Source organism: Oryctolagus cuniculus, chromosome 3 (assembly GCF_051225735.1).
Source record: "Oryctolagus cuniculus isolate XC-2025 breed Fujian yellow rabbit chromosome 3, ASM5122573v1, whole genome shotgun sequence".
Taxonomy (NCBI): domain Eukaryota; kingdom Metazoa; phylum Chordata; class Mammalia; order Lagomorpha; family Leporidae; genus Oryctolagus; species Oryctolagus cuniculus.
Genome location: NC_142869.1, coordinates 24,549,175 through 24,693,353, shown reverse-complemented (window position 1 = coordinate 24,693,353; position 144,179 = coordinate 24,549,175). Strand labels below are relative to the sequence as shown.

The following is a 144,179-nucleotide window of genomic DNA, read 5'->3' as shown; positions in this document are numbered from 1 at the left end:
AGACAAAATCTATCAGAGGAAAAAAGCAACAAGTATTTCCACAAATGCCTAAAAATAAATACAGAAATTTAAGAAACAAGAATAAGGAAGACAACACAACACCTCAAAAGGAACACAAAAAAACTTCAATACTAGAATGTGAAGATGAAGAGATTGATGAAATGCCTCAAAAGCAATTCAAAAGATTATTCACAGGGATTACTTAGAATCAATGAGAAGCAAATTCACAAGTTAAAAAAATCCATATATGACACGGAAGAAAAATCTTCCCATGAAATTGACATTTTCAATAGAAATAAAGCTGAAATATTAGAAATGATGAATTTACTATGTCAAATAAAAAATGCAATATAAAGCCTTAACAACAGACTTCATGAGTAAGAAGAAAGGATAACTGATCTGGAAGACAAATACTTGGAAATATCTCAGTCATCAAGCCCCCCCACAAAAAAAAAAGAAATTAGAAAAAAATGTTTAAAAGGTCAAGATTTATGGTATACTATTAAATGACTCAAAATACAGGTCTTAGGAATTCATGAAGGTCTGGAAAGGGAGAATGAATTAGAAGGCTTATTCAGTGAAATAATTACAGAGAACTTACTGAATTAGGAGAAAGAAAGGGATATCCAAGTACAAGAGGCAAATAGGACTCCTAACAGACATGACCAGAAAAGATCTTCACCATGACACATTGTAGTCAAACTTTCAACAGTAAAACATAAAGGAAAGATTTTAAAATGTGCATGACAGAGACAGAGGATCTCCAGTTAGACTCACGGCTAACCCTGAAGAACTGAACACAGCTCTCTGGCCAAACCCACCACAAGCCTCTAGAGATTCAACAAAAGCAGACAGTCCACTTAATCTAGAGTCATAGTATAACAAGAAAAGAAACCACAGTGGAAAAAGAGGAAGAAGGAGGAGGAGGAGGAGGAGGAGGAAGGTGAGGAGGGGGAGGAGGAGTAGGAGGAAGAGGAGAAAGGGGAGGAGGAGGAGGGGGAGGTGGGGAAGGGGGAGGAGAAGGAGGGGGAGGGGGAGGAGAAGGAGGGGGAGGGGAAGGAGGAGAAGAAACCAAAGAATAACTCCACAATAACAAACAACAAATGCAAAAACCGAGGAAACAAGAACAAAGAAGACATCATGATACTCCCAAATGAACATGACACTCCAAGATTAGGAAGATGATGAGACAGAAGAAATGCAAGATACATATTTCAAAAAATTGAAACACCAGAAATCAATCCAAACATCTACAGCCAACTTATATTTGATCAAAGATCCAAAACCAATCCCTGGAGTAAGGACAGTCTATTCAATAAATGGTGCTTAGAAAATTGGATTTCCACGTGCAGAAGCATGAAGCAAGACCCCTACCTTTCACCTTACACAAAAATTCACTCAACATGGATTAAAGACTTAAATCTACGACCTGACACCATCAAATTATTAGAGAGCATTGGAAAAACCCTGCAAGATATAGGTACCGGCAATGACTTCTTGGAAAACACCCCAGAAGCACAGGCAGTCAAAGCCAAAATTAACATTTGGGATTGCATCAAATTGAGAAGTTTCTGTACTGCAAAAGAAACAGTCAGGAAAGTGAAGAGGCAACCAACAGAATGGGAAAATATATTTGCAAACTATGCAACTGATAAAGGGTTGATAACTAGAATCTACAAAGAAATCAAGAAACTCCACAACATCAAAACAAACAACCCACTTAAGAGATGGGCCAAGGACCTCAACAGATATTTTACAAAAGAGGAAATCCACATGGCCAACAGAAACATGAAAAATGTTCAAGATCACTAGCAATCAGGGAAATGCAAATCAAAACCACAATGAGGTTTCACCTCACCCCAGGTAGAATGGCTCACATTCAGAAATCTACCAACAATAGATGCTAGAGAGGATGTGGGGAAAAAGGGACACTAACCCACTGTTGGTGGGAATGCAAACTGGTTAAGCCACTATGGAAGTCAGTCTGGAGATTCCTCAGAAACCTGAATATAACCCTACCATTCAACCCAGACATCCCACTCCTTGGAATTTACCCAAAGGAAATGAAATTGGCAAACAAACAAGCTGTCTGCACATTATTGTTTATTGCAGCTCAATTCACAATAGTTAAGACCTGGAACCAACCCAAATGCCCATCAACAGTAGACTGGATAAGAAATTATGGGACATGTACTCTATAGAATAGTATACAGCAGTTAAAAACAACGAAACCTGGTCATTTGCAACAAGATGGAGGAATTTGGAAAACATCATGGTGAGTGAATTAAGCCAGTCCCAAAGGGACAAATATCATATGTTCTCCCTGATCAGCGATAACTAACCAAGTACCAAAGGGGAAACTTGTTGAAGTGAAATGGACACTATGAGAAACAGTGACTTGATCAGCTCTTGTCCTGATGGTTGATGTACAATGTAATACTTTATCCATTTTAGTATTTTTTTTTGTTCTAGTACCATTGGTTGAACTCTGCAATTAACACACAATTATTCTTAGGTGTTTAAATTTTAACTGAAAAGTGATCCCTGTTAGGAATTTGGAAAACATTATGCTGAGTGTAATAAGCCAATCCCAAAGGGACAAATACCACTTGTTCTCCTTGATAGGTGACAACTAACTGAGCACCTAAAAGGAAACCTGTTAAAGTGAAATGAACACTATGAGAAACGGTGACTTGATCAGCCCTCACCCTGACTGTTGATGAGCAACTTAATATGTTATCCCTCTTAGTATTTTTTTTTGTTTGTTCTACTTAATACTTTTGGTTGAATACTGTAATCAATACACAATTCTTCTTAAGTGCTGAACTTAACTGAAAAGTGATCACTGTTAAATATAAGAGTGGGAATAAGAGAGGGAAGAGATGTGCAATTCAGGACATGCTCAGGCTGACTTACCTCAAATGGTAGAGTTAGAAATATACCAGGGGATTCCAATTCAATCCCATCAAGGTGGCATGTACCAATGCCATCTCACTAGTCCCAGTGATCAATTTCTGTTCACAATTGATCATAATGATAGGACTAAAAACCAAAGGGATCACATAAACAAGAATAGTGTCTGCAAATACTAGCTGATAGAATCAAAAAGGGAGAGAATGATCCAACATGGGAAGTGAGATACACAGCAGACCCATAGAATGGCAGATGTCTTAAACAGCACTCTGGCCTCAGAATCAGCCCTTAAGGCATGCGGATCTGGCTGAAAAGCCCATGAGAGTATTTCAGGCATGGAAAGCCAAGACACTCTGGTGGGGGGGGGGGGGAACAAACCTAAATGAAAGATCTCCGCGAGGGAGATCCCAGTGGAAAGAATGGGTCATCAAAGAAGGAGGTACCTTTCTCTGAAGGGAGGAAAGAACCTCCACTTTGACCATGGCCTTGTCTAAAAATTATCAGAGTCAGTGAAATCAGCGGGCTTCCATAGCCTTGGCAGCTCATGACAAGAGCCTAGGGTGATTACTGATGCCATAAACAAGAGTGTCAATTTGTTAAGTCAACAACAGGAGTCACTGTGCACTTACTCCTCATGTGGGATCTCTGTCCTTAGTGTGCTGTACATTGAGATTTAATGCTATAACTAGTACTCAAACAGTATTTTTCACTTTATGTTTCTGTGTGGGAGCAAACTGTTGAAATCTTTACTTAATGTATGCTAAACTGATCTTCTGTATATAAAGAGAATCAAAAATGAATCTTGATGTGAATGGAAGGGGAGAGGGAGTGGGAAAGGGGAGAGTTTCGGGTGGGAGGGACTTTATAGGGGGGAAGCCATTGTAATCCATAAGCTGTACTTTGGAAATTTATATTCATTAAATAAAAGTTAAAAATAAAAAAAATTTCAAAAAAATTTATGATAAGAACATTTAGAAGTTATCAAAAACAAATGCATGTATTACAGAAATTCATACAGGACAGGACAGAAAATCTCTTGTGAAAATAATCTTAAGGAGGAATCAAAATTACATGAGGAATTTAGTAGAACATGAAATTGAGATATTGAAGAGAAACCAAAATGAAATGAAGAATTCAATAGAACAAATGAAAAACATATTTGAGAGCCTTAAAAACAGAATCAGTGAAATAGAAGAGAGAATATCAGACTTAAAAGACAGAGCACAGGAAAGTATACAGTCAAACCAAAGAAAAGAAGAGGAAATTAGAAATCTAAAAAATATTGTTGGAATCTACAGGATACTATTAAAAAACCCAACATTCAGGTTCTAGGAGTTCCTGAAGGCATGGAGAGGGAGAAAGGATTAGAAGGCCTTTTTAGTGAAATAGTAGCAGAAAACTTCCCAGGTTTGGAGAAGGAACGAGACATCCAAGCACAGGAAGCACATAGAATTGCCAATAAATATGACCAAAAGAGATCCTCACCATGACACATTGTAAGCAAACTCACCATACTGAAACATAAAGAAAAGATTCTAAAATGTGAAGAGAGAAACATCCAATTACTCTCAGAGGTGAAATAAAGACCTTTTATAGCAAACAGAAATTGAAATAATTTGTCACCACTCATCCAGACCTGCAAAATATGCTTAAAGATGTGTTACACACAGAAACACAGACATCAATACAAAGGAAGTTAAAGGAAGAAAATCTCCCAGTAAAAGATCACAGGAAGTTCAAAGCATATATTAGAAATATGGTGGAATGAGAAATCCATGCCAAGATGGCCGCTGGCAACAGACACTGTCTGGCAACAGGCTGTGATTGGATGGATTCGGAAAACACATGACAGCAGAGTCTGCCTGGCAACAGGCTGTGATTGGGTGGCTTCAGAAACTGGCTGGCAATGGGATGTGATTGGTTAGAGCATAGACCACCCCTTGACCAGATTGGCTGCCTTGGCTATATAAGCTGTTGTAGCAACTGAAATAAATGTGTCTGCAGGCTGCTTGCCTCAGGCCTGCTTTCACCTGACTCCCATGGTCTGTGTGGTGACTCCATGCCTCTTGCCCCCACCATGCTCCTCCTCCCAGAAACGAAAAGGCAACTTAAATGGAGACTTAGACTCCAATACAATAGTATTGGGGGACTTCAATACTCCACTTTCAGCAATAGACAGATCAACCAGACAAAAGATCAACAAGGAAACAGCAGATTTAATCAACACTATAGCCCAAATGGATCTAACAGATATCTACAGAACTTTTCATCCTACACTTAAAGGATACACATTCTTCTCAGGAGTACATGGAACCTTCTCTAGGATTGATCACATACTAGGCCATAAAGCAAGTCTCAGCAAACTCAAAAGAATTTAAATCATACCATGCATCTTCTCAGATAACAGTAGAATTAAGCTGGAAATTAGCAACTCAGGAATCCCTAGAGCATATGCAAGCACTTGGAGACTGAACAACATGCTCCTGAATGAACAGTGGGTAATAAAAGAAATCAAAAGAGAAATCAAAAACTTTCTGGAAGTAAATGAGGATAACAGCACAACATATCAAAACTTATGGGATACAGCAAAAACACTGTTAAGAGGAAAGTTTATAGCAATAGGTGCCTACATCAAGAAAGTGGAAAGGCACCAAATAAATGAGCTATCAATGCATCTCAAGGATCTAGAAAATCTGCAGCAAACCAGATCCAAATCTAGTAGGAGAAGAGAAATAATTAAAATTAGAGAAGAAATGAACAGAATTGAATAAAAAAAATTACAAAAGATCGGCAAAACACAGAGCTTTTTTAAAAAAAAAAAATAAACAAAATTGACACCCCATTGGTCCAACTAACTATAAAAAGAAGAGAAAAGACCCACAACAATAAAATCAGAGATGAAAAATGGAATGTAACAACATCACAGAAATAAAAAGAGTCATCAGAAATTACTACAAGGACTTGTATGCCAGCAAACAGAGTAATCTATCAGAAATGGATAGATTCCTGAACACATACAACCTACATAAATTGAACCATGAAGACATAGAAAACCTAAATAGACCCATAACTGAGAGAGAAATTGAATCAGTAATAAAGGCCCTCCCAACAAAGAAAAGCCCAGGACCGGATAGATTCACTGCTGAATTCTACCAGATATTTAATATTGCAGGTGGGAGGGAGGTTTTGGGGGGGGAAAGCTGCTATAATCCAAAAGTTGTACTTTGGAAATTCATATTTATTAAATAAAAGTTAAACAAAATCAACTCAAAATCAATCAATTATCTAAATCTATGACCTGATACCATCAAATTACTGGAGGAGAACATTTGGGATACTCTGTAAGACCTTAGCATAAGCAAAACTTTTTGGAAAAGATCCTGGAAACACAAGCAATCAAAGCCAAAATTGACAAATGGGATTACATCAAGCTGAGAAGCTTTTGCACTGCAAAGGCAACATGTAGTAAAATGAAGAGACAATGGACAGAATGCCATAAAATATTTGCAAAGTACACAACTGATAAAGGATTAATATCCAGAATCTATAAAGAGCTCAGGAAACTCAACAACAAGAAAAAAAATATTCTAGTTAAGAAGTGGGCAAAGGACTTGAACAGGCACTTTTCAAAATAGGAATTTAAAAGGGCCAACAGACACATGAAAAAAATGCTCAGGATCATTTGCCATTAGGGAAATGCATATCAAAACCACAATGAGCTTTTACTTCATCCCAGTTAGAATGGCTCTCATACAGAAATCAACAAACAACAAATGTTGGTGAGGGTGTGGGGAAAAAGGTACCCTGGTCCACTGTTGGTAGGAATGTAAACTAGTACAGCCATTGTGGAAGACAGTATGGAGATACCTCAGAAAGCTGAAAATAGATCTACAATATGACCCAAAAATATGACTCCTGGGAATTTACCCAAGGGAAATGAAATCGGCATATGAAAGAGTTATCTGTACCCCCATGTTTATTGCAGCTCAATTCACAATAGCTAAGACATGGAATCAACCCAGATGTCCAACACCTGATGACTGGATAAAGAAATTATGGTAAATATACATTATGGAATACTACTTAGCTGTAAAAAAAAATGAAATCTTGTCTTTTACAACAAAATGGATGCAGTTGGAAAGTATTATACTTAGTGAAATAAGCCAGTCCCAAAAAGACAAATACCATATGTTTTCCCTTATCTGTGGTAACTAATAGTGTACTAAAAATGTAATGTATGGGAGTGAAAGATTCAATAGTTATTTACAACCCTTGTGTCTACTGTTGAGGAATAATATTTTTTTCTTGTAACCACTTTTTGAGCTCTTAGTGTAGGTTTATTCTTATGAGTATAAAGTAAACTGAAAGTAAATCACTGTAAAAATTAAGAGAGGGAATAGGAGAGGAAGAAGAAGGAAGGGTGGAAGCCAGGGTGGGAAGTACCACTATGTTCCAGAATCTGTATATACAAAATACATGAAATGTGTTTACCTTAAATAATTATTTTAAGAAGCCTGAAGCTGTTCACTTTTTAGCTGCTACCAAAAGTGTCCAAAGCCAGAGTCAGGGCGTCTTGTATTGCACAGGAGACATGCCCTGCATCCTGGAAGTGGGGGAGTTTGGGTCACAAACCCCAGAGCTGCACTCATGCCCTCCATGTGATCCAGGGGTTTCCCCTCAGCTTCTTGGGGCCTGCACCATCAGAAGCTTATATAAAATCCGGATCTGACCTGAGGGAGTTCCCTCCATACCTCCTAGCTATCTGTGCTGGGATCCCCAAGCACAAACCCCAACAACACCCTTGCATGCCTTGTGAGGATTGGAGGCATTTTCATCTGTGCTTTGCAGAGCCAGGGCTGTTAGTGATGGTATTACAATCTTTGGAGTAAGTTGTACTCACTCACTGCATCTGGAGTGCCCTACTTGTATTGCTTTGCTTAGACACTTGGCTACCACTATTCCCGACACCATGATCCCACCCTGGGAGATCTGGGTAATGCCCCATTGTACCTTGAAACACCAGCACTGTAATACTCAGTACTAATTTCCTCAAAACCACTGGAATTAACTGAAAACTTCCCTGAATTCCACCTCTGCAGACCCAAACCTGCCAGTGCAAAAACCTCCAGTATACCTTGTAGTCACCCTGTAGGACTGGATCAGGGATTAGTTCATATACACCAATCCTGAGACTAGATACTCCTTGCTTATGAATTGGAAGAACTAATAACATTAAAATGTCTATACTACCTAGAGAAATCTACAGATTCAATGCAATCCATATCAAAATGCCAATAGCATTCTTGACAGAATTTTTTAAAAAAATCCTAAAATTCATATGGAAATACAAAAGATCCAGAATAGGCAAATCAAAAGAAAAAAATCAAGCTGGAGACATCATACTACAAAGCTATAGTAACTAAAACAGTATGGCAGTGACATTTAAAAAAACCTGACACATGTATCAATGGAATGGGATAGAGAGTTCAGAAATTAATCCACATATATATAACAAACTGATTTTTGACAAAAATGTCCATGCCATGCAGTAGAGAAAAGATAATCTCTTCAATAAATTGTGCTGGCAAAACCTGATGTATATATGTAGAAGAAGGAAATTAGATTCCTACCTTTTACCACATTCAAAAATCAACTCAAGATGCATCAAATACCTAAATTTAAGATCTGACACTGTGAAATTGCTAGGAGAAAATGTAAGGGAAACATTTCAATACACTGGTGTAGGTGATGGCTTCTTGAATTAAGACCTCCCAGTACAGGCTACAAAAATAAAACTGAACAAATGGTATTATAGCAAAGTCAGAAGTTTCTGAACATCAGAGGAAACAATCAATAGGAGAAGAGGCATCTAATAAAATGGGAAAAAATATTTGTGAGCTACCTAGCAAAGGATGAATATCCCGAGTATACCAGCAACTCAAAAAACTCAACAACAAAAGAACAATCGATCCAGTTAAGAAATGGACAAAGGACCTCAATAGACAGTTCTCCAAAATAGAAATATAAATTGTAGGCAAACATATGAAAAAATGTTTAATAGCACTAGCCATCAGGGAAATACAAATCAAAACCACAATGAGGTAGCTCCTTGACCCTGTCAGAATGGCTATTATCCAGAAGACAGTGTGTAATAAATGTTGGTGATGTGGAGAAAGGGGAACTCTTACACACTGTTGGTGGAAATGTAAATTACTGCAGCCACTGTGGAAGACAGTATTGAAATTTCTTTAAAGACTGGGAAAAATTGGCCATATGACCCCACTACTGGGTATATACCCAAAAGACATGAATACAATTTATCAAAGAGATACCTGCCTTACCATTTTTATAGCACCATTGTCACAATAGCCAAATGTGGGAATTATCTAAGGTGTCCATCATCAGATGAATGGATAAAGAAAATGTGGTACAAATATATAGTGGAATATTATTCAGTTATAGAAAAGAATAAAATTCTATCACTTGCATCAAAATGGCTGCAACTGGAGGACATTATGTATAGTGAAATAAGCTGACACTAAAATAAAAATTATGCATGTTCTCCCTTATATGGAGAAGCTAAAATTTAAAAAAAAATTTAAAAAAAAAAAAAGAAAGAAATGCCTATGTATATAAGTTTTTTTGAGAATACAGTGTTTTGTCAAACTATTTTGAATCCTTGTTGGGAAAAGTGTTAGGAGTTATATGCTACTCCAGTTTTGATAATCTGTGACTATCTTGAAGTGTACTGTACCTTGGTGAAGTTGACATCATTTCAGTAGATTGTTGTTTATAGCCCTTGCCTGCAAACCCAATGAACTATGGTCTTTTTACTTTTTGTTTATTGAACTCTTGATTCAGTGAAGCATTAAGCCTTTGACTACCATATAAAATCAAAGCATGTTATCTCAAAAAATAAAAAGAAGTTAGAAAGAAAAAACTATGCATGGATTTCGACTTTTTTTTTTTTGCCAAAAATGCTTAGCTTTTAATTCCATTTTCCCAAAAACTTTTTGAAGTTCTGTCTTTTTATAAAAAAGGTTTTATTTATTTATTTGAGAAATAGAGTTACAGACAGAGAGATGGGGAGATGGAGATAAAGGTCTTCCATCCACTGGTTCACTCCCGAAATAGCTGCAATGGCTGGAACTGAGCAGTTCAGAAGCCAGGAGACAGGAGCTTCTTCTGGGTCTCCCACATGGGAGCAGGGGTCTAAGCACTTGGGCCATCTTCTGCTTTTCCAGACTATAGCACAGAGCTGGATTGGAAGAGGAGCATCCAGGACATGAATCAGTGCCCATATGGGATGCCGGTGCCACAGGTGGAGCCTTAGCCCAGTACACCACAGTGCCGACCCCTTGAAGTTTTCTTAATATGTCCATATGCATGTATGTGTATGTACCTGGGTACATATAGATACACACATAAATTCTGATTCTCACAAATTTTTTTGCCTATGTATATATGTATATTTTATATGTACATATATAAATAAAAATGTTATAAACTATTTGCATGTATGTAAATACATATGTGTATATTTATATCCTAATTTTTCTAAAGTCAAAATCTGCAGAAGTTGTTGAAAATGATTTAGAGATCATTTCAGGTATGTATTGTTCATTGGGAACAACTGAAGATACTTTCTTGGTGTTATTTCATGCTCAAAAGGCATAACTACCCAAGAATAAAATGAAGGACACGGTTTTTTAGGAAGAATAATTTTCTTGTTTTGTTTCTCTTCGTTGTGGAATCAGTTTTCCATTATTTGGACCAGTAAGAAAACTGCAGATCTCAATGCTTTCTGAAAACTCTGTCAAGGCAGAGGTGAAAGTGGCTGTTAGGAGAGATGGACAGAGCCATGGAAACGGGTGCTACAGTCAATATGTCATGGAGTCTGCTCTCCATGTATCCAATTCAAACCACCTTCTTTCCATGCAGCAGTCTCTAAAAGGAAAATGTTTCAGATACTGAAATTTCTTTTATCAAAATCTCATAAAATAAGTAAATATACTAAAATACCCACTATCTTGTATTTTGAAATAAGTTCCTAAGACTCTAGAATCTGATGTCAGATAACTGACATACAATTCATCAGAATTTTAGCCTGTGGTTTGTAAGATTTGGAAAATCTCAACTATTACTGACTAATTCTCTATTTTCTATTTGGAAAGAAGTCTATCTCATATTTTCCAAAACGCTGCCAGTGGGCTTTCAGTAGAAGAGGTTCTGGGCACATATGTCACCCAATACCAAATTTTCAAATATGTGTAACTTCTCACTTGAATGGCTTTTCAGTACTTGTCTGACAAGTATGTTGCAGGCAGTGAAAGGGAAGATGTGTAACACAGATCAGGAAAAACCACTCAACCCCTTGGTGTCCATGATTAAATTAATGGTTTTTTTTTAGAGATTTATTTATTTATTCGAAAGTCAGAGTTACACAGAGAGAGGAGAGGGGGGGAGAGAGAGAGAGAGAGAGAAAGAGAGAGAGGTCTTCCATCCAATGGTTCACTCCCCAATTAGCCGCAACGGCCGGAACTGCGCTTATCCAAAGCCAGGAGCCAGGAGCTTCCTCTGTGTCTCCCACATGGGTGTAGGGGTCCAAGGACTTGGGCCATCTTCCACTGCTTTCCCAGGTCATAGCAGAGAGCTGGATCAGAAGAGGAGCAGCCAGGACTAGAACCGGCACCCATATGGGATGCCGGCGCTTCAGGCCAGGGTATTAACCCGCTGCACCAGTTTTTTTAGGGCCTCTAAATTAATCTTTATAGTAAAGATTTTTTTTGAAAATAGACTCTTCTGTCTATGAGTTTAAGGAAAAAATATAATTCAAAATCAGCTTATCTTTGATAAAACTTGGAATGTAGTCAATGGACTTGTATGATGTTTTTGAAAGCTATAGTAAGAAGCATATTGATTTTATTTCCTGGTCTATCAATATTTCCAATGCTATTTTTTCCCAAGTATAATTGTTGTCATCATCCTTATTGTCATCAAAACAATTCTGAAGGTACATTTTTTTTGGTGGGTGGAATGATTGAATGAGTGGATGATAGGATCATAGAAGTTTGGGGAATTAAAAACCGATGATTTGCTCTGCAGTGCCTATACGATGACTCAGACCTCCCCCTCCAGAAGGTACCTTCAAGGGAACTAGTTCTCTCTTTCACTCACATTTTCTACTTCTACCCCTTCTCTTTATTCCCCTTATTTTAGATGCAGAGAAATCAGGTAAAGGGACTCTCCTCACCATCATCACTAGTTTCTGCACTTTATTTTATTTATTGCATCATTCATTCTTGTCTTTCTGACTCTACTCCCATTCCCTTTTACCCATCTCTAATCATCTACTCTTAACTTGTGTGTGTTTACATAAACATGTATTCTTGAAATATGGCTGGTTTTCTGGGAGGGTATTATAAAATTTTATAAATGATAATTGATTTAAATTTCTTCTTTCTTTTTTGGCCTGGTTTTGCCTTACATTGCTCTTGTATTCTAGCCACCTTACTTCTCTTAACATAATTAATTAATTCTGGTAGTAATAAAGTATTGCAGTCAGTGGTTGTACCACAATTTAAATGCTGGTTCCCCTACAAAAGGTCATCTATCAGAGGCCAAATCTTGCCAATAAACTTGCTGATGAGTTTCCTCAAGCACACGTCCTTACTGGTCAGGATCTGAGTTTCTATAAGGTAGCCATACTGGAATAGATTAGTGGGTCTAAGAATACATTCATACTTACTGTCACTCAGCGCTGCTAGGACAGTCTCCAATGACTACACATGAGGATTCTGTCTCTCATACCTTCCACATTTTCAACACAACTTTCTCATTTTTGACAGTTGAGAAATCACTTGTATTTGTAAATTTAATTTGCATTTCTCTTGAACAAACCTTCTTATACTTATCATTGTTTTCTGCTTCTCTGAGTTACCTATTCATCATCTTTGTCTAATTTTCTATTGACTTTCATACCTTTTTCTTAATTCAGATATTTCCTCTATGTTCTAGATACTTAATCCCTTTAAGTTTTTTAAAATACAAAATTTTCTCCTAATCTATCACCATATATTAATTTGGTTGTGGTAAACAATCTGTGGTAAAAGTCAAACACATGAAGTTTTTAACCTGAAGGTTTATACTTTGAAATATGATTGCTCAAATATCTTTTCACAATCTCAGATCACAAAGATATTTTCAAATGTTTTTTTTAGCCTTGCTATCATATACCATATGCCATGACTATAATATGCCAAATTCCCAGATATATGTGAATCTACTTATCAAGCCTTTATACTGTTATTTTAGTCAAATTTGTTCCTGTACCAATGTCATACTGTTTTTATTTCTTTGAAATATATGCCAAGAGTTGATATGGCAATCCTTCATTTTTAGTCTTAAAAAAGTTTACATTTATTCATGAATTTCATTTTTCCATATAAATTTTAGAAAGTTGACTTCTCAAATTCTATGAAAGAATCTTCCAGAAAATCTAACTGGAATGACGTTAAATTCAAGATTAATTTGGAGGAGACCTTAGGTCTTTCCTATGTTAGGTGATCAAATCTTTGAACAGAGTCTATCTTTTGACTAGTCTTCCTTTCATTTTTCAACTAAAAAGTTGTTTCTGTTTAAGATCCTGCACATTGTTAAGCTTGTTTCTGAATATTTTATAGTTTCTTCTGTTAATAAAAGTGGTATCTTGTTTCCTTATATCTTATGACTATTATTATCACCTATAGAAGAATTATTGAGTTGGGTATGCTGAACTGGCGTCCATTACATTTTTTTTAAACTTTTATTTAATGAATATAAATTTCCAAAGTACAGAATATGGATTACAATGGCTTCCCCCCATAAAGTCCCTCCCACCCGAAACCCTCCCCTTTCCCACTCCCTCTCCCCTTCCATTCACATCAAGATTCATTTTTGATTCTCTTTATATACAGAAGATCAGTTTAGCATACATTAAGTAAAGATTTCAACAGTTTGCTCCCACACAGAAACATAAAGTGAAAAATACTGTTTGAGTACTAGTTATAGCATTAAATCTCAATGTACAGCACACTAAGGACAAAGATCCTACATGAGGAGTAAGTGCACAATGACACCTGTTGTTGACTAAACAAATTGACACTCTTGTTTATGGCATCAGTAATCACCCTAGGCTCTTGTCATGAGCTGCCAAGGCTATGGAAGCCCGCTGATTTCACTGACTCTGATAATTTTTAGACAAGGCCATGGTCAAAGTGGAGGTTCTTTCCTCCCTTCAGAGAAAGGTACCTCCTTCTTTGATGACCCATTCTTTCCACTAGGATCTCCCTCGCGGAGATCTTTCATTTAGGTTGTTTTTCCCCCCAGAGTGTCTTGGCTTTCCACGCCTGAAATACTCCCATGGGCTTTTCAGCCGGATCCACATGCCTTAACAGCTGATTCTGAGGCCAGAGTGCTGTTTAGGACATCCGCCATTCTATGAATCTGCTGTGTATCTCACTTCCCATGTTGGATCATTCTCTCCCTTTTTGATTCTATCACCTAGTATTTGCAGACACTATTCTTGTTTATGTGATCCCTTTGGTTCTTAGTCCTATCATTATGATCAATTGTGAACAGAAATTGATCACTGGGACTAGTGAGATGGCATTGGTACATGCCACCTTGATGGGATTGAATTGGAATCCCCTGGTATGTTTCTAACTCTACCGTTTGAGGTAAGTCAGCTTGAGCATGTCCCAAATTGCACATCTCTTCCCTCTCTTATTCCCACTCTCATATTTAACAGCGATCACTTTTCAGTTAAGTTCAGCACTTAAGAAGAATTGTGTATTGATTACAGTATTCAACCAAAAGTATTAAGTAGAACAAACAAAAAAAAATACTAAGAGGGATAACATATCAAATTGCTCATCAACAGTCAGAGTGAGGGCTGATCAAGTCACCGTTTCTCATAGTGTTCATTTCACTTTAACAGGTTTCCTTTTAGGTGCTCAGTTAGTTGTCACCTATCAAGGAGAACAAGTGGTATTTGTCCCTTTGGGATTGGCTTATTTCACTCAACATAATGTTTTCCAAATTCCTAACAGGGATCACTTTTCAGTTAAAATTTAAACACCTAAGAATAATTGTGTGTTAATTACAGAGTTCAATCAACGGTACTAGAACAAAAAAAATACTAAAATGGATAAAGCATTACAATTTTTTTTAAGATTTATTTATTTGAAAGTCAGAGTTATACAGAGAGAAGAGAGGCAGAGAGAGAGAGAGAGGTCTTCCATCCCATGGTTCACTCCCCAGTTGGCCGTGACGGTCGGAGCTGCGCAGATCCGAAGCCAGGAGCCAGGAGCTTCTTTTAGGTTTCCCACACGGGTGCAGGGGTCCAAGGGCTTGGGCCATGTTCCACTGCTTTCCCAGGCCACAGCAGAGAGCTGGATTGGAAGTGGAATAGCCAAGTGGGATGCCGGCGCTTCAGGCCAGGGTGTTAACCGGCTGCGCCACAGCGTCGGCCCCGCCTCCATTAGAAGTTATTTAGATACTTTCTCCCTTCTATTAACTGCATTCTCTCTTTTATTTTTCTTTCTGGGATTCACACTGAAGGGGCATTGACATTTTACCTTTGTATTTGTTCATTTTTATTTCATTCTTTTCAATTTTTCCCCTTTGCTGATGTTTTCAAAGAGGTCTTGCACTTTGAAATCTTACAAATCACTAATTCTTACTGTAGTGGCATTCATTCTACACTTGAACCACCGAGTTCTTCTTTGAACAGCCCAGACATTAACTGAAGACCACTGAGTGACCCTCATTGATACCACATGGTATAAAAGACTTGCCCAAGTAAGGTCTTCCAGACTCTGTGGCCCACAAAATACTGAGATATTAAAATTTTTCTTAAAGATGCTGCTAAGTTTTGCATAGTTTATTACACAGCAATACATAGCCAGATGATCATAAGATGTTAATGAATGGGAATGAATCCCTATGTTTAGAGATAAAGGAAACAAATGCCAAGTTAGATTTTGAAAATAAAACAAAAATAACCAAAAACTGATTTAATTCAGTCTTTAAAAAGAAAATAAAAGCAGCCTAGATGGCTTTTCCTGCAGACACTCTCCCTGCTCTTACTGCTCCATGGCATCACAGGAGTCATAACATTGGAGAAATGCTGAATCCCAGGGGTCTTTGACATCATTGCACTCATCTGTGTGGACCATTTGGGAGGCACTTCTGTTCATAGTGCTGTGGCCTGTTTATTAACCGAAGTATTTGGCCTCGTTATGAATACATCAAAATGTGCTTGGCTTTGCTCTTTGGATTCTCAGAGTGATTTCTAAAACACCTTTTTGATATGCTAAGAGTCTCTAATGAGGACAGAAACCATCAATTCAAAAAGCATTAGACCGCAAAAGAACAACTATGTCTTTTGCTATTAGTTGACAGTGTACACACTGGGGTTAAGCAATGGATTTTCATTTATCAGCAAGCCTTACTAAAGAAGGCAAACGCCTACTGACTATGAAGAAAACAAACATGTATTCACCTTTAATTTACCCCTATTTTGTAAACTTCAAAAGCCTGGCAGAAGGCACTGAGTGGTGATGTAAGGACAGAAGGAGATTGGGAGATTTTGGAGAATGGCAGCTTTTAGATATGTTAAGCCTAGTGAAGCAAGCGCAAATGATGGAGAAGGACATTTGGAAAGATTTGTTCATTTCCTACCTAAACTTAGTTTTCCCACCCATAAAATGAAGATAGTAAAACCCATTTTTTTTAAAGATTTTATTTATTTATTTGAGAGGTAGAGTTACAGACAGTGAGAGGAAGAGACAGAGAGAAAGGTCTTCCATCCACTGGTTCACTCCCCAAATGGCAGAAATGCCCAGAGTTGTGCCAATCCTAAGCCAGGAGGTAGGTGCCTCTTCCCAGTCTCCCATGTGGGTGCAGGGGCCCAAGGACTTGGGCAATCATCCATTGCTTTCCCAGGCCATAGCAGAGAGCTGGATCTGAAGAGGAGCATCCAGGACTAGAACCGGCGCCCATATGGGATGCTGGCACTACAGGTGGAGAATTAACCCACTGCGCCACAGTGCCGGCCCCATAAAACCCAATTTTTTGACCACTATGCAAATCTATTTTTAAACAGTCTGGCACAATGATGTACACTATAAATGATAGCCATAACCTTTATGATTATCATGATATTTATTATTAGTAATAAGACAGGAATAAATCCTAGTAAGACAGAACTGGGTTAAAACCAAGAAAGATGATAACAAGGCACTTTTTTGAGAGGTCACTCCAAAAGTCAATGAGGCTGTAAATTAACCAGAAAAAAAAAGAAACAAAAGGAAATACCACAACAAAGTCATTTGAGACACACGACCAGAATCCAAGAAGTGAGTGTGTGCAAAGAACTTGATGGAATCATGAGGAAAAAAGATTCATGTAGTTAGCAAATTTTGACCAGCATGGTCCATCACATTCCCGATTCAAAGGACAATTGCCCTTTATTAATACTCACAATAGTAAGCAGGAACAAAGAAATTTTCTGGTGGAAAAAAAGAAAATAAGAATGTGAGGGGTAGATGCTGTCACCAAGAGTTTCTCTTGGGGAGGGTACTCCCTATTTGGAAAGAATACTTTGGGAAGTGTAGCACAATTGGTCAATGTTCAATCAAGATCTTGGCTCCCTCTTCCTGTATCTTGAGGCCACCTTCTCTCCAAATTTAATATTCCTTTGTTCTCAGGTCCCACACCAGTACCTCTTCTTTAAGGGACTACCTCAGGTGATTAGAACACTTTGAATACATATTCAGAGAACTTCAACTTAAGAATACAAGGGCCTATAACCCTGTGTGGGTAATTAGCCAGTGATTGTTGGGACCAGGGCATGGAAGTCCAGCTTTCTTGTCCTAAGTCAAGTCTGTATCAAATATATACTCCACAGGATCAGGTCAAGTCCAGGGTTTCACTTAAAGGTATAGCTTCTTTTGGTTTTTCTTCTTCTGTGTTCTGCTTTCTTCACTCCTTTAGTTTCTCCTGGGAAACTAAAAGAAAATTGCATGCACTCTAGTACTCATCTTAGGGTTTGCATTTGGGGATCCCACCCTAAAACACTGAGCAACTTAGGTGTTGTCTACAACCCAAAGGGATGGATAAATAACAAAAGGTAGTCACTGTCTGCTTTCTAAAATTGGAAAACCTTTTGTTTCAGTGAGTCTGAAAATATGAATTTCATAGCATTGCGGAGACAGAGCTAGTGGTTTGTATGATATAACCGTTACCATTCCAAGTATATACAAGTCACATCCTCCATAAAATATTGAGTAATGCCTATGTAACAATCTAAGATGTTCACCACCCAATGAATTCCTTTAAAGAATCCAACCAAGTGCTGAATTCTTCACTGGGCTGCATAAGGAGAATGAACAGAACTTGCCCCTGTGAACTGACACAGGGACAGAGAATAAGAGTATACTTCATTCTGGTTACACATACAAAAAACAAGACTTTAAACTGTAATCAACAAGCAGGCATAATGGAAAAATAGCAGTAAATAGTATTATCCTAAGCCAAATCTTTTTGTTTTCCTCTTCATATTAAGCTATTAGTTAATAAAATGTTTAAGTCATTTATGCCAAGTTTTATTTGTGTTTTTAAAGTCTAACCTAATTAAAACTTGTGCTTCAATCCCTTGTTAAGCAGTTAAACCCACCCTCCACCATCCCAACTCCTTGGGAGCTCTCTTTCCACCTTTCACATTCTCCCTCCTTTGGATGTCCTCCTACCTTCCCATAATCAAAAGCTGATGTCATCTTCAAAGAACATGTACTCCCTATTTTCAGAGGCTCTGTCATCAACACAGCTGTCTGGCTTCCTGTTATTGCCCATCTCTGTCAGTTAATACAGGAACATAAACCTTCAGTGACATTATGCAAATATGTAACCTTCCCTGCAGACTTTCTGCCTGGATGCCAATGTCTAAGTTGCACGGAAATAGCACATTGTTCTCTTAGACAGCTGTAACCTGCTCTAATATGTGTCAAAAACAAAGAAAAATTACCTTGACCTCATATAAGAGAATATGTAATATCTAGAATGGAATAGCATTTTGGATCAAAGGTCTATAGGAAAAATGCCTTGATAATTCAATAAACAGAAGTATAATTTAAAACTCAATGAGTAGAAATGCCCCTCCTAATGCTCTTAACAGGCAATGTAGACTTTCCATGACCCATACCATACTCAACCTGAAAGGGAAGTAGAGAAGTCTGCTCTTCCTATTTTAACAAAGTCCTTTTCTTCCCTCTCTTTTCTTCCTACCCTGCAAGTTCATCAGACAGTGGAAGTATTCTAGACGCACAAAAATTCCAAGATACCAAGACATAATAACTGAACATTAGTTTGATTATTAGTATGCATCCTATTAGACTTCCCTACAATTGCTCCTCACAGCCATTTTGACCAGCAATATCTCTTGTCCTCCCTTCGTTCTTCCATTCAACAATTTTTTTTTAATTATTGGCTGTGATCAAGCTCTTAATAAGTCCTGGCGTAAAAACAGCATTGAATCACAAAGGATCTGTTCTCAACCAGCTTGCAAACTGTTAGCGGAGCTAAGATATATATAATCAGTGAAAGATCATGCATAGTCTTGAAGATCCAGAAGAGTTTCAGGAAGAAGGTCATATTTATAACAAGACAGAGGTAATATTTATAAGAAAATCAGTTGCAACTGTAACAAATTGAATGCTTAAGACAACACAAATTGCTCTCTTATAGTTCTGTAGGCTAGAAGTCTAAAATCTATGTTAGGAAGCCAGAATGAAAATATCAAGAGGCGAGGTTCCTTTCAGAGGCCGACCTTTGCTTCTTATAGCTCCTAAAGACTGTCATGGCATTCCTTAACTTGCAGCCACATCACTCTAAAATCTCTGTTTCAGTCTGCACATCAACTTCTCCCAATCTGATCTGGAGAACCTCCTGATTATACCAAGCCCAGGCAGGTAATATGGAATGTTCTCCCAGTTCTTAACTAAATCACAGTTGCATAATCCACTTTCACTATACAAGATAACATACTCAGATTTCCCTTACCTCACAGGATTAGGATGCAGACATGCTTGGCGGTTGGGGGAGATGTAATAGTCATTCTACCTAAGAACTGTTCTAGTCCAAGGAAGTTTTCTGATCAGTCATGGAAGCAGGTAAGGATACCACCATTTGAGGAATGCAAGGTGAAGGACTTATGCTATGGACATAGACAATTTCCATGTAAGCCTTAGGACAAAATGGTCCTAAGGCAATGGAAACTATTTAAAGACAACTGAAAGTAATAAAAAATGTAGAGTGGATGATTACTTTTAAAAATTTATATAGTAGTTATATAAAGAATGATCTGCAGAAGAGGTCCCAAGTGTCAATATCACAGAGGCTCAAAAGGCATCTTAAATGAGTAAAATCCTGTTTGCTTATAAAGAATCTAGCCCCAGAATGCCAAAAAGCATAGACAAGAACTGGCTCCATTCTAGAAATGCCAGCTCCATGCAGCCCAAGTCCTGCACTGTCATGTAATGATGTGGACCCAGGAGTGTATAGATCAGATTTTTCCAAAAAAGTCAAATATCAGGATTTTATATACCATCTCTGAATTTTAGTTAACAAGTGTTCAATTTTTCTTAAAAAACAAAAACCCCTAACTTGTAATGTCGAAGCAGCATGTCTGTAAACTTGATGTAGTATGCACTGCTAGCTTGCAACCTCTGGATTAGGGGAAGGCAAAATCAGCCAACAGATTTCATCCAGTGCTCAGGACCAGGCTGCTCTGTATATGGAAGTGTGACTGAGATTAGAAACATGAAGTAAATCCCCAGACTGCCCTTTCACTGATTTCCACCTGTCAGAAATATCCCCGAATCATCTCATTGGAAAAACAGAACATAGATATGAGAGGAAATTGAGTCCAAAAGGTCAGATATGCTAAGTGTCAAGGAGTGTTAAAACAACACTTGCTACAGGAATCAAAAGGACACTTTAACAGCTGGCCTGGCAGAAAGTCTTTGGAGAGTATACTTCCTCCCGGCTTACTTTGGTTATTGGGGCCCAATTCTCCCAGTTACAGTCGAAGCCCCTCATCATGCAGAAGTGAGTGCTGTTGCCAATCTATCCCTGGCTTTTTCTTGTTAACAGAAACTTGATTCTGTTAAAGAATCCCTGTCCATGTATTTCAGGAAAACTGAGCCCCTTGCTAACTCTGGGGATAAATTTTGTGCATATAAGCCAATCATGGCAATTCTGTTCCCTTTCCTAGTGGCCAGCTTTAGAACGGGTCCAACAATGTGGTTCTGACCATTGAATATGAAGCAAATCTTCTGGGATAAATTACAGAGGAGTTTTCTTAATTCTTACAAAGGGACATGCACTTAGATACTGGAAGTCACCACATAATGTCTGGAGTTGCTGTAGCTATCCTGTCTACATGCTAGGCAAGCATGAGAAAGCATGTACATGCTGAAAATGGCATGGCCAAACATGGTATGAAGCCTGCATCAGTGGCAGTGTTAGCTGCTAAGAATACTGTAATAGGTGAAGAATAGTTGATTGGTTTAACCATCCCAAGTTAGGAAGCACACTGAGTATTTTACTACTGGTTGTGAAAATCAGGTCTTTCAGCACCAAAGCCAAACTGGTGGGAAGAGTAGCAAGAAAAGTGAGAAAGAAGAGAACAGATGAGTACAGAGTGTCAAGGGAGCAATTAAGAGAAGAACTGACTGCAGAAGTTTGAGGCAGTAATTATGCCAGCAGGTCAGCAACAGCAGGGGATACCAACTGCAACAGCATCGGAAAGGAGCAAGCTTCACCGGCTTAGGGACCTGAAGGCATTGCTAAGAGCACATTAGTCCAGCCAGCCTAGCAATCTGGAGAATGTTCGGTGAAAAGAAGATTTTTTAAAAAAGAAAAATATTAACCACCTAGAGAAACTCAAACAGTGCCACACTTAAGTCCTTCTACCTAGTAGCAAAATTTGGAGATAACTAGTGAATGAGAAAGTTAATTCGTAAGTCAAACTTTGGTCCATAAGTCAAACTTTGAAATAACTAAGGTGATAGCCACTAAAGAGGGTGTGAACAGTAATACATTGAATGCTGAAACTGGGCAATAAAACAACTGGGTACAAGAGTATGTACAAAGCCAAAAAACAAAGACCAGAAGAAGCAGAAAATGCTACAATTACCTTAAAAGAAAAAGTTGAAGTTCTTGTGGAATTTAAATAGAATATTTTATTTAGAACAAATTTTTAATCAATTGAACCTGATACTTTAAGTATGTCCTACAAAACAAAAACAAACAAAAAATCTAGTGAAACCATGAAAATTATGGCCAAGTAAACTTACTAAGAAAGTTCTGTTAGAAACAAAATTTGAGCACCTTAACCACATTTTTAATACCTAGTTCTCAAAAAAAGTAAAACAAAGAATAATTTTGTTTCTTGATAAATGAATAGGAAGATTTATTTATTAGAAAATGTGTTATTTCTTGAGTCACCTGTACTTAGGAAGATGCTGATACTGGCTGAAGTCCAAAATTGTAGCATTAAAATGTTATATGTATTTAGGAGGGTAAGTAATAGCACACCACTAACAATTTCCAACTTCACAGATAAATGTAACACCACATAGTCTGTTCACTTCACAGGTAAAATGCAGTGTACTGTAGAGACTACCTTACCAAAATGTTAACCCTAGCAGGGATCAGTGAATTACATAATTAGGGAATTTGAGATATAGTATGAAATGGTCATTTGCCTAAATCCCAATGTTTCAAGCATCTCATAAAATGCATATTTATACAAGCATAATGTTTTTTATAATATAAAAATTGTATTTGTATTCCCAGATGTGTATTATAATTGCCTAACATTAGTGGTTCACATTTTTTGTCATTTTAATATATGATTAATTTTCACATGTCCACATTCCCATGATTACACTGATTTGGCAGAAACAAAGAAATAAATAGCTGAGATCTAAAGCATTTTTCAATGTTTATTTTCATCTTCATTGAAAGGCAGAATATGGCAAAGAGACAGAGAGAGAGAGAGAGAGAGAGAGAGAGAGAAATCATCCATCTACTTTTTCATTACCAAAATGCTCACAACAGGCAGGGCTAGGCCAGGCCTGAAGCCAGGAGCCTGGGGCTTGATGCAAGTCACCCACATAGGTGGCAGGGGTCCAAGCACTTGAGTCATCATCTGATGCCTCCCAGCATGTGTGTGTTAGAAGCTGGATTGGGGGCAGAGGGGCTGGGACTGGAACCAGGCACCTGGATATGGGCTGCAGATGTCTCAAGTGGTAGCTTAAATATCTGAGCCACAGTGACCTCCCCTAAAGCGTTTTTAAATAGTCCTGTGGATGTAAAGTCAAAGTAAGATTCACAGTCTTGTTCACATTTCATACTTATTTTCTTCTCCATTATAAAATTTCCATTTGGTAAAATGAAAACAGAAGAAATAATTAAAATTACAACTTAAATGAATTCAAATGATTCAAAATCTCTTAAATATTCTCAGTAGATTAATAAAATAATGGTTGCATTCCAAGGAAAAGCCTATGCGCTATGTACAATTTCCATCTAGCTAACTAATTACAACTTGTAATTCCTCTTGTATCAGAAAATAAATCCTTGGGGTCCACCTTTGTGTTTAATGAAAGACACCTCCTTGACAAAATTTTGGTACTCTTCCTAGTGACACATGATCTGTACCTGGGCTGAGAACCTATTTGATTATACATACATAAGTTTGGCTTCACATGATGTTTCAGAACTGCTAGCATATTAAAAGCAAGCTAATGTGTTTTTTGTAAAAGAAAAAAAGTTCAATTTCATATGTTTGTGCCTTCAGTAAAAGAAGGTGCTCAGCATAGTAACTCTGAGTCATTATAGATCACGCACTTAAGAGCAGGGTTTGCATACATTAATAATTCTTATTATTTTCCATCTCTCGAAGTCTCAGTATCTGCAGTGGTTTTACCATGGACCAGAGTTTAATGGAAACATGAAATGCTGTTATATAAGAAAATTAATTTTTCATGCAGATCTTCTACAGAATTTTTCGATCTCATTATGATCTTAATATGCAATTTCTAATGTCCCTTGTGCCTGGTGATACACAGTGAGGCATGGAAGGTGGGGGACAGGCAAGCATAATGGAGAAGAAGTGCCTGAAAGGATTGATGAGTCTGGGTTGGTGAGAAAGCTCAACATGCATCAACAGCCGCAAGGGGCCATCAAGAAAATCTCACACGTCCTTCGTTAGAAATGTGACATTCAGAATGGATTCTCCCTTCCACCTCTCAGCCTTGGTTCGGGGTTCGGATTCCAATGTGCAGTTCTGGATGCACCTTCATGAGTCGGATATGAACAAGCAGGATTCAGAGACGAATGATCAGGATCCAAAGAGAGCTGAAAATCCTGTTGCAAATGAAACTGCTTGAGGACATCATGTAAAGTGAAACAAACTAACCATCAAAGGCTGAATTCTGTACAATTCCGCTGCATGAACTAGTTAAAGAAGTCTAACTCGGCCGGCGCCCCAGCTCACTAGGCTAATCCTCCGCCTGCAGCGCTGGCACACCGGGTTCTAGTCCCGGTTGGGGCGACGGATTCTGTCCCAGTTGCTCCTCTTCCACTCCAGCTCTCTGCTGTGGCCTGGGGAGGCAGTGGAGGATGGCCCAAGTGCTTGGGCCCTGCACCCGCATGGGAGACCAGGAAGAAGCACCTGGCTCCTGGCTTTGCATCGGCGCAGCGCGCGGGCCGTAGCGGCCACTTGGGGGGTGAACTAATGGAAGGAAGACCTTTCTCTCTCTCTCTCTCTCTCTCTCACTAACTCTGCCTGTCCAAAAACAAAAACAAAAACAAAAAAAGGAAGTCTAACTCATAGAGAAAGAGGGAGAATGGTGGTGGCCAGGGGATAGGGGGAAGCGAGATAGCAGGAGTTGTTTAACAAAGGTGGAGTTTCAGTTTGCTAAGATGGAAAGCGCTCTGGAGATGGGCTGCAGGATAATGTGAGTGTGCTTAATACTATTTCATGGTACTTTAAACATGGTGAGGATGGCAAATTTTATGTTTTATGCACCTTATCACAGTTTTTAAACATTCTTAGAAGAAACTGTTAAAGAAACCAAGAGGGTTTAATCAGAGAAAGAGAAAGAATCATGGGGCAGAAAATAAAACAAAGGGGACAAACAAGTTAATGAAGAGTCAAAGGTCTAAAAAATTTAAGAAAATTTAAGGAAAAAATAATGGAGAATAAACTCAGTAACTCAAATATTTATTCCCAAGGATATCTATAATAGTAAAGAACATAGAACGTTTATATATTCCGGATACACTATTTAATTTTTTTAAGAATGATTTTAAGAGATGAGTGGGAGAGAGAGAGAGAGAGGCAAAGACAGGGAAAATAGAGAAAGAGGGTGAGAACTCCTGTCCACTGGTTCACTCCTCCCCAAGTGCCCAAAAAATATTGGACCAAGCTAAAGCCAGGAATTAGGAATTCACCCAGGTTTTCCATGTGGGTGCAGGAACCCAATTACTTGAGCCATCGTGGCTGCCTTCTAGGGTCTGAATTAGCCGGAGACTGAAATCAGGAGGCATAAGCTGTATTGAACTCATACACTCTGATGTGGGACTGGAGTGGCTTAACGGATATCTTAACTAGTAGGCTAAATGTCTGTACCAGATACACTTTTTAAAAATAAATATCTTTAAAACATCAAACTCAGAGTTGTAAATTTAAAAATCAATGTCAGATTCTGGTAAGCACAATTTTACAAGGGTCTCATGATATTTGATTGTAGTGCAATTGCTGAAGAAAGTTGTTGCTATTTGGAATTACCTTCAATTGGAAGACTGGATAGAAGTTAAGTATAGAGAAAAGAAGGGAATTGGTAAACGAGAAAAACTCGCTATTTGTCTCCAAAGCCTTTCTCCTCTAATTATCCACCCCACACAATATTATAAAACTTGTATCCACGGGAAAACAAAAAGCTATTTTTCACCTCAAGGCTGAGCAGAGATGATCCACTATCCTGTGGAGATTATGTTTTGTTTTTCTGACAAAGGTCTCCCTGCCAAATGATAAGACTTAAGGAATGTGTTTTGAATTCCCAGGTTCTTACAGTTAATGACAGAATAATTATCGGAATCTAATAGTATGGCTTCAGAATCCACACTCTTAATTACCAAACTTAAATCTTTAATGGAAATGGAGAAAACACCAAAATAGCATGACAGTGAGATAAAGAGAGATTAAAATTATTAAACTCAGCAGTGAAAGAAGGGATATTATCGCTGAACTTAAAAAACTACAAGATTTTAAGGGAATACCAGCAGTCATAATAGCCCCCAAAATCATATAACCAAAGTGGAATGGACAAATACCTATAAAACATGAACACAAATATCTGGATAGCCTTTTAACAAGAGATTCAGCCAGTGATAAAATACTTCCCACATAGAAGATTTTCATTCTTATATGATTTCAGTGGTTAATTATATCAAACATTAAAAGAAAATTAACATCACTCCTTCCAAAAAGCGGAAAGGGAAAACTTCCCAACCCATCTTATGAGGTCAGAGTTACTCCGATACCAAAATCAAAGGCACCCCAGAGAAAAGAACTACAGATCAATATCTCCTATAAATATAGCCAAAAAGTCATCAACATAGCTAAGTAGGACTTATTCCAGGAGTGAAGAGTTGCTTCTAAATATTAAAATCTACCAAAGCAATATTCCATATAAATGGGATAAAGATCAAAACCACATAATCATTTCAATTAGCGGAGAAAAAGCATTTGACAAAATCTGAAATTCTATTATAAAGGTAGTCAGCAACCTAGTAATGACATAAATTTCTTCAGCTAAATAAGCAGTTTCTATTTAAACTCACATGGAGCAGGCATCGTGGTAGAGCAGGTTAAGCTGCTACCTACAATGTTAACATCCCAAATCAGAGTGCTGGTTGGAGTACTAGTTGCTGGATTTCTGAGACAACTTCCTGCTAACGTGCCTGGAAAAGCAGCAGATGATGCCACATGTATTTGGCTGCCTGGCACTAATGTGGGAGACCTGGATGCAGTTCCTGGCTCCTGGCTTCAATCTAGCCCAGCTCTGGTTGATGCAGGCACTTGGGGAGTGAATCCATGAATAGAAGATTTCTTTTTTTCTCTCTTTTTGTCTCTCACATTCTTTCTGTCACTCTGCTTTTCAAATAAATAAATCCTTAAAAATACACACACACACAGAGAGAGAGAGAGAGAGAGAGAGAGCTAACATCATACTTTCCCCAAGAAGATAAAGAATAACACAAGAATGTCCAGTCTTGTCCCTTCGATTTAGCATTGTACTGGAAATTCCAGGCAGAGTAGTTAGGCAAGAAAAATAATTTAAAAGCTTCATATGGAGAGGGAGAGAGAGGAATAAATAAATTAATCACAGATGAAATGATCTTGCATAAAAAAGCTATTAAATCTAATAAAGGAATTCAGCAAGATTATAGGTTACAAGATCAGTATACATGGTCATGTATTTCTGTATACTAACAACAAAAACATCACAAAATTAGGCTAATAAAATAATTCCAGATACAGTAGCATCAAAAAGAATAACATATTTAGGAAGAAATTTCAGAAAAGGTGTGTAAAGTTTGCATACTGAAAAAAAAACTGTAAACATAAAACATCATTGAAGTATTATTAAAAAGAACTAACTAAATAGAAACATAATGCATTTACAAATTGGAAGATTTAATAATGTTATAATGGCAATTTTACTTAATAATATTTTATTGAATTTGATCTAAGATTCAAAGAAATACTTACTCAAATTTCAATTGCCTATTTTTGTAGAAATGAAGAGTCTGATCTTAAAAGTCATATGGAAATGCAAGAGATATACTCTAGCTTTAAAAATCTTGAAGAACAAACTTGGAAAATACATTTGGCCTAATTTTATTACTTACTACAATTCTACAGTAATCAGTAATGTGGTTTTGATATAAACTTAGCCATACAGATTAATGAATAGAATAGAAAACCCCAAAACAACCTTAACATTTATGGTCAATTGATTTTTGACAGGATTGCCAAGACCAGTCAATGGGAAAAAGAATAATCTTTTCAATAAATGGTGCTGCCACAACTGGATATCCACATACAAAAGAATGAAACAGTATCCTGATTTCAAACAATAAGCAAAAAATTACTCAAAATGGACAACAGACCTAAATATGAGTATAAAGGCTACAGAACTCTTAGGAGGTAACAGAAGTAACCTTCATGACCCCGGATTGGGCAATGTTGTCTCAAATTTAGCACCAAAAGCACAAGTGGCAAAAGAAAAAAAATTAGATAAATCATAGATTATGACAATTAAAAAGTATGTTTCAAAGAACAAGAACACGATTAAGAACATAGGAAAAAATTCAAAGAATGGGAAAATATTTGAAATCACATAGCTTATAAAGCACCTTATTATAGAACATATAAAGAATCCTCACAAATGATAAAAAGACAAACAACCCTATTAAGAAATAGGCCAAGGAGATGAACAGCTATTTCTCCAAGGAAGATAAACAAGTAACCAATAAGCACGTGAAAAAATGCTTGACATTCTTAGTCAACAGGGAAAGACAAATGAAAACTTCACATCTACTAAGTTATCTGGAATCGAAAGTATGATAATAACTGTTGTCAAGGACGTGGAGAAATTATAATCCTTATTTACTGCTGTTGGCAATGTAAAATTATGAAACCACTTTGGGAAACAGTCTGGCAGTTTCTAAAATGATCAAATACAGAGTTACCATATGATGGTTTGAGTGTACTCCTAGACATATACACAAGAAAAATCAAAATAGATATTCACATAAAATCTTATATAAAAATGTTTATAATACTATTATTTATAACAGCCAAAAGGCAGAAACATCCCAAATATTCCTCTACTGTTGAGCAGAAAAACAAAATGTGGTATATTCATATATTGTAAACTGTTCAGCCATAAAAAACAATGAAGTATGGGGCCGGCAATGTGGCACAGTGGGTTAAAGCCCTGGCCTGAAGCGCCAGCATCCCATATGGACACTGGTTCTAGTCCCAGCTGCTCCTCTTTCGATCCAGCTCTCTGCTATGCCCTGGGAAAGCAGTGGGGGATGGCCCACCCAGAAGAAGCTCCTGGTTCCTGGCTTCAGATTGTCCCAGCTCCAGCCTTTGCAGCCATTTGGGGAGTAAACCAGCAGATGGAAGACCTCTCTCTCTCTGCCTCTGCCTCTGTAACTCTGCCTTTGAAATAAATAAATCTTTAAAAAAAAATGAAGTCATAAATGCTACACTATGAATGACCCTTGAATGCACTGTACTAAGTGAAAGGAGCCAGTCAAAAAGGTCAAATATTGGATGATTTCATTTATATATAATGATCAGAACAGATAAATGATTCCATTTATATAAAATGATTAGAAGCAGAAGATAGACTCGTGTTTGGTGAGGGCAAGGGTGGGACTAGAAGAGGATGTAAAGATCCACTCTGTTCTTTCATGTAATTGAGGACATGAAGCCACCAACAATGTTGTAGGCAACACATCATCTACAAAAAGTTATTTCTCAATGTTGACTGTATTTACATTAAGTTTAAGTCCAGAGGGAGGACTTAGGTAGATCAACTGATTGGACTCACCTCCTTTTAACAGAAAAAAAAAAGCCCAAAATAAAAGAAACTTATTCAAGATAGAAGTTTCTCTTTCATACACTAGAGGCTGAAGGAATGCAGTCAAGGGCTGACATAGGAACTGCAAACCACCATCAAGGAACCGGAGTCAGCTTCCTACTATATATTTAGATATGATCCTTTTCCAACAATTTCCTGCATTTTGAAGAGTAATGTGAGACAACAAGAAGAACTCAACCAGCAGTTCTTGTGACTAACACAATTAACTGCAATGAATACTTGGAAGCATAGCATTATAGTTAGGTTAAAATTCATAAATCTGTACTAAACAAGAAAGGGAAAATTATTAATAGGGGACAGCATGTAGAAATAGGTGCCAAGAAGAGTATATTTAACGATATCTAAGTTTCTGTCAGCCCACAAACATGATCATAAATAAGTTATAAATTGCACTTAGATATTTGTGATGAGCTGTCATGAATTAAAAGTAAACTTTTAAGTTTCTTCTTCTTTTATGAGCTTATGGTAATTACTCTGCAGTCATTTTACACACATATATTTTTCCAAAGCTATATACCTGATCAAAAAGTCAGGTTTGTATGCATGAACTTGATTCTGAATCATCATACAGTGAAAGTGTGATGGTTAGAAAAAACAAGTAATCATCTAAGTAATGGCAGGGCCTGAAAAAATGTATAGGATGCTGTGATAACTTTGCACCAAATATATATGGAAACTCTTTCACCTGTGGTTCATTCAAGATGCCTGTAAAATTTTTAACCCTTACTTCCATTGAGGCCAAACCCTCCTGAGAACTTGCCTGGCCCTGTGGTATGATTCAATCAATAAAATGCACACAAAGGTTGTGAAACTTTTGAGGCTAGGTTTTAAGAAATTTGAAGTTTCTTCCTTTTTTGCTCAAAATAATCTTTTTTTTTTGTGTTACCTGCCATATTCTTGGAGGTGCAAGCCATGTTGAGAGGCCATGTGTAGAAGAAACAATATACAGGGGGTAGTGCAATCAATATCAACTGCCAGTTATGTGAGTGATGTTTACTGGATGACATAATCAAGTCAAAAGTACAGATGTCTGCAGGCTCAGCTGACACCATACAAAACAGAACCATCTAGGGGCTGGCACTGTCGCATAGTGGGTAAAGTCACTTCCTGAGGTGCCTGCATCCCATATGGGCGCCAGTTTGAGTTCTGGCTGCTCCACTTCTGGTCCAGCTCTCTGCTGCGGCCTAAGAAAGCAGTGGAGGATGACCCAAGTCCTTGGGCCCCTCACCCGTGTGGGAGACCCTGGAGAATCTCTTGGCTCCTGGCTTTGGATCGGCTCAGCTCTGGCCATTGCGGCCATCTGGGGAGTAAACCAGCGCATGGAAGACTCCTCTCTTTCTCTCTCTGCCTCTCCTTCTTTCTCTGTGTAATTCTGATTTTCAAATAAATAAATAAATCTCTGAAAAAAACCAGAACCATCTAGTTGAATTCATCAAGGTACAGACTCAAGAAAAATAATATATTCTTAAAGTCACAAAGTTTTGTGATACAACAATATATAATTTACCTTTGCACATCCAACTGACACAACACTCTACCTTAAAGTTAGATGGGTGAAAAAATACAATTTGTTTCCATGTTAGACTTAGAATATTTAAAAGTAATGATCCTTAAATTTATTTAATCATCAAGACACACTGGTTTCTCATCTTGAATCAAGATGTTGTGGAGCAACAGGTAAAGCCATCACTTGGGATGCCTGCATCTTACATCAGAGTGCCTGGAATCAAGTTTCACCTCTGTGTAGGATCCAGATTTCTGCTAACTATCACACTAGGAGGCAGCAGAGGATGGCTCAAGCACTGGCAAGCACTTGGGTACACATTGCCCAAATGGAAAACCCAGATCAAGTTCCTGCCTGTTTCAACCCCAGTGCTCACTCACTCACTCTGATTTTCAAATTAATTTTAAAACCTTAAAAATTCTCAACAATGAAGATTCTTGAAAGATTGTCATCTTTAAAACCATACTGTCTTGTAGTAGGCCTAGTCACTATGTAAGTATTTAAGAACAACAGTTCTGAAGACATATACACTTATAATGTCAAAGGCAAGTAAGATATAAAAATGAAGACTTTTGAAAAACAATGTAAAAAATCTCAAGAAAATGCATTATTTTAGAAATATTTTTTTAGGGGCCAGTGCTGTGGTGCAACAGTTTAAAGTACCAGCATCCAGTATGGGAGCCCTTTCGAGTCCTGGCTGCTCCACATCCTACCCAGCTCACTGATAATGCATCTGAGAAAGCAGTGGAGGATTGCCCAACTGGGAGACCCAGAAGCAGCCCCTGGTTCCTGGTTTCAGATCGGCTCAGCTCCGGCTGTTGTGGCTATTTGGGAAGTGAACCAGTGGATGGAAGACCTCTATCTCTCTCTGTCTCTATCTCTCTATATAATTTTTTCAAATAAATAAAATAAAAATATTTTTAAAAATAAAAAGAAATTATTTTTCAGCATGTAAGAGAATGGCATTTATAAATGGAATGCTTTCCTTCAATTAAAAAAACAGAAAGTGGGGCCGGCGCCGTGGCTCACTTGGTTAATCCTCCGCCTGAGGTGACGGCATCCCATATGGGACCAGGTTCTAGTCCCGGTTGCTCCTCTTCCATTCCAGCTCTCTGCTATGGCCCGGGAAGGCATTGGGGGGGATGGCCCAAGTGCTTGGGCCCCTGCATCCACATGGGAGACCAGGAAGAAGCACCTGGCTCCTGGCTTCCGATCAGTGCAGCGCACGGGCCGTAGCGGCCATTTGGGGGGTAAACCAATGGAAGGAAGACCTTTCTCTCTGTCTTTCTCTCTCACTAACTCCGTCAAATAAAAAAAATAAAAATAAATTAAAAAAAAAAAAAAAACCAGGAAGTAAAAGAAAACTACTGGGACCGGTGCCATGGCTCACTTGGTTAATCCTCCGCCTGTGGCTCTGGCATCCTATATGAGTGCCAGGTTCTAGTCCCAATTGCTCCTCTTCCAGTCCAGCCCTCTGCTGTGGCCCAGGAAGGCAGTGGAAGATGGCCCAAGTACGTGGGTGCCTGCACCCATGTCAGAGACCAGGAAGAAATACCTGGCTCCTGGCTTCAGATCAGTGTAGCTCTGGCCGTGGCGGACATTTGGGGGGGTGAACCAAGGGAAGACCTTTCTCTCTGTCTCTCTCTCTCTCTCTCACTGCCTAACTCTATCTGTCAAATAAATAAGAAAAAAAAGAAAAAATCTATCATTTTGTTAGATATTCTGAACATGATTACTTTTCAAAACATATTTCCTGTGCTGTTATGTAAAATTTATATATTTATAAGTTTATATATTTATAAGTTCAGAGCGAAATTTGAATTTCACATATTTTTACCACATTATGAAGATCAAAACTTCAGACTACAGATATGTTTTTGTTCCCTTTCTTGTGTGCCATTTAAAGTCACCATGTCAAGTCTTTAAGGTGATTCGGAATCTATACATAACTAAGAATCTCAAGTAAAGATTAAACTTGATTGCAATTTATGATTCTCCTATACCACTGAGAGGATATAATTATAAAAAATAGCTCGAGAAAATATCCTTTATAATCTGTGAGGTTAAAAACTTATGAAGCTTAATAACCAGAGTTTCATCTATAAATATCTCCTTATTTAAAAATGTAAATAACCTGTTTCAAGAAATTACTCACTGGCCACAGGAGTCACTGGTAGTGGCCTGTGAACTGCTGCATGCCTGTATAATCCTTGGTGCTCTTTTTACTGTAGCATTTTCATTGAAAACTTCTCTCCAACTATCTCCCAGGAAACACAGATCCTCCTGTCTCTCAGGTATTTTCCCATGATCAAAATCAGCACGTCTTTTCTCTATTCAGCCATGTTGGAATCCTCCAAAACTCCTTTTATGAGGCCAGCATCACCTTAATTCCAAAACCAGAAAAAGATACAAGAAAGAAAGAGAACTATAGGTTGATATCCCTGATGAACAATGATGCACAGATCATCAGTAAGATAAGAGCTAACCAAGTTCAACAACACATCAAAAAGATCATCCAACCGGACCAAGTGAGATTTATCCCAGTGATGTAGGAATGGTTCAACATACACAAATCAATACATGTGATTCATCACATTAACACACTGATGAATAAAAATCACAGATTATCTCAAAGATGAAGAGAAAGCATTTGATAAAGTACAACATTCTGTCATAATAAAAATATTAAGCAAAATGGGTAGAGAGGAACTTACCCCAACACAATCAAGGCAATCTATGACAAACTCACAGCCAGGATCATATTGAATGAGGAAAAGTTGGAAGCATTTCCGCTAAGATGCACCAGCAGACACAGATGCCCAAAGCTCTGGAAGTTTTAGCCAGAGTCATGAAGCAAGAAAAAAAAATCAAAGGCATACAAATTGGAAAGAAGGAAGTCGTATAAGCCCTGTTTGCAGATGACATGAAAGTGTACATATGGGAACCAAAAGACCACACTAAGAAAGTATTGGAACTCATCAGAGAGTTTGGTAAAGTTGCAGGTTGTAAAATCAACACACAAAAATCAATAGCATTTGTATTCACAAACAATGCAGGGGTGAAAAACAACTTGCAAGATCAGTAGCACTGAGCAACAAGTGGAGAAATCACACCCCACCCCAACATCCAGGAACTGGAGGAGACACCAGATTTGGATACTGAGGTGAGAACCGACTGCAGGAAGCCTGTGCTACTGGTGCTATTGCCTGAGGGAGAGCCTTGCAGACCACACTGTCTTGGAGCCAGGCCTGGGGCCATAGTTGGGGGGCAGGATACCCACTTAATCCAGTGAAACAAAAGCAATTTCTTCCTCCCCTGCACCCTCTAGGGGAGTCCTGCAATTGGCAGTGAGAAGGCGCAATTTTGACACAAGTAGAGGCTGCTGGGGCTCTTGTACACGTGTAATCAGAGATGTTAGCAGAGGGGGGAAAACCATGTTCCACAATGACTTGAGGCTGTGTGGGAGAGTTGACAGGGGGGTTGGGCACCCACATAGGACTGGGAGGTATCTCTAGCCTCTCAACATATCACAGGTTCTGGGGCTCAAACTGCCAAGGCAGAGCACCCATAGGCAGAATGATCTGAGAACAACACACTTCTTTCCGCGGATGTGACAGGCTAGGGGGCACAGAGGATCTTCTGCACCCCTTGATTGTAGGAGCCTTGGGTGCTATGACAGTGAGAACTCTGGGACTACATGACAGGGTGCAGGGTGTGGCTGAGTCTTTAGGTGATCACTGTCTGGCACCAGAGGCTCAGAGCTCCCTAAGTGCTTAGGATGAGTCATTATAGAGGGATCTATCTTCACACTGAGGATGACACAGCTCCTTTGGGCAGTTCATGCAGCAGCATGGGTGAGTATTGCACCCACTGTAGGCTAACCCCGGGCATTGATTACCTTAGAAGAGAGGAGGTGAGGTGTGATTACACCAACAGAGGTGATCATAACCTCCCCACTGCTGACAATACACTATCTGCCACATCCAACTTGGATGTCACCCTCAACCTGGATACTCGCCCCACCCTGGAACACTGACCAGAGCTCCCTGGCCACACACAGCACACTTCTCTGGGTATTCAAGAGTCTCTCTCTGGCATGCGGGCCATGAAGCAAGTGTTGGGTCTCTTGGGAACAAGGGGATGCCCTGGTCTCACAACAGAAAAAATGAAAAAATGCTCAGGATCACTAGCTATCAGGGAAATGTACATAAAAAACACAATAAAGATTCCTTTCACCTGTGTTAGAATAGTTATTATCCAAAAATCAAAAAATGATAAATGCTGGTGAGCATACAGAGAAAAAGATACCCTGTAGGTGGGAATGTAAACTAGTACAGTTATTATGGTAGACAGTATGGAGACTCCTCTGAAATTAGAAAATAGATCTACCCTTTGACCCAGCCATACCATTCCTGGGAATTTACCCAAGGGAAATGACATCAGCATATGAAAGAGTTATCTGCACCCCCATGTTTATTATAGCTGAATTCACAATAGCTAAGATATGGAATCAACCCTTATGTCCATCACTTGATGATTGGATAAAGAAATGTTTTATATATACACTATGGAATACTACATAGCCATAAAAGTGAATGCTGTCTTTCACAACAAAATGGATACAATTGAGATCATTATGCTTAGTGAAATAAGCCTGTCCCCAAAAAGACAAATATCATGTTTTCTATGATATGTGGTAGTTAATATAAAATACAAAAAATGTATATGAATGAAATGGATATCTTTTGATTTTTTTAGTCCTTCTCTACACTCATGTGGACAGTGGTTTTTCCACTTTTTATTTACTGAATATTATCGTTAGTGGTGTATTAACCCTGTGATTATAAAGTAAATTGAAATTATGTTTTTACAAAGTTTAAATTAAAAAAAGAAAAGAAAGAAGAAGGGGTATTGAGAGAGGGAGAGAGGGAAGGAGAAAGTGTGGTTGTCTTAGAATTGTACCTATGAAATACATGAATTCTGTTCTCTTTATATTAATAGAAATTTAAAATAAGATACTTTCCAAAAATATTACTCATTACCTGAAATCATATGAAAGAATAGTAACTGATCTAAAGCTACTATCAGAAGTATATAAATGTTTTTTACCTTTATGTACAACTAAGGGATTCCATGACTTTGTTAGAATTTAAGGCATATATTAAATATTTCATTATTTTATTTACCTTTAATTACATGACATCTATAAGACAGCTTAAATTTTTACATGTTATATTTTGACAATATTACAATTGTTGAAAATATACATCAGAAAGAGCTAGGGTGCATCTAAAAATGACACCCAAGGTACCACAACACATACCTAATTGATGTCAGAAACTTCTCATTTCTTTTGGCAACAAATAACTTTGCCTTGGTCAATACTTGCACACCTATCAGATTTTTTTCCCCTTAAAAGGCAAAGTAAATTCTGATTTTATAATGGATAATATGATGCCCAAATCTCCTAAATCAGAATTCTGTATATCTATGGAAGAGCTCACAGTTTATACATACATCATCTTCCTTTGTGTCCAAGGTAACATCATCAGATGGCCAAGGATTATTATTTTTGTGATATGTCAAGGAAATCAAATTCTGAAAGGCCTGTCCAAGTTCATAGTAAATGCCCCAGTTGGTACTCAACCCAGAACTTCCAACTCTTGGTCTAATACATTTGCTGCTGTATCACTGTGCTTCAGAACACACAATATACTTTAACTTGAAGGATTGATAGCAGAACCTACAACTGCTGTCTTTAAAAAGAAAGTGTAAATTTATTTTATGTTGTATTGGAAATTACTGAATATTGTAAAGGACAGGGATATAAAGTGTGGTTATTGTCAGAAAGAGCCCTTGCAAAAACAGCATCTCAGAAGGGCATATATTTCCTTCCCATGTGTCTTTTGATTCATGTCTACTTAGTTTACTCAGAAAAATAAATATTTTACTACTACCTCCCCTGCACAACTGATATTGCCTCAGAAGAGCAAAATGCCTGCTATTCAGCCTCATGAATCAAAAATATTGCCAACTAAATTCTGATTTCAGATTCACCATTGTTGGCAATGACACACAAAGCAAAAGAAATCTTTCTTTCTTAAAAAGAAAAACATTAATGCTTTCAATGCTCTATTTTTAATATAGAAAATAAACACAGATATTTGGCATCCTGCTTCAGAAATACTTGAATGCATTCAGGTAGACAAAGTTTCAACATCTCAAGGTATGGAAGTGCGAGTGTGCTCTGATGTGAGTAGCAGTCAGATCTCCTTATCAGGAGACAGATTTAATTTAATAAATCCTTGACTTTTATGTGGCAGAAATATGTAGCAAAGCTCTAAGAAATTGAGAAGCATTGTACTGGGCCAATCATGCCTAGCAGTCATTTGAAATTAGGTAAAGCAGAATTCTCAAGCCATAGAAAGTACATCTACATAAATATCAAGGGCCTCTGGATGATTGCATCAGCTCTTATCTTTATAATGGCAAAAACTCAGCAGCTGAAGCCAGCAAACTCAGTCAATGCCACAGGGAAACTGGCTCCACACTTAACTGCAGGACACAAATATGCCTATCTTCCTCCAAGGGCAATGACAACTCTTAACCCTGCAAGATTAAAGGCTCAGTGTTGGACTTTGGGTAAAATTCAAAGGAAGTCAAGCATTTAAATATTTCTCCGATTTTTTGAATGTTTCTTTCTCACCAGATAGAACTGTTTGCATGTTTCCAACATTCCTTTGTTACTAGTACTTTTAAGTTAATTAAAAAAGAATCTTTTCTGACATAGCCTATCTTGTGAAATGTTAAGTATAAATCCTATCAGATGACAGATTAAAAAAACATACAAGCCACTGACTTTTCTTAAACTTGGGCATATTAAAATCACTTCCCCTTGATGTTACAAAGCAGATAGGAGTACAGAATCATACTTATCTTTTCATTACTGTCATTTCCAACATTTAGGATATTTACTATTAACAATGAACCTGGACGACACTATTCCCCAAGGGTTATATTTTCTGTTTAATCTGTCTTTTGTCCTCTAGCAAGTTCTTTTACTTAATCCACTCATTAGAGGGAGCTGTTTGACACAACAGTTAAGATGCCTCTTGTGATACCTGTATCCCATTTGGAGTAACAGGGTTTTAGTCCTGGCTCTACTTCTGATTTCAGCTTCCTGGTGATGAGCACCCTGGGAAGCAGCAGATGATAGCAACAATGGTTGGGTCACTGTCATCCACGTGGGAGACCCAGAAGAAGCTCCTGGCTCCTGCATTCAGATTGGCCCAGCTCTGGCTGTTGCAGCCATTTGGGGAATGAACCAGTGGATGGAATACCTTTCTGTGTCTCTCCTCTCTGCCTGTAACTCTACCTCTCAAATAAAAAAATTAAAAAAAATTTCATGTTTATCATCTTAGCTATTAAATAAGGTCAATCAGGGGTGGATGTTTGGTGTAGCAGTTAAACCACCTCTTGTGACTCCTGCATCCTATATCAGAATGCCTGGGTTTGAGTCCTGGCTCTGCTCCCCATTCCTGCTTCCTGTTAACATGCACACTTGGGGACAGTAGATGATGGTTCAAGTAGTTGGGTACCTACCCCTCCATATGGAAGAGCCAGATTGAATTCCTGACTCTTGGCTTTGATCAGGTCCAGCCCAGGCTATTGTGATTTCTTGTGTGAAACTCCATATCATTAAAATTGCCTCCTTTTGGTAGAGTTGCCATTTCCTTCTTTTATCTGTATTTGGCCTTAGATGAATTCAACTACATAAAAAAAAAAAAAAAAACTGACAGAGATGTTATCTAAAAGTAATCTGATCATGTATTCAAGAGTAAATTAACATTTGATTATATACTTGATTTGAACAGTGAAGCGTGGACATTGAAAGTCTTTATTTTCCATTACAGATCAATAAGGCTAATGAAAATCAGCCATCTGCAGGGCAAATGCCAAGCAATTCACTGGATCATTTCAGGGTTAAGGAGACTTTTGATGTGAATGTGTCACCCAGAAAAGTATCCAGTGTGCAGTGGACTGATGGCAAATAGGCCCATGAAGATTGCTCTCACATCCAAAGTCAACTATGTATAGTCTATCCTCATAGACTTGTTCCTGTCTTTTAGAGCAAAGACAGTGCTGTCAGCATTTTCTACTGCAAGTGTTCCATGATTTTGGTTTGCTTTTCCCTTGGGAGTGGGAAAATAGTTTGAAAAAAATTTGTACCTTATTGCTTGGACTGTACTCATTTGTGACCATACTGGTCAAGGACAGATAAAGGGGACAGGTAATTAATCCCTGTGGAATTTCAGCCCCATACCAAAGTTTGCTATCACCAAACCCAATTAAGGCAACCTCTTAGACTTGAATGTGACTTTTCTTTACACATTTGCATGCCATCCTTTAGAAAGGGTCAAGCTCATTTTTTCCTATCTTAGCCATATTTTAATGTATACAACATAAGCATCTTCTCATCGTCTCTCCAACATTTCCCCTCCAGCCTTGTTAGCTGCTGCAGCTAGGTTAGGACCTTTGCTTCTACCCCAGTTTTGTGTTCATTCTTTCTGCTGCTTCCTCAGATATATAATACTCACATATTCTAGCCATGTACACACACTCCTTTGTTGCTAGTAATTCTGTTTTGTGGAGTTACCACATGACATTCTGGTCCATTACACATAAGAAATTGTTCTGGGAAGCGACTGAAAGAACTAGAGGTTTCTTTTGTGCTGGCCTTCTTGCAGTCTAAAATGCAGGATTTTAGTGTTCATCTTATAACAATGATGCAAGTTGGAGAATGGAAATCACTGTTTTAGACCTTAGACCACTAACCTCCAGATTGCATGATCCACCTGAGAAAAGTAGTTTACTACCTGGTTTAGACCATGGCCTCTCAGATCCATGTTATGGATCTACTCCTATATATTGCCATCTTTATGCCAAGGCAATAAGCTCCCATTTAACCTTCATGGCTCTTCAAGGTATCATTTTCCTTATCTTATGCCAGAGGAAAATGAGTGCCATATGGAAATTCCTCTCATCAATTACTCAACTTTAATGCCTCCAATGTGAAGTTAGCCCATTATTAACCATAATGGTATGTTTCCTGCTTCACATTGTCTTTCAGAGATCTTTCTCTCTAGCTGTTGTGTCAGTGAGTTCAGGGGTTGAATCTGTGTACCAAAGGCTCTTTAGGGCCACATCTAGGTTCAGTAGTGTTGTGAAAGGCTAAGGTAGCAGTTAATAGTTTGAGCTCTTCAGCCAGAGAATCTAGGCTCAACTCTTTCAGTGAGACTGGGACTACCTGCATGGCATTTCTGCAGTTACTTAAACCCTCAGTGTATTATGATTGCCACATAGTCCTAGTGATGTGAGAAGGCAGATGGGGGAGGACCTGAGGCATGATAGCCCCAGAGGAACAACTGATGCACAGCTCCAGGCAACCTGCACAGTAGTCTGGGTCCCTAACAGCCCTCGCTCATTGTTGGACAGCTCCTTCCAACCCACAAGGCAGCTCCAGGAAATCTGCATCTTGACAGCTGAGGCCAACCTGCTGCAGGACAGCTGCTGCTGGCCTGTAAATAACACCCCCACTCTGCTCTTGTGACAATTGCCTTTCTGTGCAACATCCAGACTCCCTTCCCTACCTATGTGCTACCCAAGCCTCCGTCTATGAGCACCATCCAGGCCTGCGTTCCATTCATCATCAGGGCACTCCTCCAAATCCTTGCATATGGTAGAAACTTCAAGTTCCACAATGTTGTGAACTTAGAACCAATGCCAGCTGAATATATCCAATATAGATGAAACATGTATCCCCTTATGACTTTCAGGTCATTATAATATAGGCTAATCCTCTGCCTAACGGCGCCGGCACACCAGGTTCTAGTCCCGGTAGGGGCGCCGGATTCTGTCCCGGTTGCCCCTCTTCCAGGCCAGCTCTCTGCTGTGGCCCGGGAGTGCAGTGGAAGATGGCCCAAGTGCTTGGGCCTGCACCCCACGGGAGACCAGGAGAAGCACCTGGCTCCTGCCTTCGGATCAGCGCGGTGCGCCGGCTGAAGCGCGCCGCCCGTGGCGGCCATTGGAGGGTGAACCAACGGCAAAGGAAGACCTTTCTCTCTGTCTCTCTCTCTCACTATCCACTCTGCCTGTCAATAATAATAATAATAATAATAATAAAAAAATTACCATAGTGGGGGCACACCTGCTTCCATCATAGACCTGATGCCATGGCACTTCTAATACTTCCATAAGGGGGAAATCAAACCCAAATGCAAACTCCTCCCCCATTCCCATGTTCAATTAAACTCCACCCCAGACATCATTCCCAATACCTCTGGATGGTATAAAGGGATTGCCTAACCTTATCCAGAGTTTTTTTATTTGTGAGGTTTTTATTTTTTTCCCTTGGTTTGGGGTCTTTTTGTGTTTTGGCCTTTTGTTTTCTCTGGTTCCCTCGAATTTGCCTACACTTTTCCTTTGTTTTGAATAACTGCTGTTTCCTAAACATCTTTTAGTCTCCACTTTGAATTCCTTCATGCATGGAGGAAAGAATGTGAAATAAACCCAGCTGGGTCCTCACTGCCCACAAACTTTAGGAGCCTATATAATTTAGTTCACAGTTGCTTTTCTAATGAGTCAAAGGGTCATTGACTCTCAGCAGTAACTGGAAATAAAAATTAGGATAAGATTTTGATAGTTACACTGAGTGAATATTGAAGTAAATGGTAAAACTTGGTAGGTAAAAAGAAAGAAAACTACTAATTTATGGAGAAAATGAAAAGAAAAATCAGTGTCCTATTCACTGAAGTGGGTGAACAGCTGATGTTTGTAAAAGCAGCCAATTCCAGGAATCTTGTGGAACGTTTTTCCCCCGGGGATGACAAAATTAGAAAATACATGGAGAACATATAAACTCACGGTTTTTGAGACTGAAAGCCATTGAACAATTAATACACGTGAAAACAGACAAGCAAGACAATGGTGGTATCACTGAGAAGGGAAGTTTAGCAAAAGCAAAAAATAATAACAGTAAGGGAAAGGCAATACAATTAGTTTTCTGTTCAACGTGTGAGACAGGAATGGAGGCAACAATGTTTCCATTAAAGCACAACCTATTAAAAATATCTAGTGACAGGGGCCAGCACTGTGGCATAGCGGGTAAAGCCTCTGTCTGCAGTGGCGGTAACCCACATGGACACCAGTTTAAGTTCCAGCTGCTCCACTTCTGATCCAGTTTGCTGCTATGGTCTGGGAAAGCAGGCTATGGGCTGGGAAAGCAATAGAAGTCCTGCATCCATGTGGGCGACAAGGAAGAACCTCCTGGCTTTGGTTAGGTGCAGCTCTGGCCATCAAGGCCATTTGGGGAGTGAACCAATGGATGGAAGACCTCTCCCCCTCTCTCTCTGCCTCTCCTTCTCTTTGCGTAATCCTTTCAAATAAATAAATAAATAATTTTTTAAAAAAAAATCTAGTGACAGGAATACCAAGAAAAAAAAAACACCCAGTTACAAGAAGAAAAAAGGAAATCTGATAATCAAGGGATAAGTAACATTGAGCTCTAATTCTGTAGCCTTTTAGATCACCTCTGACAAACACATCTCAGACAAGAACATAGAAGCATTATGCAATTTTTAATGAGTCTGACAATCATCTACAAATAGAGATGATTCACAAAGGAACACAATTTTGGAAAAGGCTCAAAACAAGAGAAAGTGGCAGCTGAGGATAAAGATTTTAACTATTTCCTGAAACTAAGTACAGGCTGATGATTTTAGTGGTGATGATCCCATTGAAGATGTGTTTAAGTACTTTTTGTGTTATAAAGATTATCTATAATCTTATATTCTACTATGTACAGATAATCTATTATCTATAGATTATATTCTATATTATTAAATATAGTCTTATATATCTATATTCTGTATTCTCCTTTTTGTGTTATAAGGATAATCTATATTCAAAAATTATAGAATATCTAAGGTATTTCCAAGGCAACCAACTGACAGGCAGAGTTAGTGAGAGAGAGAGAGAGAGAGACAGAGAGAAAGGTCTTCCTTCAGTTGGTTCACCCCCAAATGGCCACTACGGCTGGTGCACTGCACCGATCTGAAGCCAGGAGCCAGGAGCTTCCTCCTGGTCTCCCATGTGGGTGCAGGGCCCAAGCCATCCTCCACTGCACTCCCAGGCCACAGCAGAGAGCTGGACTGGAAGAGGAGCAACTAGGACAGAATCCGACGCCCTTTCTATGGATTATTTACTACCAAAAGCAGGGCAAATGGTTTATTGCCCCTAATTTCCATCATATATATGTATGTATATTATGAAAATTGAATAACCATATTTCCTAAGTCAAAAAACCAGAAATCCACAAGTGTATCTTTCAGTGAAGAAACCTTATCTGAAAATTCTTGAAAAATTAGTGTAACATAAAAAGAGATTAAGTGATTATTACCCACATACACACCCACACACTTCAATTGCTTTGTTCTGTCGCTCCCCCTCTTCATGGAGGAACGACACTAAACCCTGCCTAGGCTTCATATCCGAGTCACGGCACCATTATGTCGCTCCCCCTCTTCGTGGAGGAACGACACAGGACCCTGCGCTGTTCTTTTGTCTGCTCGGCCCTCCCCGGGTTTGCTGCTGGTTCTTCCCGGGTTGGCTACCGTCCCTTCCACCTCCGTGGAAGGGCGGTTCCCCCTGCCACTTTCCCCACTTCCGCGGGGGAGCGGCACACCGCCGGCCGGCTCTCTCAGGGGCTGCACAGGTGTTCCTTCAGATAGATGTTCCTGGTGCATGTTGTCTCTCTCCTCCTTTATAGTCCTCTTCCACCAATCCCAACTCTGCTACCCACACGCCGAGTACGCTGCTCTCCTCCAATCAGGAGCAGGTCCTGCTGTTTATTGGTTGAACTGGAGGCAGCTGTGTAGAAGCTGTTTCCTCCTCTCCCAGCGCCATATTGTGGGAGAGCAGATGCATAAAATAAGTCTTAATTCGAGTAACAGTCTAGTCCCAGTTGCTCCCCACATGTTCTTTCTTCTTGTTTCCTCAACCACAGTTAAAGAGATTTGTGGTTTTCTACTTGATATTCCACCCCTTAAAATGCCCATGGGGTCATCATCACTGATAGTTTTATCCTTTTCTGTAATCCTTAACTGATAACTTCCTCTTTTTAAATTTTAAAAATCCCCAACACTTTCCCTACAACTAGATAACTTCCATTTGCATTTTAGCAGATCTCTTGTGAATACTGCCTTTACTTTTGGGTTATCATTACAAGATTTATAAATCTCTATATTAATACTTAAAGGGAAGAGCCTGACCATGAAACATTAGGTAAAAGTCTTGCTTCTAAAAAAGATTCACTCTGAATGTACTCATATTCCTTTACATAGAATTCTGAAGATAGAATCAGTGGCCTCTTCTGGGCAGGGCATGACTTAGACATCTACAATCATCATTCAAGGATCTAATCTCATTGAGAAGAGCAAATGTTTACTGTTTTGGTATCAAGTTGCCCCAAGCCCCACATGACTACCATTGCCTTATTTTGCCAAAAATACTCCAAAGAGCCAGGTTACACCATTTTCAGCAAGGCTATGCCAATTGTCTCCAAATGGCACAATTCGAAGCACTACTTTATTAAAGTCATTTAAATGTAGGAACATTTTTAGAATGAGTATGGATATAAAAGGCTTTGTTCCCTGTACCCATGTGGGAGACCAGGAAGAGGCACCTGGCTCCTGGCTTCGGATCAGCATAGCTCCGGCAGTAGTGGCCATTTGGGAGGTGAGCCAGTGGAAGGAAGACCTTTCTCTCTGTCTCTCTCTCTAACTGTCAAATGAATAAATAAAAAAATCCTTAAAAAAAAGGCTTTGTTCCATTAACTGTCCTATTCTATGCCAGAAAACCATATTCAAAATTATGGTGAATAATCCAATGTAGACCTCAACATAGCACATGGTAGATGAAAAAGGAAATGAACACCTTTACAGGTATGAGGACAGAATGAAAATCTTGTCCTTACTATTTTTTTTTCTTATTATCGAAGGACATCATTAAAATATTAAGGAACTTGAATAAGATCACGAAAATGGAATTAAAAGTTTATTTGGATGCAAATAATGAAATCCATACTTATGAGGGATTTTCAAAAAGTTCATGGAAAGTGTGTATGATGATGGGGTCAGTGCTGTGGTATAGTGGGTAAAGCCACCACTTGCAGTGCTGGCATCTCAAGTGGGTGCTGGTTTGAGTCCTGGCTGCTTCACTTCCAATCCAGCTCTCTGCTATGGCTTGGGAAAGCAGTAGAAGATGGCCCAAGTCATTGGGCCCCTACATGCACGTGAAAGACACAAAAGCTCCTGGTTCTTGGCTTTGGATTGTCCCAACTCTGGCCATTACGGCTATTTGAGGGCTGAACCAACAGATGGAAGACCTCCTTCTGTCTCTGCCTCTCAAATAAATAATCTTTTTATGTACAAATCTTTATGTATGATGAAAAAACTGCATGGATTCAAAAAATTTTTATGCCAAATAAATTGAGCACACTTATAGAGATGCAAAGCAGAGAACAAGAAATCCCACACAGAAGAGAAGGAACTGGGCAAGGGGAAGTCCCAGGATGAAAACTAGCCTGCAGAACTCACTGGCAACAAGTACAGATGGGAGAGGGAAGGCAGAGGGCTTCTGGATAGATATTTCTAGGGAAAATGGAAACCAGTCTATTGTCTGAACAGCTTTGTGTCTTGAAGAGGAATTTATATTGTGTGACCTTTTATAAGCATGTCATAAAGTTATAGACGATTAAGACAGAGGTTCAGCAATTCAGACCCAGATTTTTTTTAAGCTAATAAAATTCAAGAGAAACAAAGAGCCCACCCCCCAAAAACAAAGAAACAAAAAGCTATACAATGCAATCACTGCAAGTGACTTGGAAGAGCAATGGCTATTTCCATAGTCATCATGGTGAAAACCCTGGAAATTTAAACAACTTATTGGGAATGGGGTGAGGGAAGGAGAAGGAACGCAGAGTACCCAAAACATTCAGAGTACCAAATCTGTCACAACAGGAAATCAACAGATGACTAAAACGGATGAATCAAGGTAATGGAGAACAAATACTACACAGATGGTAAATACCAAAACAAACTACTAAAGTGATGGTTTCTGGGGTGATTCTGAAAGAGGTACAGGAGGGTGCTGTGGCTTAGCAGGTAAAGCCGCTGCCTGCAGTGCCAGCATCCCATATGGGCACCAGTTCAAGTCCCAGCTGCTTCACCTCCAATCCAGCCCTCTGCTATGGGCTGGGAAAGCAGTAGAAGATGGTGCAAGTGGTTGGGCCCTTGAACTCCAGTGGGAGACTCAGAAGAAGCTCCTGGATTCGGATCAGCCCAGCTCTGGCTGTTGCAGCCATTTGGGGAGTGAACCAGTGAATGGAAGACTTCTCTCTCTGCCTCTACCTGTAACTCTGCCTTTAAAATAAATAAATGAATCTTAACAAAAGCGGGGAGGGGCGGTGCTGTAGCGCAGTGGGTTAAAGCCCTGACCTAAAGCGCTGGCATCCCACATGGGTGCCGGTTCTAGTCCCAGCTGCTCCTCTTCCGATCCAGCTCTCTGCTATGGCCTGGCATAGCAGTGAAAGATGGTTCAAATCCTTGAGCCCCTGCACCCACATGGGAGACCTGGAAGAGGCTCCTGGCTCCTGGCTTCGGATGGGTGCAGCTCCGGCCATTGCGGCCATCTGGGGAATGAACCAGCGGATGGAAGACCTCTCTCTCTGTCTCTACCTCTCTCTGTAACTCTGACTTTCAAATAAATAAAATAAATCTTAAAAAAAAAAAAAAAAAGGAGGTACAGGAGACATGCTTCTTCATCTAACGCTATTAGCACTATTTTAAAGAGTCCCTTAAAAATAGTGCTTTTTTTAAGTGCCAACAATCCATTTTAAAATCTGATATAAAAGAAAAAAAAACTCCCCTTTTAATGACTACATTGGAATCCATAGAAAAACAATATGAATACCAAAAAGGTGCATTTAAAAAAAGGAAGATGAAATAAAGTTGAATAGATTTAACTACTGTTTAAATCATCTTCAGATTAAATTCACTAACTTAGCAAATTATACACGGACCGCAAAAAAACTCATTTCCCATTCATGATTTCAGTGAGCTGCATTTCTTATTTCTGACTTGAATTCTTAATTAAAGAAAAACTACCCTCATAAAATATTGAGAAAATGTCATTCTCTTCTGCAAGAGACTGCAGATATCACTCAAGGGGAATAAAAAAAAGTTTGGTATATATCATGGTGAATGTTGATTCATCTGATCCTAAGGTATGTCATAGATATTATTCAGAAAAATACTTGTTTAGAGCAAACAGCAACTTTATCAGATGAGTGACAAGCAGCAAGGCAGATTTTTTGAAATATACCCTGACATAGCAATACTAGCGTATGCAGGTCTCCAACAAGGCATGTCTCCCAGAAAGGATGACAGTGGTCTGCGTTAACAAAAACAGTACTATGTAATCACCTATTTATTCATCTGGTCCTTTACTATAGTGTAGCAAGGCCACTGAGGGCTGTAGCCATGTCTTAGTCACCTTGGTTTGTTCCAAGTGAGCCACAAAGGCTGATATCCAGTAGGTTCTCAATACATATTCAATGAATAGATGTACAAATTACTGAGTGAAACAGTAACAGACTCATTTGATCTCACTTTAGAATGTAAAGCCAGATCTGTATTTTTTAAAAGAAAAAGGATAAAATGCATTCTATAAAAGCAAGTGAACATTTGCATAGCATTTTATATAAGAGGATATTTACTGAAAAATTGCTTGCTCTTCATGCTTTCTGTCACATATCTGCAAAAGGTCACCTGGAAACAAAACTCCACAGACTTCATTTTCCAGAATGTACTTTTAAAAATTATTTATTTTGGAAGAGTTATAGAAAGAGACAGAGCAAGCGGTCTTCTATCTGTTGGTTCATTCTCCAGATGGCTGCAACAGCCAGCACTGGACCATACCAGTCAGGAGATTCATCTGGGTCTCTCACATGGATGGCAGGGGCCGAAACACTTGGGTATCTCCTGCTGCTTTCCCCAGGCCATTAGCAGGGAGATGGATCAGAAGTGGTACAGCCGGGACACAAAGAGGTGCCCATTTAGGATGCCAGCATCACAGGGGGCAGCTTTACTCACTATGCCACAATGCCAGCCCCTATATTTTCTTTCAATTAAATTAATCATCATATTGTTAATCATCAATTCCACAGTCCAGGAAAAAGAATGTGAATTTGCCTCCAGGCATGAAAACTTCAGCATTCATGGAAAAAAAAAATTGTTATAGTGAGAACAGTGATGACTTTAAAGTACATCACCAAATGTCACATGTTTAGCCAATTCTTGGGGAATTGGATATATTACATTTAGTGAAATACACAGATACACAAGTACACATTTTGCATTGAATTAAATCAGAAATATAGTTTCTAAATGGAGAGTCTACATCACAAGTAAATTTCCAACATTAAATGGTGCTAAAGCAGTGACCTGCAACTGGAGGAGATGGTGTCATGAAAATCTCCTAGCAGGGAGGGCCATCTGATGGAGCAGTTAAGACCCAGGTGGGGATAACTGCATTCCACCTGTGATTACCTGGGTTCAAGTGCTGGCTCGGCTTCCAGCCTCCTGTTAATGCACACCTTGGGAGGCAGCAGGTGATGGATCAAGCACTAGGTCCCTGTCACCCATGTGGGAGACCTGGACTGAATTTCTGTCTCCTGGCTTTGGCCTGGTTCAGTCCCAGCTGTTGCTGGCATTGAGCAAGTGAAGTAACAGATGGAAGATTTATCTCTCTGCCTTTCAAATAAAAATTTAAAAAATTCAAATCACCTAGACAACTTTTTCAAATGATAGTCCTTCTTCGCACTCTCTCAGCCTTTGAGAGTTCTTTTTACTTTTGTTTACCCCCCTTCCTCAATTAGGAGAGCATGGCTTCCCAGCTGGGAATCACTTCTGTGCTAAACCCCACACTTATCAACTAGCCTATGTCCTACACTTCTGGTGTACTGTGGAGGAGAGAGACAAATAAATCTGAAAGTTATTTGACTATATTCTAGCTTATAAATAAACTTGACCAATCAGTTGTGGCTATCTGAGACAGGGGTTGAGAAAGATTCTTAGATCCCTTCTGGCCTCAAAAGCAGAGTCAGCACAGGTATCTGGCCTCGTGAAGCAACTGGGTGCAACTCCTGGCTCTGGCTCGTGACTCCAGCTTCCTACCAATGCAGAGCCTGAGAGGTAGGAAGGGTTCAAGTAATTGGGATCCTAACAATGTCGCAGACCAGGACTGAGTTCCCAACTCTGGCTTTAGCCCTTCCCCCTTGGCCACTAATGCATCTGGGCAATAAACCCAATGTTTATTGGATGTGTTTCCTCTCTCTGCCTCTCCAGTAAGTTTAAAAAATCAAAACCAAAAACTAGAGGGCGGTAATTGGCAATGTCTGCTAAGGCTGAGGTTGAGGTTGCAGTAATGTGGACCAGATCCCACCTTCTCTTCTCCTTGTCCTAGACAAGTTCAGTAAGTTCTTCCAAGTAGGCATCAGAGCACAGGCTCCCTGACAGGTAACATTTTAATAGACGTAAAGACCAGGAGGTGGTGGTGACACTGCTGCTTGATTAGGCCCTGTCAGTGAGTGGCATGATCTTGGGCAAGCCACTGAATTCCACAGCCCAGTTTGCTCATCTTAACACAAGAGACTTCACAAGCAAAATCACATTTAAGATCTCTACCAAAAGGTCCAATGTTTTTCTGCTTAGTTTCTAAACCATAAGGGTTGAGTGTTTTAAATCTTACAGATAAAGTCTCATCAACTCATGAAAATCATAGCAATCAATGAAGACACATTTCTAATTTTAGTAAATGTAGGTCTGTTTAAATGTGTAGGGTGTGTACCGCATTCTGTAGAGATGAGAATGACAGATGTTGACCTAGCTTGACATTTTAAGAAATTCTGTCCCCTCATTCGACCTAAATGTATATAAAGATGATTTTAATAGATTTATCTATAATGGAAACAACTCAAATATTAAATAGAGAAGTGATTCAGTTACATAAAGTATCATATCTTGCTGATAGGACACTATATAACTATTTGATACTATGTATAACTTTAATTAAATGGGAAATAAGAAACATACACAAGGTTTAATCACTCAGTTATGAAAACTATACAGTTAGTCTCAATAACCTGGGTTATGTATTCATAGATTGAATTGTAGAACAAAACTATTTGGAAAAAAAACACTGTTTTTGTACTGAAAAACTACAGGTTTTTTTTCTTGTCATTATTCCATAAATAACTTACATAGGTATTACAAGTAATGTGGAGATGTTATATAGTACATGGGAAGCTATATGTAGGCTCTATGTGAGATTACACCATTTCCTATAAGGAACATGAGTATCCTCAGATTTTGGTCCAAAGTGGGTCCTGGAACCAATACTCTGTGTGTGGTTACTAAGGGACGATGGTCTATGTGTGTGCTTAAACAGAAAAAAGGACTAACACGTTAATAGTTGTTGTTCCTCAGTTGTGATTAACTTAACATTTCTATGGCCCAACTGAAAATTTAAGTGAAAGAGCTGTGGGGACTTTTTTGTAAACAGAACCACATGTACCCTTGCATCAGCTTTCAGTTTTCAATACTACAAAGGATACACAAAACAATTAATTGGCTTATGGTCCCCAGACCATAAACTAGTGTCTTATAGTCTACAAAGTTTCTACCATAACTATGTAATGTTTCCGCCAGAAGACTTGTTTAAAAACTCAAACTCAGGAAAATTCTTCCCTATTTCTTTCATTGCAGAATTTTTAGGCAACATTTTATTAGTCAGAAGGCAAATGGGGGATTGTTTTGTTGCAAACTTGTAGTATTAATAAAGAAAACTAAGTAGTCTCGCAAAAGATGTTTTTTTCTAAAAAGATGTGTAAAGTTACCCCAGGAGCACTTTCAGGAGCTCAAGCTAAGGTGACTATGTAAGGTCTAAAATGCAACACTGGCCGGCGCCGCGGCTCACTTGGCTAATCCTCCGCCTGCAGTGCTGGCACCCCGGGTTCTGGAGCTGGTTGGGGCGTCGGATTCTGTCCCGGTTGCTCCTCTTCCAGTCCAGCTCTCTGCTGTGGCCCAGGAAGGCAGTGGAGGATGGCCCAAGTCCTTGGGCCCTGCACCCTCATGGGAGACCAGGAAGAAGCACCTGGCTCCTGGCTTCGGATTGGCGCAGCGCGCCAGCTGTAGCGACCATTTAGGGGGTGAACCAACATAAGGAAGACCTTTCTCTCTGTATCTCTCTCTCACTCTCTAACTCTGCCTGTCAAAAAAAAAAAAAAAAAATAAAATGTAATACTGACAGAAATCTGACCAGCACTTTCCAAGGTGTACAACTTAAGTGTGGAGGCCTAAGCTGTGATGGTATCCACAGTAAATACATCCAGAGGATGAAAGTTGAACAAAAGTTTAGTTGAGTCATCAGGAGAAGCTATACAGATGGGAAAACTCCAGCAGTGCAGACAGGAGAGAGAGAAATCTGAGATGAGAAATGAGGCAGGCCAGCCAGATTCTAGGTGTTCTTAGGGCTAATGTCAGAACAGCCAAGACAGGAAGATGGCTGCTGTCGAACTGAGGGGTTGTGGGTGAGAGGTGGTGTGGGGAGGGGAGAGACAACGGTGAGGACTACTCAGGACTGAGATGAGCTGTGCTACCAAAGCCGCCTTTCCAGGCTCTTCTTTCAGAGTCATCTCTGAAGCATGCGGCTCACGGTGGTCCCAGAAGGTGGTCCTGTGAGAGGCCGTGGTGTACTCAGTTCTTCTGTACAGGCTTTCATCCACGGGGAAGGGACAGTATTCCTCCCCACGCCCTTTATTAATGAAGACACAGGTTAGAGAAGCTAGTACGGGGATGTTAAACTAGCCCAGGTGTGACTTCAAGTCAGTGGACACGCATCCCCCTCCTGCGAGCTAGTCATTAACCCTTTAAGACAGGTCACAGTCAGAGCAGGCCAGAACATTTTCTACTGCTGCCACATCACAATTCTAATAGAAACTTACAGATATCAAAAGGATGCTTTGTATCTTACAAAGCTACACAAATAAACAACAATCCCTAATTCCAAAGAATATGTAGTGATACTAATTGACTAAAAAAAAAAATAGAACTCTCAACAGGATAACTGCTAAGTCTTCATTTATTAAGTAGTTGATGTATACAGTGTCGAAAAAATATAACTTACCAAGGCATATATCAAGATCACAAATTGTAGTTCAAGCCACCTCCAAAGAAAATAGCAACTTTTAATTATTGAGTAAAATCAGCATACTTTTCTGCTATTTCGTATGTTCGCATTTGGACTACAAAGAGGTCCACGAGCCTTTAGGACACTTTAACCCCTTCTCTACACTAACGACAGAGGCAGCAACTGTCCACATGGCTTCCTCTTCCCTGAATCTTCTCATTCCCAGAGGAAACGTCAGACCTCCCAGGACATTCTTCTTCTATGAAGACATCACCTAACTACCAATTCACAGAGCGGGCTCAACAGAAATTGAGACAGGTGACATAAACAGCAAATTCTATTTAGTGAAATTCAAGAATCTCTTAGGTGAATCACTAAAACTCTCTTGCACTGCACATTTGTCCTTATTTTATTCATAATTCTAACATATTTCCTCTCTTGTTTCTATTTTTCAGCAATTAAGAAAAAACAAATTAGATGTGATAAAGTATTAGAGATAAATAGCTACAAAGCTACAGCTATCAAGAGGAAAAAAAAAAAGCGAAAATGGTGCCAAGTGCAGACACCTTAAAAACAGTCATGTGAAATACAAGGGTCCTTTATGTGGAATTAAAATATGCTTATTTGGTGCAAAGATTGAAATCTCAGGCTGGCATTGAGGTGCACAGGGTTCAGCTGTTGCATGTTACACTGGCATCCCATAATGGAGCCCTGGATCAACAGATGGCTGCTCCACTTCAGATTCAGTTGTCTACTAATGCACTTGGGAAGGCACTGGAAGATGACACAGTGGGTGGGCCCCTGCCACTCACACGAGATCCTTATTGAATTCTGGGCTCCTGGCTTTGGCTTGGGCTCAGCCCCAGCCATTGCAGCCAATTGGAGAGTGAACTATTAGTAGACTAAGCTTCCGCCTGTAGCACTAGCATCTCATATGGGTGCCCATTAGTGTCCCAGCTGCTCCTCTTCCAATTAGGCTCTCTGCTGATGGTCCGGGAAAGCAATGGAAGATGGCCCAAGTACATGGGCCCCTAAACCCATGTGGGAGACTTGGTTGAAGCTCCTGGATCTTGGCTTCAGATCAGCTCAGCTATGCCCATCAAGGTCATTTGAGGAGTGAATCAGCAGAGGGAAGACTTTTCTCTGTTTCTCCCTCCCTCCATCTGTGACTCTACCTCTTAGATAAATAAATAAATAAATTTTTAAAAAGAGAAAAAATTTAAGAAAGAGAAAAGCTGATAGATCTCTGACCTTAATAGAACCAGGATGGAATCACTGTGTGATTCTTTGAATATGATTCCAACTATCAAAGTCACATTATATGCAGAACAATTTAAGCTTATAAAGTATCTACCTTATTTTAGAAATATTTTTGTTCAAAATTAATGTAAAAAGTATTAATGTTAAAAAGATAGGGCTTTTGTTAGTGAAAAGATTTCTTCACAAGTCGAGTTTCATTCTTTAAGAACAGAGTAAATCACTTTTACAAAAGAAACATACATATGGAAACAGCAACAAATTTAATTATTTATGTCAAATAAAAAGGAAGTATGAATCTATGATTGAAATGAAATTAATTACAAGTGTATCTATACAGGAAATACAATCTATAGTTTCAAGAGCTTAACACAAATCAGCTACTGTCACAAAACAGTATTTAAAGAAACCAAAAATAATTCTGCTTAACATTGGGGTGGGGAAGGAAGAAAAGCATAAGGAGGTAGTGCTAAACCAAGAAAACGAATAAGGCAGGTAAACAGGAAACCCCAAATATATTTTTACAAACAGGGATTCAGACCTGTCTAGGAATGGGACCTATGAGGTAAAATAAAGTGATTGAAATCAGTATCAATAAAAGTGACTACTAAAGTTCCAGAGCCTTGAACTGTTTAACCTGGACATTATCTAGTTCCTCAGATTTGCTTGTTACTACAGTGTTCATCCTTCTCCATTAGAATGAAATTTGGGACAAATACATGCCCAGTCCTAGAGAGTGCTTCAGAGCTCAACCAGCTTGGAAGGTCAAGGTCAGAAGCATATTATTTTGCTCACATAATATATTTGTTGAAATGGAAAAATAATATGTCAAAGAAGGAATTCAAGTAAACTGTATTTTTAAAGGATCAGTAGAATCTCAAACTTCAAATAAGTAGACTTTAAATTTTTGATTACCTTCAGAAGACTCTCAGTATGGTAAACTCAGGGATATTCTATTACTGTAGTGAGCAAAGTGTCCTCTGTGGCTGGCCAATCTCATAGCGTGTGCTTCCCCACACCTTTAATATCACACCAACATACAATTTCTAAGAAAGACTTATTAAAAAAATTCTGCCTCTTAAAAAAATGTATCAGAATTACCTGATCTGTTCTTACTGATTCACAGATGGGAACAGTTAGACCAGAGACACCACCCCATTCTCAGCTGATGTCCTGCCCACAGCTTAAGGCCCTCGCTATTTTGGTGCTGGCAATTACGTCCTTCCCACTCTTGTCCCTATACTTCACATTAAGGCCTTTTGTGTGACCTGGAAAAAAAATCTGTGCTTAGTCAAGCAATCTCCAACTCTGTCCGCAGACCAATCTAAAACTATTAAACAAATTCTTGCAAAGGAAGAAATTTAGAAGTTCAAAAAACATTATTATAGCAATACTTAGTAAGATCCATCAGAAAAAAGACACTTCTAAATATATTGACATTTGATTGACAATTTGCTAAACTGATGAGACCTTCTAAGAAATACTGATATTAAAATGTTAGAGAAAATGCTCTTAAGTACATATATGCATATAGTAAAGTTACAAACTGAGAGATAATAAGAATATGTGCACAATAAAAATGAGTGCCATGAGCCCAATGTTGATTTTCATCAGCAATAAACAGCATTAAGATTGAAGTCATGATTTCCTCATGAACACAAAAGATAAAAATAATGGATCAAAATGAAGGGACAGAAACTCAAGAGAATTGTAAGAAACTAAATAAAACACAACGTAAGAAGAACAGTTCTGGCTGGTGCACATTCAGATCCGATCCTCTTCTCAATACAATAAATTAAGAGTAAACTATTTAACAATATTCCTGGTTTACTAAAGGATGGAAAGTATTTTTGCTGGTGGCAAGTGTAAATTTTTTTCACTAGAGAGTATTACGAGGATGAAACAGTAACACTACCACTTGTATATTTAACCAGACCTCTGATACCTTCTCACTATTCCTGGCTGATAATATGAATAACAGATGTGATGAATCAAAAATCATGTGCCAGTTTTAAAAAGAAAAATCCATTTAAGCAACATTAGCATCTACAAGGTAAATAGAGTGAATCCCTAATCTGTTTAATTCAAGGAAGAAAAAATTTGAATGACATTACCTATTTGTAAAAATGTGACTGATCAATGGTTGGGTTCTCACAACTATGCAAGTTCACTTTCCAATGCTCACAAGGTGTAATATTCAGCTGTCAAGAGGAAGCAACTCAAAGGCCATCACACAGCCTATAAACCAGCTTGATGGGGCCATCCAGACCTTGCCCTGCCGAATCCTTTCTGGGTGATAATGAGGGGAGAAATCCTCATAGATGATATACTGTGTGCAAAAGCGCTGATCAGAATCAGGTTGGGCATGGTATGCAACTGTGTTGATAGTTTGAGTCACATCACTGTCTGGCTTGGGTCTCCTACTGAGAACCTGCCCCCCTGCTGCAGTGACAAGCTTAATAAGATTGTCCTTTGGAAGGTGTTTGAAGGTTCCTCCAAAATAGAAGTAGCATCCATCAAACAGTTTTGGCAACTGAAATCAGAAAAAAAAAATTTAAAGTGGATTAAAATATCCCAAAACACTGCCAATGAATAAAGGAAACAAAAACAATAGTTATGAGCAGTTAAGAAGCTACTTAATGACTAATGAGCAAAGCTGTATTTTGGACAAAGAAAAATACTCAAAGGGTCTCTAGTCACAATTTTTTTCCTTATTTCTAATTTTTTGAAATCATCTTCGTTCCATTTTAGTCTCCTAAAATTGTAGGTATCCTTTGCATTAAAAGGATTAAAACTGTTAATCAAACTTCAATTATCAGGAATTTCTAGAATCTCTGAAATACAATTGAAGAATACCAGGTTAAACTTCATTAAATCACAAAAGTAACATCTTTTCCACAAGCCTTTGGTTGCTTCTGGCCATCCACATTCACCCAACCTAAGGTCTTTGTGGCAGCCACTGGGGGTGGGGGGAAGGTGTACTAATGGTTCCAGAGATATATGCATTGGGGCACAACAGATTAGGAAGCTATGGGTAAGGATACAACTGGCTATGAAACACACTTCAGTGTACTACTTAATGAGAAAATAAAATTTCCTAACTTCCTTCTGTGAATTTTTTGTTATTTCTGATACAGACACATCAACACAATAATTGAATATTATCCATTAAAACTGCAATGTGGCAATAAAGACATATGCTAACTAAATCTGAGCAATGTTGTAAAACTTCTTTCAAGCTACTTCCTGTATCTGGGATATACCTCAGTTCCTGAAAGGTTTATGAGAATGCTCAAGATGCCAAAAATCCATTAGCAGTATGAAATGATTGCCTTTTGGATTTTACTGCTCACTGCAACCTCTCAGGACCAAGTGCTTGAAATAAGCACAATTAAAATTTTAATCAGTCCCACATACTTGTAGAAAGGGCAGAAGATTTTCCTGATGATGATAACAACATTAAGTCATAATAACTACAATGAAAACTATGTCAAAAGAAAAATACCAGTTGTTCTCGGTTGAGTCTGCTTCTTTGTGGTCCATCAGGAACTTCATATTTTTCTTCCTGTTCACAAGTTTTACTTTGTAGACATGCTTTTACCCCTGGCCAAAAAAAAAGACACACACACACAAAAAGGGATACAAGCAAAGTTTAGTATCAAATGATCATTATTTCTCTTTCATTGAAATTAGGCAATTTACCTAAGAGGTTTTTCTCTTTCATGGCTGCTGTAAGTTTTATTCTGAAACAGAAACAGGAACCTTACTTATGGCAAAACAAACTATAATAAAATTGGTCTTCCATTCAAAGAACATATAAGAAATCTTTCTGGGAATTAAGTAAATGGAGTTAGTCCTGAACATTAACTAATTTTAATCTTCTGAAAAATCTAAATCAATACACTTTGAAATGCAAGAATAAAAGTCTACATTTTTACTTATAGCAATTACACCAATAAAGGTGAATATACAGTCTATCATTCAGTCCACTCTACAATAACCTGAACTGCATATTTATCACCTGCACTGTTCATTTTGACAAGTCAGGTCTGAACTCCTAGAAATGATCTGACATTAAGGAAAGTGCTTTAGTGCACAGCCAGCCACATAACAGGGGCTCAACAGTATTCATTATTAAGTAGAGCCTGCAACACATTTGGTACTTAACAGGTACACACTTAAAGTTGCTAGTCTACAGATGATTTAGTTTGGCTTCAAAGGAAAAAGGAACATTCTTCTGCTAGTTTGGATAAGTGTGTTAACAGTTTTGGTTTAAAAAGCAAGAGTAGGGGTGGGCGCTGTGGTGTAACAGGTAAAGCCACACCTGCAGCACCGGCATCCTATATGGGACCAGTTTGAGTCCCGGCAGTTCAACTTCCGATCCAGCTCTCTGCTATTGCCTGGGAAAGCAGTGGCTCCGGGCTTCGGATCGGGATAGCTCCAGCTGTTGCAGCCAATTGGGGAGTGAACCAGTGGTTGGAAGATCTCTCTCTCTCTCTCTCTCTGCCTCTCCTCTCAATGTGTAACTCTGACTTTCAAATAAATAAATAAATAAATATTTAAAAATGATAATAAAAAAAAAGCAAAAGTGACAGAGATAGCTCAGCCTGATACCATTTTAAAGTCATTCCATTAACTGGTTCCTGATCAGGGAAGCTCTATGAACAGCCATTAGCTAGCAGCCAGCACCAACTGCCTGGTTAAGCTCTAGAAATCATATGAGCCCTCAGGAATGCCCAGGACCAATCAAGGGTAGGGTGACAGTCAATTTAACCAAGAGGCCTCATCCTGAGATACTGACTGTCATCATCACTGATAAGACTTGGTGGCTCCCAAGTACTTGCTTTGAACTAATTAAAGTTTTAAGCTTCAATTTCCTTGCTTACTGAAAGAAAAAAGGAAAATAACAATACCACCTGAGTCACAAGGACTTCTGCAGATAAAATGCCAAGAAATGTTCTAGAAAATGGATATTATGATCAATTATTTCCAATCTAATAACACTGAGATTATGTTGCTCAAAAATGTCAGTTTAATCACTGAGAAAACTCCATGAGAGTAGGAACCATACATTATTCATTTACATATTCTTCAGCATCTAGCATACTTTCCCAAGGAACAGAAGCTTAATAGCAAAGGTTATTGGCAAAGTTGTAATAATAACTAGTGTCTTCATTGTCTATACAAAGGAAAAAGTTTTTATAAAATTCACTGAACTCCTAAGTATTTAAGAATTCCATGCAGGGAATGCATGGTAAGCCTAGTGGTCAAGGTGCTCACACTGCATATTGGGGTACCTGGTTTCAATTCCTGGTTCTGGCTCCTGCTTCCAGCTTCAAGTAATTGGGTTCCTACCACCCAGATGACACCTGGAATGAGCTTCCTGCTCCTGACTTCAACCCCAGCACAAACATAGCTTTGGTGGGCATTTGAGGAGTAAAGCAATGAACAGGATGTCTCCCTCTTATCTTTGTCTCTTGCCTCTCAAATAAGTAAAGATTAACCAAAGAACAGAATTCTGTCCATACAAATAAACAACTACACAGCAGCTGTAAGACTTCAGAGTTAAAAATCCAAAGCAATGAACAGGATGTCTCCCTCTTATCTTTGTCTCTTGCCTCTCAAATAAGTAAAGATTAACCAAAGAACAGAATTCTGTCCATACAAATAAACAACTACACAGCAGCTGTAAGACTTCAGAGTTAAAAATCCAAATTCACAACTATCTTAATGTAGTTTTGAATATCCAAATGTTACATCCTGCACCACTTGATATCCAATGCCTTAAAACTGAAGCAGAACAAATTTATGGCTGTATAAACATCTGCTTTCAACTGAGAATTAGACTATATGCTGGAAATATACTAACTTAATAGTATTTTGGAGAACTCTTGAAAAATACCAGTGATAAAATTTTGCCCAGCCTTTCCCTACTTAATTCAGCACTGGAATCACACAAACACAGAAAAATCACTAGTCTGTAAACTACGCATATGCCTGTACAAGGGCTCCTATATAAACTGAACCAACAGGCAATCTCCTTCAAGTACCAGAATAAGAACTGATCTGACAGAAACTGATTCACTGTCTATGAGTAAGAAAGGGCCTCCTGACCAGTAATTATGATAGAGAGGAAAAGCTGATTCTAGGTAAGACAAAAAAAGTCTTTGTCTTCCTCAGGGTACCAGTCCACTTTAGAAGCAGAACTTGAGATAACCATTCTGAAAGTTTCTTCTCTATTATACCAAAGTGACAACATAATAAAGCTTCATCTCATGCTACATGATATATGAGTCCATCTGCAGAATCTGGAAACGCTGCTGTCTTTTGAAGAAAAAATCGTGTTTAAGCTCTATTTATTAAATGCATTTTATTTATTCCAACAATCCCACAATACTTAATTTGAAAATGTACAGAATGATATAATTTAGTAGAAAAGACTAAATATCTAGTTGAAATCTTTTGTTTAATAGATCCAGAAAGTCAAGTGCAAAAACATGAAGTGAGCTTCTAAGATCACAGATAATAATGGCAAAGTTGATGCTCTCCACTCCCTAAGACAACAGTGTCCCACCTCAGTGTTCTCGCTGTATCCTAGTTATTGAGACATGCTAGGTACAACAGGAATTTTAGTCTCTATTAATCAAAAGGGAGGGCCCACTAATTTTTTGTATTCCTAAACCTTCAGTAAAATTATCTGAATGCTTATTTTGTTTTTTAAAAACAAGGCTACGATTAATTTTAAATGAAATTTTATTCTTTATTTCCTACCAATTAAAACCCATTATCAAATTTTATTTTTCTAGCATATTCGCACTTATGTTTAAAGATATTAAGGACATCATTGAGACAGTTTCAAGTCTCAACATATGATGGCAAAAGAAACTTCCTACTTTTGTACAGAGAGTGAAAGAACCTGATAGATTTGAATTTCTGTTACAGAGTCAATTAGGGAACAAAAGTCAAGGGTTACAGTTAAACATGAGTAAGTTCATAGTTTTCAGATTCAGCTTTTCTGGTTCTTCCAATTTAAAAATGGCTAACTTCTTGAAGAATAACAGCTATGGGAGCAGACTGGGTTTGTTGAAGATAATAAAAAATATTTTATACTTAACATTTCTTTCAAATATGTTAAAAGCAAAATCCATTTTTTTGAATAAAAGTGTTTGAATGCAAAGTTGTTTCTGGAAACTATGTAATTTTTAAAAATATTGTATCATAAATTTAAAAGAGCTAGCAATTAAATATTCTGGAGGCATTAGTGATTTAAATGTATTACAGTAGTGAGACTCAAAAATACTAGTAAGACATGAAATAGAGTTTTAGTTCTTTATATTTCTGATATTGAGCAAATATAAAAAGAAACTATTAAGTATTAAAAGAAAAGAGTAGGGCCGGCACCGTGGCTCAACAGGCTAATCTGCCTGCGGCGCCAGCACACCGGGTTCTAGTCCTGGTTGGGGCGCCAGATTCTGTCCTGGTTGCCCCTCTTCCAGGCCAGCTCTCTGCTGTGGCCCGGGAGTGCAGTGGAGGATGGCCCAAGTCCTTGGACCCTGCACCCGCATGGGAGACCAGGAGAAGCACCTGGCTCCTGGCTTCGGATCAGCACAGTGCACCAGCTGCAGCAGCCATTGGAGAGTGAACCAACGGTAAAGGAAGACCTTTTTCTCTGTCTCTCTCTCTCTCACTGTCCACCCTGCCTGCCTGCCAAAAAAAAAAAAAAAAAGAGTAGAATATCATTAGGAAAATATGGAGCATCAAGATGTTGTTTTATTGTTACTTCACTGGGCACAAATGAGTAGAATGTAACATTTTACTTAGCTGTGTATAAATTCATTCTTCAAATAGTTTTAAGTTCTTTTTAAAAAAAAAGATTTTTATTTTATTTATTTGAAAGGCAGTTACAGGGAGGAAGAGACAAAGGGAGAGACCTTCTATCTGATAGTTCACTCCCCAGATGGCCTGGGCTAGGCCAGGCTGAAGCCAGGAGCCTGGAACACCATCCAGGTCCCCCATATAGGTGACAGGGGCCCAAGCACTTGGCCATATTCTGTTTTCCCTTTAAGTCCTTTAAGCAAAACTCGGGGTCAACACTGTGGCACGACAGGTAAGGCAGCCACCTGCCACACTGGCATCCACTTCCAATCCAGTTCCCTGCTAATACACCTGGGCAAACAGCAGAAGGTGGCCCAGGTACTTGGGTTCCTATACTTACGTCAGAGACCTGTAAGAAGTTTCTGGTTTTGGTCTGGCCCAGCCTACCCCCAGCCTTTGCTGCCATCTGCAAAGTAAACCAGAGGATGGAAGATCTCTGTCTCTCCCTCTTTCTCTATAACTATACATCTCAAAATCTTCAAAAGACAAAACTCACTTCTCATATTTTCGGTAGTGAAGAACAGAGTAGTTGTAAATATTGTGAAACGTTTATACCCTGAGCAGAATGTATCATAATGTGATTATGTATACTCTGTGTAGTGCTCTGAAAACTTTAATTTCCTTAAGTTTAAAATAAAATACTCATTGGAATGGATGTTTGACCTATCAGCCAAGATACTTGTAGCCCAAATCAGAGTGCCTGGGTTCAATTCTTGACTCCAACTCCTAATTTCACCTTCCCATCAATGGAGATCCTGGGAGGCAGCAGGTGATAAATAATTGAGTCCATACCACCCACATGGGAAACCTCATCTGAGTTCCAATGTCCTGGCTTTGTTTCTGACCCAGGTCCAGTTGTTGTGGGCATCTGGGGAGTGCACCAATAGATGGGGGTCTCTTTATCTTTTTCTCTTTCAAAAACAAAAATAAATAAAGTATTCATTACCGTAAAGCTAACTGAAGGAACTTAAAAGAATACATATTTAAAAGGCTAGAAAACCAATGGTAAAATCATACACAAGTACTTTTTGGTTAAAGAGAGAAGAAAAAGTCTAAAGTCTAATTTATTCCATTTTCTTTTTACCCTTTTATCTCTAAATAACCAAGCATATAATCATTGGTTCTAAGGAAAGACCTTCTTAAAAATGACCATGGTAACAGCTGCTATCTGTAATCTAAGTACCTGTATCTTTCCCCAAATCCAGCAAGACTGGCGCAAAGTTTGTTACTGGCAAGTCATGTTCTATAAAGACATGAACACTAAGTTCATGAATACTGATCTACTGCTCTGAAAGGGAACACAGGGTTAGGCTCCTGTGAGCATTTTGTTAACTAATTCATATTAACCTCTCTTTTGTTTGTTTCTTTATGTTTATTTAACCTAAATAAAGTGTACTTTATTTTGTATATATTGTTGATTCATTAGAATTAAATTTGGGGCCAACAACACAACTTAGGCCTTAACAAAGCTCAAGGAACAGAAGGATTTTTTCCAAAAGCCACATCAGTTTTCTTGAGCTCAGGGACTCTAGACATTTAGAGGTCATTTTAAACAGTAAAATCACCAAGAAAAATGCAAAAACGTGGCTCTGACAGGTCCTGAACACTCACTCACAGGATGAGAGCTGAAAAAGGGAAGCAGGGTATCACCCGGTTTCACCTCAGCTGTGAACACAAATTCTTTGTGCAACACAAATTATTTGCTACTTTGCACATGCCTACAAAAGTTTCAATACAGACTCTGGGGATTACAACAAACTTTTAGCAAGTAAGCAAAATCACAAATACAGAACTCACAAAAAATGAGGATTTACTGTGTTTTATTTCCATTTCAAGGAAGGGAACGGGAATGCAAAGAAGTTAACTTGCTTAAAATCACTGAGCTATTAAATAGCAGAAAGGGAATTTGACTCCTTCAGTGTACTTTTCTAAAGCCTATGCATTGTACACTAAAATATAACATTCTGGTATATAAGATAAATTTTGGGTCTGTGATGCATGAATATGTCAAATATTTTCAGGAGATGATGCTTAATATATAACAGTCAAAAGTTTTAACAACTAAGTATTCATCACTACAAAATGGGAGCTTTGTCTAGATGCTGACTTCTCTTAATTTGGGGCTATTAATGTATACTCAGATCCAACACTCATGCCCAAGATAGCTGTAATCCCCTATTCCTGCGATTCTTAATTCTTAGTTTTGCCTGTGCTTCCATTCAATTACAAAGGTACTCCAAAAAGTTCATGGAAAAAGGAATTAAAAGGAAAGTTTATTGTGGTGCAATTTGACATCCACGCATAGCTTTACATAATATGCTTTTACCATAACCCTCCCTTTATTTTTAAGAGTTATTTATTTGAAAGTCAGAGTTACACAGAGACAGTGAGAGACAAGAGAGATCTTCCACTTGCTGCTTCATTCCGCAGATGGCCATAACAACCTGGGCTGGGCGAGGCCAAAGCCAGGATCCAGGAACTTCATCCAGGACTCCCATATGGGTGGCAGGGGCCCAGAGACTTGGGCCACCTTTGGCTGCTTTCCCAGGTGCACCAGCAGGGAGCTGGATTGGAAGTGGAATAGCTGGGACTCGAACTAGTACCCATATGGGATGTTGGCACTATAAGCAGCAGTTAAAACCACTACTCTATTGTGCTGGCCCCAGCATAAACTTTTTAAAAAAGACTTATTTGAAGGTGAAGTGACAGAGAATGAGGAAGAAACAGAGGTATATCTTCCATCCACTAGTTTATTCCCTAAATGCTTGCAATAGCCAGGGTTGGGCCAGGTAGATGTTGGGACCCAGGAAAACACATGTGGGTCCTCATATGGGTGACAGGGATCCAAGTATTTGGAGCACATCATTTGCTGCCTTAGCAGGCCCATCAGCAGGAAGCTAGATTGGAAGTGTAGGAAATGAGACTGAAAACTGGCACTGTGGCACGGGATGCAAGCATCCCAAGTGGTGGCTTAACCTGCAGTACCATAATTCTGGCCCTTCCATGAACTTTTTGAAGATGCTTCACATCCCCTGCCACACACATCTTTTATTACAATAATCATATTCACACAAGTTTGCTAAGCAGAACTTCTAAATCCTACTATTCTCACTTAGAAACATTCTACACAGATTCTTGGTTTTACATAGAATTAAGTATGTTTTAAAATAACAATTTTAAAAAAATGCTCACTACATGAAAAACCTATTTTTCTAATGAACCTACTATTAAAATATTTCACTGTATACTGAAACTCAAATACTGTATACTGAGACTCGAAATTTCTGACTACATCAAAATATCAAAGTAGAAACATTGCCATTATGCTGGTATATCATATACAGTGTTTCCACACTAAACACCAATCCAAAAGATAGCAGCAATCTGGTGAATTCATAGCTTTATACAAGCTCATTATTTACATGTACATGCAGTTCCCAACTTAAATCTCTTGGAGCACACATAACATTATCTTTAGAAGAATGGCTATGCCAGCAGGAACACTGAACACTCCAATGATTAACTACTGTGTCAGCTGAGGGGCTAATGGCTAATTATAGGCAAAAGTAAATGGCTTATTTACTTGTGGCTACTTGTCCATTTCAGGGGTTTATGTGCTGATAACTTAAGCTCACACACAGGTAACACACTAAAATGTTAACTATTGATACGGATGAATGTGCAGGTTTTTGTACACCAACAGAATTTGCCTTAATAGACCAGACACTAGAGTTTAAAGGTATGGCAATAAAAGAAATAAAATGGTAGATACCACCCTTGACACTTCATTGGAAGGAACCAATGCTTCTGTAATGTGAGCATGCCTCAATTTATACAATGTTTGGCTCTATTGCAGCTGTTCAAGGTTTCTATAAAGGAAGGCAGAGGGGCCAGCATGGTGGTGTAGTGGTTAAAGTCACTGCCTACGACGCCAACATCCCAAATGGGTGCTGGTTCAAGTCCTGGGTGCTCCACTTCTAATCTACCTCCCTGCTGATGTGCTTGGGAAAGCAACAGAAGATAGCCCAAGTGCCTGGGCCCCTACAACCATGTAGAAAACCAGGAAGAAACTTCTGACTCCTGGCTTTGGCCTGGCCCAGCCCCAGCTGTTGTGGCCATTTGCGTGTCAAACAAGCAGATGGAAGATCTGTTTCTCCCTCCCGCCCCCCAACCCCATGTGCAACTCAGACTTTCAAATAAATAAAATAAATCTTTCTATTAAAATAAAAAGGAAGGCAGAAAACTCCATTGCTCTAATTACAATTACTAAGCTGCACAATTACATTCCTCTGATATTCTCTTATTCCTACTAATAATTTGTCAGCTTCCTATGCCACCTAATCTCAAGTAAAGACTGAAAGCTTTTCTTCATGTCCCCAGAAAACTAAGGAACAGTTTCTAGGGCTACAGAAACATGTTGGAATATTGACACTGCATTTTATTAAAGTTGTCACAGCATAGGAAATCCTAAGAATTTCTTGAAAGTTGAGAGTGACAGCTACTCCTAAGGTTGCAACTTGAATGCCTACATGGACCAAAGAGAATCCAGAAGCCCTAAAAGATTTTAAGTGGCTTTTCCAATGATACAACTGGACAAAAAATAAACCAGCTTCTGATTCCTAGGTCAGTCTTTTAAAAACCCTTTACCTAGCTATAAAAACAAAGCGTCTAAGGAAACACCAGCCATTCTCTACTCACATTTAATATATTTTAATTATGTTACCAGTTAATAGACAAATAGAATAGTTATGAGAAATTAGCCAGAGGGGATTAAGATGGTAGAGTAGGGAGAGAGTTTACTGCTCTAGTCTAGAAGGCAGTTTAAAAAAAAAGTGGAAAGTGTGCAGTCTCAGGGAAGAGTTGGGGAGAAAACAAACAGCAGAGGAAACTCTAAGCAAATTGGAGGGACACAGTGGAAATATATGGAGGGCAAGGACATGCACAACACAGGACCCCAGCAGCCGAGAGCCTCTGCACCAGCATTGGAGAGTGAGGTGAGACCAAACTGCAGCAGCCCAGGCCACTGGAGAAAAAGCTGCCGAAAGAGCCTAGAGAGAATTTGGCTTGGAGCCCCATGGGGGATAGTGTACCTGCAAGGATAGTGTACCTGCAAAACTGGAGGAGAAAGAACAAAGTGGAGGCACATTTTCTCTTTCCCCAATCACCCTGCAATTGCGTCCTGTAACAAGCTGACAGAGACCAGGCGCCGTTTTGGACATACATAACAGCTGCGCTAGCTTGTGTCCAAACCCAGCAAACAGCCAAGTGGAGTCTCCTGAGTCTGGTGAGGAGAATAGATAGGGGGCTGGGTGCTCATGACTGTGGGAAGCTTGTGTGTGGGGGCTGTGAAAACAGAGAGGCTGCGTGGGAGGACTCAGGGTATGGCTAGAACTTTGGGCAGTCACTGTGCGAGATTCCACAGGATTGGGGCTCTCTGGTTACCTGGTGAGGGACATTGCTGGGGATCTGAGCGTACACTGAGGACTGCACAAAGCCTTTGTGTGGTCCTTGTGGCAGAGCAGATGAATAATATACCCACTGGAGATACTGCCCAAGCACTGGTCTCCTTTGAGGAGAGGAGCTCAGCTGAGTCTATGCTAACAGACAAGAACAAATCTCCCCTATGATAAAAAACAAACAAAAATAAGAGATTCACCAGGCCAAACCTGGGTGTGTCACCTCGGACATGCCCTTCACTCTGGAGCACTGATCAGTTCTTTGGCCACACTTGCCACACACCTCTAGGTATTCCCTGAAAGCAGACACTCCACTAGTCCACATATAGTCCAAAGATAAAATACACCACAGCAAAAAATCAAAGAAGAAACCAGCAAATGCTGAATTATAAACCCATGATTTCAAGAAACAAGAATAAGGAAAGCAACATGATGCCCCTAAAAGAACACAACACTTCAATACTAGATTGTGAAGATGATGATATTGAAGAAATGCCAGAAATGGATTTAAAAAATTGATCATAGGATTAGTTAGAAGTAAGCAAATGCAAATTCCTGAACTAATGAAATCTATACATAACAAGAAAGAAAATTTCTCCCATGAAATTGAGATGAAGAATTGGACTTAACAGATGTCTACAGAACTTTTCATTCTACAGTTGCAGAATACACATTCTTCTCAGCAGTGGATGGAACCTTCTCTAGGATTGACCACAAACTAGGTCATAAAGCAAGTCTCAGCGAATTCAAAGAAATCGAAATCATACCATGCATCTCCTCTCACCACAATGCAATGAAGCTGGAAATAAGCAACTCAGGAGTCTGTAGAACATATGCAAACGCATGGAGACTGAACAACATGCTCCTGATAGAACAGTGAGTCACAGAAGAAATCAAAAGAAAACAAAAAATTTCTGGATAAATGAAGAGACAATGCAACATATCAAAACTTATGGGATACAGCAAAAGCACTGTTAAGAGGAAAGTTTATAGCAATAGGTGCCTACATCAAGAAATTGGAAAGGCACCAAATAAATGAGCTATCAATGCATCTCAAGGATCTAGAAAAACACAGCAAACCAAACCCAAAACTAGTGGGAGAAAAGAAATAATTAAAATTAGAGAAGAAATCAACAAAATTGAAACAAAAAAAATACAAAAGATCAGCAAAAGAGCTGTTTTTTTAAAAAAATAAACAAAATTGACACACCATTGGCTCAACTAACCAAGAAAAGGGGAGAGAAGACCCAAATCAATGAAATTAGAGATGAAAAGGAAATGCAACAACAGATACCACAGAAATTCAAAAAAATTATCAGAAATTACTACAAAGAGCTATATGCCAAAAAACTGGGAAACCTAGAAGAAATGAATAGATTCTTGGACACATACAATCTACCTAAATTGAGCCTTGAAGACACAGAAAAACCTAAACAGACCCATTATCAAGATGAAAAATGAATCAGTAATAAAGTCCCTCCCAACAAAGGAAAGCACAAGACCAGATGGCTTCACTGCTGAATTCTACCAGACATTTAAAGAAGAACTAACTTAACTTCTTCTCAAGTTATTCAAAACCACTAAAACAGAGGGAATACTCCCAAAATCCAGAAAAGACACAACAAAGAAAGAGAACTACAGATCAATTTCCCTGATAAACATAGACAAAAAACCCCAGAGGAACAGGCAATCAAAGGCAAAATTAAAAAATAGGATTATATCAATTTAAAAAGCTTCTGTACTGCAAAAGAAACACTCAAGAAAGTGAAGAGGCAAGTGACAGAATGGGAGAAATTATTTGCAAGCTATGCAACTGATAAAGGATTAACATATTATATATATATTTAAGTAGATTAAAACAGAATATATAAAGATAACAAGAAACTATTAACTACTCATTGAAAGCTACCTCTTAAAATTAAACCAAACAATATTTGCTTTTCACATTCAATTTTTTTTTTTATTTTGAAAGATACATTTATTTAGAGACAGAGTTATACAGGGAGAGACAGAAATATCTTGTATTTGCTGGTTCACTGAGCCAAAATGACCAAAACAGCCAGGGCTAGGCCAGGCCAAAGCCAGGAGTTTCTTCCAGATCTCCCAAGTGAGTGGATAAGGCCCATGTACTTGTGTCATCCTCTGCTGCTTTCCCAGGAGTATTAGCAGGGAGCTGGATTAGAAGAGGAGCAACCAAGACTTGAAGTGGTGCCCATATGGGATGGAATTCCAGGTTCCTGGATTTAGCACAGGCCTCTGACCACTGTGGCTATTTGGGGAGTAAACCAGTAGATATGAGATCTTTCTATGTCTTCCCCTCTTTCTCTGTAACTCTACCTTCCAAATAAATAAATCTTTCAAAAAATATATATACATCAATGGATATATGTTGTCATTTTAGTTTTATAAACCTTGATGATGCTCATGGTTTTATATTAAACTTCTTCACTATATCATTCTCTAGACAGGGAAAAATGGTCATAGAATTGACTGAAGGTAAGAAAAAGTATTTTTGAATAAATAGTTATACACAAATAATTAGAGAATATGATTAAGACAGAATTAAGCTTCCAGGTGAAGATCTGTTAATGTCCAAAGAAGGGTTACCTACATAAAAGGCAATTGAATTTCCTCACTTTTCAAAAGCTAGCATACAGTACAAATCTATATTTTGAAGAACTGCTATTCTAGAGCTACAGGCTATTTGTAAGTGAAACAGCACTAAAAATCAGAATGATTACACTCTCATTCAAATAAATGTTGTTTAAAAAATTAAAATGTAGAATCAAACATCACTCTATGTCAAAACTGGAAGCCCTAATAAATATGTTGTTAGATCCAAACTAGGAATTTATGCCACTCAAATTTAGCAGTAGCTAACTAAAATAAACACTGCAGAATTTCTTTTCTGTGTCTATTAAAAAATCACTCAATATAAAAGTATTTTTGCAGAAGTTTTATATTAGGTTTTTTTAATAACATAGACTATGATAATATTGAATTTTAAATAAAAGGAAAAGCACCATAGGAAACCTTCTACCACACTGACAAAAATGGAAAAACAACTTATAAAACCATTGTAGTTTTTAAAAATTGAGTTGTGAGGGAGCCCACAGTTCGGGACACCAGCAGCAGACTCAACACAGCAGCGCTGGAACGCGAGGTGAGCCGAACCTCAATAGCCCGAGACACCGGCAGGCAAGCGGAGAGAGGAGACTAGAGGGAACAACCCCCGGTGGGGGGAAGTTCACAAGGCTTACTGGAAGAGAGAGAGAGGGGAAAAAAAAAAGGGTGACTAGTACAGACACGGGTTTCTCTCTCTCCGCTCACCACTCAAGGGCGAGCAAGACAAAGAGCAGGCGCCATCTTGGACATACGTCATAAGCAGAGCGACCTCAGGTCTGCACCGGCCCTGAGCCTAGCAGAAAAACCTGACTCTGGGCGAGGGGAATTAACAGGAGATTAGGACCTAGTAAATTTGTGGTGCTACTGAACTGAGACTGTGAAAAAAGAGACAGTGGGGGAGAGAACTCACGGAATTCATGTGAGCACTCTCCAGAGACGCTACAATTCTGTAACTTTGGCAACCCAGTGGGAGGCTGAAGGAGAATTTGAGCCCACTCTGAGGGCTGAACAGATTCCCTGTGGGGTTCTTGGGAAAGAGCTTCCGATCTCTGGCTCCTGTGGGTATATCATTTGCCTGCTAACTACCTCCAACTTCGTTCAGCTGTGCGGAATTACTTCCCTTTTGAATCAAAAAAAAAAGAAAGAGAGAGAGAGAGATTTACCACGCCTAACCTGGGAGTGTCACCTTTGGCACACCAAACAGAGCTCTCAGGCCACACCCATCTCAAGCCCTAAGGCTCCATCAAAAACAGATAGTCCACTTAATCTAGAGTCATAGTATAACAAGAAAAAGCACCACAGTGAAGAAACCAAATATCTCCAATATGCCAAATAACAAACGCAAAAACCGAGGTAATAAAAACAAGGAAGTCACCATGACACCCTCAAATGAAAAAGACACCCCAATTCAAGATTATGAAGATGATGACATAGAAGAAATGCAAGAAGCAGATCTCAAAAAATTGATAAGAACATTAAGAAGTTCCCAAAAACAAATTCTTGAACTACACAAATCCTTAATGGACAAGATAGAAAATCTCTCTCGTGAAAATGAAATATTAAGGAGGAATCAAAATGAAACGAAACAACTAGTACAACAGGAAACTGTGATAGTGACTGAAGTGAAGAATTCAATAGATCAAATGAAAAACACAATAGAGAGCCTTACAAACAGAATGGGTGAAGCAGAAGAGAGACTATCGGACTTAGAAGACAGAGAACAGGAAAGGATACAGTCAGACCAAAGAAAAGACGAGGAAATTAGAAATCTAAAACATATTGTCAGGAATCTTCAGGATACTATTAAAAAACCCAACATTCGGGTTCTAGGAGTTCCTGAAGGCATGGAGAGGGAGAAAGGATTAGAAGGCCTTTTTAGTGAGATATTAGCAGAAAATTTCCCAGGTTTGGAGAAGGACAGAGAAGTCCTAGTACAGGAAGCTCACAGAACCCCTAATAAACACGACCAAAAGAGATCCTCACCACGACACGTTGTAATTAAACTCTCCACAGTAAAACAGAAAGAAAAGATCCTAAAATGTGCAAGAGAGAAATGTCAGATTACTCTCAGAGGATCTCCAATCAGACTCACAGCTGACTTCTCATCAGAAACTCTAAAAGCTAGGAGGGAATGGCGAGATATAGCCCAGGTACTAAGAGAGAAAAACTGCCAGCCCAGAATATTATATCCTGCAAAGCTATCATTTGTGAATGAAGGTGAAATAAAGACTTTTCATTGCAAACAGAAATTGAAAGAATTTGTTGCCACTCGTCCAGCCCTGCAACAGATGCTTAAAGATGTGTTACACACAGAAACACAGAAACACGGTCATCAATATGAAAGAAGGTAAAGGAAGGAAACCTCACAGCAAAAGATCACAGGGAATTCAAAGCATATATTAGAACTTATCTTTGGCAAATGGCAGGGCAAAGTTACCACTTTTCATTAGTCACATTGAACGTGAATGGCCTGAACTGTCCAGTTAAAAGACACCAATTGGCTATACCGCAGTAAGAAACAACGAAATCCAGTCATTTGCAACAAAATGGAGGAATCTGGAACACATCATGCTGAGTGAAATAAGCCAGTCCCAAAGGGACAAATACCATATGTTCTCCCTGATCGGTGACGACTGACTGAACACCAAGAGGGAAACCTGTCGGAGTGAGGTGGACACTGTGGGAAACGGTGGCTTGATCAGCATAGCCCTGACTGTTAATGAACAACTTAATACATTATCCCTCTTGGTAGTTTTTTTGTCTGTTCTGCTTAATATGACTGGTTTAGTTTTGTAATTGATGCAGAGTTATTCTTAAGTGTTGAAAATTAACTGAAATGTGATCCCTGTTGAACATGGGAGTGGGAATGGGAGAGGGAAGAGATGTATAATTTGGGACATGCTCAGGCTGACTTGCCCCGAGTGGTGGAGTTGGAAGCATACCAGGGGATTCCAATTCAATCCCATCAAGGTGGCATGTACCAATGCCATCTCACTGTTCCAGGTGATCAATTTCAGTTCACAGTTGGTCATGGTGGAGGGACTGGGAGTCAAAGGGAGCACATAGACAAGTCTAGTACCTGCTAACACTAACCGATAGAATAAATAAAGGGGAGGGTGATCCAACATGGGAAGTGAGATACTCAGCAGACTCATAGAATGGCAGATGTCCTAAATAGCACTCTGGCCTCAGAATCAGCCCTAAAGGCATTCAGATCTGGCTGAAAAGCCCATGAGAGGATTTCAGGCATGGAAAGCCAAGGCACTCTGGCAAAAGATCTCTGTGAGTGAGATCCCAGTGGAAAGAACAGGTCATCAAAGAAGGAGGTACCTTTCTCTGAAGGGAGGAGAGAACCTCCACTGTGACTATGACCTTGTCTAAACAAGAGAAGAGTCGGAGAACTCAGAGGGCTTCCATAGCCTTGGAAACTCATGACTGGAGCATAGGGAGATTACTGATGCCATAGACAGGAGTGTCAATTGGTAAAGTCAACAACAGGTGTCACTGTGCACTTACTCCTCATGTAGGATCTCTATCCTTAATGTGCTGTGTATTGAGATTTAATGCTATAACGAGTACTCAAACAATATATTTCACTTTGTGTTTCTATGGGGGTGCAAACTGTTGAAATCTTTACTTAATGTATACTAAACTGATCCTCTGTAAAAAAAAAAAAAAGAAAAGAAATTATCAACTCCCAACTTGACTCTCACTGGGATTAAACATGACAATAGGTCTGATCTGATTTCATCATCATTAAAAAAAATCATCTATTATTTTTCACTTTATGTTTCTGTGTGGGAGCAAACTGTTGAAATCCATACTTAATGTATGCTAAGCTGATCTTCTGTATATTAAGATAATCAAAAATGAATCTTGATGTGAATGGAAGAGGAGAGGGAGTGGGAAAGGGGAGGGTTGTGGGTGGGAGGGGCGTTATGGGGGGGAAGCCATTGTAATCCATAAGTCGTACTTTGGAAATTTATATTCATTAAATAAAAGTTAAAAAAAAAAAAAAAATTGAGTTGTGAATAAAACCCTAAAGCAACAAGCCCAGTTTACAAAATTTCACAGCAAAGAGTAAAAAGACATTGAAATGAAGGCTGAAAATATAAATGTAACATAACAGAATATTCTACTCATACCATCGTATACATCTACATTTGGGGTATCACAGAAAATACTGACACAGAGCATTAAATTTTGTGAATTCATATTAAAACACGTATTATTATTTTGGCTAGCTTTTAAACCAACACTTGTTGAGAACATATGTCTTCATATGATGATACATTGAATTGATTTATTTTACTTAATGCATATTGAGAAACAAGTCAAATTCTTTGAGAAAAGTTTATGATAAAATTATCTTAGATAAAACTTAGGTATAAAAATCTTTTTTATAAGATTTTTGAACAAAGGTCCTTTAAACGTTTATGGAAATATATAATTAAAAGATAAGCTTATTTTGCTACAGAAATTGTTTTAAAATCTGAGCACTGTTTTCTACAATACACATTTTTCATAAACTTTTTCAAGAACTTTTGTATTCTGGATTTCCTTTTTTTAAATTTATTTATTTGACAGGTAGAGTTATAGACATTGAGAGAGAGACAGAGAGAAAGGTCTTCCTTTGGTTGCTTCACTCCCCAAATGGCTGCTACGGCTGGCACTGAGCGGATTTGAAGTCAGGAGCCTGGTGCTTCTTCCTGGTCTCCAACACAGGTGTGGGGCCTTTGCAAACACTTCAGCCATCCTCCACTGCCCTCCTGGGCCACAGCAGAAAGCTAGACTGGAAGAGGAGTAACCGGGACTAGAACCTGGCACCCATATGGGATGCTGGTGCTGCAGGCAGAGGATTAACCAAGTGAGCCACGGCGCCGGCCCCTCTGGATTTCCAAATATTTTTCATCAAAAACAAAGTCTCGACCTCAAATTTGATCATGAAGGTATCTATAGCTCTCTTCTTCCTGTAAAATGTAATATAAATATAATTCTGCGAAATAAATTTGACAAGACACAATGGCTGGTTCAACTGTATTCACTGAAGCCCTGTTAGAATATTCATGCTAAGCCCATAAATTGGCATTGCAAGATACTTTACATACATAACTGAAAATACCTAAGAAAGTCCTGGTTGCTTCCCATCAGATCCAGCTCCCTGATAATATGCCTGGCAAAGCAGACGAGGATGGCCTAAGCTCTTGGGCCCCTGCACCCACATGGAAGACCTGGAAGAAGCTGGCTCTTGTCCCCTGGCCAATGCAGCCATCTGGGGAGTAAACCAGCAGATGGAAGATCTCTCTCTCTCTGTCTCTGTCTCTTCCTCTCTCTGTATAACTCTGACTTTCAAATAAACAAATACATCTTTAAAAAGAAAAATCAAATTGAGATGCCTGACACTGAGAGTAATGCAGAAAATGTGAAAGTAATATTCATACATATTAAGAAACAGTATTTCTGGGTTCTTCTTTTCACAAATACAGCAACCATATAAAATCCTATCTCAAACTTTGAACTTATTTCTCTGTGGATGATATATTACAAGATATGAGGATATGAACTTCAAGAAGAGGATCCATCCATCCTTTATCCTAAAATAATCATATATATTAGAGGGTGTTATTCACTACTGTGAGAATCATCAAATAGCACACTATTAAATCAGCTTGAGTCCATCAGTGATTCTATAAAAATGAAATGCCCAAGCCATTAAAGTGACAAACCTTACATCTCTTGAAGAAGGTAGATTTTTACAGAAATGAATCATGTGGACTGTATATGTAATGAAATGCCAGTTCACATATTCATAAGGATAAGACTCGAAGTGAAGTGGTAAATGTCTTAACATTCAAAATTTCACGTGCTTCTTTATTGCTGAGACCTTATTACTATGAAAATCTATTTCTTTCTGACCATTCATAAAGTCTCTGGCACAGGTTCAATACAAAGGCATCCATAATCATGGAAGCATTTTAAATGAGTTTTGTGAACATTGAGGTTCCATAGATTTGAAAGAGAAAAGAAAGTTCAAAAATAAGAGAGACAAGAAGAGAAACTTTTCTCCCAAGTATAAATGATCAATCAGTTCAATTATTCACCAAACTTCTCAAACTTTTTGCAGGAGGGACTAATGAGAGAGATTGATGTGAACAGGTGGAGTGGCACTGTCAGTCATGGTCACTTAGCTGGAGCACAGGGTATCAGTGGAAACCAGCATCACAAGAACAGAAGGGAAAGGGACACGAACACCAAATAGAATAGAAACAGTAATATAACTGAGTCATCGAACCACAGATTAGTTACATAATTAAGATATTGATCGATCAAGTATTCTACTGTTAAACCTTCAAAGCACAAAGCCATAAAAGCCAGGTTTTTGTAAAAATGAATTTTAATCTACCATTGCTTCTCAATAAAAAAAGTTTCAATAAAAACACTGACTATTCATTTATAACTTTTTAATTACATATTATTATAGTTACTAGAGATTACAAAGAATGCAGAGAAGTCCCAGAAAACCTTCCACCAGTATCTAATTTTAACACTTCCTATAACTATAGCATCATATCAACAAACTAACCTTTACACAATAACACTTTCTTTCTATTGTAAATCTTAAACAAATTCTAGGTTAAGAAAAGCAAACAAGTAATAGTAGGGAAGGTAAAAGAAGGTTTGTAAGGTGGTAGTATTTGACTTCCTACAAGAAGAAAAGAGGGACACATTTCCAAGCAAAATTGAGATAATAGTGTACTCACTACAAATCAGGCAGTCTAAATTTCCCAACAGTTTCTTAAAACTACTGATTCAGCTATGACAGTAACAGTATGTTTCACAGGTAGCATTTTTCCAGTCTTACAGGGAAAACAATGAGCTACTTTCATTTCATAGATCTGTTGTGGGAATTTACTCAGAACATCCATATGATACCACTGATATGAGATGCTTCTTCAAAATGCAGTAACTAACAAAGGTAAGGAAAATAAGCCTAAGTTCCTCATTTAAAGGGAGTAACACACTATGAAAATGAAACAAATCTGGTTAATTCACAATACAACTATTCGAATCCAATACTTACATTCAAATTTTAGGATCCAGCATCCATTGAGAATTCCCAGCATACACTTCAGGGTACTTTGAAGTGTGCCACCAGGAACAATGACATGAGTTACTAGAATATAGGAAAAGGAGAATAATTCTTTAATTAGTCTGGCTTTTTATAACCAGTTAGTGCATAGTTTATAAACTTAAACCTGAATTTTCTTCAAAGGCAGTAAGTATAAGATTTATTTAGTATCATTTTCTAATGTGCCATCTATAAGAAAAATCAGATCATAAACCATGTATCTCAAGGTCACATTAGTAAACTCAAATTTTTCTTTTATTTTCAAATTACAACTAAGGAATTATGACATTACACAGTACCACAATTTATTTGTCACTAACAAACTCATAAATTTGCTCTTAAAATATGTGCAAGGCTTTAAATTTTACATTTCTTAACTACATTAAGACTATTAAGTGGTTTATTACTGTAAAAATGTTTCAGATTTATTACAAGATGCAAGGTATATAGCCATATATCAATGGTTAAAACATGTATAAATTATCAAAGGGAATTATTACCTATTTAAAATTTTTTCCACTAAAAAAAATTCAAAATCTTTACCTGTACTGTCAAACTCCGTACATTTTTTGGCTTTAAGAATTGCTGCAAGCTCATCGAGCATTTTCTGCTGTTCTGAAGAAAGTCCACTGCCTATAAGTATAAGAGGTCTATCCCTGCGATGCCCAGTGTTCAACTGTCAATGAAAATGGAGATGCCACAGTGTTAACAACATCTTTTTCCCTTCTGCCCCACTTAGTAACAACTGCCAAAACACAATCAGGGGTTTTCTCTCAGCACCAGCTATCAAATCCTTGGTCCCACTGCCTAAATAATCATATATATTAATATATATGGACTTTTTTTTTTTTTTTTTGACAGAGTGGATAGTGAGAGAGAGAGACAGAGAGAAAGGTCTTCCTTTTGCCGTTGGTTCACCCTCCAATGGCCGCCAAGGCTGGCGCGCTGCGGCCGGCGCACCGCACTGATCCGAAGGCAGGAGCCAGGTGCTTCTCCTGGTCTCCCATGGGGTGCAGGGCCCAAGCACTTGGGCCATCCTCCACTGCCTTCCCAGGTCACAGCAGAGAGCTGGCCTGGAAGAGGGGCAACCGGGACAGAATCTAGCGCCCCGACCGGGACTAGAACCTGGTGTGCCGGCGCCGCAAGGCAGAGGATTAGCCTATTGAGCCGCGGCACCGGCCAATATATATGGACTTTTGAAAGTGCTTTAAAATAAAAATACTTTAAAGACTAGAGAAAGATACTAAACATATTTTTACTTGATAAAAACTTGAATTTCATTTCTTGTCTTCTGCTAATTCTCAATAGTTCCCACCGAATCTGCATTCAGTACCTGATGCTCAATGATTTTGAATAATTATTATTTTTTTTTGTCCCTCAAAAAAATTTTACTTGGAATAGCTCTCCATACCCAGGGCATGTTGTTTCCTTCATGGGAATTGAGTCTCTCTAGGGTCTTATAATTTCATTCTGTCATCAATGAGCTCTTTCTTTCCCTCAAATACCTCAAGATATTGATTTAAAATGATCAATCTCTATCTCTCTTCCACTAACTTATTCCAATAGTTGAATTCGCACTTGTTCTGTTTGATTTAACTGAGATTATCTGGAAAAGTAGGGAGCATCAAGGCTTCCAGAACAATGTTGATCCTAAACTAAGAGAACAAACTTTTTAATCATCTAAAAAGCAACCTCTCAAAACAAAGACCAGATGAAAACAGACAGAAGAATTCAAAATCAGAGGTCAGATTCAAAAACACTAAGAAGTCCAAGTAGCTCATGAGAAGGAAAGAAGTACTCTAACAAAGATGAACATTTTTATTTTAATATTCAGACTTGGAACTTACAAGAGACAAAAAAGGATAGAAATAAAGGGAAGGCATGGATGGACGATGGATGGCATGAAAGATTCAAAGAAGCAATGAGATAGTGACTACAACAGCAGTCAACAGAAATTTAATAAATGGAATTACAGTGAAAGTTAGTCAAAAGTTATCTAATAAAAGACAAGCAACACTCCAGCAAAGAAGAAAAAAAAGTAAATCAGCATTACTTTATCAAAGGATAAAAGTATAAACAACACTTTCGTTTTTAAACACACAACATAGTGCTTTCACATGTATGTATGTACATAGATACACCAGATATCTATCTGGGTTTTCAAAACCTCCAAAGAACACGAGGAAAAGAATGGAAGGATGCACACGAGCATCGATTAACAATGAGGCAGGACAGAGGTGGTATTTAAACATTCATAGCAGATATATCATATGGACATATCAGAACAGTGATAATTTAATTTATTCAGTCTGACAACTACATTTATTATATCGAGATCACTGACTACAACCATAAACAAAATGAACATTGTGATTTGTTCACTCAAAATATATTAGAGTCTGCTATGTACTAAGCAAATGATACAAGACACTTTTTAAAAGACTTCCATAGTATTCAGTACTTCAAAGTTCTGCTATCAGAATCACTTCTTCCTCTACGGCCCATGTAGCAAATGTTTCTCTGGACATGCTATGTACACTACATACCCATGCCCATGTCACACACGTATTTCTGTATATGGATCTTTCCTAGATACTAAGTCATCAAACCTAAACACTTTCATAACATGAAAATAAACTGAGTCTACCTTATGGATTATTCAATTACTATATTATTTAAAAAACACTATTTTAAAAATTATTGCCTGTTACATAAATAAGTGCCATAAAAATAGCTCTAAACAGAACACTTTCTTCTCAATTTATTACACCTCAACTACCTTAGTTTTCTGCACAAAACCCAAGAGTGAAAAGATATCATTTCTAAAGATAGCATATGATACTATTTCTACAAGGAAAGCACCAAAATGGGTCAAGCATTTTCCTATCATGGTTTCTTAATTTGCATTAAAGGAACTGGCACTAATTTCTTGAAGTTAAGAAGTGCCATAATAAAATAGAAAGGAAGCAGCTGTCAAAGCCACATGTTTGAGGGGGTAGGGCAGACTGGGGTCTGGGGATTGGATTTGAATGTGCAGAGGTCTCAGAATCATAAAGAAACTCTTAAGAAATAATTTAACACAGTATTTTTTCTTAGGTAAAAATTTTAGATTCTTCATTAATGAGTTTATCAAAAACAAAGTTTAAAAAATATGAAAGAATAAATGGACAAACATACTGCTCATAAGGGATAAGCACAGAAGTTGCAAAATGAGTATGGCAAGCAGCTTGTAAAGTCTTTTAGAGGTTGCTTCTCAAATTCAAAGCAATACTTTCTGACAGCCTATAAACTTTAATCAAAACAAACAAAAAATTCAAAATCGAAGTAGAAGGAATTAAGCCTCATCCACCCTCCCCTCTGTATGAAGTTCTTTGAAGCAGCCCTTCCAAAGAGCTTAGAAATCACTGCATTGAGGATTCCAGACTCAGCTTCCAGCTACCAAACACTTGTGCTTGTTTCCAGGATGAGCACGTGGCACGCAGGGCACTCCAGTGCTCACTCATGCACTCAACACACATTTTTGGTGCACTTGTGGTTGCCAGACACTGTTCTCAATGCTGAGACTACTGCAGTAAACAAGAAATCAGTCCCTGACCTCACAGAGTTTATATTCTATTTGAGAGCAAAATCACAAATAAAATGTAGATGATGCCAGATGCCAAGTGGGAGGGCAGAGGAAGGGGTGAAGCAGCACTGACAGATCTGAAGGGCATGAGGAAGCGGCCAGGACAACATCCGGGTCCCCTATTTGTCCTGGGAGCAAAGACAGCTAAGGCTAAGGAGTTGAAATGAGAGCATGTTTGGTGCATTCCAGACACAGCAGGGCAGCACAGGTGACAGAAAGAGTGAGTGGAGTCTGCTTGTGGCTGGGATCTCAGAGTTTACATGTTCAGAGCTGCATATGAAGAGCTCATCTTTCAACGTAGAAGGATTTGATATCGTTCATTATCTTTTCATTAGCCGAGTATCAACCATTAAAACAGTAAATAATAATCAACAGCAATTCATATAATGAGCAGAAAGTATTGAGTTCCTTAGTGAAACCCTTTTCTGAAGGGAACTATCCTCCTCAAACTCTAAGAATATCATAAAGATATCTCAGGGCCAGCACTGTGGCATAGCAGTTAAAGCCGCCGCCTGCGGAGCCAGGATCCCATATGTGCACAGGATTTGAGTCCCAGATGCTCAACTTCAGATCCAGCTCTCTGCTATAGCCTGGGAAAGCAGTGGAAGATGGCCCAAGTGCCTGGGACCCTGTGCCCACATGGGAGACCCAGGGGAAGCTCCTGGCTTTGGATTGGCTCAGCTCTGCCATTGCAGCCATTTGGGGAGTGAACCAGCAGATGGAAGATCTCTCTCTCTCTCTCTGCCTCTGACTCTATGTAACGCTGCCTTTCAAATAAATGGATGGTTCTTTAAAAAAATTAAGATATCTCTACTTTTGACACATTTAAAATAATCTTTCTCCAGCTTTTACATAAAAGGAACATGGTCAAATAACAATGTAATCATGTTATGTTCTGCCAGGAGAGTTCAAGAACAAATGAATAAAATAAGCATCAATTTATATTATAAAAATGGTGGAACTAAATGAAGACTGACCTGAGATCTAAGAAATCTGAGTTCTAAGTAATACACTTTTAAAAAATTATGCCTAGTTAGTAATTCTGGGCAATCACAGCCATTCTAGGTCTTACTTTTCGCATTTGTAAAATGAGGAAATTCAATTGCTGACTTCAAGGTTCTCTTCTAACACATTATTAATTTTTCTCTTTTTTCTTTTCTTTTTTTTTTTTTTTTTTAGTTTGGGACACATTTATAAGGCTGAAGTCTAAAGCAAGAGATAAAGGGTTTTCAAAGTCTAAGGGTAACTTACCTATAAAAGCACCCAGGACTGCATGAAATTCTAACCTCCTTTCGCTGGTGCATGAAATTCTAATTACCTTTGGCTAACTCCTTATTGTAACTAATGCCATCAATCAGTACTTCACTGCCCTTGCTAGACATGAAGCCTCTGAATAAGACTGGACCTCAGCTCATTCCTTTCTTTTACTTCCTCCTGCCTAAACAGTTACTAAGATACAGTCAGTCTTCTCCCTGTTGCCTCTGCACACGCCTCCAACTCCTGTTCTTTTCTCCATCCTCCCCTTGCTAAGACCAGCTGCAATTCCAGTGCTCACTATTTCTCACCTGGGCTCTTATAGCAGCCTCCCAGTCAGCCTTCAGGCTCACCCCACTCCCCGCTGTCCCTTACAACAGTCCCACTGCAGTTACAAACACATTGAAGGGCCCCATGAAGTAGAAACTCCTCATCAGGAAATTTAAGGCCTTTCACAGTCACAGTCTGATTCAAACCAAGCTCTTTACCCTGGATTCCTCTTTAACACACTCCTCTCACACTAAACTCCAGTTTCTCAAATGTCTAAGGTTCTTTATGCCACCTCATCGCTGAGCAGCTGTTCCTGAGATTTAAACTGGTAGGCCCTCTTGGTATACCTGACAACAGTGGACAATGCTGGTTATCCATATGAAGTCCACTCCTCACTTGCTCCACACTCACAGAAGGCTGATTCTGTTCAGGTAGTCACTCTATCTCCACCCTGGTGTGATCAAAACCAATCTGCGACCAGTCTGATCAATAAGACAGGAAAAGTCCACACCAAGCCTTCTATGGAAGGCTTTCCTGCCTCTTTTTTGGCTGGCCATTTTCACATCTGGACTTGTGGCAAATATCCAATAACCACAAAGGGGAGATGAATGAAGACAAAACCACCACATGAAGGATGGCCAAGTATAAACAGAGAAAGATTTGGGTTCTGGTGCACTCACTCACTAACTGCTGAATTAACCAATGGCAGAGCTGATCAACACTGACATTGTATTAGACACCTTGCTAAAATTTTTTCCCTTAGAGTCAGACATCTCTGACACCTTCTCCATGAAGTTCTCCTTGATCCCTACCTGAAGTTGGCTTCGTTTTGTAAACATAACACAATGTGTAGACAATTTTTTACAACTGGATTTTCTACTAAACCGTGGGTCTCTAAGGCACAGTCATTCTTTCCATTCTATCTCTAGCTTGTACCTCTCCTCTCAGATTGCTTTACACACACAACTACCTGCTCAAACATCACTACTTTTTGTATTACAGACATAGAAATGGCATGCAGAACCATTGATTTCTTCCACTTAGCAGCAAATGGTACCACCATCTACTACACTGCTGTCATTATAATAATCTACTAGAAGGTCCTGATGGTATAACTCAAAATATATACTAACCCTCATTACTTGTCATCATCTCCTCTGCTACTGCCTTAAACCAGGTGATCATGGTATTCCTCTACTGTCACCGTAAAAACAGCCCTATGTGATGCCCTCATCCCCACAGCCACTCTTCTACAAACAGCCAGACTGAATGTTCTACAGCAAAAATGAAGCATATCATTCCCTTGCTTGAAACCCTTCCAATGGTTTCCCATTACTCTTAGATACTCACTTTAGGAACTTTCTAAACTTCAAATACGCTCATCCACTGACTGGTCTACATTCCAGAGTCCTCCAGGTCAGCCGGCTGCTCCCCTGCAGCATCCTGGTTCTAATTCTATCAGTCCTTCAGAGGCCTCCCACAGTGAACTGAGCTACACCAGTACCTTTCAGGAGCATGCCACCTCCATCCAGCTATGCTCTAAAAAATCTTTAAAGCAATCACTTCTAAAGTTCATGAAGTTACTGAATATTAGTTTACATATTTACAGTCTATCTCTTTCCTACCTCCCACCAGAGGGTAAGCTACTGGAGAATAAGAGTCCTAGCAGTCACAGGCATTGTGTGTACATGCTGCCTAACGGAGAGAGGCAGCTCAATAAATACTGCTTGATAGTCTTTCTCTGATTATGTCTGGGAATCCACTGTAGTTAATACTTAGGAAGTACTCAATAATTGTTTGGTGAATGAAAAGCAATTTGCTAACTGGAAATTTTTCCATTATGTTCCTTTCATAAAGCATTTCAATAAAAGATATAAATATCCCAAAGCTAAATCCATACTTACTACCAAGCCATGTCTAGTTGAAGATGATTCATTCTTCTCTGGTAGCAGCAATAGTGATTTCATATTTTCATTGTCTGTATAATCCACAGGCCGTAGACCAAATATGTTACTGTAAAATAAGTGCAGATGGGCTTAAGTAAATAAAATGTGTGACTTGATTCTTAACTAAATTAATGCACTCGTGGAACAATCTTGTCAATGTCTGTATTAATATACAATTTTAACTTACAAAAAGGACTCAGAATTCACATTAGGAAGAAGCAACTAACATCAAAAGTTACTGAATTCAACGGGAAAAAGATGTGAAATTTTAATTTGACACTAGATCATTATAGGATGTATTTTTAATTACATTTTTACTTACATATAAACTATTTAACAATGGATTTTTCTGTATTCATACTCATATTTTAAAGTAAGCTACATAATTCTTAATTACTATGAATGAGATGCATTCAAATGCAAATAAAAATCATAAACTACAGCTATTATAGACCCTATGATCTATATAAATACAAAATTAGATAAATTCACAAAACAGCCATTTAGATTCACTAGAAGGAAAACTATGCCACATGACAAACAATTTAATAAAGCAGTGAAAGACTGCTTCAAAAATTAATTTTAATATATATGTATACCATAATCAATAAAAATCACAATTGTAGAGCAAATAATATGATTCAGAGAAAAATCTGATGCAGCCTTCTGACCACATAATTCACAAGTCACAGAATCTTACACTGGAAGAGACTTCAGAGATTAAAGTATGGCCCTGTTATTTGATTGACAAGAACAGAGACCTATAGGTCCCAAGGACTTTACTAAGGTCACATTCTCCTCATTTATTTCAGTAATATTCAGTGTTGCCCATCCTTAGTCTTTTAATGATAAGTAACCTGTAAAATATAGGACTTGTGTCTACTGTTATGCTTCCTTATGACTTAATGTTTTATACAAACACTAGCTTTCAAAATGAACATTTCTTTTACAATCTTTACAAGTTTTAATATTCTGATATGGTATACAATATCCACTAATGTTCATGTAGAAATGTTAAATAAGATTTAAGAGGACAAACATGGCTGAGCCACTATTGTGGTGTAGTAGGTTAAGCATCTGTGATGCCAGCATCCCATATTGAGAGCTGGTTCCAGTTCCAGCTGCTTTGCTTCTGATCCAGCTCCTGATTAATACATCTGCAAAAGTGGCAGAGGATGGCCCAAGTCCATGGGTGCCTGCCACCCACCTGGGAGTTTCAGAAAGAGTTCCACAGTCCTGACTTCAGCCTGGACCCGAATGGCCATTGCGGCTATTTTGGGAGTGAATCAGTGGGTGGAAGATTTCTCTATCTTTCTCTTCCTATCAATCTGCCTTTCAAATCAATAAATAAATAAACTTAAAAAATAAAAATACAAACATGGTACAATGCCAACTTTTCAAATTTATTAAATGTATAGAAAAAGTACTAGAAGGACAAAGTGAAACATTCAGGGGAAGAGGGAGGAGGAAGGTGTCAACTCTGCTTGCTGCAGCACAGAGGTCATGCTGATGAGAGTCATAAGCATTTACTGAGTTTAGATGCAGGGTCACTAATGATCTTGGCAAAAGCTGTTTTGATGGCATAGAGGGTTAAGGTAAGAAACAAAGCACAGCAAATGTTTTCCTAATGCCTGCTATTACTGACTGTCAGATGCAGTCCCTGTTTCTTTTTTAGACAGTGCTGGATAAACATAGACAAGGTTGTATTATCAGATTTCCTTTATGTCCAAAACCAACACTGTTAACAGCCTTCTTCCAGCCAAGGTATAATGAATCAATTACATTTCAGGTTTCTGAGTTACAACAGAGTGACACAAGCTGCTGTTTACACTTAAGTGGACAATCTCAATATTTCCAAAGATCTCATACACTATACTTGAGACTTCTGAATTTCATTTTCTAAATTATGCTTACATACCAACTTCACCCTTTCCTCACAACACAGGCTGTATGACACTAAACAACAGAAATCTTCATTGAAGAACTAATATTCTAGGTCTTAAATTTAAGCCACTAAGTATAAAAATGAAAAACAACAAAAAAACAAAAAAAATTATACTTTATGCTATCAAAAAAAAAATCACTGCACACATAAGGACTTTCTAAAGACAAAAACAGATTTTACAATTCAAAGAAATAAAATTTAAAAGCTCTGTCAAGTATACTTTAACATACAGAAAGTGGATGGCATTAGCAAAGTTATTTTATATAAGTAGGAGTACAGGCCCACTGTGACAACATGAAGAAAGGCTAAGTGAAAGTTCTTCTCAAAGTACCTTCTTCAGGCAGGTGGACTTTAAACCAAAAAATAATCAATAAAACAACAGTCAGAACCAGTAAGATGTTTTTGAAAGAACTGCTTCATAAAAAAAATGCAACACTTACTCTCATATGCTCTTAACATATATAGTCTCTCCTCTTAGATCATGGCTGCTTCTGTTTACACACATTTCACTAAACTCTCAGTCCTGCTGTATTGCTAACGTGTTGACAAATGGCATGTTGCAAATGTCACAGAAAGATCAATGGTTAAATACTGGTCTTGCATCATGGGAGATGGGACCTACTAAATCCTTCATGTTGTTCCTGTTTTATCATGAACCACTGACATCTGTAACTAGACAAAGGTTTATATACATTACCTTCAAAAAAACCACAGCAGAGGGCCAGCATTGTACTATAAAGGGTAAAGCCACCAACTGAGATGCCAGCAGTCCACATAGGTATCAGTTTGTGTCCCAGCTGCTACACTTTTGATCTAGCTCCTTGTTAATGGCCTGGGAAAAGCAGTCGAAGATGGCCCAAGGGTTTGGGCCCCTGCCATCCACATGGAAGACTTGGATGAAGTTCCTGGCTTCAGCCTGGCCTACAGCTGACCATTGCAATTATTTGGGGAGTGAGCCAATGGTTCAAAGGTTTCTCTGTCTCTCCCTCTCTATAACTCTGCTCTTCAAAATAAATAAATAACTCTTAAAAGAAAAACATAGTAAGAGAAAATGGGGCATGTGCAAGATTTCTTTTTTATTATCTGGGTACACATACACACACAGACCTGTGATTTTTCCTCATAATGATGGATCTGGGTGGGCTAAAGTTTGGTTACAGACTTGGCATGAAAAATCAATTTTAAATGCACATAATTAGATTTAATCACTTTGCAAAAACACAGGTACAACATAGAAGAAAACCCGTATGTTGTCACACGCATCAGGGACTATTAAGGTGACTGACTACTAATTGCAGCAGTGAGAAATCAGTTATTCTCCATCACTATACAGGGAAGAAACATTTAAAAAAAAATGTTATACTTTTTAGATTTATTCAACAGCACAACTTAAGTTAGTTAGCAATAATTTGATTTGCTACATTATTAGATATATTATCTATATCGTTTCCCAAGGGAGCTTACAAAATGACTTTCTAAATGCACTTAAATATAGTATATTCTCTATTTTCTAGCATGCAAATCAAAGCCTTAGCACTCAAAGCAGGTATTCTGGAAGGATATAAAAGACTGAGAAAACACTGTCCTTGCCTATAAACCTACTGATGACAAATATTCATTCAACAAGTCAGAATCAAATTGGTAAAGTGTGAATCACAGCATAAGCACTGAGGTGAAATGCAAGATGGATTTCAAAGGAGGTAAAGAATATGCAGTATAGATAAAAATGGCCTTGAGACCAGGACTAGCCATTGCAATGTGATGGCTGAATTTGAAGGGCACGCGGAAGAAACAGCAACATGGTTGTTAAAATGTAAGGAGTTGGGGCCAGTGTTGTGGTCTGGCAGGTTAAGTCGCCATATGGAGCACTGGCATCCCATATGAGCACCAGTTCAAGTCCTGGCTGCTCCATTTCTGATCCAGCTCCCTGATAATGCTCCCAGGAAGGAGCGGGAGATGGCCCAAGTGCTTGGGCCCCTGGACCCAAGTGGGAGACCTGGATGAAGCTCCTGGCTTTGGCCTGGCCTAGCCTGGCAAATATGACCATTTGGGTGAAGAGTCTAATCACTGCATTCTAATGTATAGGGGCAAATATAATATGGAAACTTGAGGAAATAATCATTCTAAAGCAATGGACTCTAAAGACAAAGACAAAATGTAGCTATGAAAATGGAAAGGCATATATATTTACTAGTCAAATTAAATGGGTCGGGGCCAGCGCCGTGGCTCACTTGGTTCATCCTCTGTGGCGCTGGCATCCCATATGGGCGCCAGGTTCTAGTCCCGGTTGCTCCTCTTCCAGTCCAGCTCTCTGCCGTGGCCTGGGAGGGCAGTGAAGGATGGCCCAAGTGCTTGGGCCCCTGCACCTACGTGGAGACCAGGAAGAAGCATCTGGCTCCTGGCTTCGGATCGGTGCAGCACCGGCCGTAGCGGCCATTTGGGGAGTGAAACAACCGAAGGAAGACCTTTCTGTCACTCTCTTACTGTCTATAACTCTACCTGTCAAATAAATAAATTAAAAAAACATTTAATTAAATGGGTCAATGCAACACCAATATAATTAAAGCTACCATCAGAAGAGGAAAGCATAAGCATCTTAACTGCTAAATTTATATGTAGTGCCTGGCAATGTATTAATAACTCTCATATGCACCACTTTTGACAGTTCAGCTCTTTTAATATCCAATGAAAGAAAGTCTATCTTATAATTCAATGAGTCCAAGATGATTATATATAGGTAATAAGTTTTATCTATATCAAATCCCTAAGATTGTACCTTTTCTGCTTACCGAAACACTTTACATCATCTCTGATCAAGAGGAAATCTTTTGATTCTAATTTTTTAAAATATTTACTTATTTGAAAGGCAGAGTTACATAGGGAGAGGGAGAGACAAAGAGAGAGGGAGAGCCCTTCCATCTGCTGGTTCATTCCTTAAATGGTTGCAATGGCTGGGCTGGGCCAGGCCAAAGCCAGGAGCTTGAAACATCACACATGGGTGGTAGGGGACCAAGCACTTGGGGTATCTTTCCCTGCTTTCCCAGATGCTTAGCAGGAAGCTGGATTGGAAGTGGAGCAAGTGGGACTTGAACAAGTGCTCATATGGGATATCAACGTTGTAAGCAGTGACTTATCCCACTGTGCCATGTGCTGGTCTCTGGATTCTAATTTCTTTTTCTGTTCTTTCACAACATAGTACCTTAGCAGATTTTATCAGGATTTCTTTTGCCTTTAGTGTATTCCTACCCTATCCCTTTCTCTGTGGTTTTCCATAATAATTTGCAAAATGTTTCATGTAAAACCTTTAAAAATATGAAGATTTTAAACTTTAAAATCTTAACAGAAGATCTAAATATTATCTTTTTTGCCACCCAAAAGCTAGTAAGAAATGAAGAAATAATAGAAATATTGGTAAGAAATATTGTAGAGATAACATATCACAGGGGAATGAGTTGTTCTAGAAACGTAAACTGTGGTCATCCTAAGTAAGAGCAAAGGAATGGTCTTAAAGAGTGGAACTTCCTCTTAGAGACAACAGGAAACCATGGACAGTTCCCTAAGTCATTATAAGCAGAAAGATGGTGTCACTACTGCATGGTAGATAAAAACAGGCATTTTTAGTCTGCCTAAATTTAAGTTATAATTCTATTCAAAAGTTGTACGATTTTACATGAGTTAGGCATCTCATTTCCATGTTTTCTCATCTGTAAAATTAGGCTAACATAACATACTTTATATGGCTGTTGCAACAACCAAATAAAATAGTATAATGAAAGCACTTAAAATAGTAATTGTAAGATAGAAAACTTCAATAATTGCTAATAATAGTGTAAGATAGATACAGAATAAGGTTAAGGAGAAATAATAAATCTTGCCTGGAGTGTTAATCTTTCATCTTCATTTTCCCCAAATTTATATTTTATGTATAATTTGTCATGATAATTTGGATCATTACTTTGGAAAACTACAGGTGTATGGTTTCTTTGACAATAAAATATGAATGATTTTTTACTTTTATTTCAAAACTTTATCTAAAGAGTAGGATCTATATAACTCTGAATATCACTGCCTTAACTAGGGTTCTTTCAGAAAAGCTACTTTGATAAAAATAAACCAAAGGCAGAGTTCATAATATGGCACAGCTTCTAAGAAATGAAACAGTATCTACTTGCCCACAGGTGTGTCCTTAAAGAGCTGATCAATAGTAAAAGGAAAGAAGGAAAGATGGGCAAATGTAAACTTGTACATATGGATCATACAATTTGCAAAAAGATCCAAAATGCATTTTTACTAATGCCAAACCTATTTACTAAAGCCAAACCTATCATGTGAGTCAGGAAGGCAAGACAGTTTAGGAATGAAATTCTTTATCAACAGCTACAAAACTGCAAACACATAGATTTAATTTTTCAAGTCACTGTCCTTGCTGTGAAGCAGGAAAACCTCAATAATTCAAAAGAGCAACATGTTTCTTCAAAGCTGTAAAACATAAATTATCCTTGTTATAGGCAATTAATTTTTTAAAAATTCATTAAGGGAGTGAGACAATTAACAGGTCCAATGGTTCATATAATATTTTCTATTCAGGAATTCAAAGTTCTCCAAGGAAAATTATTAATGGCAAACCAAGCACCAAATCCTTTATCCTACATACCTGTAAAAAGGGAAAAAACACATGCTATTGCCCACACATTAAAACTGGTTCTGATGTGACTGAAAGAGATTTAGTCCTAGGTTCACAATGGGATGTACAAAAGTTAGTAGGGAAGACAACGTATTCAATGAGGTTTAGAACAGTTATCAAAGTAAATATTCTCAGACAACAAAGATGAAATTGTTTTCTCATTATTGTACAAATTTAGAACAAAATATTCCTCTTGGAAACAGACTCAGCTCACAAGATTTAAATTCTTATGCAAATAATAAGTAGAATTAAATTAATATTGTATTTAAATCAAGAAACTTATTAGGTATAAGTAGTCAAGGAAAATGAAATGAGTGTTGAAAAGATATCTATACTCCCATTTTTATTAAGCATTATTCACAATAGCCAAGAAATTGGAACATCTTAAGGGTTCACTAATTGATGAATAGATGATGTGGTATAAATTCACTATGGAATATTATTCAGCCATAAAAAGGAGGAAATCTTGTCACATGAAACAACAATATAGCCAGAATTGGAGGTCTTTACCTTAAGCAAAATAAGCCAAACACAGAAAGACAAATATCACACGATCTCATCTGTAGAATCTAAAAGAGTCAGTTGAGTATGTAATGGTGATGATCAGAAGCTAGGTAGAGTATGATGGAGGTAGGAATGGGAAAAGGTTATTTACAGGTACTAAGTTCAGAGTTCACGCCTTGGCTGTTCTGCTTCCTGGATCCAGCTGCCTAACATTGTGTCTGGGAAGACACTGGATGATGGCCCAAGTACTTGGGTCCCTGGCATACAAAAAGGAACCTTGTATGGAGTTCCAGGTGACTGGATTTAACTTGGTCTGAACCTGGCCATTGTGGTCACTAGAGGAGTGAACCAGAAGATGGACAATCTTTTTCTCTGTCTCTCTCTTTGTCACTCTGCTTTTCAAATAAAGGGAATTCATCTTAGGGGAGAGGGAGTGGATAAGGGGAGGGTTGTGGGTTGGAGGGACGTTATGGGGGGGAAGCCATTGTAATCCATATTCTGTACTTTGGAAATTTATATTCATTAAATAAAAGTTAAAAAAATGGAATTAAAAGAAAAGAGTATTTTTGTGTAAAAAAATTGAAATCCATAGTTTTTTATAATACACATTTTCCATGAACTTTTTGAAGACCCCAATGTATCCAGAGGAATCTAAGGCTGCATTTTCTATCTCAGTTTCTCGTCTCTCTCCCAGAGCTTTGTTACAAAAACCTTCAGTCTTCTCTATAGTTTGTTTTATTCTCAATTTATGTAATTCAAACTAAAATTCTAACAGAAGCAGGAGCTACCAAGTTAATAAAAACTTACCGAGTGTAGAATATGATAAACCTACATTTGGTATAAGTACATAGGTCTTCTTTCAACAGGAACTCTATTAACCATCACTTCCTTATATCTACAGTATTTCTAAAATTTATATAATATGTAAGTTATCAAACTAAGTTTAAAAAAAAAACACATGGATAATGCTGTGCCGAGTGAGGGGGTGGGACTTATTTCTGTAAGACATTTCATTCATATTCCAGAGATTAGAAAAGATCTAAAATATTCTGATTACATTTTAGAAGCTTTGAGTATAATTCTGATATCAAAATCTTAGGGTAAAATATAAAAGATAAAATCACAAATCCATTTTTTGTTAAAGAATTATTGTATTTATTTGAAAGTCAGAGTTACAAATCCTTTTAATTTTTAGTTACAAATGTAAAATCCTTTCCATGCCTCTTCTGTAGTCATCCACCCACTTTCGTAATGGACGTTCCCAGGATGAATGAACAAGCAATCTGGCCTTAAGAATACCTCAACACCTGGGATCTTACCTTTCTATCAGGCATCTCCCTATTCTTTCTCTTCTTCAAAATTTAGTTGGAATGCTTCTTCATCCAGAAAGCCTTTCCTGATTTCCTCTAGTATTATTTGCAGCCAAGTGTGACACATGCCTTCTCAGCTCGGTGCCCAAGAGTCTGCATATCTAGGTAGAGGCTGCAAAGGTGGCCAGGGATTATAAAAAGGCATGTGTGGTAAAGAGGTCCAATATTAAATAGAAATTCCTCCTCCACACTGGACAGGAAGTGTATCCAGTGATCCAGGGGAGAGTGATGAGTGTGAATTAAAGTTGTGATTAAATTAAATTAGCAGTGTGGGGCAGTGTAGGAAATTAGTTGAAAAATTATTATGTTAGAATTTTGATTAAAAGTTACAATAAGCTTGTAGATTACAGTGGATTAACAAATTTAGTTTATTGCTCAGGACCCTAATTTCTCTATTTAAGCCTATATGTAGCACATAATGATTTATTGACATTATTCCAAGTATTTCTTTTGTTGCTCTAGTGAACTAGTTGCTTTTTAAAAAGTAAAGAGAACTTTTTATTCCTGATATATAGGAAGACCATAGATTTTACTACTTTTCTCTTCTGTCTAGCTAACACGACCTAATTATCATTTAATAATTTTTTTTTTTTTTTGACAGGCAGAGTGGACAGTGAGAGAGAGAGACAGAGAGAAAGGTCTTCCTTTGCCATTGGTTCACCCTCCAATGACCGCCGCGGCCAGCGCACTGCGGCCGGCGCACCGCGCTGATCCGTTCGCAGGAGCCAGGTGCTTTTCCTGGTCTCCCATGGGGTGCAGGGCCCAAGCACCTGGGCCATCCTCCACTGCACTCCCTGGCCACAGCAGAGAGCTGGCCTGGAAGAGGGGCAACCGGGACAGAATCCGGCACCCCAACCGGGACTAGAACCTGGTGTGCCAGCGCCGCTAGGCAGAGGATTAGCCTAGTGAGCCGCGGCGCCGGCCCATTTAATAATTTTAATTTCTTCATTTGCCACTGCTTTCAGAACAATTGTGATAACAGTGATAGTTGGCTTGCTTGTTTTGGTCTTTTTTTTTTTTTAAATACTGACTATAAGTTTATAGTCAATAATAACATGTTTTATTAAGATTGATACTCTTTCCTCTGCTGATTCAATCCCCAAATGCCTGCAACAACTGAGGCTAAAATAGGCTGAAGCCAGGAACCTGAAATTCCATCTTGGTCACACTCAAACCAATACTCACATTCAAACCTGCACTCCAATATGGCATTCCTGCTGTGCCACAATGCTTGCCCATTTTGCAGGTTTTTTTTAGGAAGAATAGTTTTTGGTATTAAATAATTTTCAGCATATACTGAAATGATCTTATACTTTTTACCTGTTGATAACCTTGATAAGTTTTTAATGTTTATTTTTAATATTAAGCCATTGTTACATTATCAAGATAAACTAGACTTGGTGGAGTGTGTTAAATGCTAAAGAAATATATCAATTTGTGAGTGATTTACTCAAGATTTTATATTTGTAACTAAAAATTAAAAGGATTTGACTTTCAAATAAATAAAATAAAATAATTCTTTAACAAAAAATGGATTTGTGATTTTATCTTTCATATGATTTGATTTTCTGTTCACTTCTATTAGAATATAAGTAGCCCGACATAACTGGGGGGGGGGGATGATCAAGTGAGGAGTGATAGAGGGATTATCAGCAAACCTAATGGAAAAGGAAGGTATCTAAGATTTCAATCTTTAAATAAAAAGGAAGGAAGCCAAAATGTTTGTTCTAGAGCTAACAGAGGCCATTCAGAAATTTAGAACAAGCAAAAGAAACCCACTTCATCAATCAATCCAAGCCCTAACAAGGGACAGATACAATGATGGCCTTTTGCCCTTTATGGATCTTACCCTTCTTCCAGGCATGTGAAGATCCAGTCCTACTTATTGAGAAAAGAGGTCCGTTAATGGTAACAGAGATGCAGTAAAAAGATAAGAAAAAGAAATCATGCTTGTCAACACAGATAAAAGTCCGAGACTTGAGGGAGTCTTCAAAAAGTTCACAGAAAATGCATATTATGAAAACACTATACATGGACTTCAAATATTTTTGCATCAAAATACAGTAACCTTTTAATTCCATTTTCCCACAAATATTTTGAAGTATCCTCATACACTGCATAGGCACAATCTTAAAGGGTAACACAGTATACATACCACCTGGCCAAGAGACAGAACTATTTTGTCCAGGGAGCACATGACATTTATTCTACTCACTACCAACAACCAGTGCCACCATTCCTAGAAAAAGACTTACAGAAACTTGGTTTTAGACATTCTCATCACACAGTGAAATTGGTGGCAGAAGGAGATTTTATTCTTATCTCATCTGACCTTATATTAAGCCAGAGGAAAAAAAAATACAGCATATCTTCATTCATTCAAATACTAATTCATTCTAAAAAGAAATGCAGGTACACACTATGCGAGATGTTCGGCAAGGCCTGGGAAAGTGGACATAATCCCTAGTCACAAGTGAAAAGGTAAGAAGTAACTATGACCCCATTAAAATTCTATACTGAGAGTATGTCTGTATACAGACATAAGGAGTCAAGAAAGGTAGCTGAAGGGGAATGAAAACTAAGATGAAACTCAAAAGAATGAGAAGTTGGCTGTCACAAATAAATATTCTAGGGGCAGGATTTGGTATTACACTTAAGACGTTGCTTGTGATGCCTGTACTCCATACCAGAGTGCCGAGGTTAGAGATCCAACTCCACTTCTAGTCCAGCATCCTGCTAATGGCACTGTGGGATGCAGCAGATGATGGCTCATACTTAGATCCCTGCCAACTACATGGGAAAGTTGGACTGAGTTTCCAGACAGTGGATGAAAGATCTCTACCTGTCTATCTGTCATTCTGTCTTTCAAAATAAGTAAAAAAAAAAAAAAAAAAAAAAAATTTAAATTAATATTCCAGACAAAGTGAAAGCATGTATAAAGGCTTAGGAGGCAAAATAGTCCAAACACATTTTCAGGAAATAAAAATTCAGAAAGGCTAGTGCATAAACTGCTTAAGGGAAGTCAGGACAAAAAGACTCATGGAAAGATGCATGAGGCTACAGAGTTAAGTAGAGACACATCAATTAAAAAATGTAATTTGGAGTTCAATCTTTACTTTAAAGCAAAACCATTGATGGGCTTAAGCAAATAGTGATTTGGTCAGATTTGTAATTTTTGAAATCATTCAGACTGCAATATGGAGAATTGATTTAAAGAAAAGTAATTTGAAAAGCAGATCAGTTAGGAAAATGGTAAAATAAAATCACAGGAAACACTTAAGTATGATAATCAACAGTTTAAGAAAAACAATGTTCAGAAACAGTTAACACACTGTTTTATCCCAGAATTAAATTTACACCAAGCATCTGCCTACTATCCTTTATGCAACATCAACCTCAATCTATTTTGTCAAATAAGTCCTCCTTTGCAACTATTCTAACTGTATAAAACACCTGTCCAACACAGTAGTCATCTGGCGCACTGTTATTTAAATGGAAATAAAATAATTTTAAAATTTATTCCCTTAGTAGTAATAGCCAATTTTCAAGTGTTTAATAGCTACAGGTGGCAAGTGGCTCCTGAATGCCCAGCAGAGATATAAACATTTCCATTACCACAGAAAAGCGTATTGGACACTGCTGGGCTACACAGACCCCTAAATCTGCCACTTCACTAGGTAAGCCTATTTAGAACAACACTGATCTATGTGTGAAGGCAGACTCACTCACTGTCTCATGTCTGCTCCTTGTATATTAATAAGTCCTCGCAATGCAGTGAAGAATCATGGTGTACAAACCAGAAGACAGGCTCTGTTTTGGCTCATTAATCCTCACTGTGCTCTGAAGAAATAGGAAAGCAGCAGGCAGCACCCATGTTTTATAGGTGAGGACACCAAAGCACAGAAATTAACCCGCCTGAGGCCAAAAAGTCAATAATGCACTCACAAATAACAGCTGGATTCCCTAACGCCCTGACCAGTGCTCCATTCATTAAAGTAGTCATGGCTGATTTAAGAACTCTCGGATGGAAATGATTCCATTTCACCTGACCTAGGCAACTGTTTGCTTCATCAAATGGCTTGCTATACCCAAAGGAGGGCCACATCTGTTAGGTCCTTATATAGATACAGATATCTCTGTTAGTTCCATGTGTGTGTGAATGTCTGTGCATTTAATTATCTATCTATCTATCTATCTAGATGCAGAGAGAGAGAAAGTTTGTCCTAACTATCTGATAATCTGCAATGAGAAATAAAAGAGATTGAAAACATTTACTGAAACAGCACCAAAGTATGGTACATCCTTGCATTATTAATTTGTTTTTCAATTATGTGAAATGGTTACCTATAAAAAATTACAACCTAGAAGCTCTGCATTTTGTGATTCTCATTTGCCTTGTATCCAGGCTAAGTCTGACTTTTTGTGTGCTCTTTTCAAACCTATAGACGCAATGGGGACAGAGGCAATTGTTGCATTTTCATTTCAACTACCTAATTAACTGAAAACAGCCAAATAATATATAGGAAGACATGAAGAGAGTTACAAATTTAAGATAGGAAATCTACATGTGGCATTTGCTTGTGACACTCTTGACAACAGCAATCTGAAAATGTAGCCACCAGCATTCATTAATGAGTCTCTGTGCCCTGACGTTACTAAACAATTTACCCAGGGCGTCATTTGAATGATGTAAGAAATCTAAGAACTAATTCTGCTGCACTTGATCAATATGTGAGTTCTTATGGATTTTAACTGCTGCTATGCCAACTACGCAGAAAAAGCATAAATGAATAGAATGTTTAAAGCAGTTCTAAAGGATCAGGTAACATACAAAATACTTCTATGATAATTATTTTCCTTTAATTAAGTACAAATCAATCTACACAAAATAAACAAGCAATGAAATCTGTTCATAAAATGAAAGCCTCCAAAATGTATCTGACAATTGTTTCTGAATTAAAAGCAAATCTTCCCCATACATGTAAGTGCCATCAAACAAAAGAGTACAAATGCTGATTTTAACACAGAACCCAATGATCACACATAACTTTAGTCGTAAAAGAGAAGAGACCAAAGCATCAGCTTGGGTATCAAAGTCTTTGCTTCAACACATACTTTGATTCAGAAGTACAAGCCAATTTAAAAAGTAATCTTAAAGTTGAATACTCACACGGCATTCCTCGAGGCTCCGTAGGACAGCAAGAGCTTTACTATATCCAGGTGCCCGTTCTTGGCTGCATCGTGAAGAGGGGAATCATTCTGGTACCCTGTGCTGTTCACCAGGGCCTTGTGCTGGAGCAACAATTCCACCACCCTCAGGTGCCCATGATTGCATGCTTCATGCTAATTAAACAGAATGAGTGAGAAGGGTGATGAAGAAGAGCACTTTGGAAAAATCAAAGTGAATCTTGACCAATGAATTTATTAACTCAATACTCATACAGTTACATCACTGACAGAGTGTTTGTCATAAATCATATAATCTTTGTGATCAAGATTTATGCAATTCATAAAAAAGAAGGTATTCACTTGGACCTTGAGTCAAGTGCTTTCTTTCTAAGAAGAAAATGTAGCTTTAAAACAACTATAATTCCTAAGTTGTTTATAATACAGTAAAAACATTAAAAAAACAAAAAGATTTACAAAGTATTTAACAACCAAATCATGCGTAAAATCTAAAATTCTCTAGGTCTGAAGAGAATTCACTAGATGAAGGGCTTAGCCATAAGTTAAGGGATACACCAGCACATGCACAGAACCATCCAACAAAGTGAATATCCTCGGAGTATTTATGAGACAAGTTTCCCATCTGCTGAAGTAACAGATTACTGTATGGTTGGCATCAGTGATAATAGAAGTAACATGAAGCAAGTATTCAAAGACAGTTTATTAGAGTAACAGAAATGGTAACAATACAATGTTTAAAGACACTGTACATGCAATTTTTTCCTTATGTCTAATGAACTGTTCTAGTGTTATTATGTTATATTCTAAAAAATCTCAGGTGCATTATGCTAAGTATATGGACTGCAATTCATAATAGGTGATATTAAACTCAACATCTGTAGGTTTATATCTAGGAGAAGCAAATTCAAATTAGTCATTAGGAATCTTAATAAAGAATGGGATGGGAGAGGGAGTAGGAGGTGGGATGGTTTGGGGGTGGGAGGGCAGGTATGGGGGGAAGAACTGCTATAATCCAAAAGTTGTACTTATGAAATTTATATTTATTAAACAAAAGCTTTCTATATAAAAAATAAATTAGTCATTAAATCTTCTAAATCACTCACCAGGCTTTATTACAATTTGTCTTAGTGATTAAAAAAGCAAAAATCTTTCTTTGAAAAGGTTAGGTAGCTTGTGGAGTCCAGACTACAAACTGGCTCTAATCTAGACTAAACCCATCTTAAGACTGTGGCAAGAAAAGTCACTATAATATAAACCTTTTGTGCATCTGGCCTAATGAGTCTCCTAATTTCTTTGCTGCATTTTTAGTTCAGATGATAAAGGCATCCACCTCATTTGTTGTCACTTCTACGGCTGCATTCAAATCTCATGCAGATTGCCCTAAAGTAATTAGCACATACAGCAACTGTTTCCAAGTATTTGTGCCATTCTTTTCCTAGAGTATGCTTCATGCTACAGTTTTTGTATTATTAGAAGACTTAAAAAGGCTTAATGTAAGCAAAGTCTTCTGTCAAATTTATATATTTGCAATTAGTTGGAGCATAAGTGAGGTTGAGACAGATCCTCAGGAACAATCTCTCCCCTGTGATCACAATTCCTATACTGAGTTCCTCTGGCCTGTATTTCTCCCAAGAGATCTTGTTCCAATGGTATATAGTTGCTGCAGTAAGTAACATAGTGTCAACTGTAGCAATTTCTTCCATATATTAGCTAACTTCAGCAACATAATATAACTGAATGTCTAAATCTAAAGGTAGTTAGTCAAAAGGTAGCCAATTTCTTACCTCTTAATTGACAAGCTAGACACAAGATATTCATTTTACCACACTGGTGAATACATAAATTTTTCAGACTGAAAACAGTGTAGGTGACACAGGATGATACACAGACAACTATATACCTATAAACTATAAGAACCACACAAAGGTGGAGGGTCTCTGGCACAGTGATGGAGCTGACATTTAGGATGCCCACATCCCATACAGGAGTGGTTATGCTCTCTGCTGCAGCTTCCTTCTAATTAATCCACACCTTGGCAGGCAGATAGGTCCAAATACATGGGTAGCTGGTTAAGTTACTGACACCTGGCTATTGTCTGGTACATCTCTGACTCTTGTTGGGCATTTGGAGAGTGGACCAGTGGTTGGAAGATCTCTCTCTCTCTGCCTTTCAAATAAATTAATTTTTTAAAGAACTATAAAAAATGACAATAGAAAATTTAAAAAGTAGAAAATTACCAATGGTGTCCATCCAGCATTGTCTTTAACATTTGGGTCGCTTCCATTTTGTAAGAGGTATTCAACAGAAGGCACATCACCCTAGTAGAACCATGGAAAAATAAAAAGACAATAAAAAGCATCAAGTAATGAAAGGAAGACATTAAGGTTTCTTTGGAAAATGCTGTCTTCTTCAAGATAAAATAAAAGTTTTCTCTTAGGCCTAATGTTCATGACCTAATAAATGTGAATTTAAGTACATAAACATTTTTTCTGAGTTACTGGTCTACCCTTGAATATAAGACCTCTATTAGCAACCCAATTTCAGAATTCACTTCAAGATGCCAAATAAAGGACATTGGCCAAAGAATATTTGATCATTATGAAGTCATCATTACATTTGTAAAAAAAAAAAAAGAAATCCTTTTTGAGCATGCATGAAAATGGTTTACGAGTATTATTTAAAACAAATGGAATGATATAAAGCCAAGAAAGATGCTTGTTGAAACCGGTGTTAAAACTGCAGAAATGTATCATCTAAGTGGCAATTGCTCTATTTATCCTAATTCATTAATTTAGTTTATTTTTATCTTATTTGATCACAAGTATTTACTAGGCAAAAACATTTTTTCTATTTAAAATGGCAGCAAACAGAGTCTAGCATTGTGATGCAGTGGGTTGTTACCCTCTGTGATGCTGGCATCCCATATGGGTGCCAGTCCAAGTCCCAGCTTCTCTATTTCTGATCTAGGTCCCTGCTAAAGCACCTGGGAAAGCAGCAGAACCTGGTGCTTGGATCCCTCCATCCACAGGGGCGATCTGCCACTCACCTGGGATGAGGCTTCCTGGTTTCGGCCTGTCCCAGCCCTAGCCATTGCAGCCATTAGAGGAGTGAACCACTTTTTGGAAGCTCGCTCGCTCTCTTTCTCTGTGTCTCTCCCTCCCTCTGTCATTCTACCTTTCAAATAAATAAAGAAATTTTAAAAAATCAATAAAATGGCAGAAAACAGGTAGTAGAAACCTATTCAAAATGACCCATGGAATATGCATTAAATTTTTATTCCCTGGTTCAAGACTAAAATCATCACCCATTATCAATTAACTGAATTTCAGGAAATGGAGCTTTTGTGAAACCCATCCTTACAAATATTTTTCTACCAAACAGGTTTCAATTTTTCTCTCTCTCTCCTATTCCAATACTCTGGGGAACATATGCAATAATTATACATAATAGTGGCTCATAGATATAGTAAAAGGACAAAGAAGGTGAGGAAAAACAGGAAATATTCTAACTTCAGTTGAGAATTCACAATCTCTTTATGAAGGAGATAAGAAAATATTGGGAATAAATGAATTAAAGGAAAACAAATTAAACACAAACAATATTAATTCTATTTTCCTATTATTAAAAATCAAACTGTCAAACTAAACTCTCCTAATTTCTAACTTTGTTGTGCATCATGATCTAACTAAATCCTATTATAGATAAGTGGTCCTTAAGAGATGTCTTTTGCAAGAAGAAATGACATATTTTTGAAAGTATGCTTCTGTAGCAGAAAGTGAAGCTTTGGGTACTGGTCTCAGGCAGTATCTCCTCTGAACCTCCTTTCTGTTCCTTATGGCAGAGGTGAGAAACACAATCTTCAACATTTAGTCTCTTCATTTCATACCTTAATCTAACGTGGAAAGATCTGACATCCATCTTGCATGTTTAATCACATATGGTGTTCAAGCACTGGTCAACTCTTAGGCCCTTAAAAAAAAATCTTTGGCTATAAAATAAATCTCTCCCTTTCAGAACAATATTAAAGGGCTGGCCTTGGTAGGTAAGCCCTTCCCAATGGCCTTGGCATCCCATATGAACACCCATTCCCATCCTGGCTGCTCCATTCCAATCCAGCTCTCTCTAATGTACCTAGGAAAGCAGCAGAAGACAGCACAAGTATGTAGGCCCCTGCCACCCATGTGGAGACCTGGCTGAAGTCCCAAGCTCCTGGCTAATGCCTGTCCCAGACACAGCCTTTGCAGCCAGCTGAAGAGTGAACCAGCAGATGGAAGATACCTCTCTCCCTCTCATTATGCCTCTCCCCATTTTGTAACTTTGCCTTTCAAATCAATAAGAAAAATCTTTAAAAAATAGCATCAGGCATTAGGAAGAACGATTGCATTTATGTAGTGGGACAAAGATACAATTCACATGAATTACACTACTATTACCAGTCACAGGAAAGATAACTACATCAGTTCTTTTAGGATGACAGGAAGAGGGACACAGTGCCTAAGTCCAAGAATATAAACAAAGCAAAAGTTAACTGAGAGGGCTTATTACTCCAAAAAAGACAGTAAATATAAGTTACAAATGACAAAAGTTGCATACACAATGTTCTATTCAATGATTTTTGTGAAGTACTTATTTAGGGTTAAAGAAATCTCTCCTGTATCACTCTCAGTCTCAATAACTCATGTTTGAAATGAGTCTTTTCTTCTATTGCTCTCATAATGTAGAATTCACTAAGACCCCTAAATATAATAACATTTGCTTTTATTTGCCTTTTTTTTAAAATTTTGCCTTTTATTTTTATTTCTCGTTCATTTTTACCTACTTCTCACATACAGTAAATATTTAGATGGCAGCTTAAAAGTTTCTAAAAAAAATCCACGTTTCTATGTTTCTAAATTAGCAAAATGACGTTTAATGTTTACTGTGTCTAAAAACAAGCATCTTACACAAGAGGAGACTGTTGTGATCATTTGAGAAGTGAACAAGTAGATGGTGTCTCTGCACCTTTCAAATAAATAAATACATCTTTTTGTTTGTTTGTTTATATTTGTTTGAAAGACAGAATTAGAGAGAGGGAGAGGCAGAGAGAAAAAGAAACCTGCTGGCTCACTCCCCAAATAGCTGCAACGAACTGGGCTGGGCCAGGCTGAAGCCAGGAGTTCTGGGTCTCCCAATTGCATGCAGGGGCCCAAGTTCTTCCATCATCTTCTACTGCTTTCTCAGGCAGATTAGCAAGGAGCCGGATTGGAAGTGGAGTAGCTGCAATTTGAGCGGGCACCCATAAGGGATGCTGAAACTGCAAGCCATGGTTTAACTTGTTGCACCACAGCCCTGGGCTTGATACATCTTTTTTTTAAAAAATGTTTATTGGGTGTAAAAACAAGCATTATACTATGGGGCTTCAAGAAGTCTGTAGAAGATGGAATCAAAGGCTAATTAGTGTGAAACATCCATGAACTTTCTTAACACATTCACGTATGTATTTGCCCAGTTCATCCAGAGCATGTAAGTGTGCAAATTCTAGCCTTCTAGTGTAAGATAACATGTATTTACTAACTTTTATGTTATACCCAAGTCAGTTCTAAATGAATGCAGGAGCAAATACAAAAAACGTCCTCATTCAAATCCTATGTGGCAATGACAAAAATTTATTAACCTAAAGAGCCCAGAAGATAACATAAACACAGTGTGAAATGGGAAAGTCATGTACAGTTAAAGAGGAATAAAGCGACAATCTGCAGAATAAAAGCAGAATCTCTTCTGAAGGCTGTGAGACAGTCTATTTTCCTTTCATGTCACCTCTCCATATTATCAAAGGTGTCTTCCATTAACATTCCACACCCTGCGACATACAGCTGATTGGAAAACGACTTGCTTTTTATACTCAGTATACATTCTCCTCCATAGTACTTAAAAGTTTGTCATATTTTCATCTTTCTACTTTATGTGAATTGAATGTCATGCACATAAATAAAATTATGATAATTAGATAGACTCCACAGTAACTGGATAAGCTTGAATAGGTATGAAGTTTCTAGGAAATAAATTAACTCCTGCTTCTGATTTCTTTATGCTGCTTTCTTCTCTAATACTCTCAGAATATTTTCTGAGTAATAAGCACTCACTTTTAGGTTCTTCATAACTTGAAAGAATAACTGAGATTTTCTAAAATCACTTCAATAAATAAATAATTTTTGTCAAAAAATCATCTAAGGAAAGTAGTGAGGTTAGAAGAAATTTTAAATGGATTTGGTATTTTCAAGTAATACTTCAAAGGCTGAAAATAAGGAAGTGTGTGTGACTGTGGGTCCCACTGAATCCTATTGCTAACTTTTCAGTGAAAGCAAAGATTTCACACACATTCATGTTATTGCAGATACATGCATTTCCAGTAATAAATTAACTTTCCCAAAACACACATAAGATTCTTTCCCTTCTTAGAAAGGTTAGCTCTTTTAAAGTACCATTAATAATAAATGTCTTTATAAAAACATAGGACATTACAAATTAATATAGTAAAAATGGTTTTGACACATAATGAACTACGTACCTAAAACCTTTCTATTTAGAAATTTGTTAGGAAAAGAAATTTCCATCTGCAATGGATTCCTAAAATATGCTAACACTTCTTTGGCTTCCTAGATTTTACTGAATTAAATTACATAAAACATCACTCTAATAACCTAGTCGACATTGTTATATGTTACTGATACACCACAAAGGCAGATTTAGAGGTAACAAGTAAGTAACAGAGAGAAAAAATGGATACTGATTCCAAGAGCCATTCCAGAAATTAAAATCCTGAGGTCAGTGTGGCCCAGCAGGTCAAACTACCATTTAGATTGTCAGCATTCCGTGTTGGAACACTGGTTTGAGTCTTGCCTTCTCTGCTTTAGATCCAGCTTTCTGCTAAATGCGCCTGGGAATGCAGTGGATGATGGCACGAGGAGTCCCCACTACCCATGTATGAGACACAGGTGGAGTTCCAGGCTCCTGGCTGCCACCTGGTCCAGCCCCAGCCACAATGGCCATTTGGGGAGTGAACCAGCAGATGGAAGATCTCTCTCTCTTTCTCTCCCTCTGTACCTCTGTCTTTCAAATAAATCTTTAAAAAATTCAGAATACCTAGTTTTTTAAAAAAAGAAATTTTAGCAAACCCAGGCCTAGACTCTAGATCTTCAGATCCTTGTTAATAAAGACAAATTATTCTCATGATTACAAGAAAATTTTTCTACTAACATAAGTAGATATTTGCCTGATGATCTGAAAATTCCCAGAAATTCTAAAATGTAGAAATCAAAGTAGCCTGAATACTTATGTATCAGTCAAAAAAAAAAAAAAAAAAAGAATGCAGAATAATACTTATTATATTAGTTTTTATGTCTATGGAGCACTGTTAACATAATAACTATGCAATAGCCTTAATATCCTTATCTAAAATACTTTGGACCAGAAGTGCTTGGGATTTTTTTTTTTAAGATTTTGGAATGTCTGCATACACGTAAGGAGATATCTTGGGGAGAGGACCCAAATGAAATTCATTTGTTTCAGGTATATCTTGTACACACAGCCTGAATTTTGTGTGCAAAAACAAAGCTTTATAGTATGCATGTAAAACAAATTTTCATAGTGGTATCATGTCAGCACTCAAAAATTCAGATTGTGGAGCATTTTGGACTTCAGATTTTGGGATTATAGATGTTCAATGAAGTACACATACAAGAAAAAGATGACAAAAAATTCTGATTTTATATCATGCTTTGCAGAAAATCAAAATATAATCAAACTCCAAAATTTCAAGTTGACCAAAGGATATGTGACCGCTAGTATGAAGTCATATTGAAAGCCCCCCTGCCTTCACTGGCATCAGAAATGGAGTATCCCAAGCCAGGGCTGTGGTGTAGAGGGCTGGGGCTCTGCCTAAAGTGCCATCATCCCATATGGGTGCTAGTTTGGGTCCCGGCTGCTCCAATTCCAATCCAGCTCCCTGCTAGTGCCCAGTAAAAGCAGCAGGAGATAGCCCAAGTCTTTAGGCCCCTGTACCCACATGAAAGACCTGGAAGAAACTCCTGGTTCCTGGCTTTGGCCTGGCCCAGCCCTGGCCATCGTGGTCATTTTGGGAGTGAATCAGCAGATGGAAGATCTCTCTGCATCTGCCTTGCACACTCTGTAACTCTGAGTTTCAAATAAATAAATAAATCTTAAAAAAAAAAAAAAAGGAAAAGAAATAGAGTATTCCACCTTAATTTGAAATAAAAGCAGTGGGGAAAAATACTTGCATGAGACAATGCAGCAAAGTCTGTAAAGCTATGGTGCTTCCTGCTCCCTTTTATATGTTGAACTTGTGCCAATTTAGAATAAACACAACAAGCAGGCTTCATGCTAAGGAAATGGCCAAAGTTCCAAAACCTATCACTGCCACCTCCCAGGCGACAGAGCAACAATTAAAGAGAATTCACTTCAATGAACAGGCTCATGGTGGGGCACAGAGCAGCTCCTTTGGTGGTGAACTGCAGGACTCACATCTCATCATCCAATGTCCAGTCCGCTGGAGAAATGTACAGACCACATCCTCAACCTTTCCAGTTCTTGCAATGCCCACTAGAATGACCATGCAGGAAAAGAAGCTGGCTCCCTCCCACAGTGCTAGCGAGCTCTTTTGCTAGGTAAATATGTGTTGCGAGCAATCACTTAGCAATTGTCTGCATTCATAAAACATGGGAAGAATGAGTAAACACAATGATAACAATAGCAGCAAAGGTACTCGGCCAAGAAGAAGCTGTGATGTTGAAACCAGTTTTCACCTATAAGATCACACTTTCCAGACCCAAGCTCAACTGAGGTAAAGCTGCAGTACCTATGAATTTTGCTTCTCTGCTTCAGAGGAAGCAGCATGGCTATAGCTGGTCAATTATCCTAGCAGTCTTAGGCCATTTTTCATAAACTCCGCGGTCTCGCACCAGATTGTATTTTGGATTAAGCATCTTACCTTAATTGCAGCAACATGGAGCAGAGTCTCTCCTCTATGGTTCCTTTTCCCAGCCATAAGGCTACCAGGAGATGACTTCAGTACCAAGGGGCTGGACATCATTCGTCTGTAAGTTGAGCTATTCAAGGAAGAAGGTGGAGTACCTGGTGAAAGGTTCAGGGATTCCTCTGGTACATTACTGCTTTTTCTGCTCAATGTGGTACCAACTTTATGTTTGTTTGATGGTGGTGAGGAACAATTAGGTAATGGCACATTTTCTGAAATCTCTGTTTGCTTAGGAAAATCTCTACTAGTGCTTGGAGTGCTGCTTCTTCGTTTCTTAGAAACAGGACTGGGAAGTCTACGTTTTCCTTTTCCATCTAATGGCAAAGATCTTTTAGATGTAGGATAGTTTTCACAGACCTCCTCAAGAGTCACTTCACTCTTGGTCTCAATGTCTGGAGACTCGATTTGCTCAGCCAGAGGCAAAGTGGCTTCAGTTAAGTTTCCTAAAGGCTCACATTCTATGACAGAGCCACTTGCTAGTAAGTCTATCTCATCGTTTACGGGTGGACTAGCAATAACAGATGGTTGGCTACAAAAGGATACCAGCTTTTCCTTACATTCATCTTTCAAGTCAGTTTCACTATTTTCTTTTCCTGCCTCTAAATTCCATTCTTGGTTGATTTCAGCTAAAGTTTTCTTTTTCTGCTTTTTCCCAGATGTTGTAGAATTCTTTTTAGCCTTCTTAGGAACATCTGTAGGAGGAGTTGCAGAGACAAATTCATACATTGAGGTTTGCTGAGTATTTTCATCTTTCATCTTTTGAGGCTGGGTTTGCACTGAGACTTTACTCACAATGTATCTAACCTTCTTACTTCGAGGACTAAACCACATTTTTATTGAATTCTTCTTGCTTTCTGCATCATTAAATAAACGTGTTCTAGATGTATCTTCTTTCAAATCTGTTAGAAAAAAGGAAGCAAAATCTGTGATAAAAACTCAATACCTCTCATCTTGAACTCTATGGAATTTTATTTTATAGTGCCTATATGGGATGCTGGCACTGCAGGCGGAAGCTTAACCTATACCACAGCACTGGCCCAATAAATAATTTCATACTGCCAGACAATAATCGTTCAAATGAACACAGATCTCTTCTGGCCAATTAGATCATTTGAAGTATGTTTTATTCTATTTTTTTAAAAATGGAGAGAAAATTTATTTTATTTATTCTATCAAAAAAGAAGACCGAGAATGTCTTGTCTTATTAAAAAAAAAACGGAGCGAGGGGAAAAAGAAATAACCCGAATTACATTTTCCTCCTGAGAAGTCACTTGTCCTTTAAGATGAAGAGAACTCTGCATAAAACGGCTTATGGGGGCAGGTATCTGGGAAAATGGTTAACTGCTTGGGACTACCACATGCCATAGAGAAGTGCTTGGGTTTGAGTTCTGGCAACTCAGCTCTTGCTAATGTGTATGCACTGGGGAGGCAAGAGGTGATGGCCCAAGTACCTGGATTCTTATCACCCTTGTCAGAGATCTGGAATGAGTTCCAGGATACTGGCTTCAACCTGGACCAGCCTTGACTGTTGTGAGCATTTAGAGAGTGAACAAGCAGATGGAAGAATGGTCTTTGTCTCTGTCTCTCTGCTCCTTTGTCCCTCAAATAAAAAAAAAAAATTTTAAAGCAACAATAGTTGCCTGAAACAAATTTATCCTACAGAATCATAGAGAAATTTTAATAAAATGGATTCCAAACATAAGGTTCTTCAAGAAAAAAACCAATGGTTATTAGTGAGTCTTATTCCTACAGGCTGGTATCACCACCTTGGAGGAACTGACATGTCTGTTGTTTCTAGGATAATAAAATTTTCAAACATGCTTATTCTTAAAAATATGTAAAATTTAAATACGAATACAACATAATTTTATTTTCATTTTTCTCATTGTTTCGGGAAATAAATTTCTGTCCAATATTCTTTTTTCTTAAAATGTTCATAAGAGAGGGGCCAGTGTTGTGGCACAACGGTTAATCTGCTGCCTGGGGGCTGGCGCAGTGGTGCTGCTACTTAAAGCCCTGGCCTGAAGCGCCAGCATCCCATATGGGCGCCGGCTGCTCCACTTCCCATCCAGCTCTCTGCTGTGGCCTGGGAAAGCAGTAGAAGATGGCCCAAGTCCCTGGGCCCCTACCACCTCCGTGGGAGACCAGGAGGAAGCTCCTGGCTCCTGGCTTTGGATCGGCGCAGCTCCAGCCGTTGTGGCTAACTGGGGAATGAACCATTGGATGGAAGACCTCACTCTCTGCCTCTCCTCTCTGTGTAACTCTGACTTGCAAATAAATAAATATTAAAAAAAAAAAATCTGCTGCCTGTGATTCTGGCATCCCATATGGTACAAGTTCAAGGCCCAGCTACTCCATTTCCAATCTGGATCCCTGCTAATGTGCCTGGGAAAGCAGTGAAGATGGCCCCATGTGTGTGGATCCCTGCAACTCTCCTGGGAGTTCTATGCTCCTGGTTTTGTCCTGGCTCAGCTTCAGCTATTGCAGCCATTTGGGGTGTGAACCAGCAGAAGGAAAATTGCTCTCTGTCTCCCTACTTCTCTCTGTAACTTTCAAATAATAAATAATTTTTTAAAAGTTTGAGAAAGTATATTATTGAATTAAAAAAATTCTTTTCATTTTTGTTACATAGAAAGTTTATAATTTCACCAGCTTAAAATTTATATACCAGAAGACTGTTAACTAAAATTTCATTTATACAGAACATTTTATCTTACAATTTCAGCAGCTTAAAAGTATTAATATACCAGAAGATTGTTAATTAAAATCTTAATTGTCTAAAGTTCAAAATCACTTCTGTCTGTTCTTTTCCCATAAACTAAGGACAAAAGCTCTTTTTTTCTCCTTTAAGTTATTTTTCTTTATTTGAAAGGCAGAATGACAGAGAAAGAGAGACAGAGAGAAAAAAAAAAAAACTGAAACCAAAGAAAGCTCCCATGTGCTGGTTCACCCCCCAAATGGCTACAGAAGCTAGAGATAGACCAGGCTGAAGCCAGGAGCCTGGAACTCCATTCAAGTCTCCCATGTGGGTGGTAGAGGCACATTAGCAGGGAGCTGGACTGGAAGCATAGAGTAGCCAGGATTCAAATCCAGACACTCCACTGGTTGTGGGCATCCCAAGCAAGAGGTAACACTCTGCGCAAAAGCCAGACACTCCACTGGTTGTGGGCATCCCAAGCAAGAGGTAACACTCTGCGCAAAAGCCCTGTCTTTATAAAAGCCCTGTCTTTATAAACGGATAAGAACTTGGGATGAACTGAGATGAACTTGGGAAGATGAAGATATCAAGTTCCCATTGCTTTGGCCCTTGCCCCCTTATCTCTGTGCTCCCACATATCCATGCCTCCATGGTAACCGGTGTCACAGTAACAGACAGGTGGACCTGGTTGGCTAGCTGCTCACAAGTCTGCTATGTAAGAGTTTGGCTCTGGGCCCTTTTGTATGTAAACCCATATAAGCAACTGGGGGCCATGGCTAAACATGGCTGCTTGTGAACGTGTGAATGCATGGGTGTATGTGGCTACTGGGGATGTGGCTCTATGTGGATATATGAATGTGTGTATATGTAGATGTCTCTGTGTGTGTGTCCGACTACTGCCACAGACACAAAGATGGATATCTACTGTGGCCCCACCACCACCGGGGGCAAGAGAATGTTCCTTGTGCATTTCTCACTGCCACTGTGAGTAAAAGAAATATAAATTCACAGATGTCTCCAAGTTGTTCTCTGAATTGTCAGAATCTGAATCTGCTGGTCCTGGGCCTTAAGCCCTGGGCATAAAATGAAATAATCATTAAACTGGTAAGAAAACATAGAAAATGCCAAGTTTTGAGAAATATTTAGTTTTCAACTTTAGAAATTTCAGAAATGATTCCTGCCTAGAAAAAAATTAAATCAAACTACATCCCACTACAAAAAGGCCATCAAATGAAAACATCACATGAGAGCAAAGAAATAAAACCAGCAGGAAACAACAGGGCAGACCTTCCTATCCTTTTTACGTTGCAACTGAACATCACTTGATCCACGAAGTGTTACTAAGCCAGGATCTTGGAAATCAAAACAATCAGAACAAGGTACCCATTCACACAGAGACTTATATCTAAATTCAACAAGGTCTTTTCTTTGCAATGATAAGTAGACTTCAAAACTAAGCCATTTTTTATATAATCTCAAGTCTAGAGGAAAGGTCAAAATGAAATGTTACTAGGATTACCTTTTTAAAAAGACTCAAGATTACAAAGACTTAAAGGTTAATCCTCTGGTAGTCTCTAAAAATTTGTATTTGATTTCTTAAAAATTTCTTTTCAAACCAGGTGATGACATTTTCAGTTAAAAACAAATCAAATCCAAAGTCCACAACATTTATAAAACTGTCAAAATGAAGAATTGGGCATTTACAGGAAAATTAAGGCTTGTAAGAAGTAGCAATACACTCAATTGACTTAAAAAAATCTAAATCTAAAGATACAACAATTTCAAACTCAGGTGTACATATTTCCCAGGCTATAAGGGAATAAATGAAGATAGTACATATGCATGTAATATGTATAAAGACAATAATTTTACTAATCATCACTAATGATAACTTTGCCCAGGAAGGGTATAATTATGCACCTTGGTATAACCAAGCAAGAACCACCACAGCAAACATGACTGTAACTCGGAATTTTAGGCATCATATCTAAGATAAAATTGTAAAAAGCAAAAACAACACTACTGCTAGAACATAAATCATATTATTGACAGCTACAATGGTTTTTATTTCTATGATGAATTATCATATCCATTATATGAAGAAAAATATTGGTTCTTTCTCTGCATAGTAAATTTCTTAATGATGACAATTAAGAGAATTCTATTCCCTGAATTTAAATATTTCAGAGTATACCACAAACTATCAAGGAACAGAAATGCACATGTTATCAAAGAGCTGCTAAGCCAAGTTTTTTTTCTTAAAATTTAATAATAAACTATAGAGAAGAGAGGCAATTAGAAAATGTGATTTAGCTATCATTAATCTACATCAAAGGATTATAATGATGCACATTGTGTGCCTTTCAAATTATTCTCAATTATTGGTTTCACAACAGAAGTTGAGAAATCTCTTTGACTAACTAGTCCCTTATTAAAAATCAAAGGCGAGTACTTTGCTTACCATCTGTGCAACATTAACGCCTTCACTGAAGAATGATTATTTTGTAAGTTAAGAAGTATTTAGTTCTATTTAGAAAAAAAAAAAAAACAGCAAAACAGCTATTCAAATACTCATCTTCCATCTATTATAAAAATATCACAGCATATATGAAACACTAAGTAATCACTACAAAAACACCAATATCTCTCCCTAAATCAGAAAACAGGAAGAGAATTGTGAGCTGATGAAAGCATAATTAAAGTCACCAATACCAACAAGTTTCACAGAACTTGACCAGCACCTGTGAGGTCTGATTTAATATGCCGGGATTTGAAAGAAAATGAAAACTATAAAGTTTTTAACTCCATTAGTAGAAAGAATAAGGTAAAATATAGATAAAGAATACGACGAAATTATCCATAAATGGTTGTCAGAAAAATCTGACAGTCTCTGCTCTTTAAAGTATACTGAACCAAAGAAAAAACCTGCTCTAGTATTTAGAAGCTCATTTGAGAAAGTATTGCTATAAATCAGGCTTCTTTATCTCTAGTATACTATATACTATGTCCAGGATTTGACAAGTTCTTCCTAATTACCCACCTTAATTACAGTAATTATGCATTTTATAGTAAAAGCAAGTAACGAGGTTCATTTGGAAGATAAATTGTGAAGCACAGGGTTTTGAAAAAGAGAGAAAATGTGGGAGATGTTCCACCATTCCACTCAATTCATCATCTTCAACACATGACCATTTAATAGCACCATACAATTTTGGAGCTAGACCTTAGGGATCACTTAATCTAAACACCTAACCTTACAATGATATTCTCCAGTCTCATAAAGAAGACAAACCGACATTTGACTTTAATTTCAGAAGTGCTTATCAATTAATTAACACAAAGGTACTGAATTAAATATCTGAACAGATAAATTATAAAGAAAAACAGGGGTAATACTCCAGAAAAAAAAATCTCAAATGTTCTTCATGGCTAGTTTGGGGAGAACTTTGGGAGAAGTTAGTGATAATGCAACTTATATAGAGTAGAAAAAGCCACATACCATAGAAACTACAGGTATGTATACCTTATTTTTCAGTATGTTTACACTCTAGATTTGTTGTCATTTTCTATCAAGGAAGCAAAGAAGGATGTTACCATTATAAAATATATTTAAACTAAATTCAAAGAATTTCTTTTAGAATTATTTGTATTCACAATGTCACATCATTTTAACTAAGCTCAATTCAACAATCAGAATGAACACTTAAACTTGCAATGAAAAACCTGAACTACATGGAAAAATGATGTGTGAGAAACACACATCATGGCTGTCCTCTGTAAGCTGGGGTCTAACTTCTTCACATACAAAATAAGGGAAAAGGATGATCTACCTACAAAAATTCTGATAATGTTATCTAAACATCAAATTTTCAACTCATCTTAAGTAAAGTCTGGTGTGCACAGAAGTAATTAGTACTCTTTGTAACAAAGAAAAAAAATGGCCTTTGGAAAATGAATAGCCATGATTCTCACTCCAGCTCCCAATTCTACTTTGATGAAGACACCATTCTAAAAGGACCTAGGTCCTATGCAGAAATTTGTCCAAAACTCACTTTTCCTAATTACCATTTTTTTAAAGATTTTATTTTTATTTATTTGAGAGGTAGATTTACAGTAAGAGGGAGAGACAGAGAGAAAGGTCTTCCATCCACTGGTTTACTCCCCAAATGGTTGCAATGGCCAGAGCTGAGCCGATCTGAAGCCAGGAACCAGGAGTATCTTCTGGGTCTCTCACGTGGGTGCAGGGGCTCAAGCACTTGGGCCATCTTCTACTGCTTTCCCAGGCCATAGTGGAGAGCTGGATCGGAAGTGGAGCAGCCGGGACTCAAACTGGCGCCCATATGGGATGCTGGCACTGTAGGCGGAGGATTAACCTACTGCACCACAGTGCCAGCTCCCTAAGTATCATTTTAACAGTGAACTGTTAGGATACTGGGGCTCCGTTTCCAATCCAGGGCCCTGCTAATAAGCCTGGGAAAGCAGCAGCAGATGATTCAAGAAGTACTTGGGTCCCTGACATTCATGTAAGAGACCTAGATGCAGTTCCTGGCCAGGCTCAGACCCAGCTGTTGTGACTTTTTGGAGAATGAAACAGCGGATGCAAGATCGATCTTTGTCTGTCTGTCTGTCTGTCTCTCTCTCTGCCTTTCAAATAAATACTGTGGATCTACATGGAGAGTGTGGACATTCACAACTCTGGACCCCAGCAGCCCAGAGCCTCAGCACCAGCTTTGGAGTGAGGTGAGACCAGATTGCAGCAGCCCAAGCCACTGGCTATAAAGCTGCAGAAAGAGCCTGAGTGAGTTCTGCTTGGAGCCCTATAGGGGACAGTATACCTGCCAACCTAGAGGAAAAAAAGGGTGCCTGTTTCTCTCCCCCTGACCACCAGGCACCTGTGTCCAGTAACTAGCCAAGAGTGGCTGGAGCCATTTTGGACACACGTAACAGCTACACTAGCTCATGTCCACGTGCTCAGCAACCAGCCGAGAGGTAACACCTGAGTCTGGCTGGGAGCATTAACAGAGAGGGGGCTTGGGGCTGGGTGTTCGTGACTGTGGGAGCCTTGTGTGCTGAGACTGTGAAAACACTGTGGCCATGTGTGAGGGTGCAGGGTGTGGCTGGGACTTTAGGCAGTAACTGTGGGAGGCTCCACACGATCAGGGCTTCCTGATTCCCTGGTGAGGGTCATTGCTCCAGGATCTGTGCTCACATTGAGGACTGCATGGATCCTTTGTGTGGTTCTTATGGCAGTGCAGATGAATACTGTATCCACTGGGGCTAGCACCCAGGCATTGGTCTTCTTGAAGGAAAAGAGGTAAGCATGAGACTACACCAACAAAGCTGAACAAACCTCCCCTCTGATATAAAGAAACAATAAAAGGCTTACCACACCCAGTTTGGTAGCCACCTTGGACACTCCCCTCATTCTGGAACACTGAACAGAGAGAGCTCCCCAGCCTTACCTAGCACACACCTCTGGGTACTCACTGAAACAGCAGAAACTCCACTAATCCACAGAGGTATAGTCCAAAGATAAAAGCCATCACAGGGAAAAATACAACAACAATTATCTCCAAAAATGCCTAAAGATAAACTCAGCAATTCAAGAAACAAGAATAAAGAGACAACATGACTCCCAAAAGGAACATAACAGCATGTCTATACTAGAATGTGAAACTGAAGATTGAAGAAATGTCAGACATGAAATTCAAAAACTGATTATAGGGTCAGTTAGACATAATCAAAAGCAAATCCATGAACTACAAAAATACATACATGACATGAAAGAAAATTTTTCTAATTAAATTGAGATTTTAAAGAGAAATCAAAACGAAATATTGGAAATGAATTCAACATTCATTTCAAAGAATGTGGTGGAAAGCCTTAACAACAGACTCAGTGGGGCAAAAGAAAGAATATTTGGGTTAGAAGACAAATCTCTGAAAAATTCATAGTTGTCGCTCCCCCTCTTCGTGGAGGAACGACACAGGACCCTGCGCTGTTCTTTTGTCTGCTCGGCCCTTCCCGGGTTTGCTGCTGACCCTTCCACCTCCGTGGAAGGGTGGCTCCCCCTGCCACTTTCCCCACTTCCGCGGGGGAGCGGCACACCGCCAGCCGGCTCTCTCGGGGGCTGCTCAGATGTTATCAGGATGTTCTCCTTAGATGTTCCTGGTGCATGTTGTCTCTCTCCTCCTTTATAGTCCTCTTCCACCAATCCCAACTCTGCTACCCATACGCCGAGCACGCTGCTCTCCTCCAATCAGGAGCAGGATCAGCTCCTGCAAGTTATTGGTCGAACTGGAGGCAGCTGTGTACAAGTTGTTTACTCCTCTCCCAGCGCCATATTGTGGGAGAGCAGATGCATAGAATAAGTCTTAATTCCAGTAACTTAGTCTAGTCCGAGTTGCTCCCCACACATAGTCAGACCCAAAAAAATAGAAGAAATTAGAATAAAAAACTGTTGGAGATCTATGGGTTACTATCAAATGATCCAACATATGGGTCTTAAGGAGTTTCTGAAAGTGTGCAAAGAGATTAGAAGGCCCTTTTAGTGAGATAATTACAGAAAACTTCCCTAATTTGGAGAAAGAATGGGAAGCCCAAGTACTGTAAGCACAGAGAACTCCTAATAGACATGACCAGGAAAGACCTTCACCATGACACATTGTAGTCAAACTCTCCACAGTAAAACATAAGGATTCTAAAATGTGCATAAGAAACGCCAGATTACTTTCAGAGGATCTCCAATTAGACTCACAGCAGACTTCTCATCAGAAACCCAATAGGCTAGGAGAGAATGATGGGATATATTCCAAGTCTTAAGAAAAAACTGTCAACCCAGATTACTGTACCCTGCAAAGCTCACATTTATGAATGAAGGTGAAATAAAGATCTTCCATAACAAATGGAAATTTAAAGAATTTGTCAAAACTCATCCAGCCTTACAAAAGATGCTTAAAGATGTGCTACACACAAAAACACAGAAACACGGTCATCATTATGAAAGAAGATGAAGGCAGAAAATATCCCAGTAAAAGTATAAAGGAAATCCAAAGTAAAAAATAAGAATATTTATGGAAAAAATGGCAGGGCTAAGTCATTACTTATCAATAGTCACCCTGAGTATAAATGGCTTCAACTCTCTAGATAGACTGACTAAGTGGAGGGCGGGGAGAACATCTATTTGCTGCCTATAAGAAACCGTATCTCACCAAAAAGGATACACATAGACTTAAAGTAAAAGGATAGAAAAAGATATTCTATGATAACAGAAACCAAAAAGGCACTGGTGTAGCTATCAGACAAAATGGACTTTAACATAAAAACTGTTAGAAGAGACAAAGAAGGGCATTATGAAATGATTAAGGAATCATTCAACAGGAAAATGTGACTATAATAAATTACAGGGCACCTGGCTATTTAAAAGAAATATTAATGAATCTAAAGGGAGACATAGGCTCCCTTATAATAATAACAGGGGACTTCAATATCCCACTTTCAGCAATGGACAGATCAACCAGACAGAAAATCAGCAAGGAAACAACAGTTAATTGACACTATAGACCAAATGGACCTAACAGATATCTACAGAATTTTTTATCCTACAGTTGCAAAATACATACACATTATTCTTACCAGTACATGGAACTTTCTTTAGAACAGACCACAGGCCAGGTAATAAAGCAAGTCTCAGCAAATTCAAAAAAATTGAAATCATACTACGCATCTTCTCTGACCACAACTCAAGATTCTCTAGAACATATACAAACACATGGAGGCTAAACGACATGCTCCTGAATGAACATGGGTCATAGAAGAAATCAAAATAGAAATCAAAAAACTATTGAGGAACCGTTTTATTTTTCATACTATTTGTGCTTGCTTAGTATTTGTACATTACTTAGTACAGATTTAATCTTCTGTGTATAAAATTAATTGAAAATAGATCTTAGTAAACAATAAGAATGGGAATAGGAGAGGGAGGAGGAAGAAGGGTGGGAGTGGCAGTGTGTGGGTACAATGGAAAGAATCACAATCAGTATGTTTCTAAAGTTATATTTATGAAATGCATTAAGTTTGTATACCTTAATTAAAAGGTTTCTGAGGAAAAAAAAAGAGTCGAGTCAAATCAGAGTATCTTGACAGTCACAAATATCAAATAGTGTGCTAAATTTCAGTGCATGGCTAATAATACTAACAAATGACACATCCTTAAGAATCTATTAGAAGCTGGGGCCCACATTGTGACGCAGCAGGTAAAGCCAACATCTGCAACACTGGCATCCCATGTGGGGCCAGTTCAAGTCCTGACTGCTCCACTTCCAATCAAACTCCCTGCTAATGTGCCTGGGAAAGCAGTGGAAGATGGCCCAAGTGCTTGGGATCCTGCACTCTAGTGGGAGACCCAGATAAAGCTCCTGGCTCCTGGCTTTCGCTTTGCCCAGCCTGGGCTTTTATGGTCATTTGGGGACTGAACCAATGAATGGAAAAATAGCTGTCTCTCTCTTGAAACCTGTTTTTAAAATAAATAAATCTTAACAACAGCAAAAAAAATTAAAAAAAATTAAAAAAAATAAATCTAGTGAAAGACCCACACATGATTATTTTTGGTACTGTACACTTAAGCCAAGTGTTCACTGATTTTTCCCCACACCCAAATCCAAACACTGCCAAAGATGCATGCACCCTTGATTAGGAACCCCTCCTACCAGCCATGGCTATTTACAGGAGACAGGTGGTGGGAGATGGAGAGGGTGCAAGATCATACACTAATGCTTTCAACTTAAAAAAAAAAAACACTATCAGTATTTCCTCTAAAAAAGAAAGAGTTCAGATGAACTAATGACAAAAATTTTCCTCATGTGTTCTTCAAGAGTTTTACGATCATATTAATTTTTTTTAAGATTTATTTATTTATTTGAAAAAGCAGAGTTACAAAGAGACAGAGGCAGAGAGAGAGAGAAAGAAAGTCTTCCATCCACTGGTTCACTATCCAGATGGCCACAATGGCCAGAGCTGCACTGATTTGAAGCTAGGAATCTGGAGCTCCTTCCATGTCTCCCACACTGCTACAGGGGCCCAAGGACTTGGGCCATCTTCTACTGCTTTCCCAGGCCATAGCAGAGAGCTGGATCAGAGGTGGAGCAGCCTGGACTTGAACTGACGTCCATATGGGATGCCGGCACTGCAGGTGGCGGCTTTCCTCACTATGCCACAGTGCTGGCCCCAAATATTATCTTCTTTTTTAATATTTATTTATTTATTTGAAGGGCAGAGTTACAGAGAGGCAGAGGCAGAGAGAGAGAAAGAGAGAGATTTCATCCGCTGGTTCACTCACCAGATGTCCGCAATGCCCAGAGCTGCACTGATCCGAAGCTAGGAGCCAAGAGACCCACTACATCATAGCACTGGCCCCATGCTATTATTTTTTAAAACCAATATTCACTTTAAAAAAAATGTGTATATACTTACATCTGGAAACAAGTAAAATTTTGGCACAGTAGCACGATTTAACATAAAACAATGGCATCTAAGACAATGATGTAAAGAACTAGATGAAGAAAACTTTTGATAAGTAGACTATGATTTAAATTCTCCTTAAAAAGATGGATTCTAGTCAGCAGAACTGAAGAATCTGTCTTGTTTCTTTAGTTTTCTTAATCAACTACATCTTCGGTATCTGACAGTAACATCATTATCAGAATTCACAGAATGAAAGATATAAAAACAGAAACCTACTAATTTGGGGGCTGGCACTCTGGCACAGTGGGTTAAGCCAAGATCTGCAGTGTCAGCATCCCATATGGGCACCAGTTCAAATCTCAGTTGCTCCACTTCCAATCCAGTTCCCTGCTAAAGTAACTGAGAAAGCAGTAGAAGATGGCCTAAGTGTTTGGGCCCCTGCACCTAAGTAGGAGACCTGGAAGAAGCTTCTGGCTCCTGGTTTCACCCTTGCCTAACCCTGGCTGTTGGGGTTATTTGGCAAGTGAACCAGGGGATGGAAGATCTCTTTCTCTCATTTTATTTGTCTCCCTCTTTCTCTGTAATTCTGATTTTCAAATAAATAAATGAATAATCTTAAAAAAAAGAAAAAAAAAGAAGCCAAATACCTTTGTATTTTCAGTCATAATGCCAGCCTACTACTAGTTAAGAAAAGCTTCTCCTATAAATGCACACTAAAATGATGCCATTTGATCAATAAAAAGACAATTCCAATACCCAATTATGAAGATTCAAAACATTTTACTTTCTTTCCACAGTCAATTAGTTCTCAGCAGAAAGCACAATGGGACGATATATAGTTAATACACAGAGCCTAAGAACAATCTGAAAAACATTAACCCCCATTTTAATAGAAATGAAAATGAATATTAGATTTTTGTTCTTTCAAAATGCAATCATCTAATTAATTCAGTCTAGCAAAGTGAAACATGGAAAAATGTTGTATTTTATCTTGCAAAAGTATATTTCAGTAAATTATGCACGATGAAAGACAAAATCACTATTCCATATATATTTTACAGAAATCATCGTAACTGTAGAAAGCCAGATTTCAAAAGTAGTGGAGGGGCCAGCGTTGTGGCGCAGCCATTGTGGCCATCTGGGGAGTCTGGGGAGTGAACTCGTGCATGGAAGACCTCTCCCTCCCTCCCTCCCTCTCTTTCTCTCTCTCTCTCTCTCTCTCTCTGCCTTTCCTCTCTCTCTCTCTGTGTAACTCTGAATTTCAAATAAATAAATCTTTAAAAAAAAAGTAGTGGAAACTGCGTCTTACACCAGTACGACCACAGGCAATGTAACTTCTTTGCACCTTGTTTCCTCATCTATAAAGGGACTTAGAGGCATGCATTGTGGCACAATGGGTTAAGCCACTGGTTCGGATGCCTGCATCCTACATTACAGTGCCAGTTCAAGTCCTGCCTACTCTGTTTCCCATCTTGCATTCTTGCTAATGCATCCCAGGAGATAGCAGATGATGGCTCAAGTGCTTGGGCCCCTGCCACCCATATGAGAAACTAGGAGAGAGTTTGGGGCCCCTGGCTTTGGCATGGCTCTGCTCTTTCGTTCCAAGTATTTGAGAAGTGAAACAGTAGATGAGATTTCCCTTTCTCTCTCTCTCGTTCACTCTCCCTCTGTAATCTTTCAAATGGAAGAAAATAAATTTTTCGAACTTTAAAACAAAAGAAAAATAAATAAGGGATTTAGATTTACTTATCTCTACATTTCCTCTTCTTAAGATGACACCAAAACAAAAAACAAAATCCACTATAGTTCTTAAAATCTGAAACATCACTCTGAATTTCTGGTAAATCTTTTATATACTTTATATGATCAATATGAATTCCACCATGATATAGCTATGAAAAAAATCAGGATTTCTCACCTGGAAGCTTATTGTCATGGAGCAAATTTCGAAGTTTACTACAAAGTTGGATCATGCTGCCCAACTGTCTATTTATTTTGACGTCTTGAATCCAGGCTGGGGTATGGCACACTGGACATCTGGTTCCAATGCAGTCACTTACACAGTTACTTTAATAGAATTCAAAAGAAAAAAATCAGCACATTCAACAGAATCTAAATACCAAAAATAAAGTTTGAGCAGTAAAAAAATGAAGCTGAGGATATTATTACAATAGTCACTATAAAATACTTTTTAAAATAGTGTGCTTTATAGAATACATGTGTAATCTCAATTTAAACTTACTGATATAATTTATTATGAAGAGACTATATTTAGCTTCACATCAGTCTGCATAATTCTTACCTGTACATAAATCTAAAGGATGACATCCTCTGAAAAGTGTGAGATTAGAGAGAGATAAATGACAAATCTAGTACCTTATACACAATGGACTTGCATCTTAGCCTTTCCCATCTTAACCCTTAACTCCTGATTTCATGGAAATACCTGGAAGTACTTCAAAGAGCCTGGAAAAAAATTATATTTTGTTTTGTTTTTGGATTATTGACTAAAGGCTTTAAAGTAGTTTTTAAGAAAAGATCTTCGCGGTGCGGTGGCTCACTTGGTTCATCCTCTGCCTGCGGCACCGGCATCCCATATAGGCGCCGGGTTCTAGTCCCAGTTGCTCCTCTTGCAGTCCAGCTCTCTGCTATGGCCCGGGAGGGCAGTGGAGGATGGCGCAAGTGCTTGGGCCCCTGCACCCGCATGGGAGACCAGGAAGAAGCACCTGGCTCCTGGCTTTGGATGGGTGCAGTGCCGGCCGTAGCGGCCATTTGGGGAGTGAACCAACAGAAGGAAGACCTTCCTCTCTGTCTCTCTCTCTCTCATTGTCTATACCTCCACCTGTCAAATAAATTAAAAAAAAAAAAAAAAAAAAAAAAGGGTCTTAGGGGGCCAGCACAGTGGCACAGCAGTTTAATGCCCTGGCCTGAAGCACCGGTTCCAGACCCGGCCGCTCCACTTCCAATCCAGCTCTCTGCTATGGCCTGGGAAAGCAGTAGAAGATGGTCTAAGTCCTTGGGTCCCTGCACGCACATGGGAGACCTAGAAGCTCTTGGCTTCAGATCAGCACAGCTCTGGCCATTGTGGCCAATTGGAGAGTGACCACCCCCCCAGCCCCGTGTAACTCTGACTTTCAAATAAATAAATCTTTAAAAAAAAAAAAAGATCTTTGTTTCTTTCTGACAGTTTATAACCCACATATTCTCAATGACTGTGAGTTAAATAAATATTAGTCTCACAGCTGGAATAGAAAGGTCTTACTAACTTTTGAGATTATCAACCCTTTGTAAATCTGATTAAATCATAAGCACAATGCTGAAAAAAAGAGAGGAGGGTTGTCATGGTTAGACATGGCTTCATGAGTAGGGGTTCGGCTCCCATTCTGAGGTATTAGGGAAGGTCAAGAGACTATGAGGTAGGTTTTGGTGGCTTTATAAGAGGGAAATAGACCAGAAGAGACAAAGGTGCTCCGCTCTCTTTTGCTCTATGATATCCTGTGCCAATACAGATGCAGCCTTGTTCCTCCTGAACCATAGGCAAAATGAACTCCCCTTCTTTACTACTGATCCAGTTTGTGTTACTGGCAACAGAAAATAGACTACTACAGGGCTCACAATTGCCCAAAACCCACCTGTGACTTCCAAAATAAGAACCCTATAGATACACTCCTTCTGTAGCCCTCCACTTGGGCTCCAGCAAGATTAGGTGATACAATGGGTTGTAAAGCCACATCTCCTCCCACTCTTTCAACTCATTTGCAGACACAAAGGATTCTTACAATAGGAATCATCTTTTATACAAAACTATGCCATTTCTAGTTGTTGTATCCTTAGCTCCTAGCATGATTCCTGATATAAAGTATTTTTTAAAAAATGTTGAAAGTGAATCTGTAATGTATAATGGTGTTGGGAAAGACCTTTGTAATCATCTAGCTCAAAAATGTCATGGAGCTCAATAAATGTCAAATTTCCTAGGCAAAGGAACTTTTGTGAGTTTGTTTGTTCATAATTAGGAACTCTAACTGTAATCCTTTTTTTACGGAGAGAGGTAGAGACAGAGAGAGAGGTCTTCCATCCTCTGGTTCACTCCCCAGATGGCCACAATGGCAGGGGCTGTGCCAGTCCGAAGCCAGGAGCCAGGACCCTCTTCCAGGTCTCCCACATGGGTGCAAGGGCCCAAGGACTTGGGCCATCTTCCACTGCTATCCCAGGCCATAGCAGAGAGCTGGATCATAAGTGGAGCAGCCAGGACTAGAACTGACATCCATATGGGATGCCAGCACTTCAGGGCAGGGCTTTAACCCGCTGTACCACAGCGCAGGCCCCAGTTTGTAATCCTAACACAAGTGACTATTCAGGTTATTTAAATCATCTATTATTGTGCACCACTTAATTATTTGAGGGTTACCATTAATATCTATAAAAAACAATCTGAGATTCACTTATCAAAAACCACTTCATTTTCACATGGGAAAAATAAGATTCAGTTGGTTAAGTCACTTACACAGCATTGCACCTATTACTAAGAATAATCTATCTGACATTCAGGTTGAATATCCATTATCCAAAAATGTTGAGACCAAAAGTATTTCAAACTTTGGAGTTCCCTATTTTGGGAATATGTGCATGGTCTTTACTGGTTAAGCATCCCTAATCTGAAAAATCCAAAAATCCAGAATCTGAACCTTTTAAAGCATCATGCCAGCACACATAGATTCAGATTTCAGAGCATTTTGGTTTATGGATTTTCAAAATACAGATGCCAGCCTGTTTCCTACAATGTGTAAACTACTTTCAAATTACTTTATATACATTAATCAAAAACACTAGAGAAATATGGCATTTCTCGATAAATCGTTACTCAGTGATCCAATATTTCCCCAAGTGACCAATGTATGATGCTATAAAATCATGCTGGGTGAAAAACTAATTCAAAATACAGGATAAACCACTTCAATTTAATATAACAGGACACAAAATTTACTGATATATTTTCAAATTCCACACTGTGATAAGCCTTTTTAAAGAAACTAATACTTGTCAAATTTTGGTTTAGTATCAAAAAAGAATATCCATAATGATCTAAAAAAGCTGTTGAAATTCTCCTTTTCACAACTACTGACATGCCAGACTATCGTCACAGACTTCAATCTGAAAACAACATATCACAACAGAATAGACTCATAGCAGAAAAGGCCCTAGCTGCCTACCACTAGGCACTACGCTCTAGTTGCTTTGTCATTAACCCAGTGATCACTATTGCACTGAAACAAAATAAATGGCTTGCAGTGGGCATTGGGGTGGGGGGTGTGGTGGAAAGAGATGGTAATCACTCATAAAGAGGTAATGGGAAGCATTTTGGAGATAGTAACATTTGAGCTGAAATGTATCTGGTAAAAAACTACCCTCAAAAAAATTCAGCAGAAGTATATCCCATGCAGAAAAAAATAGCAACTGCAAAAGTTCAGAGACAGAAACAAGTCAAGTGTGTTTAATGAAATAAAAGAAGGTAGCTAGGGGCCGGTGCCGTGGCTCACTTGGTTAATCCTCCACCTGTGGCGCCAGCATCCCATATGGGTGCCAGGTTCTAGTTCCAGTTGCTCCTCTTGCGGTCTAGCTCTCTGCTGTGGCCCAGGAGGGCAGTGTAGGATGGCCCAAGTGTTTGGGCCCCTACACCCGCATGGGAGACCGTGAGGAGGCACCTGGCTCCTGTGGGGAGCAATCCGGACTAGACTAAGTTACTCGAATTAAGACTTATTCTATGCATCTGCTCTCCTGTGGGGAGCAACCCGGACTAGACTGAGTTACTGGAATTAAGACTTATTCTATGCATCTGCTCTCCCACAATATGGCGCTGGGAGAGAAGTAAACAGCTTCCGCACAGCTGCCTCCAGTTCAACCAATAAACTGTAGGACTTGCTCCTGATTGGAGAGCAGCGTACTCGGCGTGTGGGCAGCCGAGTTAGGATTGGCGGAGGAGGACTATAAAGGAGGAGAGAGACGGCATGCACGAGGAACATCTATGGGGAACATCTAAGGGAACCCGTGCAGCCCCCGAGAGAACCGGCCGGCGGTGTGCCGCTCCCCTGCGGAAGTGGGGAATGCGGCCAGGGGGAACTGCCCTTCCACGGAGGTGGAAGGGATAGTAGCCAACCCGGGAAGAACCAGCAGCAAACCCGGGGAGGGCCGAGCAGATGAAAGAACAGCGCAGGGTCCTGTGTCGTTCCTCCACGAAGAGGGGGAGCGACAGCTCCTGCCTTCGGATTGGCGCAGTGCCAGCCATAGTAGCCATTTGGGGAGTGAACCAACGGAAGGAAGACCTTTCTCTCTGTCTCTCTCTCTCTCACTGTCTATAACTCTACCTGTCAAATAAATAAATAAAATAATAATAAAGAAAAGAAGGTGGCTAAAAGAGTTTGACCCATAGCAAAGTGAGGCCTAAGAGACACGCAGGGTACTGTGTTCCTGAATACAAAATTCGGATTTTATTCTAATGGAAATAGAAAGAGATGGAAGGATTTGAAGTAGGGTAATTATGATTTATATTTTTAAAACATTATGATAAGAGGGGTCCAGCATTGTGGTGCAGTGTGTTACACTGCTGCTTGAGACACCACCATCCACTCTGGAGTGCTAGTTCAAGTCCGGCTGTTCTGTTTCCATCCAGCTCCCTGCTACTGCACCTGGGAAAGCAGCAGAAAATGGCTCAAGTGCTTCAGTCCATGAAACCCACATTGGAGACCCAGATGGAGCTCCAGGCTCCTAGCTTCAGCCATTGCAATCATTTGTGCAGTGAAGTAGCAAGTGGAAGATCTTTCTCTCTCTCCCTCTCAGTTTCCCTCTCCCCCTCTCTAACTCTGTCTTTCAAAAAGATGAAATAACTCTATAGAACAAAATCACTGATAAGAATGCAGGAAATAGGGAAGCAGTAATGATGACAAAAAGGAGAGGCCAGTTATGAACTACTACAACAATCTGAAGAGAAGTAATATGATGGAGGCTTATGTGAAAGTTCACGATTTCAGGGAACATTTTGAGGTACAACTCAGAACTTAGTGACAAGGGAAAAAGACAAAAGAACAATAAGGTTTTATTACTTGAGCAGCTTCATACTCACTGGTATCATTTATTGTGATGACAATGTCCCAGGTCAGAACAGATTGAAGAAGACCAAGATATTTGCTCTGAACACATGAAGTGCAAAATGCCTTCCCGTCATCCAGATGGAGACAACAGGTAGGCAAAAGATACTATTTCCGACCACACCTTCATGCTGGATCTGCCCCATGTAACAGATGTTTCTAGAAACAAATCTTGGACCTCAAGCATCCTATCTCCCATAGATTCTCAGCCCAATAAAGTCACACACCAAATTATTCTCAAATATGCTTACACTTCAGAATGTAGTTTGTTTATGCCAGACAGCCATGTATTCATAAGTTAACATAAGTTAAACTCTATGGGGTAGGCAATTCAGGCCACAGTTAAGATGCCACTTGCGATGTCCACATTCCATATCAGAGTGCCTGAGTTCAACTCTCAGTTTCACTTCCGATTACCACAAGGAGATACTGAGGTCTTATCTTTTGTACCTGTGAATATAAGCTAATTTAAAAATAGGGCCTCCACCTGTGAGACCAGCATCCCATATGGGCACTGGTTCATGCCCCAGCTGCTCCTCTTCTGATCCAGCTCCCTGCTAATGTGCTTTGGAAAGCAGTAGAAGGTGGCACAAGTGCTCTGTCCCCTGCACCCACGTAGGAGACATGGATAAAGCTCCTGGCTTCAGCCTGGCACAGGCCTGACCATTGTGGTCATTTGGGAAATCTCTCTTTGTGTCTGTTTCTCCCTCTCTCAGTAACTCTTTCAAATAAATAAGATAAATCTTAAAAAAAAAAAAATAGTCCTTGTGGATGATCAAGTTAAGATGAAACCATCAGGGGCTGGCATTGTACTCCAGTGGGCAGCTTGCAACACAGGCATTCCATATCAGAATACCAAGTAATGGCTGTTCCACTTTGAATCTAGCTTCTTGCTAATGTGTCTGGGAAGGGAGTGGAGGATGGACCCCTGCCACCCACATGGGAGGAGAGGATGGAGTTTCTGCTCCTAGCTTAGACCTGGCTTTTGTAGCCATTTGGGGAGTAAACCAACAGGTACAAGATTTCTGTCTCTCCCTGGTTACTCTGCCTTTCAAACAAATTAAAAACAAAAAAACAAAAAACAGCCCCAAGATGTGCTCATCAGGATGAACCCTCATCCACTACAACTGGTATTCTCATAAAAAGGGGAAATTGGACCCAGAGACAAACACACCCAAACTCAAGGAAGAACACCATGTGCATGTGAAGGAAAAGATCGGAGTGATACAGCTACAAGCCCGAGAGTGACACAATTTCCAGCAACCCACGAGAAGCCAGGGAGCGGCACGGAACAGATCCACCCTCACAGCCCTCAGAAGGAACCAATACTGTAAACATCTTGATGCTGGACTTCCAGCCCCCAGAACTGTGACTCAATAAATTTGTTGTTAAACTATCCAATTTTTGGTATTTTCTAATGGTAGCCTTGGTAAACTAATACAATAAACACTAAGAACTTACATAATTTTCAAAGATTAGATTCAAGACTTAGCTGGTGAGGCAAAACAGCCACCACTCAAGACACCTGCATTTCATACTGGAGAGGGGGATGGAGCCCTTCCTCCACTTCCAACCCAACTTCCGCTAATGAATACAGGAATGAGGAAGCAGCAGATGATGGCCCAAGTACTTGGGTCCCTGCCACCCACGCAGAAGACCCATATGAAGTTCCTGGCACCTGGCTTTGGCCTAGATCAGCTCCAGCTATTGCGGGCATTTGGAGAGTGAACCAGCAGATGGGAGATATTTCTGTCTTTCTATTGCTCTTTCACATAAAGAAACTTAGGGAAAAAAAAAAAAAACTCAACCTGAAGATTAAAGAAAATATGTGTTTGAATTATATAAAAGACATTAATTTTTTCCCCAAGCTTAGCAAAACTACTATGTTGGACAAGTAATTCTGTTTGAGCTTTGATTTTCTTATTTGTAAATTAAGATAGTTACAAGGATCAAAAAAAGACAATACACAGTACATTACTTTATAGGCTCTGAAAGTTACATAAATATTAAGTACTATTATTCTCAATATAATTACATAATTGCTATCTAGCAAAAAATAGAGTTATACTACATGTATCAAACCATAATTACTCACCTACAGAAGATGTGTTCACATCCTCCTAAGCAAACAGGCTCCCTCAGAATATTACCACTATTTGAAAAAAGAAAAACAATCAAGACTTAGGTCATTTTTAGATAAACATTTCATGTTTAACATTTCATAAATCCAACACCCAATACTACCTTACATATTTCTCTTTTTCAAAGCGAAATTTTTAAGGATGCATTTATTAGAAAGGCTATTATGTCTCAGATAAATATTCTGTCATAACACACCTGCTGAATTCAAATAGCAACCATATTTAACACTTTTTATGATGTATTTGCTGGTAAGCTGAAGAAAAGAACAACTGCGTTCAAGGACCTCAAAACCTTTTAGCAGTAAAACCAACTAAAGGCTTCTTCTTTCAACTACTAAAGTACATCATTATTTAATGATTAAAGTATAGACCACATATCTCAAAATATGACCCACAAGTAGAATGATCACATATACACTATCCAAATGAGAACATTTCTGACAATGAAGCGGCTGACAACTGGATCATATGCTAGAACAGCAGGTGCAAACAAGGAGTGGCACAAGTAAACCATTTGCCATGGTCTGAGTATGATTTGGCCCACAAATTCATAAAATTTGATCCTAAAGTCTCATGATATTGGTACTGAGAGGATGAAAGCTTAATTACATTTTTAATAGGTAGGACCTTTCAAAGTAATTAGACTGGATTAGGTCATCAGGGTGAATGCCCGTGATCAAATCTTAGTGATTTTATAAGAGATAGATGGCTACATGCTCTGTCTCTTGCCACCTCAGAACTCTGGCAGCAAGAATGCCATCATCAGAGAATAAACCAATGGGGCCTGCACAATCTTAAGACTGGGAACCTCCAAATCACTGAGACAAAATACACATCTTTTCTTTATAAAGTAGCCTGGCAGTCACTAAATAATGAAAAACTGAAAAATATACAAAGTTGGCAGTCTGCAGGCTGAATGAGATTCACTATAATTAAGGGAAGAGAAGGAAAAACAAAATACCCCCAATGTTGTCTATCAAAACCCCTACTACGCTTGAGCGTCTTAAGGCACAGGTACTTACTAATAAACATCCATCAAATCATTATACTCAGTGAACATAACATATCAAGAACAAACTAGAGAAATAAAGTGCTTTAATACACTACCACTAGAACATTTGTGTATTTACACCAGTTATATTTGTACACATATTACATATAAATAAATAAAAAGACTGCATTTTTCAAATGATTCAAAGTATCAAATAGCACATTCTAATAGATATGAACATTAAAGTGAAACTGAACTTTTAGAAAGAACTTTGAAAACAGAATACACACCTACATTACTCTCAAAATACTAAAAATAGTGCTAACTGGCATAAAACCCATTACTTTTTAAAAACTCATAGTATCTGAATTTTCTTTCACACTACAAAGAATGCACTGATAAAAATATGCCTTCTGTGACTACAGTAATCAAAATGATTGCTTTTACAACATTCATGCTACTCCTATTTTTGTACATTATTTGACCTTGCAAACCTAACTTCTTTTCCAATCAAATAAGTTCAGTTCTACTTCACTCCAGCTCTGCCTCTAGAATCTCAAAAGTGGTATTATCTCACTTCCTCCTAGCATTAACAGCCTTCCTCTATTTCATTGCAGTATCCTGCCCAAACCTGCACCTTCATGCTACTGATCAAGAGAGCTCTCCATTCAGTCCTGTAGCTCCTTGGATTCCCCACCTATCTAACCCAGGTCATAAATTTAACTGCTTCAGGGCCATTTTTGCCAACACCCTTATTCTGCTAATCTCTTAGACACTCATGAATATCAATATACAATGCTGGAAAAGCATATGAATAACAATATAAAATGTAGAAAGATACATAAACTGGTCTCTTTATTCCTCTTTGTATCTCTACCAAAGTGAGGTATTGGGTGTTCCCTGGGTAAACAAATGAATTGATGTTTATTCAAAACAATCAGTTTCCATGCTCCTTTATTTCATTAAGCTTAGTAGAGCTAAATGTATGAAAACTTTTCACTATCCAAAACATTCCTATCTCTTCACCACTGATCTTACCTCCCCTCCAGTCTCAGAGACTAAGATCTCCTTCAGTCATGATCTTCCCTTCTAACATACTCCATTCTTATCATTATAGTAGCCTTTCTTCTTCTTTTTTTATTAATGTCACTTATATTTTATTTCAATATCTCTCTTAGGATTATTTTATTTGAAAGACAGAGGAGTTACGGAGAGAAGTAGAGCCAGAGAGAGAGAGAGAGAGAGAGAGGTCTTCCATTCCACTGGTTCACTCCCCAAATGACCGCAACAACCAAAGCTGAGCTGATCCAAAGCTAGAAGCCAGGAGCTTCTTCCAGGTCTCCCACACAGGTGCAGGGGCCCAAGGGCTTGGGCCAGCTTCTACTGCTTCCCCAGGCCCAGCAGAGAGCTGTATTAGAAAAGGAGTAGCTGGGACACGAACCAACGCCCATATGAGATGCCGGCGCCGCAGGCTGGGGCTTTAACCTGCTGTGTCACAGCAGTGGCCTGCCTTTCTTCTTCAAGTCACCTCTAAACATGTATAGGAAACCTAAAAAATATACTTGGCCCAGTCTCAATTTGCCCCAGTGCTTTCTTTTCTTGAATGAAAAAAAGTTCCTAAACGTGTGTTCACTCCTACATCCTTACCTTCCTAACTTTACCTCCTACCACTCTGTAGGAACTACCCTCCAAAGCATTGTTGGGTCGTCAGTCTCCTGTTAAATAATTCTGAGTTGCTTTTTTCTCTGAAACCTTGCCCTACACTGAGTTTTAATTTTCTTGTTGCACACTCTATCTACCTACTTCAGCATTACCTTAACTGCTGCTTTTCCCATTTCATAAGGTAGGCATACCTCCCAGGATGCAGTCCACAATCTTTTGGCTTTCTCTGGTAATAACTGACTGAGTGCCTTGATTCTAGATCTCTTTCTCTCTCTGCCTCTCCATAAGTAAATAAAATAAATCTTTAAAGGGGGGGGGGGGGAATGGGAGTAATTATGGTACAGTGGGTTAAGCCACTATCTGAAATGCTGGCATCCCATGTGGGTACCAGTTTGACTCCCAGCTGGTTCCACTTCTGATCCAGCTCCCTGCTAATGCACCTGAGAAAGCAGTGGAAGATGGCCCAATTACCTGGGCTTCTGCCACCTACTCGGGAAATGCAGAAGGAGTTTTAGGCTCCAGGTTTTGGTCAGTCCATTGAGGAGTTAACCAGTGGACAGAAGATCTCTTCTGTTTCTCCCTTTCTCTATCTGTCATTCTTAATAAGTAACATAAATCGCCTTTGCGTTCTCTCTCCCTCTCCCAACATGGCGGCCTCAGCAAAAAAGAAGAATAAGAAGGGGAAGACTATCTCCCTGACGGACTTTCTGGCTGAGGATGGGGGCACTGGTGGAGGAAGCACCTACGTCCCCAAGCCAGTCAGCTGGGCTGATGAAACGGACGACCTGGAAGGAGATGTTTCCACCACTTGGCACAGCAACGATGACGACGTCTACAGGGCGCCCCCAATTGACCGTTCCATCCTTCCCACTGCTCCACGGGCTGCTCGGGAACCCAATATCGACCGGAGCCGTCTTCCCAAATCGCCACCCTACACTGCTTTTCTAGGGAACCTGCCCTATGATGTAACAGAAGACTCCATTAAGGAATTCTTTAGGGGATTAAATATTAGTGCCGTGCGTTTACCACGTGAACCCAGCAATCCAGAGAGGCTGAAAGGTTTTGGTTATGCTGAGTTTGAAGACCTGGATTCCCTGCTCAGTGCCCTGAGTCTCAATGAAGAGTCTTTAGGTAACAGGAGAATTCGAGTGGATGTTGCTGACCAAGCACAGGATAAAGACAGGGACGATCGTTCCTTTGGCCGAGACAGAAATCGGGACTCTGACAAAACAGACACGGACTGGAGGGCCCGTCCCGCCACGGACAGCTTTGATGACTACCCTCCTCGGAGAGGGGACGACAGCTTCGGAGACAAGTATCGGGATCGTTACGATTCAGACCGGTATCGGGATGGGTACCGGGATGGGTACCGGGACGGCCCACGCCGGGACATGGATCGGTACGGGGGTCGGGATCGCTATGACGACCGGGGCAGCCGAGACTACGATCGGGGCTATGACTCCAGGCTAGGCAGTGGCAGAAGAGCGTTTGGTAGTGGGTACCGCAGGGATGACGACTACAGGGGAGGCGGGGACCGCTACGAAGACCGCTATGACAGACGGGACGACCGGCCGTGGGGCTCCAGAGACGATTACTCCCGGGACGACTACAGGCGGGAGGACAGAGGTCCTCCCCAGAGACCCAAACTGAACCTGAAGCCTCGGAGTACACCTAAGGAAGACGACTCCTCTGCTGGCACCTCGCAGTCCAGTCGGGCAGCTTCTATCTTTGGAGGGGCAAAGCCTGTCGACACAGCTGCTAGAGAGAGAGAAGTCGAGGAGCGGCTGCAGAAGGAGCAGGAGAAACTGCAGCGCCAGCTGGACGAGCCCAAGCTGGAGCGGCGGCCCCGGGAGAGACACCCAAGCTGGCGAAGTGAAGAAACTCAGGAACGCGAGCGGTCAAGGACAGGAAGTGAGTCATCGCAGACTGGGACTGCAGCCGCTTCTGGCAGAAATGCGCGGAGGAGAGAGAGTGAGAAGTCTCTAGACAACGAGACCCTCAGTAAGGAGGAGGACTGTCACTCTCCAACTTCTAAGCCTCCCAAACCCGATCAGCCTCTAAAGGTAATGCCAGCCCCTCCACCAAAGGAGAATGCTTGGGTGAAGCGAAGTTCTAACCCTCCTGCTCGGTCCCAGAGCTCAGACACAGAGCAGCAGTCCCCGACCAGTGGTGGCGGGAAAGCAGCCCCCGCCCAGCCAGCCGAGGAGGGACCAGGAAGGAAAGATGAGAGCAAAGTAGATGGGATGAGTGGACCCAGAGGCCGCGGTCCAGGAGAGGGCGGGAGCAGAGAGCACTGGAAGGAGTCGGACAGGAAAGATGGCAAAAAGGAACAAGATGCCAGATCTGCACCTGAGCCAAAGAAACCTGAAGAAAGTCCAGCCTCCAAGTTCAGTTCTGCAAGCAAGTACGCTGCTCTCTCCGTGGACGGTGAAGATGAGAACAAGGGGGAGGACGACGCTGAGTAGCCCCCTCATGCCCCGCGCGCTCCTCACCTCCACCCCGGGACACTCAAGAGCAAATCAAACCTCTATCCAGCAAGACACAATAAAACTCACCATCTCCTGGAAAAAAAAAAAAAAAAAAAAGTAACATAAATCTTTAAAAAGTAAAAATAAATAAATGCCATGATCTGTTTCTTTTAAGTTTCCTCTCTAACTTGACTCTGAATATTTTATCTATAGTTCTTACCCCTCATTCTAGCAATAAGATGTTATCATGTAATTAGCAATGATTTAACATCTACAAATTATGGCTCAGTTTTACTACTTATTCTAATTAGTGAGCTAGAATATATTTTTGTCATTAATAAGTGAGGAAAGATACAGGAAATTTGTATAAGTAGGTGTGTGTGTGTGTGCATGGGTGTATACACATGCACCTGTGTACACTGGGGGAGGGAACAAGGAGAGAAGTGTAACAGTCACAGTGTTAGGGGGTTGTGCTAATTTCAAAAGAATGCCAATAAAGAGTTGCAGAAAGTTTAGACACGCTACGCAAAGGAAGACACTGATCCAATCCAAAGCCAGACTCTGTGAGAAATGCTAGAGCTTAGGTAAGAAAATATTCTAAAGTAAAATAAGATTAGCTATATCTAAGAGTTTTTATCAAAATTCTAAGTGAACCCAACTTTAACTAAACAATTATATTGCCTGAAATTCACCCTTCAGATACACTTGTAACCAAAAATGAAACTTTGAAACACCAAGGTAGCTTGACAAGATTCTCATCATTTCTAGAGATTAAGAAATAATAGAATTCAGATGTCACATATATTTTTAAAAAGCAGTCAGAATGGCATAAGACTTCAGTGAAAAGTGATGTTATACATCAGTGGAGCAAGATCTTCCAAATAACAACTGAATATTTTACTCAAATTCTATACCCAGTCATCTCACTTAGTGCAAAGTTAACAGAGAATAGGTAATAAGAAAACACATCTTTGAGTACAAAGAAAAGAAATAATGTCTATAGTGGAAAAAAAAGATAAAAAAATAGCAGTGTAACTATATTGTTTATCTATGCAAAGATAAATGCTTGAAAAAACTAAAACAGGTGAAAAGGGTAGTCTAGAGTATAGAACTTAGTGGTGATAAAGGATGAGGCAACACGTTTTCAACACAGACCTTCTCTATTGACTTTATCAACTACATTCATGTACAGTTTTGATTTAAAATGCTTCTTAAATATGATGAATGGCACAATGGTGAAGATGCCACTTGAAGTGTCTGCATTCTATGCTGGAGTAACTGGGTTTGAGTTCCACTTCAGCTTCCATTTCCAGTTTCCTTGTAATGCACACCCTGGGAGGCAGCAGTGATAGTTCAACTACTTAGGGTCGCACACCCTGGGAGGCAGCAAAGATGGTTCAATAACTTAGGGTCTCTATCATCCAAATGGTAGATCCAGATGGAGTTCTGAACTCCTGAAGTCAGCCTGCCTGTTGTGAACATTTGGGGAGTGAACCAATGGATGAAGAATCCCTCTCTGTCTACCTTTCAAACGAATAAAGGACTATTTTTTTAAATAAAACTTTGATATAAAAGCACATTTTAAGGATATTCACTCCAGCACTGATTGTTCTAACAAAAGGCTAGAAACAACAAACATTTTTCTCAGGAGGAAGTGGTTAATAAATCATGAGAGAGAGACTTGCCATGCAGTGTCTTCTCATTTGGTGCACACAATGCTAAAATGAACACAGAGAAAAAATTGAGAATCAAGAGGTACTGAAGATTCAGACTTTTCATTCATTCATTCATTCCGCATTTAATGATGATATCTGTTATTTTAATTTTTTCACACATACATTTATTGTTTTCAATTTTTAGAAAATGTAACACTAAGATGGTCTTCACATTCTGGTAGTACTCAAGTTATGCAAACATTTTTCCCATTGCTGTTCAAGAAAAGCTCTGCTCTGGCTGGGCCAGTGTCTGTAATGATTCTCAGATATCCAATTCCAAATCCCCAACTCTGCTCAGACTCTTCTCCTCAGCCTGGAATACACTTCCTTTTCTTCAGAATCCATCCAAGTGTAACATACTATACAAAATCTATTCCAAGATTATATAGCAAAAATTACACTGAAAGACAACCACAAAAATTCCTGGATGTTAGTTTCCATTTCATCACTTATGTAAAATCCATGCTCTCCCATTTGGGGAGTGAACCAGTGGATGGAAGACCTCTACCCCTCCTCCCACCATCCTCTCTCTCTGCCTCTGCCTCTATATAACTCTGCCTTTCAAATACAATAAATAAATCTTTAAAAAAATTTTAAACAATATTTTATACCCAATGGACACACATAATTATGAAATCTGCAAACTGGAGGGAGACTTAAAATCAAGGATGGACATTTGGTGTAGCAGTTATGACACTGCTTGAGATGCCTGCAACCCACATTAAAAATCCTGGGTTCAATTTCTGGCTCTGCTTCCAATTCCAGCTTCCTGCTAATGTGCACCTTGGGAGGCTGCAGGTAATGGCCGAATACTTGAGAGTCTCATACAGGGTACTTGGACTGAGTTCCTGGCTCCTAGCTTCAGTTTGGTTGACCCTCAGCTGTTGTGGACATTCAGGGAGTGAAGCTGTGAATGGAAGATCTCTGTCTCTCTGCCAGTTAAATAAACAACAAAATAAAAAAACCCACTAATTTACTTTACTTTTTATAGATGAAGATATCAGAGTTCCAGAAAAAGGTATACAAACTGCTCTCCTTAGAAAATTAACTATGTGAACCAACCAAATATTTTGTTGTTAGAGTTGTTAGACTACTAGTCCTTGTATCATTTGATCTAGTGTTACCTTCATGCCACTTGACTCACTCCACATGTATTTTACAATTATTTTTAGCACAGTGTCATTTGCCAACAGTATTCCACCTGTCTCTATTTATAAATATCTACATATACCACAAGGCCCAATTCAAATACCCATGAAGCTTTCCTCCACTGGCCCCATCTAAGTACATCCCACATCCCATTGGCCCTCATCATAATTTACCCTGAACTGTGTGTACATTTTAGCCCTTACAACTAAGCATACACTCCTTAAGGGTAGACACTATACAACCCTATTACCATGTAGTGCCACAGGGATTCTTGTTGCTCTAATGAATAACCAGCCAGAGCAAACAGAAGGAAGCAATCGTCCCATTTAAAAGATAACTAGCCTGTAAGAATGCCTCTGAACATTTGAAACTCCAGAAGAAAGGTGAGAGATAAACACTTGAGTCAGGCAATCTACCCTTTATTTTATAGAAGTTTATATAGTTCTTAACACAAAACAGGTAATGCTCTAAGTATCTTATAAATATTAACTCATTTAATCTCCATAATAACTTAGAAACTATGATTAGTTCACCTGACAGATGAAAAAAAGTTGCCTCCAAACACTGAGGATTTGAGGCCAAGGAATCTGAGTTGAGAATCCAGGCTCTTAACCAGCACACTATGCTGTATCGACACAGAAGAGAATACAGAGGCAGATATTTGGTGTATTGGTTAACGTCCCATATCAGAGTGCTTGGGTTGAGTCCTGGCTCAGCTCCTAATTCCAGCCTCCTGCTAATGTATGCCCTGGGAGGCAGTGGGTGATAGTTCAAGTACCTGAGTTCCTAGCAACCACGTGGGACTCCTGGACTGAGTGTTTGACTCCAGGCTTCAGCTTGTTTCAGCCCCAGCTATTGCAGGCATTTGGAGAGTCAACCAGTGGATGTGAGGTCTCTCTGTTTCTTTCAAATAAACCAGATAAATAAAAATGTAAAATACATTAAAATGTAAAAAACATTCTGTGCTCAGGGGCTGTGTGAAAACAGGCTTCTGGCTTGACTCAGGCAACAGTTTGCCAAACTCTGTTTTAATGGGTAAAATATCTTATGCTTGAAAATCATTTTTGGTGTAAAATTTTATAACACACGGACTTTAATATTTAAAAATGATCTTGCTTTTCTCCCCTGCTGTGTCTGCAAAATTGACACGTTCACTAGTGAATAACTTGTGATGAGTTGTGCTTTACCCAAAGGGCACAAAATCATCCTTTCTGCCTCTGCTTCTGCGTCTCCCTCTGCCCTTGTAGATGTCACTGCTGGGAAGGAGCAGCTCAGGATGGTCTGCTTCTTGCCTTGCTGCCTACCATTCAAAGCAGTGTGGTATTATTTGAAACTGTGTCAGTATGTCCTTTGACAGAGTTTCAGAGTTCTACCCAGTGGGCTAGTGATTACCCTGATTTCCTAGACATTCAGCTTGTAGCTGTCATCTGTCTTGCGTGCCCAGCTGCCGTCTGTCTTGGGGAGCACGTTGTTTCTGATCAGCAAGCTTGACTTGCTGGTGAAGGTGCGCTGACAACATTACAGGGCATCCTTCCTTAACCTTTAACATAAGTATGGCTTCAAGGTGAAGCTGATGCAAAGGTTCAGGAGGCCACATGTGACATTTGTGTTATGACCAAACCTTACAACCAGATAGAATCTCTTTAAAGATTTGGGAAAATGGGATAGGAAGATCTTATTTGAGAAGCTGGCAGAAAGCACAGAGGTAAGGTGTTCCTAAAGGATGCAGGAAATAATGAGAGATGCAGTATAAAAGCCCCAGGTGTCATATAACACTGTTTTGTGAATGTAAATCACTAGGTACCTCTTGGCATATTTTAGGGGTAGGAGGGTTTAACATTTTTGACAGTGGTAAGTTGGCTCTTTTAAATCAACATTTAGGAAAAAGTTACAAGGTAACCCTATATCTTTTAAAATAGGTGATTTCTCCCCCACCCCAAATTAGCACTTTTAAAAAAAATCAGCAAAGCCTGAAATATTATGATGCTATAGAAAAAATTTGCCAAGGCCTATGTGAAAATATGAATTATAAGAAAAAGTTATGATATAGTTTATCCATCATAAATAATTTTTAAAAACTCACTAGCATTCAATATCATTCACTAGCAAACTGGATGAGCTATATTAAAAGTCTGGGTATGGCTAATATCTATCTTCAGTCTTTTGGCTCTTACTATCTACTCATTTCATTTAAAAACTGGAAAATATCTGGTAGAGAATAAAAAGTGAAATTGGCTTTGTTAGATTCCAAGACCGCCTATAGATTACTCATATCAATTACCTGTTTTCTCTCTCCCAAGTCATCTGGCAAGAACAGATCTTATTATTTTTTATTTTTATGATGTATTATTTATTTCACAACAGCTACCACACTCAACAGTTTACACATACAATTGATCAAATCATTGTTACTCAGGAGAAACTGAGGCACAGAGCAGCTGAATGATGAGGCCCTCTTAATAGCATCCAAGCTAGAACCTGAACTCAGTTTTGACTCTATAGTCTATCAGGAGAAACTGAGGCACAGAGCAGCTGAATGATGAGGCCCTCTTAATAGCACCCAAGCTAGAACCTGAACTCAGTTTTGACTCTATAGTCTAAGTGAGGCTCTCAGCTTCCACGTAGACAAGGCCTCCTGAATGTCTAACTTCTATTAAAACTATTAAGTTGTTGACTATAATTGCTTATGTTATTACAACTAGCAGGCACAGTTACATGTTTCTTACTCTCAGATGCACAAACCCTGTACTGTGGAAAACACAACTCAGGATATCCTCATGTACTCATTCTGGCAAAAGCATCAATTTTTAGGGAGTGTAATGTCATTTGTCACAGACACTAAGTTTTTGTAAAACTATAAATGCAAAATTCTGTGACAGCTCAGTTCTCATTTTTAAAGAAAAGGCTGCTGTTACTTACACTTCACGTGCTACACTACTTAACAGCAGCAATAAAATTCTGCAAGTTGGAAATCAGGGGTAAAAACAATCAAAACAGATCCTCAGAAAGAAATAGGGTCATGACAGCTGCAGGCAAACAGAAAAACCACCAGAGCCATCTTGATACAGAAATACTGAGCCGTGCATACAGCAAGTGCTCAGTGAGTCCTTTTAGAAGTGAAACGGAGCCAAGCCCTTGGTTTTTATAAATCTTCTTAGTTTCTATACTATGAAAAGTTGTGGGACAGGGCCGGCATCGCGGCGCAGCAGGTTAAGCCCCAGCCTGGGTCACCCAGTTCCGGTCCTGCTTGCTCCACTTCTGATCCAGCTGCCTGTTAACGTGCCTGGGAAAGCAGCGCCTAGGCTCCAGGATGGAACTGCGGGCTTCTGCCTTCTGCCTGCTCCGCGGGGCCACTGCGGCCGTTTGGGGGAGTGAGCCAGCGGATGGAAGATCTAAGAGCTGCAAGATCGCCAGTCTTTGGGCCATCCAAGGACATGAGAACTGGATTGATGGCGCCCATCACAGGGCAACCTCCAAACTCCCGTTAAGAAAGGTCCCCAAACACTCCGCGCTGTCCCCTCTCAGGCAGCTGCTAGGGGACATGCCAACAAACACAGCCACCCAAGCAAAGCGCGCCACGGCTGCTTCAAAGTCCGCGGGCCTGGGTGTCCCGCCCCGCCCCGGCCCCGCGGATCGCGCTGCGGAGCCGGGGTCGGGGAAGCCCCACCTCCAGGCCGCTCCGCCTCACTGAAGTTGCACAACTGCCGTTGGAAGTTGGGCTCGGAGCCCAAGGGGACAGGAAAGCCGCCCAGGAGGATAAGAATGGGGGCCAGGGAGGGCTGACCCACACCAGATCCGCTGGGCAGGGACTGAGAGGCACCAGGCAACGGCAGATTTGGAAACGGCCTCCCGCCCCAGGCCTCGGCCTCGCGGCCACCCCCTCCGACTTCCGTCCTCACCAGCGCGAGCAGCGCAGCAAGTTCTCCAGGCGGCCGAGCGCGGCGCGGCTGTGGGCCCAGGCTCCACCGCCCGCCGGATCCATGGCTGGCGCGGGCCAAGGCAGGTTCCCCGAGCGGACCCTCGGCTGCCGATGCCCCTGCATCGCCCCCGCTTTCGCGGGAAAGGCTCCTCCGAGAAGCGACGGCGGGCTCCCGGGGCGGCCGACAAGATCCGAGCCAAACGGTTCCCGCGTTTGGGTTGGCGGGACGGCGGGGGGTGGGGCTCGGGAGGGGCGGGGCGGTGAGAGCGCGCTGATGGACAGGGTGGGCGGAGTCTGCGGACGGGGTCGATCAGGGCGTGATCGTGAGCCCGAGCTGCCTGCGGGACCTGGAGGGGAGGGGCCGCGGGAGCACGCCGGAGGGCGGGGTGGGCGGGGCCTACGGACGGAACCTATCAGGGTAGCGGCTTACACGCCCGGGTGCGCGCGGGCCCAGAGGGGCGGGGCACGGGCCCGTGGGCGCCCGAAGTTGGCGGGAAAGGAGGCGGGTCCCGAAGTAGTGAGCGCGCCCCTGAAAGCGTAAAGCCAGGGAGGAAAGGCAAGCCCCAGAATTTGGGGAGCAGTGGTCTTAGGGACCTGCGGCCGGATTTAACTGAGGGAAATTTCACAAACGTAGAAACTTCTGGTTGAGCATTCTCTGTGAAGAGCTCTGTTGTGACTGCTGTCGAACTTGGAAGAGCTTTGCTGTGACGCTGAGGTACCTCTCAAGAGTATGTGTTTCCTTCCCGCCCCAGCTGTGGGGTATGAACCAAGTATAACCAAGAAAGCCAAACTAGAACACAGCTAGTAATCATCAGAGAGAGGCTCTCTAAGGATAATGATACTTGGGAATAACGAAGCATTGCAAAGACTCTCCCTCAGGTGTTTTGTATCACCGCGATCTGTATTATATGCATGTGTGTGTGTGGGTGTGCGCACGCGCGCGTTTACCCCTGTATTCCAAAACTTACAAATATCCAGAGACTGGCTACATCTGACTTGTTCCCCAATACAGCACTAGGATGCGCAGGTGCAATGCTTGGCTCCGTGTAGGGTCTCAGTATTTATTCAAACATTGGACTGTAGACAGGCGCTGTTATAAGTGCTGTCTTATTATCTAGTCTAAGCCTGAGGAACCCCATGCAGTGGGTATTAAAATCTGAATGTTTGTTTCAACGAAGTTGAATCCCTCAATATTTGGTTGTAGTGCCTTTGGGAGGTAATTAGGTTTGGATGAGATTATGAGGATGAAATCCCCATAATGGTGTTGGTGTCCTTCTAAAAGAAAGTACTGGCTTGCTCTCTGACACAGAGAACACAGCAAGGAGGCAAAGAAACCTCTTACCTATATCCATCCTACTCTCAGACGCCCAGCTTCCAGAGAAATGTCTGTTGTTTACAAAATGCATACATATTGGGAAGGAAGACATAAAACTGCTAGCAAATGTCATTATTGCATGTATAGAAAATTCAAAAGTACATCATAAGTACCCCTGGAACAATGTTAGTGTAGCAAAGTGGCGAATTACATGTACAATTTCATTGTTGTTCCATGTATGGGTAAGAGCTAGGATTTGAAATTTAAAAACAAAATTAAGCATCATTTAAAATTGCATCAGGTTAAGCTACCCAAACTGTGGTGTTTTGTTATAACAGCCTGAGGTAAAGCAGTGTCATTCACAAGACTATGCTGGTGTGGCTCAGAAATTCTAATTCATTTATCCAGGGATAATGACAGAGACAGGATTGTAATGCAGATCTTTGTGGTCCATAATGGCTACATTAAATTCTGAAGGCTCAAGGAGTTCAAAATGAAGCAACAGAATTAGTAAAACTATAAAAGGTCTTAAGGTATTTTAACTAGACCTATGGTGGCATATAAAATAACTATTTAAAAAAATGAGAGACACCCAAGAAATTAGTCTTTGATTATTAATCCTGGTAAGTCATTGCTTAATCTTTGCTGTGGGAGCCCTGTTGTGGCACAGCGGGTTAAGTACTGCTTGCAGTATCAGCATTCTGTATGAGAGCCCCAGTTCCAATCCAGTCTAATTTCTTGCTAATGTGTCTGGGAAGGTTTTTGGGCTGCTGCTGGGAGACATTGAAGGAGTTTCTGGCTCCTGGCTTTGGCCTGGCCAGGACCCAGCTGCTGCACCCTTTTGGGGAGTGAACCAACGAATGAAAAATCTCTTTCGCATGTGCTGTTTCTCTCTTTCTCTCCTAGTCTGCCTTTCAAATAAACAAATAAGTCTTTGGAAAAAATCTTTAGAGACCAACAGAGAAGGCACATTCTAGGAAACTTCATCATGTAAAAAAATTTCATCATTTGGATTTGGGGTATTATTAAATGAGTTTAAATGTAAAACCATGGACATCATAAGTATTCAGTAACTAGTAGCTAAAATTAAGATAATTTATATATTTTATATTCAGCACCATTAGTGCTTTACTTATTAAATAATAATACTGAACTTTTTTATTTTTAAATTTTATTCCAGGTGTGAAAATTTCATATATTTCCTATATACAAATTCAGGAACACAGTGATACATCCCACCCTACCCCTGTTTCATGCCCCCATCCTTCCTCCTCCTCCCTCTCCAATACCCATTCATTTTTTTGTATTGATAATTTTTTTATATTTTAAAATTTTTCTAATTCTATTTAAGTTATGAAGTTTCAAGTATTTTATATATATGGATGTAGGAACATAGTGACACTTCCCCCCTAACACTCCTCTCCCACCCATGCTCCAACCCTTCCTTCTCTTCCCTCTCACATCCTCACTCCTGATTTTTACAAAGGTCTATTTTCAGTTTACTTAATGGTCATATAGTTAACCCTACACTAAGTAAAAGAGTTCAACAAACAGTATGAAGAGAAAAAAAAAAAAAGAAAGAAAAACACTTCCTCAAAGGAAAAGAGAAGGGTTGTAAACAACTGTTGAATTCAAAATGTCTATTTCATTCCAATGTTACATTTCAGGTACTCTATTAGTTACCTCAGATTAGAGAAAACATATGATATCTGTCTGTTTGGGAATGGCTTATTTCACTCTAATGATTTCTAGTTGCATCCATCTTGTTGCAAAATACAGAATTTCATTTTTTAACAGTTGAATATTACTCCATAGTATATATATATACCATAATTTCTTTATCTAGTCATCAGTTGATGGCCATCTGGATTGAATTCATATCTTAGCTATTGTGAATTGTGCTATAATCAATATGGGGGTGCAGATAACTCTTTCAGATACTGATTTCTTTTGATTTGGGTAAATTCTTAGGAGTGGGGGGGGGTGGCTGTATCATATGGTAAGTCAGTATTCAGATTTCTGAGTTATCTCCATACTGTCTTCCACAGTGACTGGACCAGGTTATATTCCTACCAACAGTGGACCAGGGTACATTTTCCCCCTCACTGGCCAGCATTTGTTGTTTGTTGATTTCTGTATGAGAACCATTCTAACTGGAGTGAGGTGAAACCTCACCATGGTTTTGATTTGCATTTCCCTGATGGCTAACAATCCTGAGCATGTTCTGAAAGTGTCTGTTGGCCATTTGAATTTCCTGTCTTAAAAATGCTGGTTCAAGTTATGTGCTCATTTCTTAACTGGATTATTTGTTTTGCTGTTGTTGAATTTCTTGGGCTCTTTATAGATTCTAAATGTTAACTCTTTATCTGTTGAGTAGTTTACAAAATATTTTCTACCATTCTGTCAATTACCTCTTCAGTTTGCTGAGTGTTTCTTTTGCAATGCAGAAGCTTCTCAGCTTGATATAATTTGTTTATTGTCAATTTATATTTTTTGTCTAAAATTTATATTTATTGTCAATTTTGGCTTTGAATGGCTGTACTTCTGGGGTCTTTTAAAAGAAGTCTTTGCCTATGCCAATATCTTGCAGAGTTTCCCCAATGTTCTCTAGTAATTGATGTTATCAGGTCTTAGATTTAGGTCTTTGATTCCTTTTGAGTAGATTTCTGTGTAAAGTGTAAGGTATGGGTTAATTTCATACTTCTGCACGTGGAGATCTAGTTTCCCCAGCACCATTTGTTCAAGAGACTGTCCTTGCTCCAGGGATTGATTTTAGCCCCTTTGACAAAGATAAGTTTGTTGTAGATGCATGGAATGATTTCTGGAATTTCCATTCTGTTCTCT

At 39.1% G+C, this 144,179-nt stretch overlaps 2 protein-coding genes across 5 annotated transcripts; one reads left to right on the top strand and one right to left on the bottom strand.

Moving 5' to 3' along the window:
• Positions 1-52,449: 52,449 nt before the first annotated feature.
• BARD1 (BRCA1 associated RING domain 1) lies at positions 52,450-140,368 on the bottom strand. Of its 4 annotated transcripts, XM_008259118.5 has the most exons (11): positions 140,001-140,368; positions 128,071-128,127; positions 120,752-120,900; positions 106,629-107,572; positions 99,880-99,960; positions 97,626-97,798; positions 83,911-84,019; positions 77,401-77,533; positions 76,810-76,902; positions 57,278-57,375; positions 52,450-56,305 (listed from the first exon to the last, which is right to left on the bottom strand). In XM_008259118.5, the coding sequence occupies exons 1-11, from the start codon at positions 140,141-140,143 to the stop codon at positions 55,970-55,972; spliced, it is 2,316 nt and encodes a 771-aa protein (XP_008257340.5). In that variant the 5' UTR covers positions 140,144-140,368; the 3' UTR covers positions 52,450-55,969. The 4 variants fall into 4 exon arrangements, with proteins under 4 accessions (XP_008257340.5, XP_017198573.3, XP_089185118.1 ...); XM_017343084.4 differs by lacking the exon at positions 120,752-120,900 and having other exon boundaries at positions 140,001-140,261; XM_089328991.1 differs by lacking the exons at positions 52,450-56,305; positions 57,278-57,375 and adding an exon at positions 74,588-74,698.
• LOC149127287 (eukaryotic translation initiation factor 4B) lies at positions 131,388-133,389 on the top strand. Its single transcript, XM_089328993.1, has one exon. The coding sequence runs from the start codon at positions 131,417-131,419 to the stop codon at positions 133,232-133,234; it is 1,818 nt and encodes a 605-aa protein (XP_089185119.1). The 5' UTR covers positions 131,388-131,416; the 3' UTR covers positions 133,235-133,389.
• Positions 140,369-144,179: the final 3,811 nt, after the last annotated feature.

Coding starts and splice junctions, on each gene's coding strand:
- LOC149127287 (XM_089328993.1), top strand. CDS start 131,417: ATGGCGGCCTCAGCAAAAAAGAAGAATAAGAAGGGGAAGACTATCTCC.
- BARD1 (XM_008259118.5), bottom strand. CDS start 140,143: ATGCAGGGGCATCGGCAGCCGAGGGTCCGCTCGGGGAACCTGCCTTGG. Junction 107,573..120,751: donor CCATGACAATAAGCTTCCAG/GTGAGAAATCCT, acceptor TTTTTCTAACAG/ATTTGAAAGAAGATACATCT. Junction 84,020..97,625: donor GGAGCCTCGAGGAATGCCGT/GTGAGTATTCAA, acceptor CTTATTTTACAG/TAACATATTTGGTCTACGGC.